Consider the following 144,179-nt stretch of genomic DNA (forward strand, 5'->3'; position numbering starts at 1 on the left):
GGTTTAAATATATGAGAATCTGTAAGCAGTGTTTGGCAGCTTGAAAGCCTGTATTTAAATGTCATATAATTTAAATGTCTAAACAAGGACACACATCTCCTGTGTAAGAGACAACAATTATCTATATTTCTTTCTCATGTTTAGTGCCCATGGCTACAATCTCACAGTTCACTGCAAAGAGTACATACTTTTATATCGTAAAAGGAATTTCACAGAAAATCTGAGTATCTTCACACTCCTTAGTTCTGCTCATCTAACACAAAGCAGTATTAAAGTGACATCATCTTCAAACCCTCACTGAATCTGCCTGAACTTCTCTCGTAAAAAGAAGGTTTTGATTATTTTGACGTAAACTTTTGAAACAGAATCAAGAAAAACATTTTCTTTTCATAAATGTGTTTGTGAATCATTTACAAACGCAATGTATTATTCCCAGCAAACTGACCACATCTGTAAAAGCCAAACAGTGATGTCAACAGTTCGACTTGGCAGTTTTAATCCTCCTAGCAGTCACATATCTTGGCAAATTCTTAGAGAAATGTCAAAGTGTCAAAACTAAATGTTAGAGTTAGGGACCATAAACACACAGATGTCTTACAAAATCAAATCAATGTCGACTCAAAGTAAGTTTTATTGTAAAGAATATGAAATGGCCTACTGTATTTCTCTTATCAATCTCCTTCATTTTTTCAAAAGTAAGACTTTGAGCCTTCATCATTTATAAAAATAAAATATGTACTGTATACAAAAGATCAACACTTAGCCAAAACAAATATATATTCTAAGCATGATGGTGACTTTATATTGAACGATCGAAGATTTAAGTGTACAAGCAAGCCTCCCAAAAACACGCCTGTCACTGTGGGCAAGGATGGCATGGCATGGGCACAGCAGTTCTGCCAGTGCACAAAGTCCTTACTGCAGATATATGCGTATGTGTCACTTTTAAAGGCTTGTTTACTCTATATCAAAACACAATTATTAAAGCCTTGTTTAAAATGTGATGTATTGGTCCATTAAATATCATTATCCCTGTGCTGCAATAATAATTATATATATATATATATATATATACAGTGCCGTGAAAAAGTATGTGTCCCCTGTCTGATTTTCTGCATTTTTGCATATTTTTGACACTGAATGTTATCAGATCTTCAACCAAAACCTAATATTAGATAAAATGGACCCTGAGTGAACAAATAACACAAAAATTTGATACATATTTCATGTATTTATTAAAGAAAGTTATGCAACACCCAATGCCCCTGTGTGAAAAAGTAATCGCCTCCTTAGACTCAATAACTGGTTACGCCACCTTTAGCAGCAATAACTGCAACCAAACGCTTCCTGTAGTTATTGATTAGTCTCTCACAGCGCTGTGGAGGAATTTTGGCCCACTCCTCCATGCAGAACTGCTTCAACACAGTGACATTTGTGGGTTTTCGAGCATGAACTGCTCATTTCAGGTCCTGCCACAACATCTCAATGGGGTTTAGGTCTGGACTTTGACTAGGCCATTCCAAAACTTTAAATTTCTTGTTCTTCAACCATTCTGATGTAGACTTGCTTGTGTGTTTCGGATCATTGTCTTGTTGCATGACACAGCTGCGCTTCAGCTTCAGCTCATGGACGGATGGCCTGACATTCTCCTGTAGAATTCTCTGATACACAGCAGAATTCATGGTTCCTTCAATGATGGCAAGGCGTCCAGGTCCTGATGCAGCAAAGCATCCCCAAACCATGACACTACCACCACCATGCTTGACCGTTGGTATGAGGTTCTTACTGTGGAATGCAGTGTTTGGTTTTCGCCAGACATAACGGGGCCCATGTCGGCCAAAAAATTCCACTTTTGACTCATCTGTCCATAGAACATTGTTCCAGAACTCTTGAGGATCATCCAGGTGCTTTTTGGCAAACTTGAGATGAGCATTCATGTTCTTCTTAGTGAGCAATGGTTTCTGCCTTGCTACTCTGCCATGAATCCCATTTTTGCCCAGTGTCTTTCTGATGGTGGAGTCATGAACACTGACCTTAGCCAAGGTGAGAGAGGCACACAGATCCCTAGATGTTGTTCTAGGGTTCTTTGTGACTTCCTGGATGATTTTACGCCTTGCTCTTGGAGAGATTTTGGCAGGATGGCCACTCCTGGGAAGATTCACTACTCTCCCAAACTTTCTCCATTTGGACAATATGGCTAACTGTGGTTCGGTGGAGCCCCAGAGCCTTAGAAATGGCTTTGTAACCCTTTCCAGACTGATAGGCATCAACAACTTTTTTCCGGAGGTCTTCAGGAATTTCTTTTGTTTGTGGCATGATGTGCCTCTAGAACCTGTGTGCTGACAACTTCACTCTGATGGTAAGGGCCAAAGTTAGTCAGATTTATATTGGGCAGGGCTGGCCCAAATCAGGCCTGGCTGTTAACCAAAGTACTCAAACAGCTGACCCTAATTATCCCTTTAATTGGGTTGAGTTAACTAGGCAATAACTTTTTCACACCTGAAGATTGCATGTTTGATTACATTGTACACCAAACAAATGAAAGAAGCACCAAACTTTGGTGTCATTTTTTCTCTCAGGCTCCCTCTATATACTACTACAACCTACAAAAAAGTCTGACCAAATACAATGTGAAAAATGTGCAAAAATGCATATATATATATATATATATATATATATATATATATATATATATATATATATATATATTATTACACCGTGTAACAATTTTTATTTATTTTTTGTTCCTGGGTAGTAAATGTTCTTTCCTAATTGCTTATGCCTCAAAAGTATAGAAAATGGCTATTATTCCCCACAAACTTTGCTTTTGTGACCAGGACAGTGATATTTTGAAATTTACCTATTTTCCAGAACATTCCAGATAGATTCAGTGCTGAGTAAACTTGGAGTAACTTCTAGAACTTTCTAGAACTTTCCAGTAATATAAATAGTAGTATAAATACAGGGGCCTTAAGCCCACCAGTTCAGTTTAGTTCCAGCTGCCTAAGTGGATACATATCTGCATTTTTCTGAGATGGCATCAAGAGGCTGCAAGCATCCGGCAGATGCATTTTGCTATGTCTGCGGCCAATTTATCAAGACAAGAGCGAAAAAGTACTCCGTGGAAGCATCTGCTAAGATGTGTGAGGCCTACAAGGCATATTTCGGCATGCTTGTCGGGGATCAAGACAAACCCTGGGCACCTCATTTCACCTGCGAGTACTGCAAAAAAACTCTGGAAGGTAAGATGGACAATTGTTGCTCGGAATTTTATGTTATAAAATTTGTTAATTTTTTAAATTGTAAAAGTTTTTAATTTTAAAATGTTTTACAATTTTAAATGTTATTGAAAAAATATATCATATATGAAAAATGTTGCGAGAATCTCTTACACATTAGTCATGGGTGAAATAAATGTATTTTTGTAGGATGGTACAGAGGAGAAAAGAGAGCCATGAAGTTCGCTATCCCAAGAATTTGGCGGGAACCCACTGACCACTCAAGCAACTGCTACTTGTGCATGGTGGACCCTTCCAAACATTGGACTGGCAAGAATGCACCTGCTATCACGTATCCGGACCTTCCTTCATCCATCGCCCCGGTGCCACACTGCCATGAGCTCCCCGTACCCACTCCTCCGGAGAGAGAGCAGCCGTCTTTAGAAGAGAGCAACAAGTCAGAGAGCGAGGAAGACGTTGTAGATCCAGATGACAATTTCAGAGGTGGAGCTGAGGAGAGAAACCCATACTACCCCAACCAAAAAGACCTCAACGACTTGATTAGAGATCTTGGTTTCACCAAGTCCAATGCTGAGCTTTTGACGTCTGGGCTCAAGCAGTGGAACTTGTTGGTTGAAAGTGTGCAAGTCGCAGATCAGAGGAAGCGTCACCAACCTTTTTCCAGCTTCTTCACCCGTCAAGATGGGCTCTGCTTCTGCCACAATGTGACCAGTCTGTTCGAGGCAATCGGAATCGCCTGTAACCAGAATGAGTGGCGCCTCTTCATTGACAGCTCATCCAGGAGCCTCAAAGCCGTGCTGCTCCATAATGGTAACAAGTACCCGTCTCTTCCCCTGGCTCACTCGGTGCACCTCAAAGAGGATTACAAAACAGCATCAAGACCTTGCTGGAAGCCTTGAAGTATGATGAGTACGGCTGGGAGGTCATAGGAGACTTCAAAATGGTGGCATTCCTGATGGGTCTCCAAGGCGGTTTTACCAAGTTTCCCTGCTATCTTTGCCTTTGGGACAGCAGGGACACCAAGGCGCACTACCACAGGCGGGACTGGCCACAGCGGACCGAGTTCTCTGTGGGGAGGAACAACGTCAAGTGGGAGCCACTGGTGGACCCCCGGAAGGTGCTGATGCCACCACTGCACATCAAATTGGGCCTTATGAAACAATTTGTCAGAGCTCTAGATAAGGAGTCGGCAGCCTTCAAGTACCTTCAAGACTTCTTCCCTAAGCTGTCTGAGGCAAAGGTCAAAGCCGGTGTCTTCGTCGGACCACAGATAAAGAAGATCCTGGAGTGCAATGAATTCCCCAAGAAGCTCACTAGTAAGGAGAAAGCGGCTTGGAACAGCTTTGTTGCAGTGGTTCGGGGCTTCCTGTGCAATCACCAGGCCGAAAACTATGTGGAGCTGGTTGAGACTCTGGTGAAGAACTACGGCACAATGGGCTGTAGGATGTCCCTCAAAGTCCATATCCTTGATGCTCATCTTGATAAATTCAAGGAGAACATGGGAGCGTACTCAGAGGAGCAAGGCGAGCGCTTCCACCAGGATATACTGGACTTTGAACGCCGCTACCAAGGACAGTATAACGAGAACATGATGGGAGACTACATTTGGGGGTTGATTCGTGAAAGTGATTTACAGTATAATCGTAAATCTCGAAAAACTACTCACTTCTAAATCTTTTGTAGTCATTTTTGTATTACTTTAGTATAAATACATGTTAATTTGGATTCATATGTTGTTTTTTTCTGACTTTATGTGAACGAAAAGACACAAATTCGCCCGTTTTCTCGTTGAAAATAGGTAAATTTCAAAATATCACTGTCCTGGTCACAAAAGCAAAGTTTGTGGGGAATAATAGCTATTTTCTATACTTTTGATGCATAAGCAATTAGGAAATAACACTTACTACCCAGGAACAAAAATTGTGTTACATAGTGTTATTATTATTATTATTATTAGTAGTAGTAGTATTATTATTTTCAGGTCAAATAAACCCTGTATCATTTAGACAAGACTGGGTGAAGCTCGTCCTAACCCATCCTAAATCAACATTGTAAAATGACGCGCTTGCAAATTTTCCATATTTCTGCCCAAATATCTAAAATGCCTTCCATGGTAGGCTTGTGGTTTAAAATGATGATATTTTTTAGACACTGTCAGTAGTGTAAATCTTACTTCAGCCCTGATTGGTTTAAGTTTTGAAATCACAGGTTAAAGGGAAAGAAAACTGCAGTAAGTGGGGAGCCCATATATCATGCAGCCTTGAAATATATTACAAATTCAAGTTACAGTACTCATCATTGTGGGTTATATGGTTTGATTGGCTGGACCGCTTTGGCATTGTGAAGGTTGAAGCACTGGTATATTTTTTTTATTCAAGGCTATTCTATGTAAGCTAACTCCATATATAAATGAATACTTTACAGTCTCTTGTAGAAACTACAATCTTAGATCACACTCATTTTTGTATTTTACAGTTCCTAAAGTGCGTACTGAGGCTGCTAAAAGTTCATTTACTTATTTTTCTCCATGACCTTGGAATGACTAACTTTAGTACAATTTAAGAGGCAACTGCATGGTTATCTAATTGAGAGTTGTGCTTGTGTTAAGTAGTTGATTACACCTGTCACTAATTGATTGTCACTAACTGATTTTTTATTATATTGAGTATGTCTTATCTGTGTTTTAAATGTATTTTATTTCTATATTTGTATTTCTGTTTTGTAATATGTTTTATTGTACTGCTGCTACCTTTCTTGGCTAGGTCTCACTTGCAAAAGAGGTGTTAATCTCAATGTGATTTCCTAGTAAAATAAGGGTTTAACAATAATATAACTACATTGTAACCTTGAAGATACAAGATCTGAGTCTGCAGACTGTGTAGCGACGCATAAACAAAAATGCAAGAGAGAACTAGGGCATAACTCTGGGCTTCAATAGGGAGATATTATTGGCAGGACAGAATGGGGGGGGAGCCCTAGCTCCTGCCCCCCCAACCACACTCAAGGTTACAATTAATCTTACACAAAATGACAAGGGTCTCCAGAAAGTCTTATACTCTGCTTGGACGTTATGGTTACAGCCTGATACACAATTAGGGATGCACTGTTACATTTTAACTGCTTAATTTAGTTCAAGTTTTAAGATGGATGAGGATCAGTAATGTGTCCAATACAGGCCATAAAATAGGGCTTCTGAAAATCTGCATCACACATCACTTAACAGTGTGTAACAATTCTGCTTCACCAGTATATTTAATCCCTTAACATGTACCAGATTCCAGGACCATTTTGAATTAAGTTATTTTGTTATGCACATCAGACACATGGAAATGTTTCAGGAAAAATGTTCCTGGTAATTACCTTATTTGTGCATGTTTAGCCTAGCTTATACTAAACAACTAAATCAGTCATGTCTCTAGAGATTGTATAACAAAAAGCAAGGAATACAGAATTTTTTGATCATTACAACATATTTAACCCTTGTCGGACCAGGTCTGACATTACAATTTTCCCTTTCCGGTCCGATGTCGGACCCTGTCCAACATCATCAAAAAGACATAAAAAACAGGTTTCTAGTTGTTTTTTCTACGGAAAAAGCTGAGAAAACCATTAAATGGCCGAGTGAGACTGATAGGAGCCGAGAGAAGCCGAAAAGAAAGGGGCGGATCTGAGCAATACACATAGCCCGGCACCACAGAGATAACACGGACATAAACAAACAAGATAGCTGCTTCTGCATCCAGTGCTCAAAGAATATGACGGACATTTGCAGAGCTTTTTGAGATGTTATAGTAATACAATATATACTGACTTGGATCGCATTATTAAGGAGTTTGGTGATAAAATGAGTGATCAGGACATGATTTATCAGTGTGCACGACTATGAAGAGGTATGTGAAAAATACAGCGAACATGCAGTACTGGAGATGCAGTACTGAGCATCCTGTTGATATGCAGTGCCTTTTAAACCTGTTTTACTGTGACAAAAATACTTTTTAACAGCGCGTCTAAAATAAACTGAGTGTGAAAATAAATTGGACCTGACACGTCTGAGACGCGCTGAATAAATAGACCGCAAAGGGTTAATTAGAAAATTAATGAGCTTACCAATAATTTAGTTTTTTTCCAAGATGAGGATAATCTTAGATCTGCCCTATGTCTATTAGAACACTACACTATTTCAATGCATAACAGTGGCTCTCAGTACCTTCCGCCCTGAATATTATACATGTGTTCTGTTGAGATAATTATCAAACTAGATCCTATACACAAAAAGATACTATTTTGACATCACCCAAAATATTCATAGGGGATATTATTTTTTACTTAGATCTACTGCTGCTCTTCTTCAGTGTATTGAGGGTAACGGTTAGGTTTAGGGGGTCAACTTTTCCTATTCAAAAATAAAAATTGTGTGAGATGTGAAAGAGAAATGAAGAAAAAAAAATAGCTTAGCTTATGCTAAACAGCTGGATTCCGTACTGTTGTAGGGAGGGGGTTAGGAAATGATTGGGTACTGTACATATTATATGTGTCCCATGTTGTTAATTTCAGATATTGCCTCCATCCTAGCATAATTCTGTAGTGCTTTCATTAAAGCCCACAGAGTATATTCAGTTGATCTGAACAGTGGCAGATCTAAATATTGGCTCTATTAACATCATTAAAATATTAAAAAGTGGTACCTTATTTGTTACAGGCAGAAATAAACTAAACAGACTTGTATGAACAGTTGGATCCATCGCCATCTAGATCATTCGAATACATAACCATGACCTACTCTAGATTTTGTAGAAAATACATACAGTAATTTACAGTTGTTTCCTTTCATTAATGAACCATTTTCCAACATTTGTTTCAACCAGACAGTCTTTCATTTAAGCATGCAAGAAATATTTTTCCATGTAATTACATTTAGCAAAACATGCAGAATACCCAGGCATAACAACAATAATGTGGTCAACATATGCTGCTGTTAGTAGATTCTAAAATTACATAAAGCTATCATATGGTAAACTGCAGGTGTCATTTATTTTAAGCCTGGGGTTCTTTGCCATATTTTAATTGCCTACACACCAGGGTTTTAAAACACCACTGCTGTTAGAATCATTAAAATCGTGCTCTCTCTGTGACACAAATTACCAAGATTTGGCCTTTAACTGAACTGTACCGCTGTTAAATTCTAAACAATATCCATGCCAAACACCCACTTTCACCCCATCCCCAAAACAAACACAACATAATGTAGTCATGCAGGTAATGGGTATTTTGAACAAAGGAGTGTTCTGCACTCATACAGTACGCTAGCCTTTTACCTCTCCTGTTTATATTCTGTCCACACCAGACAAATTATGTAAAAAGACTTCCTCATTCTAGTCCCTCGATATCATGATATTAAGTTCAAGAAATGACATTACCCTCATATAGTAGCAGTGACAACTGGCCCTGGATTCAATAAGCACAGACCAATTTACTTTTAATCCCTGGTGGATGGAAATATTTGAGTTCAAGGCACATTATCTGCATGTGATATTGGTGTTTAGTAGTTGGGTGAGCATGGTCGGGGTTATCCTCTACGGGAAGGGCAGTATGTGCAAAACATCAATGCAGCAGGTTTTGAAACTGATGTAAAATGACAACAATAATCACAAAACACAATAAATAGTATATTTTTAATATTACTTTTTGTCTGCTATGTTTAAAATATTTTTGGATCTTTGTGAGGCTTTATGTTCTACAGATCCCTAAAATCATTGCAAAATGTAAAAGACAATTAAACCTGTAAATTGACAAAAATAAAAGTTACAAAAAAAAAAAAACACATCTCTGAATATGCCCAACATTTCGATATGTTGTATATATCTATAAGGGAGCATGAATCAAAACATTAGTGGTATTTATAGGTTTTTAATGGCATGACAACTACTTGTAATTGTTTATATTCAAATTCATGGTTTAGGGCAGCAGTGTGGAGTAGTGGTTAGGGCTCTGGACTCTTGACCGGAGGGTTGTGGGTTCAACCCCAGGTGGGGGACACTGCTGCTGTACCCTTGAGCAAGGCACTGTATAAACGAGTAATTGTATGTAAAAATAATGTGATATCTTATAACAATTGTAAGTCGCCCTGGATAAGGGCGTCTGCTAAGAAATAAATAATAATTATATATATGCCGCTTATTAACCAGCAAAATGTTGTCATTAACCGAAAGTTGCCACTAAGTGAAAAGCCCCCGTTTTCAAGTGTATTTATGTGGAACAACGATATATACTGTAGTTGTACAAATATGGCACCACAATACATGTTTTAAATATTACAGTGTTAAAAAATTAACATGGAAAACACGAAATACCCAAACATAGAACTCTTTACTTCACGCTTGTGTAAAACAAACAAAAAGGAGTAGGCTTAAATAGTACTACACAACAATGTACTATAATTGTCCTTACAATGAGTAAAGCAAACATAAAAAAGATGTGTTGTACGTACAATCAATTCTAAAGAACATAACTTAAAATAAGAAATTGTCCAATGCTCCCTGCTTTTTACAATCCATCTCAATTTTATGTTCAGCTTCGTAGCCAGTTTCAAAGCCACGATTCTACTTCAGTCCACCAGTACTATGCAGTTGCGAAGTCAGTGTGTTATAAAAGCTGTATGGAGTATATGCATAAATCATGCAACTGTGCTCTGTAGCACTGGCAACTAGTATAATTATATATATATATATATATATATATATATAGTTTAAATACAGAGAAATGCATAATACATGCTATACAGGAAAAAAAAAGCATAATACATTAAATACAGTGGAAAGTGAATAATACGTGAAATAGTAGCAGCTAATAGCAGATATCAGGCTAAAGAGCATGAAAAGCAAGAGAGAACCAGTGGGTCTTGAGAGTTGATTTAAAGCGAGTGACGGTGGGAGCATCACGCACCAAAGCTGGGAGAGATTTACAAAGAGTAGGAGCCATGAAGCTAAACAAGCATTCTACAAGTGTGGTGCACTTTTGCTTGGGGATAACAAGCAGGCCAGAGTCGCAGGACCTCAGCATGCTGGCAGGGACATAGCGGGTCAGCAGGTTGAGGAGGTACTTGGGACCTGTATGATGAAGAGCATTGTAGGTGAGCAGGAAAGTTTTGAAAATAATCCTGAACTTTACAGGTAGTCAGTGCAGCTGGGTAAGACGAGGGGGGATGTGATCATGTTTTTTATATCTGGTAAGGATACTGGCAGTGGCATTCTGGACAAGCTGCAGTCGGTTTATGGTGCGTGCCGGGAGACCACCATATAGAGAGTTGCAGTAGTCGAGTCGAGAGGAGACAAATGACAAAGTATCTCCACATCTGGGAGGGAGAGGTAGGGACTGACTTTGGAGATTTTTCGAAGATAGTAGAAGGAAGATTTGACCACGGAAGAGATGTGGGCATCAAAGGAGAGGTTGCTGTCAAGAAGTACACCAAGGCTTCGTATATATATATATATATATATATATATATATATATATATATATATATATATATATATATTGTGAGGAAGCAGGTGGAGTGAGACAGCAGGGAGGGGGTTAAAACCTCCCTGCAAGAGAGAAAACATGTGAGAATGCCCTTGTTGTGTAATTGTTTTATTAGTAATGATTATCCGCACCTGAGCGTTATGGGGCAGTTTAAAAGGAGAGCAGTCAGTCTGCTCAGGGCTGCTGAGGAGAAGGAGGCAGACGAGGTGCTCTGCTTCCCAGCAGTCAGAGAGAGCGAGAAAGTTGAAAAGTAAGTGTGGTACTAAACTGTTTTGTGGGGCAGGGAAACGGCTTAGCCGTCCTGCGTTAGTTAGGTTCCTGCGTGTGTAGTTAGTGCTCGATAAGAGCTAGGTGTTTGTTTTGTGTTTTTGTTTGTTTTATTAAAAGTGCGCGGAAGCGCTGAACACTATTTCTGTGTCTGGGTCAATTTTTAAAGGGGCAACGAACCCGAGAAGGTGAAATCTTTTACAATATATATATATATATATAATTTTTTTATTGTATATATACTTTATTGTATAATAAACTTGGATTACACATCCAGCACTAAAAAACAAAGTTTTCTATTTTACATATATCCATGAATCAATTGGGGGACATGCTGTAGGAGTGTGTGGCAAAGTGGTTGCTGATTATGTACAAGTGCAGAGGTGATGCAGTGCAGGAATAAACAGACAGAGATTTGTAATCCAGTATGGAAAATAGATGTTTTATTTTTGTTATAATCCAGGTCTGGTGACCAAATAATAAACTCTGGTTATACACAGCGATGCGTAAAACACGGAGAACAGTAACAGGGATTGCAGCCCTAAACAATAAACACAGTATCTCTCCCACAATATACAACCACAGTCACCAGTCCTGGGTGCGTGCTGTAGTGCTCGTGGTGGGTGATACAGTTTAAAGAGTGACAAATAGTGCAGTGCTGTTCCAGGGTCAGTGCTGGCTCTTAGCGACAGCTCCGGAACGTGTTAGCCGTCTATAAACACACAAGTAACAATTATAGACAAGACAAAAACAAACAAACACTCACGATACTCTTAATACACAGTGCACGGGTCCTTCTGGGTCTATTTCGAAACCAAGGTCCCTTTTATGCGTTTATGCATGACCCCTTGGTAAACGATTGCAGCTGACTCTATTGCCTTCAGCTGCTACCTCGTTTACCTTCCAGGTCAATACATTCCTGCACCAAAGTCTTTTTTCCAGGCTGACTGACTTTCCGACCCAGGGAATGAACTGTCAGGCCAACCTGTCCAAAGCCTTTCCCTTTCGCTACTTAGTGCCCTCACAGGTCGAGAGGGAGATTTACAACCAGAACTCATTATATTTCCGTCACAGAGTGTTATTTAAATCCGAGTGCCTTACAGCGAGGCAGCACTATATATATATATATATATATATATATATATATATATATATATATACAGACGTGCTCAAATTTGTTGGTACCCCTCCACAAAAAACGAAGAATGCACAATTTTCTCTGAAATAACTTGAAACTGACAAAAGTAATTGGCATCCACCATTGTTTATTCCATATTCAATAGAAATCAGACTTTGCCTTTGATTTTTTATTCAACATAATATTGTAAATAATAAAACAAATGAAAATGGCATGGACAAAAATGATGGGACCGCTAACCTAATATTTTTGTTGCACAACCTTTAGAGGCAATCACTGCAATCAAACATTTTCTGTAGCTCTCAATGAGACTTCTGCACCTGTTAACAGGTAGTTTGGCACACTCTTCCTGAGCAAACTGCTCCAGCTGTCTCAGGTTTGATGGGTTTGATGGGTGCCTTCTCCAGACTGCAAGTTTCAGCTCTTTCCATAGATGTTCGATAGGATTCAGATCAGGACTCATAGAAGGCCACTTCAGAATAGTCCAATGTTTTGTTCTTATCCATTCTTGGGTGCTTTTAGCTGTGTGTTTTGGGTCATTATCCTGTTGGAGGACCAATGACCTGCGACTGAGACAGAGCTTTCTGACACTGTACACTGTACACAGTACGTTTCGCTCCAGAATGCCTTGATAGTCTTGAGATTTCATTGTGCCCTGCACAGATTCAAGGCACCCTGTGCCAGGCGCAGCAAAGCAGCCCCAAAACATAGCCGAGCCTCCTCCATGTTTCACTGTAGGTATGGTGTTCTTTTCTTTGAAAGCTTCATTTTTTCGTCTGTGAACATAGAGCTGATGTGACTTGCCAAAAAGCTCCAGTTTTGACTCATCTGTCCAAAGGACATTCTCCCAGAAGGATTGTGGCTTGTCAATATGCATTTTAGCAAATTCCAGTCTGGCTTTTTTTATGTTTTTCTGTCAAAAGTGGAGTCCTCCTGGGTCTTCTTCCATGGAGCCCACTTTCGCTCAAAAAGCGACGGATGGTGCGATCAGAAACTGACGTACCTTCACCTTGGAGTTCAGTTTGTATCTCTTTGGCAGTTATCCTTGGTTCTTTTTCTACCATTCGCACGATCCTTCTGTTCAATCTGGGGTCGATTTTCCTCTTGCGGCCGCGCCCAGGCAGGTTGGCTACAGTTCCATGGACCTTAAACTTCTTAATAATATTTGCAACTGTTGTCACAGGAACATCAAGCTGCTTGGAGATGGTCTTGTAGCCTTTACCTTTACCATGCTTGTCTATTATTTTCTTTCTGATCTCCTCAGACAACTCTCTCCTTTGCTTTTTCTGGTCCATGTTCAGTATGGTGCACACAATGATACCAAACAGCACAGTGACTACTTTTCTCCATTTAAATAGGCTGAATGACTGATTACAAGATTGGAGACATATGTGATACTAATTAAAGAAACTAATTAGTTTGAAATATCACTATAATCCAATTCTTCATTATCTTTTCTAAGGGGTACCAACAAATGTGTCCAGGCCATTTTAGAATATCTTTGTAGAATAAGCAATAATTCATCTCTTTTCACAGCTTCTTTGCTTTATTCTATGACATACCAAAGGCATGCAAGTATACATGATAAAATAGCTTTTAATTTCATCACTTTTCAGGAGGAATGAAGCATTATTTCAATGAGCTGTAAGGGTACCAACAAATTTGAGCACGTCTGTATATATATATATATATATATATATATATATATATATATATTATTGAAACACAATCGTAACACTCATTTTTGACAACTTATGTAGCAAATCGATCAATCAAACTAACTTTCCGCTCTTAACTTCCCTCATATGTCCCAGTACTAACATCTCCGAAGTTGATCCACCTTAAAAACAGTAGGAGTTACAGGGAAGTTCAGTGAAGTAGAGAATATGCAGATTGACTTAAGGGTGGGAGTGGAGAACAGCCAATTGCTGTGTTTTTTTTTTCTCCAAACTACTTCTCCCTGAATAAATGGAGACTGCGGTGTATTCATTTTGCAATAGTAAAAACAGAGTACCGTACAGTAGATTTAATCATGCAAAACCAGTTCACTATTGTTAAAATAACACAAAATAACAAGGCATTCATTTAGTAGCAAGACAATTTTTATAATATAGTCATTTAACATTGCTGTAGTTTATTTTGTTTTACACTAATCTTATTTTAATTGATATCAGCATTTATCATTAACCCTTTACTGCCCAGGGTATGTTCCCATACCTATTTAATGCCTATTTTCTCAATGTCAGATATATTAGACATTGGGCAACAAAGGGTTAAAACATTAACAAATGTCCTATTGATCCATGTTGCAAATAAATCGCATATGTATTTAAATGTATCTATATATACAAATAAACAAGCAAGAAAAACATACTACAATGAAATATGGGCAAGCTGAATTCAGAATTCAAAACACACGCACTTGCCTCAGTAAATTAAATTGTGTTGATGTGCTTTACAATAATATAGTATCTTAATTTTCAACCAACATCAGTAGTTCAATGGATAGGTAGCTTCCCTCTGATCCCTGAGGTACAAGGAACGAATCCGACTTACTGATCTTTTCTTCTTTTTAAAAGTATTACAATATAGTTATCACATCTTTCTTTACAAATAACATTTGTGTGGAGTTGAGAATTGTAAACCTTGTCATAGACCAATTCTGCTTCAAGACAGAAACCCCATGCATTGATATATATATATATATATATATATATATATATATATATATATATATATATATATATTGTGAGCCAGCTCATAGGCCAACCCGCAGGGTGTGCGCATGCTGGGCCAGAGAGAGGCTGACAAGACCCAGCAAACAGCGCAGGAGGTATCACTGGCAGCTCTGGAGCCAGCCTGCCATGATCAGGAGGAGATAATTGGGCTATGGGCTACAGGTGCTCATAGTTAGGGATGTTAATTAAGGTGAATAGATTAGTCATTGCCTCAAACTGCCTTCTCCACTCAGGGTCTCTTTGAATTTGAGGTTCTCCCCTTTCGCTTGCACGGAGCGCCTGCTACTTTTCAACGGTTGATGGATCGGTTCCTCCGTCCTCACGTTGAGTATGCTGGAGCCTACTTAGATGACGTGGTAGTCTTTAGCCATGACTGGCCGACACATCTACAAAGGCTACAGGCGGTATTAAATTCCATTAGGCAGGCAGGGCTCACAGCAAATCCAAAAAATGCAAGTTAGCCTTTTCGAAAACCCAATATTTAGGGTACACAATGGGGCAGGGGTTGGTAAAACCTCAAGAAACTAAAGTTAATGCCCTGAGGAATTATCCTCGTCCCACTACCCAAAGGCAGGTTCGGGCTTTCTTGAGGCTAGCCGGGTATTACCGGAGATTTATTTCGCACTTCGCCACTAGAGCTGCACCCCTTACAGATTTGACCAAAGGCCATAAAAATCGGCCCATCCAGTGGTCCAAAGAGTGTGAGGCGGCGTTTCAGGACTTGAGACATGCCTTGTTGTCCAGACCAGTCTTAAAGAACCCTGATTTGAGAAAAGATTTTATCTTGCAGATGGATGCCTCAGGGGTGGGCTTAGGGGCAGTATTAGCTCAGGACTTTGATGGGGAAGAGCATCCCATCATGTTTCTAAGCCGAAAACTTTTACCTTAAGAACAACGGTACACAACGATAGAAAAGGAATGTCTAGCAATCAAGTGGGCTGTAGAAAGCTTAAAATATAATTTGTGGGGACGCCTCTTCACCCTTTATACAGATCATGCTGCGCTAGATGTATAAGGAGAAGGATTCAAACCCTTGTCTCACTCGATGGTTCCTGGCTCTACAGCCCTACTGTTTTGAGGTTAAGCACCGGGCAGGTAAGGATCATGTGAATGCTGACATGTTGTCAAGAATCCCTGAATTGACGACTTCTTCCTGTTCTAGGATTATGCCGAAGCAAAGGGGGAAGATATGTGAGCCAGCTCACAGGCCAACCCGCAGGGGGTGCGCATGGTGGGCTGGAGAGAGGCTGACAGGACCCAGCAAACAGTGCAGGAGGGATCACTGGCAGCTCTGGAACTAGCCTGCCATAATCAGGAGGAGATATTTGGGCTATGGGCTACAGGTGCTCATAGTTAGGGATGTTAATTAAGGTGATTAGATTAGTCATTGTCTCAATTGGCCAGCACAGGTAGCCGATGCAGTTAACAAGTATCTCCTCCAGCCCAGCCACATAAAAAGGCTGAGCATTCACTAGACGGGATCGTTACCAAGGAGAGAAGGACAGAGCAGTGATGGAACCTTTTGTTTGTTTGTCTTGAGAATAGTTTTTTATTTAAAACCACTTCAGTGCAAGATATTTTTGTTTGGTTTTTTGTTTGATGTCCTTCAACCTGGAAAAGACCCAAAATAAAAGCACACGGATCAACCAAACCTGTGTTCGCCTCTGTGATTAATTCCACACTAAAAAGTGGTGCCTGCATTCAGCCAGCCTACAATATATATATATATATATATATTGTAACACAGCAGGGAGGGGGTTAAAATCCTCCCTTCATAAAACATGTACGTCTGCACACTTTGGTAATTGTTTTGTTAATTTTTTTATTGTTTGTTTAATTGTGTTATTAGTTTAATTATGACCTGCACCTGGCTGTTATTGTAAATTAGAGCCAGGTGCAGGATATAAAAGGGAAGCAGTCAGTCTGCTCGGGGCTGCTGTGTGAAGAGCCTGCTTGCGAGTGTGTGCAGGCGAAAAAAGGTAGCGTGAAACCTTTTAGAGTGTAAACCTGTGTGTGTTTTGTTTTGTTTTGTGGGGAAACGGCTTAGCCGTCCCAGTTTGTAGTCAGGGTGTTCCTGGAAGTTTAGTTAGCGCTCAGAAGGAGCTAGGTGTTCATTTTGTTTATTTTGTGGTGTTTATTAAAAAATAGAGCGTCAGTGTTTTGAAAACTTCAATTCCTGTGTGTTGGGTCTGTTCTTAAAGGGGCAACGAACCTGAGTGGGGCAGTTGTGTTACTATATATATATATATATATACAGTGCCTTGCGAAAGTATTCGGCCCCCTTGAACTTTGCGACCTTTTGCCACATTTCAGGCTTCAAACATAAAGATATGAAACTGTAATTTTTTCTGAAGAATCAACAACAAGTGGGACACAATAATGAAGTGGAACAAAATTTATTGGATATTTCAAACTTTTTCAACAAATAAAAAACTGAAAAATTGGGCGTGCAAAATTATTCAGCCCCTTTGCTTTCAGTGCAGCAAACTCTCTCCAGAAGTTCAGTGAGGATCTCTGAATGATCCAATGTTGACCTAAATGACTAATGATGATAAATAGAATCCACCTGTGTGTAATCAAGTCTCCGTATAAATGCACCTGCACTGTGATAGTCTCAGAGGTCCGTTTAAAGCGCAGAGAGCATCATGAAGAACAAGGAACACACCAGGCAGGTCCGAGATACTGTTGTGGAGAAGTTTAAAGCCGGATTTGGATACAAAAAGATTTCCCAAGCTTTAAACATCCCAAGGAGCACTGTGCAAGCGATAATATTGAAATGGAAGGAGTATCAGACCACTGCAAATCTACCAAGACCTGGCCGTCCCTCTAAACTTTCAGCTCATACAAGGAGAAGACTGATCAGAGATGCAGCCAAGAGGCCCATGATCACTCTGGATGAACTGCAGAGATCTACAGCTGAGGTGGGAGACTCTGTCCATAGGACAACAATCAGTCGTATACTGCACAAATCTGGCCTTTATGGAAGAGTGGCAAGAAGAAAGCCATTTCTTAAAGATATCCATAAAAAGTGTCATTTACAGTTTGCCACAAGCCACCTGGGAGACACACCAAACATGTGGAAGAAGGTGCTCTGGTCAGATGAAACCAAAATCGAACTTTTTGGCAACAATGCAAAACGTTATGTTTGGCATAAAAGCAACACAGCTCATCACCCTGAACACACCATCCCCACTGTCAAACATGGTGGTGGCAGCATCATGGTTTGGGCCTGCTTTTCTTCAGCAGGGACAGGGAAGATGGTTAAAATTGATGGGAAGATGGATGGAGCCAAATACAGGACCATTCTGGAAGAAAACCTGATGGAGTCTGCAAAAGACCTGAGACTGGGACGGAGATTTGTCTTCCAACAAGACAATGATCCAAAACATAAAGCAAAATCTACAATGGAATGGTTCACAAATAAACATATCCAGGTGTTAGAATGGCCAAGTCAAAGTCCAGACCTGAATCCAATCGAGAATCTGTGGAAAGAACTGAAAACTGCTGTTCACAAATGCTCTCCATCCAACCTCACTGAGCTCGAGCTGTTTTGCAAGGAGGAATGGGCAAAAATTTCAGTCTCTCGATGTGCAAAACTGATAGAGACATACCCCAAGCGACTTACAGCTGTAATCGCAGCAAAAGGTGGCGCTACAAAGTATTAACTTAAGGGGGCTGAATAATTTTGCACGCCCAATTTTTCAGTTTTTTATTTGTTAAAAAAGTTTGAAATATCCAATAAATTTCGTTCCACTTCATTATTGTGTCCCACTTGTTGTTGATTCTTACCAAAAAATTACAGTTTCATATCTTTATGTTTGAAGCCTGAAATGTGGCAAAAGGTCGCAAAGTTCAAGGGGGCCGAATACTTTCGCAAGGCACTGTATATAGTACAGTTGTCCGTCTCATATCCATCTGTGGTGGAACCAGGGTAAGGGTGGATATGTAAAAAGTCATTCAAATGAATCCTGTTTTAAATACCATTATACACAGCTGTAACAATTACTATATTCGCACAGTTATTGTTTTGAGATTCAGCTTTTATTAGGGAGCTCCCCTAAACCCCTTGTTTAGAAAGATACTGGGTATTAATGCTTGTGACAGTAGCCGTCCGCGTGTGGGTGCAGACAGGCAGGAGAGCGAGACGGAGGTTGAAGTTGATATGGCCCGCAGGCAAACAGGATTTATTTACATATCAACACACGTTACACTACGAGCAATGGCAGCGCACAGAGCACACACAACACAGTGTACAAAAACTCTGGTGGGATCAACAATCTCTGAACTAATCTTCTCTGTTCAATAATAAACTAATGTTGCTGAAGAGCTTGATCCTGGAGGATAAACGGTTCGGGTGGATATGTGACGGGCAGATGGACGGATTAGTGTACCGCAAAATCAACATTTTACATGAATAATATGTCCAGGATCTGTTCCTGCTTACATGTGTTTGTTAATTAATTTTGTAAAACATAATTCCAGCTTGCAACCTGTTTAAAAAGTTTTCAGGGTGTTAACAATGAAAAGAAAAATTACAGGTACGCTATTTAAACAGTTTTAGCAACATGTGGGGACGTACAACACTATATCTTCATCCACACTGGACGCGAGTGAATAATTTAGAAGTCACTGCAGTCAGATGGGAGTATCCACACCAGCAGCGAGCGATGTTGCTTTGAGAAAATTTTTCGTTGCTAAAATAGAACCTGCTTCTATTTTTTTTTTAATAAACAAAAAGTATCAAAGAAGGAACTTGCAAATACAATTGAGATTGCAATTATATATATATATATATATATATATATATATATATATATATATTGTAATAGACACTCACCCACTTGGGTTCGTTGCCCCTTTAAAAATACGACCCAGCACAAATTAACTTGATTTTAAGCGTGGTTGCGCTATACTTTAATGAACACAAAATGAAAACAAAACACACAAAACAAAACCTAACTCCGTTCGGAGCGCTTACTACACAAGTTCTTCCCTCACTAACTTGCAGGACGGCTAAGCCGTTTGCCTGCCAACACTACCTACGCAGGTTTAACACAGCACACTTTTACCTTACTTTACGACTGCCAGGAAGCAGAGCACTCCTTTCTGCCTCCTTCTCCTCAGCAGCCTCGTGCAGCCTGGCTGCACGTCTTAAATACCCTGCACCCGGTTCTAATTTTTAATCACCCCTGGGTGCAGGGGATAACACATAATAAAACAATTACCAACCAATTAAATTAAACAATAACACAATTAGCAAATTAAATGAAACAATAAAACAAACAAACAAAGATACATTCTCTCGCAGGGAGGTTTTAACCCCCTCCCTGCTGTCTCACTCAACCTGCTGCCTTACAATATATATATATATATATATATATATATATATATATATATATATATATATATATATATATATAATGTATGTATAACAATAAAATAATTTTGTTGAAAATATCAGTTCAACTATACTACTACTGTCCAACCTACAACAGCATTGAGGAGTAGTGGTTAGGGCTCTTGACTCTTGACCGGAGGGTCATGGATTCAATCCCAGGTGAGGGACATTGCTGCTGTACCCTTGAGCAAGGTACTTTACCTAGATTGCTCCAGTAAAATTTTACACATTATTTTTACATACAATTACCCATTTAAATGTATAAATGGGTAATTGTATGTAAAAATAATGTGTAAAAAAATAATGGAATTGTATGTAAAAATAATGTGATATCTTGTAGCAATTGTAAGTCGCCCTGGATAAGGGCTTCTGCTAAAAAATAAATAATAATACTAATAATAATGATAACAATAAAGCTGTTGGATATATAGGGATGTTCAATAACTGATCTATACATTTTACAAGTTCAACCTTTATTTTACAACGTAGTTGCCGGAGGTCAGGGTGGAAACCAAAGACCTGTTTTGTAATGGGACAGCCCATCTCTAGTATGTCCAATAGGAATGCATGGGCGGGGTCATGTATTTATTTCTTTTGGATCATTTCCAAGTCACATCTGGTGTGGATTGACATTCAGCGACTTTGCTTGCATCGCTCGTGTCACTCTATCCAGTGTTGATGCAGCTTATATATTTCGGAACTGCGTTACTTACTCTTTAAGGATTGTGTTAGATCCCTGCGCCACAGTCTTCCTATCATACCTAGATTGCTAATTGCAGGTTATATATATATATATATATATTCAGTGCCTTGCAAAAGTATTCAGACCCCTGACCAATTCTCTCATATTACTGAATTACAAATGGTACATTGAAATTTTGTTCTGTTTGATATTTTATTTTAAAACACTGAAACTCAAAATCAATTATTGTAAGGTGACATTGGTTTTATGTTGGGAAATATTTTTAAATGTAAAACTTGCTTTAATATGTAAGGAAATACAAAACACATCAGTGTTTTCATATGTATTCCTTGAAACCTCATTTAAGTTATTTGAACAGAAGAGGATGGAAAATGAGGTCAACTGGTCTGCCCAAATGAGCATTTTCTCTGTCTCAAATTTTCTTCCAGTTAGGGATATTGTAATTTATTCAGACCCAACAGTTTAGTGAAAGGCAGGACCATGTTTAATCCCTGCAATCCGGATTCAGTAAAGCTTTATCATTTTCTGTACAAGTAGCAATTGTAGTTGTGGTTTTGATTAAATGATTACCCATAGCCCTTCTTGACTGAAATGACAGATGTGCTCTAGCAGAATTTAAGTAGACATTCTTTGCACATCATAGACGAGGGAGCCATCCGCTCAAGTATGAATGATTTCCAAAGAGATGTATGCACAAAAACTAGTTCAGACTCAAGAATAACATGTTACCTTTTCCATGGAGATTCCCCCAAATAGAATAATTTAAATGAAAAGACAGACCTATCATATGCTGGTGTCCTCTGTTGGAGATTCCTTTAGTACTACACTTTCATAATATAAGGCTCCATCTGGGATTTCTTTCATCCTCAGTGCCCTTTTAGCTCAGTTAGTTTGAGTTACAGGGGATTTATCAAATGAGAAATATAAATATATTGGGCAAGGCTATGTGTTTAGTAGATTGACTTGAGTATTTATACACGTTTACCCCCTTTTTGTGTGCCTACTGTTTATTAAGAACGCCTTTCCCCTTGTTACATAAGGCAGGTGAAGCTTTTGTGTGTGGTTTGTGGGAAATGATAATGGACCTTATTTCATTCTTGCTCCGTAAAGCCCACAAAGCACACATGATTTTATGGTCTATATTCGTAGAGCCTGTACATATATTATGTGTCTAGTGGTACGATAATACTTTATGAAGATGCCTGATGCCTCATTTAGAATCTGACACAGTAACTGCAAAAGGTTAGTATGCAGATGGAACATGTTTGACCTTTAACCCTCTATCCCAAAGGGCAACTCTGTTATGATGTGCTATTCTTTTATGCCTAGGTTTTGTGATTCTGAAAAACCATAAGATACAGAATCACGCTTTGTTTTTTAAGTTAAGATTTTCCAGTAAGCTTGGAAAATAGCTTCCTGTGGGTTATGCGATAATGTGCTCTGCTAGCCTGTGTGAATAAACATACTGCAGGACTTACCAGCTATAGCAGTGTTCTGAGAGCAAATATCTGTCCCAAGGACAGCTGCTACATATTTAATAACATTGCTGGATAACATTACATTGCAAGCTTTACACTATGCAGTCACCATATTTTTGCAGCCCACTGGGGTGTGACTCAAACACATACTTACTTGGTTGTTATATATGAAAAACAATTAAAGATTTTAATTAGCTGCTGAATTTAAAGCCACTGGTGGATATATTGCTGCAGTAATTGTCTGCATAACAGTAGCTCTGAATAAGTGTGCTGAAAGTCTGTTTAAAAATATGTGTCTACCCCATATGAACCTTAACAGTAGTATGCTTACTAACAAAAATAAAACAACTGGAGCGTACTATACTACAAGGCTAATGGGATTTATCTGTCTAAAAGTTAACTGGGTGCTGTTTCCCAAAAGCTACTTACACCATCAATGTGAAAGCATTGTAACAATAAATTTGCAAAACTACTTTTTGGCCTTCTATTTGAGTTCACAAGTAAAAAAAAGTGCCTAGCTTTAACAACAGAGAGCTATGCGGTGCACTTTCCATTTTTGATTAGCAATAATAAAAATTGAACAGAATATTTGTAACTGTACTAAAAATATTATTATTATTATTATTTATTTCTTAGCAGACGCCCTTATCCAGGGCGACTTACAATTGTTACAAGATATCACATTATACATTATTTCACATTATACAGATATCACATTATTTTTACATACAATTACCCATTTATACAGTTGGGTTTTTACTGGAGCAATCTAGGTAAAGTACCTTGCTCAAGGGTACAACAGCAGTGTCCCCCACTGGGGATTGAACCCACAACCCTCGGTCAAGAGTCCAGAGCCCTAACCACTACTCCACACTGCTGCCCGTGTATATGTACATTAAAAGGTCACATTTCCAAATAAAGTTGTTGTGAAGCACTGTACAGTACATCTAACCAATGTCCTTTGTATATTTCTAAAAAAAACATTTTAAATGGACATCGGATTGTGAACTAAGATGGATCTGCATTAAAAGAAAAATAGGTAAGACCATATTGAAAACCATAACTATAAACATTCAAGTAATTGTCCTGAAATAATCATTCACTCATTTTGTCTTCATGCTTATTTAGAAATCAGAGTTTGATGTGTGGTTGTAAATCAACTTCCCTCTGGGTGTTCTGTTTTCTTTAAGTGATTTAAACACAGTTTACAAGTACAATGTCAGTATTTCCCCTCTGGGCAAACAGAGGGTTCTTTATGCCCTTTTTGCAAGCCCAGGGACCTAAATAATACCTTCTTCATTGCAATATTTTTAGACACTCGATACATCTGGAAAAATATCCAAGCGGATAATTAGATTGCTTTAGCAATGTGTCTATTGTGGTTTCCTGAACCCCAAAAGAAGGCAGCTCTTTATGAAGTCTTTGGCCGCAGCCTCCACAGAGCTCCGCTGTGTGAATCGGCCCACACTAAAATCATGTGGAAAATGTTTTGGGTGTAACTTGAAACCATTTATGTGGCTTCGACATGGGGAAGCGGAGGCTGCCAACAGCAATAGAACTTTGTATGACAAACCAAAATGGTCGTTTAGACATGTGTACTTTCATGCTCGTGAATGCACTGAGGTCACATATTTTTTAATCTTGGGAATTTTTCTCTTTACACAGCATCGTGTTTCACACAGGAAATGAGACTGAGTACAACAAACACAAATCATTGAGACTGACAGAGCACATTGAGCTCAAAACTCTAAGTATGGACTCTAATTGCTCTCTGAAGGCCTCTGGCTCAAGGTAACTGTTGATTTAGTTCAGCTGTTTTAAATCAGCGTTGCAAGGCCTCACTAAGACAAACTGGCTTAGCTGCATTACATTTGTACCACTGGGTCCCTTAGGTATAAATATAACACAGTTAGCATTTGAAAGGATTACGTTTGTCTGCACACTGCAAGCAGCAATAATGGCCAAGTATTTTGTGAGAATGGCGTAACCTTCCTTCTGCTGAAAAAGTGATGACAGCTTTTGACAGAACAGAAATAATATTTCTATTCAGGTCCACAGGAAAAAATATATTAAAATGTAAGCACTTTAGTTTATTTTTTTCTATTTTTGTTGGAAATTACCTTGTAGAAATAAATATTAATTACAGAGCTGGCATTCTTTTAGATACAGCAACCCCCTTAACTTTTCCACCAGTTGCAGAGTCACTTTAGAATAAAAATAAACCATCACATGATTTTTACAGTATCCAGATTCTGGGTGAGCTGCACTACTCCACTACAGATGTTGCTATGGATACGTATTAGCGATTATATCCAGAATATCCAGGGAAGTAGAATGGAATTATGTACAGTTAGATTTTCAAGAACATAATAGGTATCAGCATTTTGTATTTGCATAATGTAGGAAGATGGTGTTTTTTTGTAAATGTTAAAGCAGGCTTTTATTGGTCTTTATTCAGTCGTAAAAACAATATTAAATTGTCACTGTCATGCTTTAGGATCCTCATTTCACAGTATTTTCTGTGTCAGTGGCTACAACACACGGTTTAGCTGAATGGATTTGTTTTTCATGCACCAATACAAAACTTGTTTCATGCATATTCATTTCATAATATACAATGAACTCAACACGTAATAACCTGTTTACTATTAAATTTATATGAACTTGAAGTTCAGACAATTAACACTTACAGTATACAAAAGGACAATAAAGATTACATTACCCTTATAAAAGCAAAATAAATCCCTTTTTAATACATTTCCCTAGAAATGGTAAAACAAACAATGCTTATACCTCCCTGTGCACTAGTCATAGTCACCTAGCCCTGGGAATGAATTGTCTGGCCATCCAGTCCAGGGTACTCTGTTCCCTTTACACAGCGCCCTTAAAGGTTGGGAGGGAGATTTATCACCAAGAATCATTTTGTCTCTGTCACAGGTATAAATCAGTAAAAACCGACGTCCAGTTGAAAAAGAATCCTGTAATTTTTCGGTAAAATTCAGAATAAACCGGAAATGTGTAACACAACTTATATATTAAAAGGTCACTATAGGATGCTCTGCTATAGGATGTAAACAGAGCTCTATAAATTTTGATCAGACAGCTATGATTGAAGCCATCTGCTGTTACTAATCACAGATTTGTAAAACAGCAGCAGTGCTTAAGGGTTGCCAATGTAAAAGTTGAACTAGCAAATACTATAATATTTACCGTATTCCTTTAAATTTAAGAACGACATATGGAGGCAGTTTGAGGCCGTCTGCTGTCACACAGAGCATTACAATTATGTGTTGCTTCTCATTTCCAGTCATCCAGTACAGGAGTCTGATCAGCATTTCTGATCTATCCAAGCTGGTACTGTTTGTTTGTCACGAAATGCTGAAATTGTAAAAGCTCGTCTTCAAATTCCTCAGGAAGTAAATGACACTTATTTGAAAATGGCTGCCTGTATGTCATGGATGATTCAAAATCAGACAGTGACGTCTTTGTTCCTCTTTTTTTTAGACGGAAAATAAGGTTTAAAATGTCAACAAATAAGGACTGGGAAACCACACTCTGGAGGTAAATATTTATTTTCTACACTATAAACTTATTGACAGTGTACTTTAGCCAAGGTCAATTTTAACCTCTTGTCGATGGCTTATTTGTAATGATTTCCATTACACGAGAGTAGACGTTAAAACTTCATGCTGATTTGAACTCGGCTCTCACCAAGATAAGCACTAACTAAGGCATAGCTTTACAGTAAACTAATGTGATCCATCTGTGTCTCCATCCATTTGCGTTTCCTTCCATATGATGATGTAGATTTCCTTCTGTCTGGTGTTAATGGCTGAAGTGTAATGCTGGCTCCAGGGATCAGCTTATTTGCCACCCTAGTGCATCAGCACACACAACAGCTGCGATGCTGCCTCCGGGGATCAACCACAGTGCGGCCTCCCCAGCGCATCAGCATGACAACCGTCTGGATTGAGCTAAGTAGGGTACATCTCTGGGGTCATCAAGTGGGCACCTTCCATCCTGTGTGTTTTGTCGACTAGCCCACGACACCTCAAGAGGACTCGACAGTGATTCTGGCGTCCCAGCATCACCCCCCTCCGTCCCCCACTCAACTCAGCCCAGCTTACTTACCCGTACATCAGCATTTCTTTCTTTCTATTGTGCTTGAGATCCCCAACCAGAATCTTTCCGTCTCAACCACAGCCAGTTGCTGCTCCTCTCTACTGCTTCAGATAAGTTCTTCACTGTGCGACACAACTCTTGGCCACTGAATCCCAAGTCTCTGAGAAACCGGGTTGTAGAATGTGCCACAAATCCTCGACAACCCACCTCCACTGGGTAAACCCAGACTCTCCATCCTTGCTGTTCCGCTTCAGTGGCTAGTTGAGCATACCACAGTTTCTTCCTCTCATACGCCTCATCTACAGCATCCTCCCATGGCACTATTAGCTCTACCAGGTGAACAAGGCATGCTGATCCAGACCACAAGACAATATCTAGTCGAAAGTTAGTGGTGGCAATCTCCGGTGGAAAAATAAGCCATTTACCAACATCTGCCAGCATTTTCCAGTCTCTAGCAGCATCCAGTTGTCCTGGGCGAGGCTTGGTTTTAACACCTTTTCTTGGTGGTTGCTCTCCTGGGTGGAGGAATGTTGTTTTTTGTGTGTAATGTTTTGATGGAACTGGTGGCAACTTATTGGTCATGTTACACTTGTCTTCCAATGCTAAGGCCAAACATCGCGGCACCTGGTCATGGCGCCAAGTAAACCGTCCTTAGCTAAGAGCCACCTTACATCCTGTCAAAATGTGCGTTAATGTTGCAGGTGATGAACACAAAGGACATGAGGGATCCTCTCCTACCCAGAGGTTTAGGTTCCGTGGTGATCGGAGAACATCATATGTTGACCTGATGAGGAAACTGATCCTGCTCTGTTCCATTGACCATAGGTCTTGCCAGCCAATCTTGCGTTGTTCCACACTCTCCCATCTCATCCATTCTCCCTGCTTGGCCTGGGAAATGGCCTTTATACACCTCATCCTCTCCTCCTGCTTTTGCACCTCGTTGACTACAAGCTTCCTCTGTTGAGCTGGGGCTGAATTGAGACCAAGACCCCCCTCTTCCATGCTGAACTTGCCCCATGATATCACCAATTCGAAGGGCAGCCTTTGCATCCTCCACAGCTTTCTTTGCCGCCCACTTTCTTCCAGTTTTCAACACAGGTGCTGCCTCCCTTACGCATTTGTCGCGTGACTCTACTAATGTCATTTCCAGTCGGACCTTGGCGCACTTAACCCTTTGCAGTCCATTGTCGGACCCTGTCCGACATCATCCACAAAACGCAAAAAAATGGGTTTCTAGTCGTTTTTTCTCTGGAAAAAGCCAAGAAAACCATTCAATGGCCGAGTGGGAGCGACAGGAGCCGAGACAAGCCGATAAAAAAAAGGCGTATCTCATGAATAGTCATACTTGCCATTGGCATCCCATATGGGCGGTCATAAGGAAACAAGCTGGATGTTACTGTATCAGCGCACAGAGACACGGAGATCACGGACATTTGCAGCGCTTTTTTGAGATGTTATAGTAATAAAATAATGACTTGGATTGCATTATTGATGAGTTTGGTGATAAAACGAGTGATCAGGAGATGATTGATCGGTATGTACGACTATTATTATTATTATTATTTATTTATTAGCATATGTGAAAGCGATAGCGAACGAAATGGTGGGGCGGGGCTGGAGATGCCTATTGAGTGCTTTGTTGATATGCAGGGCCTTTTAAACCCGTTTGACTGTGAAAAAAAATACTTTTAAACAGCGTGTCTAAAATTAACTGCGCGTGTGAAAATAAATTGGACCTGACACGCCTGACGCGCACTTAATAAATGGACTGCAAATGGTTAAACTCTTCGGTTAAAGCGGAGACTAGTAGCTGCAGTATTCCTTTACCATAAAGTATGTATAAGGGATCACTAGTGAATCAGGTCATCGGTTACAGTGCTGAAATCAATGTTTGTTTTTTCATTGTAATAAGATTACTTATTTACAGTTTTATTTTTTTTATTCCTAAACTGGGATGCCATACTACGAAGGGAGCTGGTTGCAATAACGTCGGTCTTGAAGTCTGACTTCAAGCTGGACTTACAAGTCGGGCTAGGGTAAGTCTGGCTTGAGAAACGGTTGCAATATCAAAGATTTAACCTAGCCAGACTTGAATTTCCCAAGGATGGAACAGTTCATCATTTACGGAATCTATCAGGTGAGATAAATTAAACAATTCAGCAAAGGAAATTGATTAGGCTACTTTTATTTCTTATTTCTTATTTTAGATGCTTATTTAACCCACAATGACCTATTCGTAGTCTACCTATAATGACCTCATCCTAAATATAGGTCTGTGGCGGAGTCTCCCGCCCCTATGTATTTATTTATTATTATTTGTATTTGTTTGCGGCGCGGATAAAAGCACCGCGTCTTTTGTTATTGTTTTTTATTATTTATATTATATTTAGAAACCTTGTGAGGATGCATGACTGATCAGCTACTGATTATTTAAATAGCTGACAGTCATGCATCCTTACCAAATGCGTGCAGACTCTGGCCGAGGGGTAATAAGATAATTAACAGCTAGTTAACCCCTCGGCCAGAGTATAAGAACCTGCAGCTGTCCGTTCTGCAGGGTGGTGTGTGTACAGAGGAGAGTACGGAGAGCGGAGCAAGCAGAGAGCGGAGCAAGCAGAGAGCGAGCAGACGATAACAATTGCTAAAACGTGCTGGATTAGCCAGCACGTCACTTACTTGTTTGTCTGTTTATTCGTTTGGCCCTTGTGCCTTTTTGATTTGTGTTTTGTTTAAATCTTTTGTTTAATTATTAATAAATCCAGCTGAGTGCCGTTGCACTCAGCTTCACCCGCCCATCCATTGTTTGACTCAGTTACTTTCTGTTCCGTGACGTCACCACTGCAAGCCAGCCTGCCACAAGGTCAAATTAAAACTTAGGTATACAATGATTCTGTTTACTTTTTCAGTGTTACTTTGGTTGAAGACCAGAGTTCAACATCCTCAGGTCCAGCTCCAGACCTTGTATCCCACCCAACATCACCACCTCGTAGTACAGAGTGTCCCTCTGCCCGGAAAAGAGGGAGAGACAGTTTAAGTGAACAACAACAAGTGCTAGAGCTAGAAAAAAAAAACTGCAAGCAGAAATCATTCAATTATTTCTCGCAAATGTAAAACTACAATTCAAGTTAAAGCAGGTGGGCATAGACATCGAATTCCAGAATTCATTTTAAACATGATGGACATTGTTTTGTTTTTTGTTTTATTTTTTACTTAAACAATAAATACAGTTTACTCAGAGTTCAAGTTTCTTTTCATTAAGCAAGTTCTTAGTTCATTTAAGGGTTTAGTTAAATCATTAAAAGCTCAGTTGTAACGAAAACCTGAAGACACTGGGGGATTAAAACATCTTTTACAAGTGAGACCTAGCCAAGAAAGGTAACAGCAACACCAACAATACAACAATCAATTAAGACACAATACATAGAAATACAGTGACAGGGTAAAACGGCATATACAATAGAATTAATTTAAACATTCAGACAAGCAAATCTCAATAAAATCTGAAATGGGTTTGAATGAGGATTCTTCTTGCTGCAATCCCATCGTTAAAACAGGGCCCTCATAATTTAACTGGGCACCCTCATTAGCTGCTTGAGCAACTCCATCTGTTTCCTCCATATCTGGAAAATTCCTCTCTCTGGCGATGTTATGCAGGCGCAATTCGTCATATAGGCAACGAAAACCTGCGTTTCCACACTCCAATACACCTGTGTGCCCTATTCCACCCTTCTTCAGCATCACTCAATGGATTGATATATGGATTTATGAGGAAAGATCTAAGGGGGTATCCACTGTCTCCCAGTAAAAACCCACCACCCAGGTCACCTGTTACATAAAGAGGAGTAGAGTTTGTTGTATTATATAAACAATATATTTCATAATTTGAGTAATAAAACATTTACATATCTGTGTGTGTGTATATATACACACACACACACACACACACAGTGTGTATATATATAATCGCATATGTACGCACTAATTAGATTAAAAACAATCTGTTGTGATGGTGGGTGTATTATATGGAGTGCCAGTAGATGGCAGTGCAGCATTAAAGCCTAGGCGTATGTAAGCGAAGACACGTTAAATAGTAATAACGGTCATTGAGGAAATTCAGATTTCAAGGCCGGCTTTATTAAAAGCGGCTCCTGTCCTGTACAGCACTATAATCTGATTCATTCATAGCCATAATGTGGAACATACCCAGTCCTGCTTTGGTAAGTAAACATACCACTATATTTTTGTGCTTAAATTGGGTTTAAAATGTATGAAACTGTATATAAACACATTACCATTTTCAAACATATGGCAGAGATGGCTATTTTGGAAAATCCTGGCATTGTGAATAGAACCAGGCCACTTCACTACATAATTGGTGATTATCAATTTTGAATTGCATGTCACCTGTAAAAAAAAAAAAAAAATACAGCTTTTGTGTGAATCTTTTTTTTTTTTTTTTTTTTTTAAGCACTATATAATTAAATGCAGGCTTACTATGGAAATGGTAACAATAAGAACAAACTGTTTACAGTTATCAAAATATGGTAAAATGTATTTTAAAACAGTATGTGCCTGCATGTTTAATTAATGAAACCCCTTTCTGTTCACAAAGGCGTACTTGTGAACAGTAGGAGCTTGGATTGAGATTTGTGTCCTGTCTCCAAGTACGTTGGGGAAACGTGCGATTTCAAACCAGCCTCTATATGCAGCTTGCTGTTCGGCTGGTCTTCTTGGGAAGGTGACGAAACGAGGTATCTTCCTTGCTAGGTCCGATGACACTGCATGGGTGGATCTTGAAGCCATAGATGTATGTGCTTCCGTCAAAACTATTGCTTGAAAGCTTCCGCAAGCATAAAAACACAGGGCCAGACAAACTTGTATGGCAGGTGGAAATGCCTGGTTTCAGGAGGTACTATGGAGGTCGTCTTTTAATTAAATCGGTGATAAAAAAATACCTTCTCGGGGGGAAAAACGGAAACGGGAATATAATTCAAGATCATTATAAATATCAAAAATATTCGTTCTCTTCGGGGGGCTCTGTGCATATGTAGTTTAAATGTAAGGCTAGACATCGTTGTTCAATTTAGAGTTGTAAGTGATTTGAAATGATAAGTCTGACTTAAGCCTCCCCCTACCCAGGCTTGAACAGTAAGTCCGACTTATATTCATTGTCAAGTCCAGCTTGAAATATTGCGACTGTACATATTTTCAAGTCAGACTTGAAGTCTGTTTTTGCAGGGAGGAATTTAACCCCCTCCCTGCCACCCAATACTTCTTCCACACACACACACACACACACACACACACACACATCCATGCAACGGCAGGGCCTTCACCCTTCCACGCTGCCACACACCTCCCCCCTTGTGTGCAGCACACATGGCCTCCATCGGCCGCCTCCCCCCTAAAACACCACCCCCCTCCTCTCATGTCCATTTTTATCCACATGGAATCTCGTGGGTGGGTTGGTGTTCGGGGCTGTGGTGGAGATCTCCCCACCTCCTCTTTCTGCCCAGGTGTCCCTACGCCAACACCGCTGTGAGGTATTCTGGCAGCAAAAATGCAGGGCACTCCAGCAGGGCCAACACTGGCCATGGCAACACTGACAATGCTGACAGCTGCGGAAATGCTGGCTCCTCCGGACGTGCAGCTGTCCGTGGCACCGCTGGCAGCCACAATGCTAACAGCGGTATGGGGCACTCCAGCCATGGCGACGCTGGCAACGGTGCGGGGAACTCCGGCAGTGACCACGCTGGCAGTGCTGCCGGGCCCTCCGGCAGTGGTGGCGCTGACAGCGGCAATGCTGACCTCAGCGTGGTCACTCCAGTAGTGGCAGCGGCGCTGGACACTCCGGCAGTGGAGGTTCTGGCATAAATTTACAGTTTGTTCTCTGAGTCTCCAGGGCCGCTATCCCGCTTCCAACACCATGTGTAAAGGGGTATGCATTACCAAGGAGACTCGGAGACCAGAAACCCTATAGTTCAAGCGCTCATGCGCTCTATTTTCATAGATTTATACAAAACAAACCACACCATTCCTTCAACACCACAACACTACCTCCACTAACACCCGTGATCACCCTATTTATACACCAGTGGCTGAAGCCTTAATTAATCATTTGATCAGTTGACAGCTCCAGCCACATCCCTACATGTTTTTTCAGGAGTGAATTTAAAGCCATCCCCCCACACACGTATAACAGAGATTAAGAAACCCCTTTTAGAATGTTGCTGGAATTGTTCTAGAAGTTTTATAATGTATGAAATACAAATGTGTCTGAAATACAATGTAGCACTTAAGCTGAACACAGGGGCAGGGGACAGCTGTTAAGTCCACTAAGCTGCCACTGCACCAGCTGAACTAGCAAAATGATAATGATGTTGATCATATCTTTCACCACCCTAAAGGTCAGCAGAGTGTATTTTAGGGTAGGAACTACACACCATGAATCATATAGAAGCTTATAAATGTTAGAGTACAACCTTGTCAGTAAGGCATCAAGTAAAGCTACGTTCACACTTGGACAGGCAGCCCATCAAACTCAATATTGTGTATGTACAGGTGGTTCCAAATGCCATGGTTGCAAAGCACCTGTTGTATTTCAAGTACTACATTTAGAGTGCTGACACGTTGACTTTAGTTTTAGCAATGCAAGTGGATCTACATTTTACTGATTTTTTATTTTTTTTTAAAACATACAACACACAGTCTACAAAAATACAGAAGTAGCTAAAATCGTGTATTTCGGTATCTACAGCCATTACTTTATATGAAAACCAGTGCAGGCACATACAGAGGGTCATCATAATCACGTATTAATCACACAATAAGTGAAAGATTATAGTCAAATGCATTTCAAATGTTTAACAAAGGCTAGGATTGAGTCTGGTGAAGACTGGTACTTAATCAAGGCAGTCATTGTGTTCACATTCTTGATCAATGGTACTTTGAGAAATGCTATTTAACCTACCATGTATTTACCTAACTGTTCATTTCTACACAATTTTATCCAAATTGGATCATCGGTATTCTGTGACCTTGAACTGGAGGTCAAAGGTCAAAGGTTTCCCACAATTGCTGTATATGACTTAATCTACCCGAGTGGCAATGATATCCACAATCCACTTTGTTTGTGAGTTATGGAGTGTGAAGGACGGTCAGACACGCGTAAAACATCATTTTAATATTATGTGCTCCACTTTGGGGGCTGCAAATAATAACTGTCTTCCTTGAAAGTATTTTTTTAAAAATTCCTTTCTGACATACTACATAATGGCACCATATGCTTATGTTAATTATTTTAATCAGTCAGTTGTTACTTATAAATTATGGTTGTTACTATTTTTGATTATTTCACTTTATTTGCCTAATGCTAGCCTTAACCTAATCCATTTCAGTGCAGGTTGCTTTATTAATTACTGTAATTCCTGTTTATTTTTTTTGAATAAACATGACCAAAATGCCCAATAACAAATATATATATATCTGCATATAAATTGCAGCTCCGATAAATACTTGCTTATTTTTAAGTCGCGTATACATAAAGTATGTTTACCTGTACCATATTTTTAAGACGCTGTTAATCAAAATAGAATTTGTTAAACAATGGTGAGGCTTGTTCAAGTCTTGATTTTCAGCTCTTTTGGAGCTAAAACAAATACTCAGTCAATCTTTTTCACTGTATTACTAATTTAAATAATCAGTTCAGATATACTATTATATAAATTGCATTAAATTGTACTTAATGAAGATAACACAAGAGACATCCAGCATCATGGTTGTGGCAGGGCAGAAGCCCAGCTGCTGTGAATAGTGTGTATTGGAATGTAAGGTTGGCAGGGATGGGGTTAAATCTGTCCCTGCCAGCAATCACAGGTGTGGCCATTCCCCAATTAGATAATTAATGCTAATTGGGGAGTGGCCATGCATAAAAGGAAGCAAATCCTTTGTTTGTTTGTTTGTTGCTGTGTTGTGCTGTAACAGTGTAGTGAAGGCTAATGCCCAGCCTACAAGTGATTTGTTCTTTTGTTTGAAGCTTTTGTTTTGGCCCTCTTGCTATGTTTGTTCCTGTTTTTGTGTTTGTTTAATAAACGTGCACTTTAGAGCATGAACTGCAGCTTTGTGTTTCTGGGTCTCTTTTCTGCCAGTAACCAGCCTGGGCTGTGACACTATCCTGTCACAATGGTCCACTAGGTGTATGAGGTCTCCTGCCATGTCAGTGTGCTGGGAGCACTCTGGGGTGACAGTTATGCATCTCTCTTACTAAAACTTCCTAAACAGTGCCCAAATATACATACAGTGACTTTTGCGATATCATTTTGTATTTTCTTTGATTATATGATATTAAATAAAATATCTAAATCATGTTCATGCCGTATTTATTTATTTTTTTAATTAAAATTATGTATCAATCCAAAACTTCTAGGTGGTGCAAACCTTTTGGCCATAGCTGTATATTTATATAGCTGTATAGTTGTGTTTTAGTAAACTACAACTAAATTGTGAGAAATATGTAGTGTTTTCTAATCCAATTTTGCTATGAAACCCAGTAGTATTGTGTGTAGGATTTTTCAAATCTGGCTGCTTATTTCTTTTAGTTTAAAATAAGCTTTTTGTATGGTATGTTTACCTCCTGACTCTTGTTCCACCTCTGAACTCACTAACCCCGTTCAGCTAAAGCTGCTTGTTTTTATACTGTGACTGAGGGATTAACTGGCTATTAATTACCTAGTTTATCCCTCGATCACTTGCTATTGACCACACATTCTCACGATTTTATCTGGATGGGGCATTTTAACCCCATCCAGGCTGTAAACAGTAGTAACAAAACATTGTGTTTTTACACACCAAACCATACATGTTAAATAATAATAATAAAAACAAACAGGGTATTCAGTGCAATATATATATAGCCATAACCGGATGGTGTAAACAGACAGTGTATGCCACTGATGTCTTAAGTAAGGGACACAACTAATTTGACAATTGGTTAGATAACATCTCTCGGTAACAATGTGTAATGGTAAATCACATCCAAACCCATTACTGTCCAGTAAAATAACCAGGCAGTAGTTTTATAAATCACGTATTAAATACTGCCCAGTAATTTTTTTAATGGCCCGAAATTACCACTATCCATCAAGTATCTGCTCGTCACATATCAGCCCTAACCGTTTATCCGCCATGACCAAGCTCTTCAGCAACGTTAGTTTATTATTGAACAGAGAAGAGTTCCGAGATCGTAGATCCTACCGAAGTTTTCGTACACTGTGTTGTATGTGCTCCGTGCGCTACCATTGCTGGTAGTGTCACATGACCTGTTCAGTTTTTGTTGTCTTGATATTTAAATAAATCCTGTTAGTCTGCAGGGCATAGCATCTTCAATCTCTGTCTTGATCTCCTGCCTGTCACTCAGCAGTGAATGCCCGACCCACACAGCAGACGGCTACTCTATCACAAGTACCCTGTATCTTTCTAAACAAGGGATTTAGGGGAGCTCTCTAACAAAAGTTGAATCTCAAAACAATAATTGTGTGAATATAGTAATTGTTAAAGCTGTGTATAATGGGATTTAAAACAGGATTCTTTTAAACCAACTTTTTACCTCCCTTACTCTGGTCCCACTGTAGTCCTATATGCGACGTACTGCTATATTTACAGGAGTGTACTTGGACAATTCCACACTTAATGAAAGTGACCTTGTTAAAAAAGCAGAAACACAAATTGAGCAGCATACCTGGTGAATGCTTCTGTTTACATAAAAATGTTAATCACATACTAACACATACTAACAAACTTCAGCTGTAACACTATAAATTCAAGACTAAAATGGTAATGAACTATAAATCTATAAATAAATGTAAATTAAATGTAAAACTGTACACAGAGAAGTTACATAAATACTATATAAAGATGCACAGACAAACACATTGTGATATCATTTAATGATATGTAACTGTAGCGCCTCCCAAGTACATGGGGCCTACTAAATGACAGAAGAAAATGGGGTTTGTACCACAACGTTTAATTACTTTATAGTCTGATTACACCACTGGGAAAAATATTTTAGTTAAAGAATTTACCAGTTGTCTTTCCACAGCAGTACACAGGCTCTTTAAAACAGGGTAGGCAAGGTCAGGTAATTCAAAGAGACAAATCAAATTCCAATTATTTATTTAGCCAACAGGTGCATATTAAAAAACCTTTAATGGCACATAATAGTAGTCAGATATTTCTTCACAAGCTATACAGTGCTATCTAGTTATAATGACCCAGATACAATTTGCTATAGCAATGGTCAAAGGTTTAACAGAGTACAGCATAAAGTGGCCTAAATAATGACTAAATATACGATCCAAGGTGCAAATCAACTTCCTAACGTTACAAACAGTAGATATAAACTTTTGGTCACAGCTCTGCTAAAATGTGATACACAGAAAGATCCCAGTTTAAAAATAAATAACATACACATGTATTGGATGAGTTCTTCTTTAAATACACAATTAAAATTTCTCCAATTCATTCTGCTTTGGTCAGCCGACATTTCTCTCAGTTTTCATACTTTTGATCTCTTTTAAAGTTTAAAAATCGTTTTATATTTTTTGTTACCGATAAATTAATAAAAGCGGACAAAGGCAGACAGGTCAGAAAAGCGGTACCGCATTTAGTTTATTTTACCCCTTTGTTTTCCAGAGTTCGTTTTCCATCACACTTCTGAAAACACCAGTGTAACAAAGTACAAAGGAGGCTTGCCAGGATGGTTGGATTTACAAATTGAACGGTTTATAAAAAGAATAAAACACACAAAAATAAATGTACAACGTGGTGCAAAATAACCAGAACACAATCTTCAATAATGACGATGTTCCCTTCTCTTCTCATCAGCCCCATCCCACACAATACAGATTTGCCCTGTTTATATAAGCCTGCTCAACTTGCGCCACTCCGCCTGTCCCACCAACCAGCGGCATGCAGCGGTCCCCTCCCCCCTGTGCACCTTATACACCCCACCATTCACTTACATTGGGGGCTGCATGCATGCCCATGATTGGTGGTCCTTATTCCTGCCGGCGCAAACTGGCAGGGTGACAAGAGTAGCATACCTCGCTCTGTAGAGCTGAGGCTTGGTGTCACCCACAACAGTCCCACAGGGGAAACGCTGGCTATGCACAACCGTTCCACCCTGACCCGCCATTACAATATTTACACAAGATAACCCAGTTTCAAACACAACCAATGTAAAAAGTCTAGCTGCAGTATTTTTTTAACCCACCCCTCACCCTATTTAAAACTTTTATTTGCTTAGTTGTTCAAAATATAATATATACATAAATTACTCTGCATTGCACAGTTTAATAAATTCAGAATTGTATTTGTTTAAAATTTGTAATACTTTTGTCTCTCCTTCATTTCTCTGTATCATGTTTTTATTATATAAGGAACAAAAGGAGGGGTGCCCCATCTCCCTGTTTGTTCTGTGTTGTACACTGTCTCCTACGGTTGACCATGTGATCAAACGTCTAACGCTGTATTGCGTATACTCAGCTCCCGAAATTTCTAATCCTTATACTCGGAAACAGATTAATAATTTTTCACCAAACCAGCGAATGACACTATACTGGGCCAGTCCCTTTTGTAACCTGAATATTTCAGGCCAAAATTACAAGCTGTTTGGGCACTGGAGTGTGACAAAAAAACTGCAAAGATATATATATATATATATATATATATATATATATATATATATATATATATAGATATATAGATATATATATTCACTATCCAGATCTGGGAATCCGCACATCACGGTAGTACAAAATGGGCGACGTAAAGAGATCTAATCCATGAGATCACACATTAAATATTTAATGCAAATCCATTGAACAGGGTCAAAAAAAAATAATCGTCAAATCACAATACATTTTGAAGAATGATAAAGGGGGGTAAATAGACCAATACGGTTCCAATCAATTGGAATCAAAATAATGTATAAAATTCCATTATCTTTCTCTTTATTTATACGTCTCTCTTAACAAAGACTGATTAAACACAAAGACCCACAGTATGTGTAGGTATAAAGTATTTATGAGATTTATAAGAACTTTAGCATGTACCATTTGAACAGAAATTATTAGATTGTCAGTAATTTCAGCAATCTGCTTGTCTGTTATATAAGTTTAATAAGAATAATAATAATAATAAAAAACGGATGCTGTGGATTATGGAATCAAGGTGTTATAGGATAAAATACCAAAAAAAAAAAAAGAAATTTGGTTTGTATGAATGTATCTGTTCCATAATCTGCTTTTCAGGCAACAAAAGTGATTTGTGTCCAACAGTATTGCATTACACTTTAATTTTCTTCCATGAGCACAAGGTTATATAGAGTATTAGATTGCACTCAGCATGGATTAGCTGAGCCATGTCTATGCTGCCAACGACTGAATGCAATTCCTTCTCTTTTTATTTTTATTGCAATTTCTCTCTCTAATCCCCATTACTCTCCCTGCTTCTCTGCCTTGAGCTCTCTAAACGAGACAAGCACTACAAAAGTGAAACACATGCGAGAGAATGAGAAATGGCACAGATATTGGTGCTGAGTTAGAACTGTAACACAGACCCCATTGATCAAGCTTTCGATTGATACTTGATTTCAAATAAGTCTATGGCACAATTAAACCATTAGTAATTCCTTCAATTAAGTCTAGGAAACTGCAGAGAGTTTTTACACCCGCAGGGAGGTAGTATTTTCAAACCCAGTGTAATTTGGATATTTTCTGATATTAGAAACACCCATTAACCAGGGAAAAAAAAAAAAAAAAAAAAACCTCGGTACTTATTAAATTTGGATGAAGTTCGTCATTACTTTTACGAGGCTTCATTTTGAAAGAAATCTTGCTCACTTTAATTGCGCAGAAATTGGTTATAAATGGATTCTAACACTTAAATACTTTATTTTTGGAAAGCTGAAACATCCCAACTTTATTTTGGGCTATGTTTATGCTTGCTACTTATTAAAAACAAACAAAACAAAAAAAACAGCTTAATTTGGATCATTGAACAGCATCCTTGAGTTTGGTAAACACACAAACCCTTGTATACAGCATGTCAAGCCAGCAGTGGTGTTGCTAGGTTATTTGGCCAGGGAGGTGCCATAGAGTACCAGTCTGCCCAACCAGGTGACCAGCCCCATAAGCAAGAATAAGGCGTTATCTAAAAATGACAAATCCAGAGAGAAATTATTTAGGTGAATTTTTTGTAATATACTGTATGGCTGTTACAACAACTATTCAGTTGTTCATAAGGTTCACAAAATCTAATTTGGAAGTTGATCTTTTATTGCAGTTGATTTGCATGAAAAGAAGCTAGGGAAGTTCCTTAATGAAATATTTCCTTGCCCACCTCATATTATGCAAATGAAAGATATTATTTCTGCAGTGTGCCTCATGCTTCTAATTTGCCATTTCTTCTAAAATAAATGGTCTACAAAACAAATCAATAACGGCCAACTTTGTTCAAATTTAGAGCTCCCTAATAGCAATCTGAGGTCTATCAAACATTGCCTCCCCCCACACAAGACTGGAGCAATGTTAATGTTGTTTTCCCCTGCAAGGAAAAACCCACGGATCTGTTAACAGTGTACAATACTGTATTGTTAACTGGCTGACTGGTGTCTTACTTGAGTTTTATTTTGTGGATTATCCCAGAACGATTCGCTCAATACAACAATTAGTGAGTTTAACACTAATACTTTATTAAACTTAATCAGCATGCAGTACAAAAGTCATTAACCCCTTACCGCCAAACTTTGTCATAGATGTCACCCACAGCCAAGCATTTTATGACCATTTTTACATTTTGTATTTGAAAACAGCACAGTGAAAATATATATATATATATATATATATATATATATATATATATATATATATATATATATATATATATATATATATAGAGAGAGCCTTGCCACAACACCCGACTACACTTTCACCCTTACATTTTTGTAAGATCATAACTAGGCTTGCTACTATTAGATTTTTTTTTTGCCAAATCGATGATTAATATTGACGTTTATTTTATAAAGAATTTACTGGGGTTTTTTTTTTTCGATCTTTATTATTAAGTTCAAGCAGAGCATGCAACAAAACCATGGTTATCAACATTCTAATTGAAATAACATTTGGTCACAGCAAAGCTATACCCTGCCGCGGAGACTTAACCTGTCTATCAGGGTATTGTGCACAATACTGAAGTGTTTTTCTCATGCGTCCCATTTTCATATCAAACTAGTAACTGTCACTGTATATACCTATAAAAGCAAACGCATACCTACACCTTAACACGCTAATTTCCAAGTAGTCGCTTTGAATGGCAGACTATAGCTGGCAAATGAAAGTGCACATTTTTCACATATTCAGGGTCAGTTTTTACACCTAAAAAGATGAAGAAATTGATATACTGTATAAATATTATTTGGGGGGCCTGTGTCCAGAAAAATCATACTGTTGTATGTTTATTTGCATGTAAATAATTAATTATATTATGTGAAGATTGGAACTAAAGGCTGACACACACCAGACGCAATGTGATTTTTTAATTGGTGATGAGGTACTTTTGCAGCGACATGACCATACACCAGAAGCGACGCAACAGGCTTGAAAACTGCCAGATCTATACAACTGTCAAAAATTGCTATTGACAAAACTATGATCAAGACTGATATATATTCGTCAACATGATGTGGAAATTATGAGTGTCTTCTCTGACCGTATTTCAGCACATGTGGCAAGAAATCATACATACCAGGCTTATCCAGTTCCTTCGAAATGGACTCCCATATATTGTCTTTCAAATCTGTATCTTTATAATTGTGATGACCTTTGTCATAAAGCTCTGGGTATTTTTTAATGGCAAGTATTATTGTTTCCTTGGTCATTTTGGATACTGCTTCACCCTGCTGGACCACGTGTATTGAAACTGTTCTATAATTGCTCAATGCCCTAGTTGCCTTGCGACAAATCGCAAAAAATAAGATTCAATCCTATTTATTGTGTCGCCTGTGGTGTGAAAGATACTTATCAAAAGTATAGGTTCTATTGATTTTGTAGCATTGCTGCACAATTTCTCTTGCCGCATCACGTCTGGTGGGCAGCAGCCATAAGTTTTAAGCTACCAATAACCAGTATGATAATTAGAATTAATAGTAGAACATGCTAAACTAGAAAATGCTGCCAATCTCTCTGTTGGGTAGATTTTCTATGGAAGGTTCCCAGGCCAGAATAAAGAAAAGGAGACACTCACGCTCTAAAGTAGGGGGGCTATCCTTGCCTGTTCTTGAGAAATATTTGGCTAAAGGCTATATTTACATTTACAATACAAAACCATTTTTGTAGTGGTTAGGGCTCTGGACTCTTGACCGGAGGGTCGTTTGTTCAATCCCAGGTGGGGGACACTGCTGCTGTACCCTTGAGCAAGGTACTTTACCTAGATTGCTCCAGTAAAAACTGTATAAATAGGTAATTGTATGTAAAAATAATGTGATATCTTGTAACATTTATAAGTCGCCCTGGATAAGGACTGAAGAACTCCATTTATAGTATAGTTAGCACATCTAAGGGACCAGACTGCAATACATTTTATGTATTACTCTAAACCTACATGTAATATATTTAAGAGTTATGTGCTGCTTCGATCGCAGGATCGATCAGGGAGGCAATGTCTGTTGTGGAGCAAATGTCATTTTTCACTGAGTCTGTCGGATAGTTTTTAGTTTGCCAGTTTTGGAGGTATAAAGAAAAATCATTCATAGTGTTTCCTCCTGCTTATATTATATTCTATCTGTGTTTGACTGTATGTCCGTATAATAAACTTAGTCAGTATGGGACTAACAATGAAAAAAAAGAAAACATGGTATAAAAACAAATAGTTACTATTATTTTCACAGATTATATAAAATACATGCAAATAATGAATATATACAGTAAAATACAGAGATTACTGTACATGGGTGTGACGGAGATCAAATGATTCTTGGTGTTTGATCTCCCTCCTAACCTGTGAGGGCGCTGTGTAAAGGGAACAGAGTACCCTGGACTAAATTGCATGAATTTATTCCTTGGGTTAGGTGGAAATCGGACATCTAGAAAAGGGGCGGAGCTACAGTACCCGAATTCAATGACCTGGACGGGAAACGGCGTGGGATCCGCGGACTAGACGAGCGGATGCGCTCATTAACCTAGGGGTCATGGGGGAGGGTATAAAGGGGTCGTAGTGTAAGTGATCTGTTCCTTTTGTAAATGGTTAAATCAACCTAAAAAGGAGACCCCTGTGATTCCAGAAAACTGTGAGTGTTGTGTTTGTTTGTCAGCGTTAGTATCTAACACAATCCGGAGCTGTAGTGTAAGCCAGCATCAACCCAGACACCAGCACTTTCACCCTTCGTTATAAAGACTGGACTTTTTGGTTACTGGTCAAACCCGAGGATTTACAAACAGGTTGGATTTTATTTACCATAGGCTAAAGTTTAGTCGACAAACTATACAAAAAGTCAAACACTGCCTGAAACATTTGCACAGTGTAAATGGTCAATAGCTAAATTAATAGGCTAAGCAAAAACAATGTGTACAGGGCAGTATTAATTAAATTTGCATACATAGGATCACCAGGATCTAGTTGTGGTCAGTCTAATTCAGCCTTAGCAGTGTGACGTCAAACCAAAACTGAGCACAACTGTGGATCACTGGGAGGATCATCTTCCAAGTATCTCCCTCCTCTTGATGTCCAGCCCACACAAGCACACCGAAGTCTCCCATTTTCTCCACTTGGAGCAATGAATATGCTACAAACCAGGAAGCAGCCTATCCTGTTCAGACAAGTTAACAATGCAAGTTCATGTCTGAGTTACCGTCACACGATGGCTCGTGTGATGACGTCAGACCAGGAAATAGATGGACACAAACTGTTTCAGTGAATGTACTGTTGCATGTATAAATATCCTTAATTGTTTGAAGCAGCATAAGTTGGCTTGCATGTAAAAGTTGGTTATGACAATTTTATAACCACTTTAGACTTTTCCATGTATTATTCCTCTTCTGTAAGTGACAAACTTTCTTTAGTTAGTGGTTCTGGCACTGCAATAGATAATAAGCAGATGAGTGTGGGTGTGATATCAGAGGTCTGTACAGTGTATAAAATAAAGCTTCTAAGCACAGATCATCCAAATAAGTGGCCTCACCTATATAAGCTCTTGAAATCTTAAGTTCATGTAAACTAGAGCAGATGGTATGCAAATGGCGCAATTGAAATAATTTGCCAGCTAACTGTTTGAAAGCCTGAGATGGACCATTAGGATATAAGAGGTATTGGTTATTATGTTTTACCTGAAAAGCAAGCAATTGACATGAAATTGCATTTTTGGCCCTGTATCGTCCTCAAGACTTTTGGCCTATATGAGTGTTCAACATTTCAATTGCTGTAAAAGTTAGAAGAGATTGAGTGCTTTTTCAGATTGGTACAGGCACAGACATTTTAAATGCAACTCTTTTAATCAATTCTAAGTATTTCAAAAGCATAAATTCATAAATCACATGACCCAAATAATTATGATTTGATCTGTTGCTGTACAGAATATACCTCTACACAGACAAAGACCATTCATCATTCGTTAAGGTACAAGCAGTTTCAAATTACATTTTATTTACTTTTCTCTTACCTTTAATGATGTTTGCAATCATTCATGGTGGTTTAGAAGCGGTTCTTCAGTTCTAGTTACCAGCCTGTGACAGGATGTGAGTAGTGCGGTGTACAAAGTGAATGTCCAGACCAAAAACTCTTAAAAGAACGTCCGTATTTATTAAATAATACAAATTATAAATCCGTCACCCCTTTACTAACGATAGTATAGGGGAAGCCAATATGGCAGATTGTAGTTCTAAAACCGCCTACCCCAAGATGGCCGACTTCCAGTTTCCACCTACCGTCAAGTCCACCACTCGAGGAGAACACATACAACCAGCCTTACACAGCGTCTTTTCTGGTCGTGAGGGAGATTTACAGTTCAACTACCTTCGCTCTTTGTCACACAGCCATAGACATATATTACATAGTTTAGATCAGACAGAGGGCAGAATTTTCAAAAGGTCGTAAATGAAAACTCCAGTGTTAATCAACAAATTGGTATGTATCATTGATTTTGGCATTTTCAAGCGGTCATTATGCCTATTTCGTCATTAAATAATCGTGCAAATGTGATTTGCGAAATTATGTTGATTTATTAAATAATGTCCTCCCATGGCTTCTCATATCATTTCTATGCTGATGCCCAGATCTTCCTCTTTTTTTTTTACCCTTTTCTGACCTCCTTTTCTTCCCCCCTCTTCCTCCCCCACCGCTGATCTCTCTCTCTATTCCTCTTGAATCCACCATCCTTTCTCCCTCCTCATCCACCAAGAAACTCTGTGTCACCCTCAACCGCTCCCTCTCCTCCGCTCAGCACATCTCTGGTGCACTCATAGTTCAGGCCCTGGTACTGTCCCGGCTTAACTACTGCAACTCCCTCCTGGCCAGCTCATCCAAATCTCTGCTGCCCACCTTGTCTTTTTGTTGTCTTTTTTCACTGGCTCCCTATCACTGCTCGCATCCAATTCAAAACTCTTGTACTTGCATACCGCTATCTCAACCTTTCTGCTCCCTCCTGTCTCCAGACTTATATTTCTCCCTACACCCCCTCTACTGCCTATGTGCTCTTAGTGGACTTTACTCGTATAAGCAAATATTTTTACTGTATTCTTTACTTTGCTCTTATTTGAATTTGATCTTATTTTCTACTGATTTTATTGTACTTTATAACTGCTCTTAACTGAAATGTGATATTCTGTAATGTGATTTTCTGCATGGTGATATTTTTTAGGTGATGCTTTGTATTGTGATATTTTGTAATAACTGTAAGTCACCCTGGATAAGGGCATCTGCTAAAATAAATAAATAAATAATATCTTAACAAGCAGTGCTTCTTGCGACTATTTCTTTTGTTTGCATGGGAATCTAAAAGGAAATCTGTGTTAATTGTCAATTTAACAGGAGTTAATTTGCACTTGAAAAATTATTTAATTAATGAAAGAGGATATAACTCACCTTGAAACCGATATGTAACAGACCGTGGCTGTGACGCCGACGATACAGAGAGAGAGAGAGAGAGAGAGAACAGGACCAGGGTTAATTTCTTACAGGCCTAGATAATTCAATATTTGTAGTTATGAAAACATTTAAGCCTTTTCTATAGTTGCGGTTATGAATGAGATTCATTCACTTGTTTTAATCATTTGTAACCTTACGGAACATTTGTTTTATTGCTAAAATGATATACCGTTATTTGCACCTAGTGTAATGCTACAGAAATTATCAATGCAATTGTAGCCTATCCGAACTCTGGATACGTACATTATATGACAACTGACCTGTACTGTAAATTTTATTTTAATTATACAAATAAAAACCTAAGAGTAAATAATGAAATCTTGGTATAGAAAACGGCATATTAGATATTACAATAAAGTTTCCTTACAGGCAACAGATCATTGACATGGATTTTGTCTAAACGTATTTGTAATGTTGTCTGACTTCTCCTCCCCCCCCCCCCCCCCCCTTTTTGTACAATGTACACTTTCACCTTCACATGTCTGTATGCATATAAAATGTTCTTATAATACTGTAAGTGTGTGGTGGCTTCTTCTAATCATGTTGAGTTTATTGATCACAGAGGCAAACAAAGAGTAGCCTACTAGATAAAATGAATTGAACATGATTAGAGGAATTCACTGAACAATTATAAACAAAGTGTGTATTGAATTAGGGAGTTCTATCAATTTTAAAAGCTTAATAAATATATAATGAAATGTCACATACATGTAACATTTCATTTTCTGCAATAAAAAAAATAAATTCTCTGATAAAAAAATAAAATCTGCGTTATTCCGCAATTAAAATAAAAGGCTAAATTTGAGTCCCCCATCACACAAACAGTACTATTGAATAACAGGTAACACATGATGTATTTATTGGTACACTTTTCGAACTTACAAGCTCACCAGTGCTATCAATCAATAATATAAACAAACTTACCATTTTACTTTAAACATTATAAATACGTATGTGTAGTAATAATAAAAATAAATACATAAAAAATGTATTCATATTAGTATAACTCCTAGTCAGTCTTAGTCATCTGGATGGCTATTGCCAAACTCCTTGAGCCGATCCATTGGGGTGATTTTTATTGTTTAAACAGCTTGTTCAGTAGTAACAACGCACTGGATACTGAAGTAAACTGCAGCTACGTTTCAACATGAATATGACCGTGCGCCTCGTTCAACCTTGACCTCTGTACACCAGAAACAGTTTTATCAAACAAGTATGTTTACGTAAATTTAAAGCAACATTGCCTGTGTTGATGATTATGTATGATAAGTGTATTGATTTGGTTATCAAACAAACAAAAAAAGCCTTGCATGTTTTTTGCCTCGCCCCAAGTGTAAAACTAAAAATTCCCAGACAGCATAGAAAATCTGTGTTCTTCCGCAACAAAGGATCTCTAGAATCCCTGATAATTATTAACAAATACAAACACAAATGGCACTTCAAACGTATTTATGTATAACCTGTTTTTTGAAAATCCCCCCCAGAGTGCCTTAATGTTGGTAAGCACCAGCACCATCTAGTACAGTGGTTCTCAAACAATTTTCTTTGGTGGCCTCAGAGTGTGGCCACCAACACTTACTGGTGGCTGCAAATTTTTCCAAAATATACTTAATCATTTGAAAAATAAAAACTATGTAGCTATACTCATAGCTAAATAGTTTTCAATCATTTCAGTAATAAAACTAAATTACAATGGTAATTCCAAGGCCCTTCCAACAATAAACTGTACAACAGGTAGTTGCAAGATTTATTTTTTATTATTATTGCACTTAGAACAGGTAAAACTTAGGTGTCTATGTCAACAGACAAAAAAACAAACAATCAATCACTTGCTGCACAATTCAGAGCTAACTTTAATAATGCTTTTACATAGTAAAACTCCATAACAAATCATAATTATTCCCTTGTATGCACCCAAACATCTACATAATGCCACACTGCTATGGCCAAAATCACTGTTCTCGAACATCTCTTCTGAGCCAGAAAAAATGACTTCTGCATGTACCCTCACATGTGCTCTGAAATGTACCGGCACATGCCCAATGAAGCGTTGTATAAGCTATAGTACCTTTGTGTGGAAACACACTAGTCTGTGTGACAAACATGGTCCGTCTACTTTTCCATAAGGGAGGAACTTGTACCCGATTTTGTTTTGTGTAGTAGACATCTTCCTTCGCATGTTGTATTTTGATGTATTATTATGATTAATGTTGCATTCAATAAAAATAAAAAATTAAATTAAAAACAAACGTCTGTGCTGAGTAAGTGGTTGCGGGGAAAAGAAAACCAAGACGGAGTTGTTCTCATTTCCAACTAATGAAGGAACCTGCCCAGAATTATAGCAGCACTGTGTTATTTCAATATACAGTGCCTTGCAAAAGTATTCAGACCCTTCCTATGTTGTCCCATTTTATAAAATTACAAAATGATGCATACACATTTTTTTAAACTTAATATTTTATTCAAAATTTGAATGCTCAAACTGAAGACTTAGAAAAATAGAAATATGTTGATTGCATAAGTATTCAGACCCGTCAGCTCAATATTTGGTGGAAGCACCTTTGGAGCAATTACAGCCGCAAGTCTTTTTGGATAAGTCTCTACCAACTTTGCACACAGGCATGGTGCAATTTTTGCCCATTCTTCTTGGCAGATTTGCTCAAGCTCTCTCAAGTTGATTGGGGATTGCTTATGGACAGCAGTTTTCAAGTCTTTCCACAGATTCTCAATATGATTCAAGTCAGGACTTTGACTGGGCCACTCAAGGACATTCACTTTCTTATTCTTAAGCCAGTCCAGTGTAGTTTTGGCCTTGTGCTTTGGATCATTGTCCTGCTGAAAGGTGAATTTTCGCCCCAGTTTTAAGTCTTTAGCAGACTGAAACAGGTTTTCCTCTAGTATTTGCCTGTACTTTGCTCCATCCATTTTTTCTTCAATCCTAACAAGTTTTCCAGTCCCTGCTGAGGAGAAGCATCCCCATAGCATGATGCTGCCACCACCATGCTTCACCGTAGGGATGGTGTTGACTGGGAGATGTGCTGGGTCTGTGCCAAACGTAACGCTTGGCATTTAGACCAAAAAGTTCCAATTTGGTCTCGTCTGACCACAACACCTTTTGCCACATTTTTGCAGGATCACTCAAGTGCTTTGTTGCAAATTCCATGCGGCCTTTGAGATGGCCAATGTTTAGTAATGGCTTCCTTCTTGCCACACTGCTATATAGGCAACTTTTGTGAAGTGTTCTGGATATTGTTGACTGATGCACATTTTCTCCCATCTCAGTCATTGAACTCTGTAGCACTGTAGCTCTTTCAAAGTTGTCGTTGCACTTCCTGAGCTCTACAGTGTTGTTTTAAAACAAATACAGACATTAGTTGAAGATGATCATGTATCAGCACTGAGCTTTACGACGGATATTTGGAGCTCTGATGTGTCGCCAATGTCAATGCTGAGTTTAACTGCACAATGGATAGATGAGAATTTCAATTTACGTAAGGCAGTAATACAGGCACAGGAGTTCAGCACTTCCCATACAGCTGAGGCTATTTCAATAGCATTTGATAATATGTTTGCAGCATGGAAAATTCCAAAGGAAAAAGTTCATGCCGTTATCAGGGATAATGCAAGAAACATAGCAAAGACAATGCAAGAGTCCAGTTTACCTTGTGTAGCACATACACTCCAGCTTGTTGTGAACAAAGGACTGTTATCACAGTGCAGCGTGTCTGATTTACTGGCAGTGTCACGAAAAATTGTTGGGCACTTTAAACACTCTCCGTTGGCGTATTCTCGTCTTCAAAGGGTGCAGGCGTTGCTCAGAATGCCTTCGAAGAGGTTACAGCAGGACGTACAGACAAGATGGAACAGCACTTACTACATGCTGCAAAGCCTTTGGGAGCAGAAGCGTGTGCTTGGAGCATATGCTGCTGACCATGAAATCCCCACAACTCTCACAGTACAGCACTGGGGGATGATGGACAAAAATAGTGATAGTTCTAGCACCATCTGAAGAACTAACTCGTGAACTGAGTTCATCCATGGCCTCTGCTTCTCAGGTCATCCCTTCCATTTGAGCTTTAAAAAGGTTTTTGAGCAAAGTTTCAGATTCAGACCAAGGAGTAAAGACTATGAAACACACTTTGCTGGAAGCCTTGGAAACACGCTTTGAGAAAATTGAAACAGAACCTCTCTACTGCGTTGCAACCCTGCTGGACCCAAGATACAAGGACAGGTACTTCACTGGTAATGGCAAAAACCTGCTGGCTACACAAATGCTGGTGACACACCTGGAAAAAATGCAAGCTAAGGGGAATGAAATGGAACAGACCTCAACGGAGCCTGCTTCGAAGAAACCAAAGGAAGCAGCTGACGGCACTACAAAACCCAGCCACAACCTGTGTTCGATGTACGATGAGATATTGGAAGAAAGTACCAGTGGGGTAGTAACTGATGCTATAAGCAGTAGTGTTATGCTTCAGAAACAAAGCTACATGAGCCCATACTTCAAAGAAGTGGAGATAAGCTAAAATACTGGGAGACCAACAAGGGTCGTTTTCCCATTCTAGCTGAATCTGCACGGAAGTTTCTGTCTGCCTCCTGCAGTAGCTTTGACAGTGAACGGCTGTTCAGTGCAGCTTTGCATATCGTGGACGAGAAGAGAAACAGGCTAATGTGCGAAAAAGCAGAAATGCTACTATTTGTTAAGAAAACCCTTCCACTCACTCATTTACGCTAAATATATGAGTAAGATAGTGTATGATGGAGGCAAGAATGTAAATCGGATACAGGGATATACAGTATATAAATATTTATATTACTTTACTAAAACGTTAAATTGGCTAGTATATCTATCTATTGTTGTTTTCGTGATGACAATGTTTCTACTAGTACACACTGTTTTTATTTTGTAATTGTAACACCTTAATCTAGATTTAAACCCCGTTCATATTGAAGGCAAAAGTGTTTTGATTTGGCCATTTTTTCTTTATTTATTTTAAAAGTAAAAGTTTAAAAGTTCATATTTGTGTGGATGTTTGCTTCCAAATGTATCTAGAAGCAGTAAGGCAAAAATAGTGTGCACGTTTTATAAATGCAAACTAATTTACTTCAGTATTTTGAAATGACTTGCACTATTACTTCTTATATCGGTATTGGATTGGTATCGGCCGATATGGTTGGGTAATCATCGGTTATCGGCATCGGCCCAGAAAATCCTTATCGGTACACCCCTACTGGCAGCTGCTGTAGAACTCATGAGAAACTTCTAAACTCGGGACAAAACATTTTTTTTGAGTAAATGCATGTCAGGAAGCGAGTGGAATGAGTAAAACAGTGAATGTCCAAACAAGCAAGTTCAGTTCAAAAACATTCATATTTAATTGGGCAGCAGTGTGGAGTAGTGGTTAGGGCTCTGGACTCTTGACCAGAGGGTTGTGGGTTCAATCCCCAGTGGGGGACACTGCTGTTGTACCCTTGAGCAAGGTACTTTACCTAGATTGCTCCAGTAAAAACCCAACTGTATAAATGGGTAATTGTATGTAAAAATAAATAACATGATATCTGTATAATGTGAAATAATGTATAATGTGATATCTTGTAACAATTGTAAGTCGCCCTGGATAAGGGCGTCTGCTAAGAAATAAATAATAATAATAATAATAATAATAATAATAATAATAATAATAATAATTGCAATAAACACAAAATAAAGCCACCCCTCCACCAGCGATAATATCGGAGGGTATATTGATGGTTTTTAACAATCCAATCTTTGTGCACGGAAAAGTGCTCTGTGTCCCAGATGGCTGTGCTGTGCGGTGTGATGCTGTGCAGTGGTTATTCTGCTCTAGGTGGTTGCGCTGGCTCCCTGGCTTCTAATCCTCTACAACAAAAACAGCATTCCAGCTTGTTTACTACTTCTGGGTAAAGGGGCCGTACTTATGTAACCGAGTACCCTTTATACTACCAAACTCCTCCCTGTGATCAGCCCGGTGCAACAGTCTATCCAATCGCTGCATGCCCCACAGCTGACCACAACTGAGTTGTTTAGTAGATTCGCAGCTACACGCTCTCCCCAAATTGGCTGACTTCCGGTTGCCACCTACCGTCGAGTCAGCCCATCTATGGGAAACCGTACTATCCACCTTACACAGCGCCCTTTCTGGAGAGATATTTGCAGCTCAGTTTCCTTCTCTGTCTGTCATACTGCAATAAAAAACACTTATTTTGATAACATGTAAAACACAGGTCTCTAGTCGTTTTTTCTCCAGAAAGCAGAGAAAACCATTAAATGGCCGAGTGAGACCGATAGGAGCCGAAAAAAAGGGCGGATCTGAGCAATACACATACCCCCGGCACCACAGAGATAACATGGCCATAAACAAAAGACTTCTGCTTCCGCATCCAGCGCTCAAAGAATATCACAGACATTTGCAGAGCTTTTTGAGATGTTATAGTAATAAAATAATGACTTCGATCGCATTATTGAGGAGTTTGATGATAAAATGAGTGATTAGAACCCTCATGTTATAAAAACTATAGAACTTTCTGGAAAGCCAGTGTAGTAAAATGGAAGCTGTGAACAAGACACGTTACGCTCCAGCTTGTATCAATGTGAAGTCCTCGGAATAAAGCAGTTCGTTCTTTTGCAAGATACAGTCTCCTTTTCCTCTTTTATTTTCCCTCTATTAATACAAAACAAAATGTTTGAATGGCCATTCAGTGTTTTTTTCTTTTTTTTGAATACTTTTGAACTGAATCAAACCTTTTTTTTTTTTTTACTTGTTTGGTGTCTGAATGGGTTTGGGACATTGAATTGATAGAGATATCATGTTCACTGCATATTAGGTATATCTTTATTGTGGAGATACCTGTTACCTGTTATTTTTCTAAGCTGCGCTGCCCCCTTGCTAGTAAATTCTGGCTTTAATTATTTTTTTTTGTCCTGTGCTATGAGCGATTTGTTTTTTGTGTGTTTAATTCAACAGAAGGCTGTACTTGCTCTAGAATTCATTTACAATAAACCCTGCATGGTAACAACACTCTTTGTACCCTTGAAATTCTCTATTACACTGGAACTATTTACTTGCTGACTCCTGTATTTTTGATGGTACATTTTGGGTTAGTTTTAACTAAGAAAGTTGTTATAACATTATGAATAACAAATGTGTTGTTATTGCTCTTTCTCCAGTCATGTGACTCTGTGATTCTTACATTATAAACTCCATGTTTGCTGGATTACGTGGTTACTGGAATCACCGGAAAATCACATAATCTTCCCATTACATTTCACTAGGAATGAGTCAATACAATTCTCTCAGAATTCCAACTTCCAGAATATCATACAGACATAGCATATGAATGTGTTGATTTTAAGGAATATCTTTTTAATGTAAAATATAATCAATATTATCAATAATTTAAGACAAGCATGTAGAATAGCATGCATTTAATTTTACTAAATACATTTATTAGCTTTTATTTCTGCAATAGTAAGTTGGAAATGTCACTTATCAACTAATTTATTAATGGACAATTTGAAGTCACCTCCCTCACCTACTGTGAATTTATATATATATATATATATATATATATATATATATATATATATATATATATATATATTATATACACACACACACACATACAGTGCCTTCCATAAGTATTCACCCCCCTTGGACTTTTCCACATTTTGTAGTGTTACAACCTGGAATTAAAATGGATTTAATTAGGATTTTTTCTCACTGATCTACACAAAATAGTCCATAATGTCGAAGTGGGGAAAAAAATCTAAATATTTTTCAAAATTATTTACAAATAAAAAACTGAAAAGTCTTGATTGCGTAAGTATTCACCCCCTTTGCTGTGACACCCCTAAATAAGCTCTGGTGCAACCAATTGCCTTCAGAAGTCACATAATTAGTTGAATGGAGTCCACCCGTGTGCAATTAAAGTGTCACATGATCTCAGATTAAATACACCTGTTTCTGGAAGGCCCCAGAGTTTGTTAGAAAGCATGTCTAAACAAACAGCATCATGAAGACCAAGGAGCTATCAAAACAAGTCTGGGATAAAGTTCTGGAGAAGCACCAATCAGGGTTGGGTTATAAAAAATATCCCAAACTTTGAACATCCCCCGGAGCACTGTTAAATCCATTATTAAAAAATGGAAAGAATATGGCACAACCGCAACTCTGCCTAGAGAAGGCCGTCCACCAAAACTCAATGACCAGGTAAGGAGGGCATTAGTCAGAGAAGCAACCAAGAGGCCAATGGTAACTCTGAAGGAGCTGGAGAGATCCACAGCTGAGATGGGAGAAACCGTCCATGGGACAACTATAACCCGGACGCTCCACAAAGCTGGTCTTTATGGAAGAGTGGCAAGAAGAAAGCCATTGCTGAAAAAACCCATATCAAATCCCGTTTGGATTTTGCCAAAAGGCATGTAGGAGACACAGCAAACATGTGGAAAAAGATTCTATGGTCTGATGACACAAAAATTTAACTTTTTGGCCTTAGTGCAAAATGCTATGTGTGGCGCAAAGCCAACACTGCTGATCACCCTGAGAACACCATCCCCACGGTGAAGCATGGTGGTGGCAGCATCATGTTATGGGGATGCTTTTCATCGGCAGGGACTGGGAAACTAGTCAGGATTGAGGGCAAGATGGATGGAGCCAACGACAGGGAAATTCTAGAGGAAAACCTGTTTCAGTCTGCAAGAGACCTGGGACTGGGGTGGAGGTTCACCTTCCAGCAGGACAATGACCCTAAACACACAGCCAAAGCTACATTGGAGTGGTTTAAAAAGAAGAACCTGAATGTCTTAGAATGGCCCAGTCAAAGCCCAGACCTCAATCCAATAGAGAATCTGTGGCAAGACTTGAAAATTGCTATTCACCAACGGTCCCCATCCAACTTGACAGAGCTTGAGCAATTTTGCCAAAAAAAAAATTGCAGGATCCAAATGTGCAAGGCTGGTAGAGACTTATCCAAAAAGACTCACAGCTGTAATTGCTGCCAATGGTGCTTTTACCAAGTATTGACTCAGGAGGGTGAATACTTATGCAACCAACAAATGTCTTTTTTTTTTTGTTTAATTAACTTTTGTGTCACAATAAAAAATATTTTGCACCTTCAAAGTGTTAAGTATGTTGTGTAAATCAAATGGTAAAAATCCCAATTAAATCCATTTTAATTCCAGGTTGTAACACTACAAAATGTGGAAAAGTCCAAGGGGGGTGAATACTTATGCAAGGCACTGTATATATTGTAGCGATCTTGGTTCCCGGAGGCAGGCGCATCACACAGGGCGAGGCAATCCACACACAGGCGGAGGGCGGGCGTGAAACCGGGACCTCTCGCACTAAAGCATAGCGCCGATACCGCTGTACAAAGGAGCCGGCTCCCTTGGAAGGAGCGTATATCGGGCTTATGTCTTTGTGTGTGATTACGTCACCTACCAGCCCTACTGCTGCCTTCCCCCGTGCACGCTACAATATATATATATATATATATATATATATATATATATATATATATATATATATTATAAAAGACAGTGAACCTAGTGGTACGAGAAATATTGCATCTTAAAAGTACTTCAAATGTTTTACAGTTCATGCTTCTACTGATTGTTTTGGTTATGCAAGCATAGTGCCCTCAAAAACAAAAGCCTCTCCCTTTAATGACTAATACAGTATTTAATACTCCTCCAATCAAGCTGTAGAACACACATGCCTTGTTTGGAACCATGATGAAAAGCAATCCCTAAAAGCAATGTGGTCTTCATGTACTGTAACCCACATGCCAGCTGTGTGGGGGGGTCTTGTACTGCACAGCACATTGCCTTTTACCCATCTCAAGTTCTTCTGCAGCTGCATTTTCTAAATGCAAAAATGTGTTGAAAAGAAAGTCAATCATAGGGAATATGAGATACAGTGGGTCTTCATGCCTCAGCTCAACTCTCTGGTTCATTGAATAGCTTGTACTGTCAGGTTAATGGAGGTGAATGCATGTGAGGAATGATAATCACTTAGCATAGGAAGTATAAATCTTACTTCACAGTTACCATCAAAATGAAGCATAACAGAACCAGCAACTTTTTTTCATTACCAGCTGCCACTCAGCAAACTGTAATGCTGACAATGAAGTTATCAGTGTTGTCGGCCCACTGGTCTCCCACCGTACATAATAGCCTGCTACCTTTGATTTGGAACTCCTCGGTTGACACGGCCCTTTAAATGATTGAGTTGCAGAGAAAGGCATAACCGTTTCTAAACCAATTTGAGTTAGAAATAGTAAAATAGGTAACTGAGAATATTTTAAATTCAAATAGAAAATGGTGAGACAAAAATGCATTTGTATATATGCTTTGGTTGTCAGTTTGAAAAATTAATAATTCTGCTATTTTCTGCTGGAAGAAAATTACTATAGCACCTTTTGAAACCTTTTTTTTTTTAAATGTATTTTTATAATGAAAAATAACTTTGAATGCCAGGTGTATCTAACAGAATGGAACAGTAAGCCTTGAAAGAAGGACTGTTAAATAACAAATCCAACATAAAACAAATACATTTAGATATTCATTTATTTTCCATGTGTGGATAAGGCTGCCACCTATATATGTATAAACTCATCAGTTTAGATTACTACTAATTATGTTAGAAAATGAAATTGTAAACTAATTTGAGCATCTGACAAGCCTGTATCATTTACTTTACTGTATCTGTTGGGTTTTTGCATTTTGGTTAAAATTCCATACTGACTCAACAATATTTCAGTCTGTTATTGATCAGCATGTTTCTGTTCTATGCAAAATGAACTGTGTGCTTTTCTGAATGCTCTGCACTCCACCACAGAAGCACCTGTATGCAAATTACTTTTCCTTAAGTATGATTTACTATGCTACTGGAATAATTTTTTATATACTGCTAGTTAGTAGCAAATAACAAGCATTACTTAATATCCAAGTAAATAAGTAAGGTAATGTTTATACCAGTATTTTTTTCTTAAATATTCTGATGAGTGTTTAAATTGTGTTCCATTAACTTAAGTTACAAGTTGAAAAATATATACATTATAAACTGGTTAGTAGTATGTGTGGATATAATAGTCTAATGCAAGTTTCTCATACATTGATGTTGACTAGTGAATTGAAAATTGAAAAAGCCTGACCAGGTTTTACCCATTTCAAGGGAAAATCTCATGAGAATAGCTTCAGATATTGACTTTAGATCAGAATAACCAGAAAATTGGATGGTTCTGAAAAAAATAACACCTGTCATTACATTATAACATATATAAACGGTTTATTTTTGTGTTGCCATTTTTAACCATGACATGTCCCAAATACACAGGATCCACTTCTACAGACCTGTATGCATTTTTAACCATAACAGAGTTTGTGATAAAGCTGTATCAGAGTTGAACTGAACCAACTACCACTGTGGTTCCATACAGTGACACAAGTCTTTCATAGCACAATTAAATCAGCGAGCACCTCAGTGACCAGAGCAGTAACAAGGCTAATACTGACGAGGTCTTCTGCAGAATACTTGAATGTTGAAATGCCACGGTGAATACCTGTGAGCTACAAATCCCATCAACCACAATCACACTTCCTTACAGTAGCTCATTAAAGACCAAGACACCAGCAAACAAAATCCTGCTTTCAGGGGCCTATGTGAAACAATCAACAAGACATGAAACAGTACCATACTAAAATAGATGTAACACATCTTATTTTCCTATATGATCATTAAATCAACACAAATTCAAATCCCAATATCCAAACAGTATCCTCGTATTATCAATATTAACGAGGCATTTGAAAAAAATCCATAATAGATCAGCTCTAATTAAGAATTAGTGTGCTAATACAGAATATTTATTAGCACACTAATAAATATATGCGAGCGCAAACCCGGGACCTCTCGCACTAAAGCATAGAGCCAATACAGCTGTACAAAAGAACCGGCTCTTTTGCAAGGAGTGTATATCAGGCTCATGTCTTTGTGTGTGATTATGTCAACCTACAAACCCTGCTGCTGCCTTTCCCCTTGCACGCTACACTCTCCCTTGCTAGCTTCAAGTCCGCCCTGGACTTGCTCACCAGGCTACAGTCCGACGAGTGCGTGCCGGGGTACCTGTATCCCACTCTGACACCAATGTAGCAATCCCGGTTAACGCAGGCAGGCGCATCACACAGGGCGAAGCAATCCACATACAGATGGAGGGTGGGCGCGTGTGAACCCGGGACCTCTTGCACTAAAGCATAGCGCAGATACCGCTGTACAAAAGAGCCGGCTCTTTTGCAAGGAGCGTATATCGGGCTTATGTCTTTGTGTGTGATTACGTCACCTACCGGCCCTGCTGCTGCCTTCCCTTGTGCATGTTAATATATATATATATATATATATATATATATATATATACACACACACACACTAGAACTATAGAGTGCATCTCCCGGTTAAAAAGCAAGTCCACACCCTCTATGGTTCAGTTAAAAAACAAGAATTTATTACATAAAAATACTAAATCGCCAACACGTTTCAACTGATCCCAGTCTTCCTCAGAGCGTCAAATAACAAAGAATAGAGTAATAGTCAGCAGAACACATGTTCCTTAAAAGCTGTAGGGGCAATCATCAACCTCAGCTGATCATTACAAATACATAGTACATAAATTACTGATGTCAACGAGGTGATAACATTCAATTAGCTCCTCCCTTTCAACACAGCAGCAGCAAAGATATACCACAGTTGACAACAATATAAACAGCATTAAACAATTATTTTAAATTAAATTAGAGGACATAAATTTAGATCTTCAAGTCCAAATGGTTCTAATGTTTTTGAGTTTAGAATCCAATATGCTTCTCTACGTAGCAGTAAATTAACCACATTGACCTTCTCCACACCCAGGAATCACAATGAGTGTGGAGAAGATCTGTGTCCGGCTTTACTGTAGTGTTTAGCAATGGAATAGTCCTGATTATTATTTCTTATTGCTGCTTTGTGTTCAGCGATATGCAGTTTTAAAACGTCTGTCCAACATATACCAACCCACAAGGACAGGTTAACAAGTTTGTATACCAATATCCCACAACATAAATTCTAGATCAACTAATGCTAATCCACCCTCTGAACTTATTTTGGATTTATTAGAATTATGTCTTAATTAATTATTTTGTTTTTGAGGGCCAATATTTTTTACAAACAAAAGGCACTGCAATGGGGGGTCGTTTGCTCCCAATTATGCGAACCTGTATATGGGACTTTGGGAAGAAAAATACGTGTGAGGTGAGTTGAATACTTTTCGACCATTCATTGACCTATTGCAACGTTATATCGATGATATACTATTAATTTGGTCAGGAACAAAATTACAACTGGATCAATTTGCAATTTGTCAACTACATTAACTCATTTAATATTACATTTGCAATTAAAATGTGAATCAGATCTATATAAAATACATTTTGTAGATTTAGAAATGTATAAAGATGAAACGCATACTCTACAAAATACAGTATATACGAAACCAACAGATTGTAACTCACTGCTACTTGCAAAAAGTCAACATCCATGACATATGATTAGAAATATACCAAAGGGTCAATTTTTACGTGTGAGAAGGAACTGTAGCACAGAATCTGAATTTGAAATTAAATCTAAGGAAATGTATTCTAAATTTAAGTCTAGAGGATACAAAAAACTAAACATCGGAACTCCTTACTTGAAAAGAAAACACAAATGACTAACGTGACAAAACAATTTGTTTTTCAACTGAATTTAATTACCTTTTAAACGACGTGAAAGCAATTGTTTGAAACACTGGCATATGTTAAAAAGTGATCCCTCTCAAATACACTACAAGATAGTCGACCGCGTTTTACTTTTAAGCGTGCTAGCAATATTAGAGATAAATTGGTCCATTTATTCAATTTTAAATAGATCAAATGAAAACATGGCTGTCATCCACTCCTGATGGTAATTTTAAATGTGGCCATTGTACACATTGTTCTAACACAACCAATACTAAATACTTCTGCTATCTGAGATCTGGTAGAAAAAAAAAAAAAAAAAAACTTTTATAATTGTACCACCGGTGTAATTTACATGTTAACCTGTCCCTGTGGGTTTAGTATTCATTAAATATGTACTGCAGACTCAGCTAATAGTGGAAAATTAAATGCCCATCGGGAAGACTATTGTTACCTGCGGCTTCGGGCCTTATAGCCCTGTCAATAACAATAGTCTTCCCTCGGGTCAATAATCTTCCACTGTAGCCCTCCTCTCCAGTCCATATTTAACATAGATGGGCTTCAGTGTGTTACAGGAAAATAATTCCATCTAAGGTTTCTGTGACGTCATAAATTATGAGACTGAAGGTTGAGTAATTTATAAACTGCGAAAATAACTTGACGGCTACAAAATACGCAGGACACTGACACTTTGACGCAATGCGCTTGGTGTGAAAATAACTACTGTCAGTACAGAAGGCCCCCCACTTCAGACTGAAGTTAATGGGAGTCAGTAAACAGTCCCTCAACAACCCGGAAAAGACAACCGATCAAACAAATAGGATATCTAGAACTGTAGCCCCTCTCTTATGAAGATAACTAGGATTTACCGGCACTAATTAGGATCGCTAACCTAAGGCGTAGTTTTGTGAGACCGAAAAGAACAAATCTGATTTGGCAAAACTGTTCCAACTTGCCGTGGAACGTGTTCCGCTTTTTTGGTCAAACAGTCTGGTCTGCCCCATGAGCAGTTCCACGTGGCACCACGCAGGTACTGCTGATTCTCTGTATTCTAATATTAGATGAATAACAAACTGTACTCGCAATACTGGCAAAGTACAACAACCGTAGTCTCAATTTATGGTGGTCTGTACTGTATAACAAGATGTTTTATATATTTGACCTATAATAATATTATTAATGTTATAGTTTTACATATTATATCTGTAAAATATGGAAGAGCCAAGGCCATTCATGAAAAATAGAAAATGAATTTAGATTTTGAAACTGGAAATTTCAATTTCGAAACGGGCGATTTTGTCTTTAAAACTCAAGATTGTCTTTGAAACCTGAAATTCCGACTTATTTTACCTCATATTGAGAGGATGAATACACTTCTGAATAATTTTAATTAGGTTATATAACAAATAATGTTTGCATATTATTTATATAATGTTTTTGTTAATAATAATCAAATGATTTCTTTCATGGTGTTAGAATAGTACATCAAGAAGTTAATTGCTATATAGTAGGCCTATAGCTCAATGTGTAACTAACATCTGGGCAAATGGACCTCTTCATCTTTTGTGGGGAGATAAAGCTATTTCACTTGCATTAAGTACCATTCTAACTCCATGGTAAATATTTGTGTTTATTAGGACAATAAATAATAAATTTATTATCTTCATTTTTTTGTTTGTTTTCTAATACTGATTTTACATCACCCTGTGTGGTTGAATATGTTAATGTGTAACGATCACTCTGCACAACTGAGAAGCAGTTGCACTGTCCTCCCTAAGGAGATACTACTGGCCCTATTCCTATAGCTAAATAAGTCATCAAGAGTGTTAGACAGACAGGGACATCAGAGGTCTCAATTTCACGAACAATTGGTTTGTTATTGTGAACAATAATGTCAACAAATGAAAAAATGAACAACTGAATTAAATGAATAATAAGACAGGAATTCAAATAATTGCAGGCAACAGGTAAGAAATAAGATGGTACAGATAAGTATGTAGGGACAAACAAAAGGCTAAACAGTTTCACAAAGTAGAAATGAATGGTGTCCGGAGGGTCTCCAATAAACCCACACTCACAAACACAACCCACACAGGTAGACAAAAGATAAATAAATAGATACAGATGAAAACAGTGTCTTGTGGAAACAATTACATTTAACAGTCTCTGCGGCAATGGTGGGAGAATGACAGGTAGGCCCAACAAGTACAGTAATAGCAGGGTAATTGAAATCCATACAAAGTAACAAAATAACAAAAAATACAGGAAACAAAGTATCAAATTAAAGTAGAAAAAATCTAAACAAAAAAGAAATGATCTCACCCACAAATAAGGAAGTCCAGCAAAGTGTCCCTAAATGATGGTGATTGTAGAAGGTTGAAAACATTGAGTACGTTGAAAATGTTGAGACTGTCCAGTAGTGTTGAGTTGAATGGTGAACAGTTGTTTGGAAAAAATCAGGAGGATCAGGAAAAAATGGAGGCTGTCACACATAAAACAACAAACACTAAACAGACCTAGAAAAACAGCTAAACTTAAACAAGTAACAGTGAAAACAAAAAGAGCAGTTTAGACAAAGCGCAGCAACAAAAGAAAATGAACGGATGCACTGGAATGATCTAAGGATGGTAATGGATTCACTGAAATTTAAGTAGAAAAAATGCTGTAGTTTAATGGATTCCTCTGAGAAAGGGAGTCTCCCTCAGGCCTGATTAGCCAGCGTTAATACAAGTGATGGCTACTAAGGAGCTCTGAGATTGGAGGGGTGGAAATCTGAATGAGCCAATGGGGAGAGAGGATGAACAGAGGGTGGTTGCAAGGAACTATGGGAAATGAAGTTTTAACCTGGCCAGGCTACTGACCCTAATTAAAGGGACAGGTGGGTGAGACTTACACCCACATTATGTAGCATGGGAATTGCTACAAATGTATCCACATATGCATTTTTTAATTTCTGTTTTAGTGAAGAGCTAACAATGTACTTGTGTGCCGAATGTGCTGGTTTATTTATATCTATGGAAGCAAACTTTTGTCTTGGAAGAATGCAAACAGGCAAAATTCCCTGTCAAGTGAACATTCCTGAAGAGAATGAAAGCATCAATGAAAATGAACAATCTGAACAAGATAGCTTTGAGTGGAGTGCCAGCTTGATAACTAAGTTGCTAGCAGAAGTAAAGAAAAATTATAATGTACTTAGAGACAAGAATTTGTTTGGAAAAGCATTGCTGGAGCCATTGATCATCCAATGGCAATACGCATACATGAAAATGAAAATGGCACTGAAAAAACAGGGACAGCTACACAAGATGATGATGCAAAGATGAAGAAGAAAATGTGTACCATTAAGCCAAAATCTTCTAAAGAAAAAGTTTCGGATAAGCTGACCAAAATATTTGACTTGCAGGAATCTATGGGCAGACAACAAGCCGATCAATTTAACCAGATTAAGTGCATGTGGGAGAGGCAGCATGAAGACGGGATGTCTGTTTTCAAAGACTTGATCCAGACAATGAAATAGGAAAGAAATGTGCAAGACGGTTCAGTAGCAACTAATATATGTAAGATATGAAAATACAGAAAAAGAAAGGAGAGAGAGTTATTTTTTCTGTTTGTTAAAAATGTTTCTATGTCATAGAGTTTCTGTATTATACCGTTACTTGATAATTATACAATCCATTTTTTTTAAAAAATATTGTCTGCATACTGGTTATACCACATAGGTCTCAGTTGCACATTGGACCATCTAAGACAGTTTAGCAAACAATGAATGTGGTAATTTAGTTTAACAAGCACTATACCTATAAAGGATCCAACAACAATAATAAAATCATACCAATTACCTTGGTAGCACAGATATTCTAGCTTGGCTAGAGTTAAAATAGACAGCTAGTTAAAATAAAATAACAACAATTAACTACTGAATACACATTTAAGAAGATAATTGTATGAGGTCTGCCACACATGAAATAGTTAATTTTCTTTAAGCACTGTGAGAGATTCTCAACTCTTTTACTCATTCTTTACTCAAAAAAATTAATACAGTTTTATAAAAAAAAAACACAATAAAGTTTTTAAATGAGAAATAAACCAACTCAGACATCAACTGAGGGGCTTGCAAGTAGTCTTTTTCTTATCCATTTTCGAAATTCCTAGTATTTCAGGTCCCCAGTGACTAACCTAGGAAAGGCATTACCAGTGGTAAAAGACATGATTGGGGATACATGATACATTACTTTGACTCAATTTCCTAATGGAAGCAGTTACCAAAATTAACACCCAAGCTTCCAGTGCATGGTAACCTAATCGGTCTCCCTGTGCTCCCATAATATTTCCTCTGTGCCTAAATGTCTGTACATCATCTTATTTTTAGAAAATTGTGATGCTTTGACCTATAAACAAGCCCCTCTGAAGTATAGTTAGTGGGATGCATATTTACGAGCTGGGTTTAATTAAAAGTTGCAAATGCTGAAGCCACTTTTTCTTTAACTAGACACCTATTATCTAATGTCAAGTGCTTGGTTTTAATCATGCATTTTATATCACCATGACCTAGATCACTGCATGTGACATATGAGATAGTGTGTTGTCTTCCCTGAGAAGATGTAGCAAGGGTTGATGGATGTTTTCTCATCCCTAACCTCATTACTACAGGCCTCCCATCCATCTAATAAAATGCTATGATAGAGAGCGGGAAGGCGCTATAAATCACAATAGTGAAGCTGCTCAATGCAGATTCATTAGAATCACTGACTACCGTATATATCTAACAAGCAGAAAGTCAACACACAAAGTAGGCTGCTTCTTCTTTCCCCTGTTGATAGCCGTTTGTTACTCTGAGATTCAGTTTTAATCACATAATGTGACATTTAATGTTGCTCCATGTAACAAACTGTCACCCTAATGAACATTTCAACAGCTGCCCAGGAGTTTTTTTATTTTTTATCTCTCTTCTTTTTTTGGACACTGTTTTTTGAGGCTTAAATCATCACATCTGGCCTTTGCTGCCCATCAGGTCATACTTCTTAGGTACAGCACTAGAGTCACAATTCCAGAAGTCATGGCCTTAATGTGGTACACGATGTGTCAGTTATGGATTGTCGGATATGTGATTGAATTAGCTGTCACAGGGGGCGTGACTAAGGGTATTTCAGGGGATGTGACGATGCAATCTGTTCCTTTGTATGGTTACTGAAAGGACCCGTAAGGAAACGGAAGTAAAAATGGATTGTGACTGTTTAGTGTTTTGTTTGTCTGTCTAACTGTTACTGTTTGTTCTTGTTAGATGGCTAATACGTACTGGGAGCTGTTGCTACAGGTCAGCAAGTCTGGACTACACTGCACTGCTGCACGAGAGCACGCACTGTCTGAGGAAGTGGCCATGTCCGTTCTGAGTATGATTGTTATTGTATTATTATTTCGGGACTGAACCCCATGGTTTATTACTGGCGATACACTGTGTTGCTGTGTAAAGCCAGTGTTATTATTTAACGGTACCAAACCGTGATAAGCAAAATTAAAGAACTGTTTGGACCGTGAACTTTGTTGTTTGTTGTTGTTTGGAGCACTGCATCACCTACACACCTGCGCACTACTAACCACTTTACCACATGGTACCATTACAAACATTGGCGTGTAACATTGGAGGCTGGGGAGCACGCTTGCATTACAAACAGAACATGACTCAGAAGGAGTTTACAGGACAAGTTGTTTTTATAATGCCAATCAGGGATAAGGGCAATATCACACAATACATACACATATAAATATATAAATATATAATATAAACAATAACTATGGTGATAGCCTAGTGAATTAGCCCACTGCACCAATAGACACAATGCCCTTATATACAAATGATCAAATGATGTAGTGCACATCAGCATAGGTTAGCACCTCATTTGCTACCACTGGTCTATATCAGGCTCTACAGCTGTACTAGCCATCGACAACTCGTTTTCACTTACATTGTCCATGAAACCTAAAAGCAATTTTGTAAAATCAAGTTCATTTTTTGTTTTGCAGTGTGAATGTTGCTATTTTTCTCCATTAAACTTAAACTGGAAAATAACAGAATAATACGATAAATACAGTTTGTAATATATTATTTAAAAAGGAAAAAGTAAGAACAGCTTTCAAATAGTGGTAGTGCACTTTCAATGCAGGTTCTGTCATCTACAGATTTCGTTTAATTTTGTTATTGCCCTTGCTTCCAGCTTGAGACACATAACTCCTGGTTTTCTACCAGACATTACAATCTTCATTGATGGGCACTATCACTTAACCAGTACAGTAAATTATGACGTTTTGGAAGCAGGAGCTCATTCTTGCTGTTTTTACAGCATCTAGCAAAGAGAGTATACAATCAACATTATCACGTGGAAAGCCATAGTAATGACACAGTTGCTCAGATAAAGAAAGAAATTTACACATAGCTGAGAAGGAGCATGAAAACAACCATCAATGATTTATTCCCTCTTTCCAGGGTGTTATTAACAGACCAGGAGCTTTTGTCCATGTTCTTCACTTTTACAGTCGTAACAGCCTTGTCACAGTAATTTGCTCTCTGCTGTCTTTAAATGATCAGCAGGAAGAGTGGGCGACTGCTCTACGGATCTCAATGACTCACATGAATGCTTAATTCGGTTGAACAAATTCATTATTTTTAGCTGACTTTTTTCTGGTAAACCCAGCCTTTACTGTACAGTTAAATGGCACAATGTTCAATATACAAAATGAAGCAAGCTGCAACATTTCTTAACTTTTTACTCATGTGTTTGAGTGACAATTTAGAAAGCCCTGAGGCAGCCTACATTAAGAACATCAGGCTGTGATTTGCACCATGCAGGGGAAACATTAATAGGAATAGTTGAATGGATAATGGAGTCTTAGTTTGGAGACTGTCACCATTTTCTAAGCTGGGTGACTCAACATCAACTCACAAATCACAGTGATACCAGGCTCCAAGCATCTGTAGATTTTTTATTTATGAGACTGTAACAACATTCCACAGGCCGGCAACAAATGTTCCATAGACAAAAAGTACTGTGGAAGTTTAAAATATGAAGTCTCTAATCACAAAATGCTTGATAGACATGGTTGGTTCAATTACAGTTGCAAGCAGTAGGACCAAGCAGACAACCTTGTTACAAAGTAATGCATTATAGTTATCGGGAGTGTTGTATTATGGTACTTTGTGCTCCCCTCAATAAATAAATAAATAACACAGAAACAGAAGAATGCTAATTAGGTCTTTCCTGACAAATGTCCTTATTTCAGGCAGGGTTTTGTGATTTATATCTCCACAACAAGACCATAATTTTATTGTAAAACATTTGCTCCCACGTTTGCCGACTAAGTAGAAATATATATTTTTTGTAAATAAACACATACAGTAAAACTAGGTAATATGTAGCTTCATGGCATCATATGTTGTATCCCTTCTATACGACTCATAATGAATGCTCTTATATATAACTTTGCCTAGAAAGTTTTGAAAAGTTATTTGGCTATTTCTCACTTGTGGCACAAAACTAATGAAACATAATATTGCATGCCATTTTAAGTCAGTTTCCAGTTTGTTTTGCTGAGTTTGTACTCATATTCTAGATCTCTTTGAGAATCATGTCCATTGTGATTATGTTTTTTCTAGATTTAGAGAGATTTGGGATACAAAAAGGCACATCAGTGGAGGTTTTCTAAAATGTGTGAGCAGTTCTGTGGAGGAACATTCTTTATACACATTGGCAGGAGAGTGCTTTTTGGGATTTGAAGTGGATATATGGAATTCATGTTTATTTTGGCTGCCTGCTGTTGATTTGAAATAAAAAGCAACCAACCATCCAAAGTTCACAGCATGTATCCTGCTCTTTATGTTTTTAATAGTGCACCATGTTGATACTGGTACTGTGGACAAAGCACTTTTTATTCTAAAACACACACACAAATAAACCAATTTTCTGGCTCAATTTCACGCTGGAAGCATTATCATTCCCTTGTATGTATTTTGTTGCTAGTGCTGTTGGTTGAATATTGTGGGCAAAATATGCTGTAAACTAACATGATTTCTAATAGAAATAACCCGTGCCTGCTGCCCACACTGTGTTGTGTTGTTATAATTGGTTTTGATAGTGAAGATAGGAGGATAAAATCTAATGGACCAAATCAGATAATGTTTTCAAAACCCACCATGTGCTTCAGGTGACAGAATAACAATAAAAGATTGCACTAACATGAAAATTTGGCTTTAGAAAAAGGAAAAACCACAACCGAATGAAGTCTTAAGACATCCAACCGTAATGTATTTATTTTCCTTTTTTATATATTTATGTAATACAGCTTATGACAACTCCTTTCTTAGTATTATTTTCAATATATCATTTTTTACCTCTTATTTAAGTTATTTATATAAATATAGTTTATGGATAAAATACAAAAACATTCAGTTTAAGAAACAACCAAAAAACAAGTTAGTAACACTACTTTAAGTTCTCTACACTGTAATTAGACTGTAGTAGCATACTAGTTACACATATTGTGTTATTATAATGAAACAACTTTCACTTACAAAATTGAAAATGCTTTCAGTTCTTATTACACTGTATTTATTCATGTGGTTGTTTATTTACAATGTAACTACTATGTTAACACACATGCAATTAGAGACAAAATGCAAAGTGTTACCAACAATTTAAATAAGAAATCAGGCTTTTCTATGTAGAAAATACTTTCCCTTCATAGTGCTTTTCTGGCAATTCTATACTTAATCATGTTTATATCTGCATTTCAAAAACAATCCCATGGGTTATGTCCTACTTGCTGTTACTCTTAGGCAACATCAAATCAAACAGTTCCTGAAATTATAGGCCTACTACCGGTTGTTTAATGAATTTTAATATATGTTCGGCTACATTTATGTTTGTGTTGCTGACCCAGGTATCAAAATGCATTTAGGAGCAACAGAAAAAGTAAAATGTATGTTTTCTATACTCTGTTAACTTTTTTACGAAAATCATTACAAAACCACCAGGACACATCTGGCTTCAGATCCAACACTATGGGACTGGCCCACTCACTGTTGGACTCCTCAATCTTCCAAACGTAACATCTTTTCAAACTCACTTTTGACAGCCTCTCTACTGGCCTCTGGTACCCTGTAGGGTCTGAGCTTTACCTTCACCCCTGGTTCAGTGACTACGGTTCAGTGACTATAAAAGAGTCTGTGGTCATTCTACGTGCTGGTACATAAGGAACAGAAAATCTGAGATTCTGAAAAAGTTAGGATGCAGAATTATTCTCTCAGGTCTACTACCTGTTGTTGGTGGTGGGGATGAAGTATTCAGTAGAATTAGGGCCTTAAATACTTGGCTGGACTGGGATTTATAAACAACTGGGATTGCTTTTGGAAAAGAAACAGATATTGTAGGAAAGATGGACTGCACCTAAATAGGTCAGGACAACCAGGCTAGCTGATAACACTGAACACCACCTAGCAAGGTATTTAAACTAGGAACTGGGGAGGGGAGGGAATCTAAAGAGACATGTAAAATTCAGGTTAAAGTATCCTGCCATTCCCGTTACCTGCTGAGTAAACACAGAGGTGTGTGCTACAGTAACCTTCGTCAAATTTCTATTACCCCTGCTCAATCACATGCTCTTGATTGGACCAATTTAGGTTTATTTAATGTCAGGTCTCTGTCTAATAAGGCTCTGTTAATTAGTGATTTCATTCTGGATTACAACATCGATATTCTCTTTCTAACTTCACTTGGACCGAATGATAATGTTTCCCTGATTGAGGCTTCTCCACCAAACTATTCTTTTTTTCCAGAACGCTCGCTCTACTGGGCGAGGAGGTGGATTTGCTACTGTTTTCCGTAGTGAACATGGAATCAAACAGGAAATTGCTGAAGTTTATTCATCTTTTTAAGTTTTAACCTTGACATTAAACAGTCCATTACCTGTTCATATTGTAATTATTTATCGACCACTTATGTCAAACCTGCTATTTCTGACTGAATTTGGGGATCTGCTATCTACATTGACAGTTAACCCTTTGCAGTCCATTTATTAAGTGCGTGTCAGGCGCGTCAGGTCCAATTTATTTTCACACGTGCAGTTAATTTTAGACGTGCTGTTTATTTTTTTCCACAGTCAAACGGGTTTAAAAGGCCCTACATATCAAAAAAGCACTCACTAGGCATCTCCAGCCCCGTCCCACCCTTTCATTCGCTATCGCTTTCACATATGCTAAGAAATAAATAATAATAATAATAATAGTCGTACATACCGATCAATCATCTCCTGATCACTCGTTTTATCACTAAACTCCTCAATAATGCGATCCATGTCATTATTTTACTACTATAATATCTCAAAAAAGCTCTGCAAATGTCCGTGATATTCTCTGTGCGCTGATTCAGTAGTAGGCAGCTTGTTTCATTATGGCGGCCGTTATCTGATGCCAGGGGCAAGTATGACTATTCATGAGATATGCCCTTTTTTTCGGCTTGTCTCGGCTCCTGTCGCTCCCACTTGGCCATTGAATGGTTTTCTCGGCTTTTTCCGGAGAAAAAACGACTAGAAACCCATTTTTCGCGTCTTTTTGATGATGTCGGACAGGGTCCAACATTGGACCAGATAGGAATAATTGCAATGTCGGACCAGGTCCGACATAGGACAGCAAAGGGTTAAATATGATGGGATTCTTTTATTGGGTGATTTTAACCTTCATGTTGACATTGATTCTGATTCTAACTCCTTGGAATTTTTGAGGCTACTGGATTCCTTGGATTATATCTTGCATGTAAAAGGTTCTGCGCATAATCATGGCCATACTTTAGATCTGGTAATTTCTCATGGTTTAGCTGTTAAGAACATGATAACCCTAGATCTTCTGATATTCTGATGTCTTGAGCTCATTAACACTCTCTGAGTCGTTATCAGTAGATGAGCTGGTTAATACCTACAACACCACCTTGACTGGTATGTTAGATTATTATTATTATTATTTGTTTATTTAGCAGACGCCTTTATCCAAGGCGACTTACAGAGACTAGGGTGTGTGAACTATGCATCAGCTGCAGAGTCACTTACAATTACGTCTCACCCGAAAGACGGAGCACAAGGAGGTTAAGCGACTTGCTCAGGGTCACACAATGAGTCAGTGGCAGAGGTGGGATTTGAACCGGGGACCTCCTGGTTACAAGCCCGTTTCTTTAACCACTGGACCACACAGCCTCCTATCTACTGCAGATACTGCAGCGCCAATCAAAACTCGGAGAGTGTCTTTTAAAAAACTTCAAAAATCTTGTATGGTGAATATGAGGGTTGTAAAACAGAACGGAGATGGTGGGAATCTAAATTGCATGTTCATTACATGAAGAGCAACCTGGTTAAATAGGAGGCTGTGTGGTCCAGTGGTTAAAGAAAAGGGCTTGTAACCAGGAGGTCCCCGGTTCAAATCTCACCTGAGCCACTGACTCATTGTGTGACCCTGAGCAAGTCACTTAACCTCCTTGTGTTCCCTCAGGACTTAAGGTAGCTGTGGTAAAGCCTATGCTTAAGAAATGCAATTTGGACTCTAAAGTCCTCAATAACTATAGGCCAATCTCCAACCTAGATAAGGTTCTAGAAAGAGTTGTTGCAATTCAATTACAAAAACTTGTAATTGAGATGGCCTTTGTCAGAGTTGTGAACAATCTGCTGATAAACTCTGACTCTGGCTTTCCATCAGTATTAATTCTTCTTGATCTCAGTGCTGCCTTTGATACTGTAGACCATTCCATTCTACTGAATTGTCTTGAAAGCACAGTAGGACTTTCTGGCCTTGTCCTATCCTGGTTCAAATCTTATCTTTCTGATTTGAGGTTTCAGTTAAATATAAATTTATATAAATATAAATATATATAATACTTATATGTCCAGGTGCACTAACATTGTCTTCCCTGGTAAAGTGGTGAATAAGTCCCGGTTTCTATTCACTAAGTCCTGTACCTCTCTACTTTGTCTCACATTTCAGGGCGGAGAATCTGCTATATGGATGATTTAAATTGCAATTGAACAGACGAATTAATGATGGATGATGAATTTGGCCGGAGACCTTGTCCGTGGGTGCTGACAGCTATCCGCAATGGTGGCCGACTAGCGTATACATGATGACATCATGTAGTCTATTGGCTTGTATGGCCACCTCACCCCAAAAGACAAAGTCGCCAAATCATGACTGGATAAAATGAGTATGATGAATGGTTAACACAACAACTGCAGTGGCGCAGTGCCACCTACCCCAAAAAAATAAGAAAAGGATGAATGATAAGTAAGCAGCTGATACACGGGCCTGCCCCCCAGAGCATGAAATACACTGAGGGAGAACCCAGTCTCTCCAATCTGCCACGCACCCTGCAGAAACTAAATACAAACCGCTCTGCACTCAGCTAAGGAAAAAAAAACCCTACTCGCTTCTTGGAGGAAACCTTAGAGAATCCATGGCTGAGGGTAGCCCTTCCTCCAGGCTCTAGAGATGGCCGTCTCCCTGTTTGGCCTCGCTGCACGTGACTGAGAGGCCAAACAAAAGAAGCAACATGAATGAAAGCCACACAGAGTTTTTATGGTGCTTGGATATGACATTAGTGGGTGGATTCTCCTTCCAGAAATACAACAAGGTTTTCCATTAAACTTGGGCCTATGTGAACTTTATTTGCTTGTGCCCTATCACCCTCAGCTATCGGTTCTTCTGTGACTAACAGGGTTTCACAATCTTTCCACGGCTTCAACAAATTAATGTGGTAGATCTGCTCTTTTTTTCTGCGGTCCGGCTGGTGCACTTTATAGTTTACTGGCCCCACAGCCTCAATTACATCATAAGGCCCCTGTCACTTGGCAAACAGTTTACTTTCAGGTGTTGAAACTAAAACCATCACCTGCTCTCCAAGTTGGAACCCTCTAACTTGTGATTTCTTATTATAGTTTCCCACCTGTTCCAACTGAGCCCTCTCCATGTGCTCTCTTACTGTGGGGGTCATTTTCTTAATTATCTATTACATGATCTACCACATTCTTACCTGTGTCTACTTGGCTCTCTCAAGTTCCCTTTGCCATGTCTAGTATTCCTCTTGGCTGTCTCCCATAAAGTAACTCAAATGGGGAAAAACCTGTAGAAGATTGTGGAACCTCCCGTATTGCAAATATTAAATATGGTAACAGGGTGTCCCAGTTCTTCCCATCCTTACTGATTACTTTCTTGAGCATGTGCTTTAATGTGCGATTAAACCTCTCAACAAGCCCATCCGGTTGTGGGTGATACCCTGGTGTCCAGATTGATTTAATCTTTAATCTCCTGGTTACAAACCCTTTTCTTTAACCACTGGACCACACAGCTTCCGTATTACCGTATTTCTATATGGCTGTGGCACCAGTAACAGTGTTCATGTACCTTTCTGTCCGTATGTATTAAATATTCTCACAAAGCATGAAATGCGGGAATGCAGAAATAAAGGAGATATATTACATTATACCTAAAAGCCCCAGGAGCAGTCACATTGATGGCCACACAGAAAACAAGTGTATTTTGATTATACAAAATTGTATTCTACTTTATTATTTGTATTTACTAGTCCGCAATGTGCTTAGCTGTAATTAGATTAGTCTCTACTCTGCCTGAGTGAATGACTGACAGTCTATTGTTTTTCAATCAGCCTTTTCAAAAGCTGGCGCCTGCTTGCCAGCTGTGTCAATTAGAATCGGGACTAGTGAAAATAAATACCAGAGACCGTGGAGTTTTACAACGCAAGAAAATATGGAGTTGATGTTTTGGATCAGATGGCATGGAAGTATTCCGTGAAAGCTGGCTCCCGACGGTGGTCTGTTCGGGTGTTTTACAATGTATTGGACCTAGCAGCTATCAACTCCTGGGTACTTTACAAAGAATGCATGGAGAAGAATTTACCAAGGAGAGAATATATTTTACAGTTATCACAGGAACTTCGCAAGAAGCATTTGGAACAGCGGGAGACTGCCAAGCGTGTACCCACAGCTGAAGCTGGCAACCCCGCTGAGAGCCGCGAGAGACGCCAATGCCAGGTTGGCAAGTGCAATAAAAATAAAACTTCAGGCAGCTGTGCCCTGTGCAGAAAGGCGGTGTGGAGAAGCACATTATCTGTATTGATTGTGAACAGCCTTAGACTCAAGGTAAAGGAATACCATTTTGTCAAAAAAAAGAAAAATAAAGCAATGCCTGATTGTGCCTCTCTGCAATCTATTTTATTTTGAAGAAAAATGCACAAGCTTTAAAATGATGCCCAACTTGTGGTGGCACATCCAGGCTATGAATGTGATTTCACCTGTAGAATACGATCATATTCAATATACAGTAAGTATCTGGTGGGATACTATGACCCTGGGGATCGAGGCAGTAGAATGAGCATTCTCCTCAGGGACTGTCAACGCATTTACAAAGGCAAGGTGTCTCCTAATAAATAAATAAATAAATAAATAATGCAGATTTCTATTTTTCTGTTATTTGTTCTTTGTTTGTTTGTCATTTTCCACAATTTGTTTAAATCACTTTCTTCTGTTTTGCTCTTTTTTTGGGTGGTATTTTACATTTCACAATTTGATCAAAATAATTTACTCAAACACAGAAAAAACATTGCATTTCGTTCTTTTCAAATTTGGTCATCTTCAGATCGCAAAATGGTTATTTTTTTTTGGTCAATCTCGGAATTCAGAGATTGAGTGTAACATATACTTTTACTGGGCAAAACCAATTTCTTTGTGTGTGTGGCGAGTTTGCCTGCATGTTACTGTTCTCTCTCTCTCTCTTGTGTGTGGCGAGTTTGCCTGCAAGCCATCGCTAAATTGTTGTCAGAAGTGGATGCAGGTACCCCTGCACCCTGATTCATGGGCTTGCAGCGATCCTGAATTTCTGTCGAAACTGGTGGGTTTAATTTGTTGCTGTATTGTTATTGTCTGTAGCAGGATAGCTGCAAGTGTATTGTGAGAAGTGAAGGCGTGTTCTGCACGCAGCAGACTAGATGTGCTCGTGTATGATGACTCACTTTGACAGTAGACAAGTAAGTATCTTTCTGTCCAGTGAGCCATCAGAACATTTGTTGTATATGTTTGTATATGTTTGTGAAGTCTCAGAGGAAAATATTGATTGGCTGTGCTAACAGTCACTTTGGGGTCACATTGTAGGCCCCCCTACTTTTTGTCCCATAATTCGAGCACCGGACAGGAGAATAGTAACATACTTCGTTCAGCAATTTCAGATTTTTTTTTTTTTTAAAGCAGCTGTGTGCAGTATACTATGATTAATGTAACACAATCTCACAATTTCAATTCTATTTTGTCATGCCTTTTTGTTATCTTTTTAATTTGTAATATGGCTTAGTGAAAGCCCTATGTTTCAAGTTCTTCCATAGCCCAAGCTAACATATTTGTATGTAATGGTGCCCCAATGATTTCAGAATTATAGTCTTTCCAACAACAAAGACATCATACACTATAACTATCCTCTTTTCCATGTGTTTTTTTTTTTTTTTGGGGGGGGGGTGCTTGTTTAGTATATTATAATTCAGGATATATATTTTTTCTGGTATCGTGTCACTTCCTGTGTGATATGACCTGATGTTCTTGGACCACTGGAGTAAACCTGAGCTACAGCAAAGGAAGTGATTTTGTACCAGAAAGTAGCAGTAACTTTTACTTCTATAGCTGTGTCTTTTGAACAATGTGGATCTAAATTTAAGTTTAAAATACAACAAAAGAACACAGAGAAAAATAGGACAAGTGATTGTGCTGCATTGCTTATACGAGATAAGAATATGGAATTGTAAACCATGGTTTGTCCTCCTTTACTTGTTGCAGCATGTATTTATTATTATTATTTTAAAATAAACAGAACACCTTTGAAACATCATTGAAGTTTGATATACATTATTCTGTTCTAGACTAATGTTGGTCTCCAACAGCAGTTCATAAATATCACATTTAATCCATTAAAACCAACACATATTTTAATACATTGAGAATAAAAGCTTTGTTACAAAATTTACATTATGTCCATAGGTGAATGCTAATTACATATGTGAAACTTTATTAACATTGCAGATGCATAAGAAAATAGGTTGAACACTTGGACTCGTCCTACCTTGATGCATAAATGTAGTGCAATCCATTTAAAATTGGTTTAGAATGGCCCAAGGGATACAATGGATAGATTTTAATTTCCAAACATTCCTTGTATTGTATTGATTTCCTAATAAAAACATGTGTCATTATGTAGACTGATGCTAAATCTATGAATGTATGCGTTTTGTAATCATGTATCATGTTAAACAACTGAGCTAATTAACAGATGTAATGGGTTATTGAATATGAGATGACTTTGGACTTCAGCTATTGAAAATCTTTACTGTCAGTGACATGACATTGTGCAAATGTTTGAAGTGGTACAAATACACACATTATCAAATCTGTGACTGGAGGCAATTAAAAAAAAAAAAAAAAACTTTAATCCAGTCCAACATTCATTGACCTTGGCTCGGTTGATGTAAGCATACATCAACCAGCCTGGGAGCACACTGTCATGATAGTAAATTACACTGTCATGATAGTAATTCCTAAATTTCACTGTTAAATTAGTCCCTGTTTATATTTTGTTGTTGGATTGTTTTACTGTCACTGGACTGAGCATGTGGAGTAAGTATTGGGACTCTGGGCAATAATTGGATTGTCAGTGACAATTAGCAATTTGGCGGGACGCTTTATTATTACTGGCGGAATGGGTGGGAGGGCCACATAGATTATCTAGAAATATGGCTTCCTTGTCATAGCCTTGTGATAGACTTGGGTGTTAAAAGGCCTCTAGATGAAGTGGCAGACCCCCTGCTCATTACAATAATAATAATAATAATAATAATAATAATAATAATAATAATAATAATAATTCTGAAACAGAAAATGCCTGTATTCTGTGTTCTATGAAGCAACAATGGATATATTTATTGGTACGACTTCAGGTGAATCTATGATTTAAAAACAGATCATAAGTCAACCCTTCAAACTTATTTGAAATATGTGACCTGCTCCGACAAAATCAGTCACATATGGCTCCCCTGGTCTAGTCTAATACTTTATTTTGGAGAGTGAGACACTTATGTATTTTTATTTTATTACCTTGCAATCTACAAGTTGAGAACAGGATTCCATTGGATTCTATGGGATTTTGTCAGGGTAGCTATTTGGCTGTTGGTGCAAGTGTGATACAGCTTGCTCATTAAGTATCTCACATGGGTCTTATTGACAAAGCAACTGTGTTTCAGAATATAAATTACCCAATATTTTAGTGAGCAAGCCATGACAGGGGGGTAAATAATCAGGCAATAAACACATGCGGGGCTAGATTAGATTTTTTTTTGCTTCTTGTTAAACAGTTTACTAAAACTAAACCTTTTTTTCTAAATTAAGTCTGACTGGAGCGCTTCCTTCACTTCATCTGTGTTTACAACCCCTCCCCTCGGTTTCACTCCCTTCATTACATTTTCTTCCTCTGTTGAATCAGACTCGTCTAACCCCAGATGAATCGGTAACGGTGTCCCCCGAATCGCAATTTTGGACACAAAATAATCCTCAATCAGATTCAGAGAATGCCACTCCTCACTTCCTGCAGCGTCAGATAAATGTAACTTTCCAAGATTTAAGCGCATTGCTATCAACTTCACTCTCCCAATCTGACATTCTCAATTAATGTGAAGTAATGTGATTATTTTAACTATAAATGAATACTTCACATTAAATAACAACTGTGTAAGTCGCCCTGGGTAAGGGCGTCAGCTAAGAAAAACATATAATTATATCTACGTAGCTAGCTAATGGTATAATAATAACAATACATTGAAAGTATAAAAACTAGTGGCCGTGATTGCAAGAATATTCTCTTTTAACATAGCCTAATCTCTAAATGATTATTAATAATAATACAACAAAACTATCAAAATGGAAAGTATAAAAACTACCATGAATAGAATTCCTCAATGTTTTTCAAGTTCAAGCTTCACTGAGTCTGTCGGAAGGATGAAAGTGTGACCGTCACAAGGGTGTGCTTAACCAATCAGAGGTCGCCGTTCGGTCACATGGTAGCAACAAGCTTCAATTTGCCTTCGCAACAAGCTTTTAAAAACTTCATCTGGTCAGCGGGTAATGTGAAATGTGACCTGCAGATGGCATTGTGTTGAAAGAGCAGACTTTCAGGTTTCAGGGAGGTGGTACGCGGCTTTGAATGAACATTTTAAATTAGGCATAATTAAAAGAGTTCTCACACGAAAAGCACTCGACTGAAATGTGTATGTGTTATAAAAATGCTTAAAAATAAAGATTAAAGCTGTTTAACATAAATAGCTGTTACCAAGTTTATAGTTTAGACTTCATACTATCAAAATAACACGAAAACCAAAAATTGTTCAGGGACGTCATTTTTCCTATCTTTGCCACTGTAGTAAAAGGAATGTTGGCGACATGCGACTGATTTTGTGGGAGCAGGTCACATATTTGTTTATCAGAGCCAGGCAAGAATATTACTTTTTCAATTTACTGTCAGTTTAAGGACGTCCCAGCCATGTAAAAATCTCATAAAAAAAAAACAGTTTCCTAGATCTGAAAAATGTAAAGAAACGCTTTTTGAGACATTTACATTGATTTCCCTTTTCCCAAAAAGGGTTCAAATTGCATATTGGCTTAAAATCTTGATAAAGTGACATGCAGTGTGAGCCCCAAACCCTATCAAGGCCAAACCCATTTTGTTTTCCAATTGCATCATTTAAAATGATGGTTAAATGTAATCTATGTGTACTGATAGGCTTAAAACAGTCACATGGGCTGAAGGGAAGGCTTGATGAACTTTGAACCCGGATGAGATTGTAGTTAGGCGTGAAAGCAGAGACAGCTAATTTTTTGAGGAGTAAAAGATCGCACAAGATAGATGCACAGGCTGCAATGGAGTTGGTTTTTGAGACTACTGTTCACTATTGTATGTATGTATTTATTATGAAGTGTTTTTTTAATGTATTTACTGTTTGATTTATTTATTGTGTTATTTACTTATTGGACCTCAAGAGGTCAACGTTAATTATGTTTATGGTCTTCATGAAGTGAATACATAAATAGTTATTGAAATATGTTTGTAATTTTACTTTGTAAGTGTGCATTTTCTTAAAAAAAAAAAAAAAAAAAACCTGTCTCAGGATTCCAATACAGCAATCTAAACCCGACTTTGAAAGGGTTAACAGTTCAGTTTATACTGCACCTATACATGTATAATATCACCACTACGACTATAAATACATTAGTAAAATGAAATCATTGAGAATATTTTAATTACATTGTAAATAAGTATTTTTGTTGTTTAATCTATACAGAGGTCTGGGGAGTCTGAAAGATTTGCGCCAACATGTAATTTAAAGCAGTTTTAGTCATTGATTTAAATGATTCGTATAAAACAAGCAATATTTCACCAAGATCTTGACTCTCCAATAAAACATATTTAGAGATTTGGCTTTTTGAATTTTAACCTAAAGCAATCGCCTTAATTGTAACCTTAAGTGTGGTCCTGGGAGCAGGTCACATATTTGTTTGTCAGAGCCAGGCAAGAATATTACTTTTTCAATTTACTGAGTCAGTTTAAGGACGTCCCAGCCATGTAAATATCTCATAAAAAAACAGTTTCCTAGATCTGAAACTCCTCCCTAGTTCATCCAGCCAATCTATCAGTTAACCTCCATATTTAAGCCCTGGGTCAAACACTTATTCTCTGTCTTGCTTTTTTGTTTCATATTGTCACACAGCGCTGCAGACCCCCACTGTGCTTCCCTATGCGTTGCCAGGCTTTCGCTTTGCATTGTTAAATTTTTCTACAATTTTGTTGTGATTTTGTGTTATAGGGGATGCCCTGGTTTGTTTCTATATGCGTTTGTTTGGTGTGCTTTGCCATACCTCTCTCGGCTTCACGGTGCCCGCTTGTGCTCTTACTTGTTTGTGCAATCCCTGCTGTGCCTCCCTGGGTACCCTCAAAGCTTTTTCACGCTCTTGTGTTTTGGTTTCAGTATTGCTACACATCCCCACAGACTCTCTCAATCTTTTAAATCTAAAACATTCAAATTTAGATATTAAATGGCTACTCACCCACCACACTTTTCTTTCTCGAATGGTAACTGGTGAATGGTGAACTTCATTTTTTCGAAAAAAAAAGCTTCATTTAATAGTCTGCCACACCTTGTTATGTTATGCTTTTATCGTGGATATGCATTATTCCTCAAGCCACTCACACAATTCTTTCAGCTCATCGAACATTTCTAAACTGGAACTTCTTCTCTCTCGGGGCATCTCAGTTTTGTCATGTGCATTATTCAAGGCAGGACATCCATATCTCGTTTTCACGTTCTGTAAAAAAAAAAAAAAAAAAAAAAAAGATCCTGACCTTCAATAGGTTTTTCAGTGGCCTCCGTGCAAACGCTTGTGGTGTATGCGCTTCCACCACCCACTCCACCCCTCTCTGCCCCAAAGCCGCCGCATCCTCATCGGCTTCAACTCACTCCGCCACTGCCTTCAGAAACCACCTTGCCAGAGTTACTCCTATCCATTCTTTAGCCCCGCCAACTTCTTCAGTTCACAGAGATTCATACAGCAGACACATTACATTCTCTGGTGGCAAACAATTTTGCAATACCTTTAATTCTTCATTCAGCTCAGCCAAACTATGCTGTTTTCTTCACATGTGCAGTCACTGTGGCAATGCCCATTTCCGTTCCATCTGCCCACTTTACTCAAAATGACAATCAACCCTCATCACTTCTACCCCCGTCAACTTCCCCCAAATTGTATTGTCTTATTTCCAGGCTTTCCAATGGATTTTCCTCTGGATTAAAAAAAATAAATAAAACATATCCCATCTTCCTCCCTATGTTGTAAAAAAGAAACCCTTTCCGTGCTAAAGGAACCAGAAGTCGTCAACTCCCTCATCGCTTCCGAGACCTCCAAAGGCTACATGGAGAGCCCCTTTCCCACCCCTTCCTTCCCTCAATTCCGAATCAGGCCTATCGGAATCACCATTAGAAAAAAAATTCAAGCAAGAAGCACCTCATCATTGACCTCTCTGCCCCTCAAAGTGCTTCCATCAGCAGAATCAATTCACTCATTCCTTTGGATCAGTTTTCTCTTCACTTTATCACCATTTCTGATGCTATCCACTCCATGAATCATCCAGATAGGAATCCTGGTTAGCCAAAGCAGACATTTCCGATGTTTTCCAAATCATGCCTAGACTCCCCTCTCCATCATCTCTTCAGTGTCTGTTAGCAGGAGCTGTTTTACTTTGCAACTCAAGTAACTTTCAGATGCCGCAGCAGCCGTAAGATCTTTGATTTCCTCTCCAAAGCCCAGCAGAAGCACCCACGAAACTCAGGTTTCTCTTCTCTGCAGCCGCCGCCCCCCCTTTCAGAGGAGAAAACCATCTGTCCAGTCCACTCCCTCGAATTCCTCGGAATAACCTTGGACACTATTCATTTTTTAAACCTGACTTCCTCTGATAAACCAGAATGTATTTGCACACTCATTCAATCCTTCTAGATCAACCACACTATTTTAAAACGGGACCTCCTTTCGCTCCTTTATATTACGTCTCCTTGCTCTCTCTACAACAGTACAAAATCTCAACACCCACATCAATATATCATCAGAGGCTCGGAACGACATCAGGATGTGCAGCAATGGCACAGCCATTCTCTATTTCACGACAACTTTATTTCTGTCCCCTACAACCTCGTTTCATACTGATGCTTTCTCCATCGGTTTCTGCTGGGTTTTCCTAATCTATGGTTCTCCAGTGCTTGGCACCAGAAATCCAACTATTCTAATTATTCTTCTGTGATAATCAATCTACCGTGCATATTACTAATAAAGGCTGTACATGATCATAACACTTTTACAACTGTAATGCTGATTGTTTGCATTTAGTACATGTTAGTGCAATAAGATGGTGGTGCTATTATTATTTTCAAGGTGCTGTGCTGGTAATTAAGGGGAGTTATGCTAACAGTTTGGATGTCTTGCATCATAAAATCCTTACTATGAATTAAACAAGCATTGCTTTAACACTAGAACCGCCGAGATTTCGGACTATATACAACCGCCGGACCCGCAAAATCTGCGGCTCCATTTTAAAACGGCTTCGATATGAAAATTAAAAACAAACAATCGAATACAACTTAATATTTTTATTTATGAACATCATACATAACATTTTCAGAGCAGAAACACCGTATTTACATTGAAAATGAAACATTTTTCTTATTTTTTTCAAAACGAGCACATATACATAAACATGAAAAACTGTAATAAAATCAACTTTACGCAATAAACTTCTGTGTAAACAGGTGTAGAAAGCTGTATGCACATATAAAATTATAAAACATAAATAACTAGTTATAAAAATAGCATAAAACAAAAATATAACATAATAACTTATGCAACGTGAAAGCGCTTTGAGTGAAACAGAGTTCAAAGGCTGTCTGTCTGTTCAGAGTTCTATTACAGCTTTCTAGGTACAATCTACACAGAAAACACGCTTTTCAACTGTACCAGTGCATTTGCCACAGATTTGTTTTTTCACAATGGACGCAGACATCAAAAGTTCTGTTTGTATTGCATTTAGCAACCTGGCTGAAAGTTGAGGGGCATTTGCCAGCCGGCTTTCGTGTCTCTTTTCAAAATGTTTCTGCCGTAGCTCCAGGGCTAGCTGCAAAATGAAGTCCCTCCGAGTGATTGTTTTGCCGGTGCACACTTGTACAAAACCAAAGCGTTGATGGCTGCCAGGTCCTAAACATTATAAAAAACAGACACAGGCCACCTGCGAGTACCACTTTTGACAGAATACAGCCGTGCCATTTGATCCAGTATATACCGTACTTCGTTGTGTTGTAAAATGCAACAGTCTCTGGCTTTCGTTTAGGGTCAGTTTTTTTGCACCGTCACACTCAGGGTGGCACAGTCGTTCTGCCTGAGAAATGTAGTGTAAATAATAATAATATATGATGTGTAGAATGACTTTCATCAATGTTTCAAGCACTCAACAGGATTACACCGTGTAACATTTTTTTTTTTTTGTTCCTGGGTAGTAAGTGTTATTTCCTAATTGCTTATGCCTCAAAAGTATAGAAAATGGCTATTATTCCCCACAAACTTTGCTTTTGTGACCAGGACAGTGATATTTTGAAATTTACCTATTTTCCAGAACATTCCAGATAGATTCAGTGCTGAGTAAACTTGGAGTAACTTCTAGAACTTTCTAGAACTTTCCAGTAATATAAATAGTAGTATAAATACAGAGGCCTTAAGCCCACCAGTTCAGTTTAGTTCCAGCTGCCTAAGTGGATACATATCTGCATTTTTCTGAGATGGCATCAAGGTCATAGGAGACTTCAAAATGGTGGCATTCCTGATGGGTCTCCAAGGCAGTTTTACCAAGTTTCCCTGCTATCTTTGCCTTTGGGACAGCAGGGACACCAAGGCGCACTACCACAGGCGGGACTGGCCACAGCGGACCGAGTTCTCTGTGGGGAGGAACAACGTCAAGTGGGAGTAACTGGTGGACCCCCGGAAGGTGCTGATGCCACCACACATCAAATTGGGCTGATTCGTGAAAGTGATTTCCAGTATAATCGTAAATCTCGAAAAACTACTCACTTCTAAATCACTTTAGTATAAATACATGTTAATTTGGATTCATATGTTGTTTTTTTCTGACTTTATGTGAACGAAAAGACACAAATTCGCCCATTTTCTCATTGGAAATAGGTACATTTCAAAATATCACTGTCCTGGTCACAAAAGCAAAGTTTGTGGGGAATAATAGCCATTTTCTATACTTTTGAGGCATAAGCAATTAGGAAATAACACTTACTACCCAGGAACAAAAATTGTGTTACATAGTGTTATTCAACATCTTTAATGTTCTGATATGTGTCGGATGAGCTCTACTATTTAAAGTACTTGGTGAGACAAATAACATCATTATTTGTCTGAAGTCATATGCCAGAATGTAATCATGTAGTTATTGACGTATGTATTCATAATTGTCACAAGAAATCATTTTGTACAAGCAAAAAAATAAACAATCAAAAAGTTTGTTGCAATCATTACTCTTGTGACTCGTGTCATGTAAAAAATGAAGAAGATTTTTTTTCATGGTTTGCCAGCTACATTTGAAGAAACCTTAATTGTTTACTAATTCTGTTTCTTCAATTTAAAGAGGGTGACCTTTGGAAGAACTGCAGTGGATGCAAGAAGCATATATTGTTCTACAAAGTAAGGGTTTTCTAAGTATTGACATCTATTTATTTCAATGTTATTAGCATAACATAAATCCTGGTGTTGATTCAATGTATTATACAGTGGCTCATTAAAGGCAAGTTGTTTTTTTTGTCAACATCTTCACATTTCAAACATTTGTTTTGAGAACACAAGAAAATGCATCTTGTGATCTGACATAAGATAACAGGACACCATACTGGTGTCAGAAAAGAAATGAAATGGTATTTTAGAAGCGGTGTACAATTGTGAATGGATCTGTGGTATCTGGTTTTGAATTGCTATTAGTAGTCTACATTATAAGAAAATGTTTTTATCTGTCTTCTATCTAAAAGTTGTTGCATGGCTTGCTAAAAAGTCACCGCACATCACTACAACCCACTGACCACTGCTTACTCGGCTAGTGAACTGTCTGAATGATCCACTATTATTCAAACCATATTCTTACCTGGGATGTATTTTAATATTAAATCACAGTAAACACACTGGTGGTGTCAGTACTGGTATACTGTTACCAGAGTTATTTGTGAGTTTTGTCACAAATTGAGATTTATATTTATATAGTGTTTTATAATTACTGTGGTTAGGAAAACTATTGTGGCACAATTGTTGTAAATACAATTGAGACGATAGCAGGAAAGCCATAATAGAGGCTTCATTTTTTCCCCCATGGAATTAATCAGTGATCTGAATATGAATCGAATTAGCCCCTTGGGATAAAAGACTTGGCAGGATATGCTGGTATTTTATTAAAGGGTTCTTTACTAGAAAAAAGGGCCTATTAACATCAAAAGTACAAAACCACATGGATTGAATTAGGTCACTCTTCATGTTACATTTTAAAATCTAATAAAGTACAGCTTGTGATTCAGCCATGTGTTTAAGATCTGGCGGATTGACTGAGCACTCATCAACTATTCTAATATTATGCTATCTTTAAAATCCCTGTTGTGCAACATTCCTCTTGCCTGTAGTCAAGTGTGATCTGTCGTAGAGCATTGGTGTTACGAAGAGAGTGGTGTTAAATGAAGAGGCAAGGAACCTTCAGCATTGACAAACATCCTACCTTCAAGATATCCTACCTGAAAACTCTAATGGTCATGTCCTTACTTTTAGAAGTTAGACTGTTTCTAAAATGAGTTAGTTTGAACGTGATATAGTGCCCTATATTCACAAAGCTTTTACCCAGGTGTTATTTAAATAATGCATGTTTTCTATAAATTTTGTTTTGATTGATTAAACAAAGTTGTGTATCCATAAATCTTTTCAAGAAATCAAAATCTTGTGGAGTTTCATGAATAGCATTATTTCAAGCCATCAAAACATACTTTACAATATATATTTTTAAAACTGAAGTTACGGGGGCTCCCGAGTGGCGCATCCAGTAAAAGCATCGCTAGAGTGCAGGATGCGCTCTGTAGCCTGGACGTTGCCGGTTCGAGTCCAGGCTATTCCACAGCCGACCGTGGACGGGAGCTCCCACGGGGCGGCGCTCAATTGGCCGAGCGTCGCCCGGGGGGAGGGAGGGTTAGGTCGGCCAGGGTGTCCTCGGCTCACCGCGCAGCAGCGACCCCTGTAGTCTGGCCGGGCGCCTGCGGACTTGCCTGTAAGCTGCCCAGAGCTGCATTGTCCTCCGACGCTGTAGCTCTGAGGCGGCTGCACGGTGAGTTCGCAGTGTGTAAAGAAGCGGGCGGCTGACAGCACACGCTTCGGAGGACAGAGTGTGTTCATCTTCGCCCCTCCCGAGTCAGCGCAGGGGTGGTAGCGGTGAGCTGAGCCTAAAAAATAATTGGGCATTTCAAATTGGGGAGAAAATAATAAAAAAACGAATTGGCAACGACTAAATTAAAAAAAACAAACAAAAAAAAAAAAAACTGAAGTTACAAAACTTTATGAATAGACCTATAATGGTATTATGATATACCAGTACAATTTTCTTTGTAAAGCATTATTCAAGTGTTTTGTTGTCAATGCTTTTAGATTCCAGGGTTTTCCATTATGGTAACAGTTATAGCTCACATAAAAAGAATGGACCTTGACTTGTCACATGACTATTAAACAATTAGCTAATTCAACAGTTATCATCAACTCAGAGTTCAGATTAATTTGCAGTTTACCATCCTTTCATTTGATGGGAACTAGACTCAAGTATTACATTACATTCGGGATTACAATGCTTTGTCTAACTCCACCGTTTCCGAGCTGTGGGTCCTGTAGATACCCAACAGCTTTTATCTCCAGACTGTGTACCTCCAGAATGCTTCCTCACACACACACACACACACACACACACACACACACACACACACACACACACACACACACTCTTTATAATTTCAGTCAATCTGTATCGTTGATGTATAGTGGCAGAAGATGTGACATGAAGGTCATTTAAATTGATGGATTATGGTTGATGGAAGCAATAGAAACTCCAAACATCAGTTTTCCATTCCACCTTAAATCATTTTGTGTGTGTGTATGGACAGCTGATCCTATCATGTAACTACGATTTTCCGTAAGTGGTATCTCTTTGAGACATTTCTCATTACAACCCATTCTGCAAAGACCTTTGACTATCTTAGCAGTAAAAAAAAAAAAAAAGAAAAAAAAAAATTCTTCATGCATGGGTCTAAATATCCCCATATTTTAATTTTTCTAATTATTTCTGCCCTGTTTAGTATTTTCTTGCACTGATTATTTACATAAGCACTGTGTTTTGGGTCAGTATGATAGATGTGGCCAAATTCTCAACATATCAGAGTGTTAATTCAGTGGTCTTAAACATTATATCTTCCAAACACTCAGATTATGTGGTAGTTAACATGCATGTATTATAATAAGAATAAGATTTTTTTTTTTTTTAAATTGAGTGTTAATTCGAATCACAGGAAGATCATAAAATTGGTATCTAAATAATACTCAATGGAGGACTTTTTAATAGCATAGATTACGATTTTTCAGGAAATCTTTAAAGCAGTTAAAACCAAATTACATTCTGTTAATTTGTCCACTTAAGATACACCCACTTCCTTCAGCAGACGAAGATTATCTCTAAAGCCTGCATTATCGTACACTTAGCTAAGGCTGTGGGTAAAAGAGCATCCCACTTTTGGATGTAAATATGCACCCTGTATTATATTCACAAACTGTTACATTTAGGAGTGTGTGTCTTTAGTTACTCCTGCTACTGTAAGAAGAAAAGTGCATATGGTTCTTGTATATTCCCTGTTGAGCCTGCACATGGGATCAAGACACTTACTGTACATCCTTCCCACGAGAGATCTGGGGAATTAGTTATTATTACATGTTGTAATTTACTTGAAAGTTAAAATGTAAAATAGAAATAAACATAACAGTGGGAGTATAAAAGACTGCACACATCTGTAGGGATTCTGAGGTCTTGTGCTATGCACTGTTAAGTCAGTAAATCAGCTTATACTTTCTTTACAAAGACAGACTTACAGATAGATAGATAGATAGTAGATAGTTGAAGTGGTGGTTGATTTCCTTTAGGAACCATATATCATAAACCAAAAGTTTGGTCATGCTTTTTAATTGCAAGATTACTATTCTTTTGAAATGAAACTCTTATAGTCTTACTTAAGGGTTTAGTCTATGAGGGCAGCTGAACAGACACTTTAAACCAACCCACTGATTGGGAAGGGTTAATCAAAACCAACATCAGCTGCTCAGCTGGCCCCACGTAATGAATGTTGTGAAAAGGTTAACTACGGTAGGTGACGTTTATTTGTTTATTAATAACTAACACACAGGGACTGAAGTTTATTATTTTTTAAAAAAAGTTATACCTTCAGTGCTGGCATTTTCAAATGTAGGACTTTTTTGTAAACCATAATGATAGTTTTCACCTTTACCTTCCTGTGGCAGGGCAGAAGCCTTGCACGTGTAAATGGTGTATATTTTAATTATTTTGAATTGAAGTTTGACAGGGATGGGGTTAATTCTATCAGTCAAGTCCCAGCCACATATAAAATGGAGGACAAATCCTTTATTTAGTTGGGTTAGTTTAGGGACTGGAATGGGAGCAGCAGGGTGTGCTCCCTGTGCAATATTGTAATAGTACTGCTTGGGTGTCGGTCTTTTGATTTATATTTTGATTTGCTTGTTTAAATCTTTTTGAGTTAATAAAAGTGCGCATTCACGTCAAACTGCAGTATCCTGCCGCTATGCCTGCTTTCCTACCACTGACCAGCCTTGACCACAATGCCACTCTAATGAATTGCATCAATTCAAAAACAAAATAAGATATCAAGGTCAGCCGTGGATGATGTACAGTATGTGTCAACTCTCCATTTGTGCACATGGCATTTCTACTGCAATGTTTGCGTAAACCTCTCTGTTATTTCAGAATATATATTTTTTATGGGAACACCTATTTGTATTGAAGCAGCGGGGCAGCTACAATGAGGGACCCTTGTGAAATGGCCTGTGTTATGGACTGGGGAACGGGATGGGACATTGCTGTTTATAATGCTGTATAATGTGTGCTCGTGAGTATGCATGGGTTCGCTGATAGAGTTTTTTTCTCTATCATGCCCCTTGTTTCTTGGTTGGGCCAATCAGCTGCTGTGTGTGCATTTTTTGGGAGACTGAGAGAGTGTCACGTACAGGGAGAGATTGGATGTATGCACAGCCAATGGGGTGCCGTACTATGAATGGGCCAAAAGAGTGTGCTGCAGCGCTAGTGAGCGAGTGTATGTAAGGACAACCAATGAGAGAGAAAAGCATCCTGAAAGAGCGTATCCATTGCATCCATTTGCCACGTATAGTGGGTAATAAAAATAGCAGTTGTCACTGCTTGGACTTGAGGATGTTGTCTGCCTCTTCCTTCCCCGCTGGAGCCGGCCATAGCCGTCTGCTACACTGGCGGGATTGAAATGGAATTAGAGGAAGACACACAGCAAGACCTGAGCGAAGGAGGATTCCTGAAACCTAAAGCGCTGGTTGGGAGCAGACAGTGGGCAGTGTCCTGGTTAAACTGTAATTGTGAAAGCGCTCTGGAGAGAAGAGAGAGTGGGACCTCCAGGTGGCAGTTGACAGCACCCCTTTACAAACCAGCAGGAGGTGGGATCCCCCTTGCCATCCACCCACGCGCAGGCCGCCCCTACCAGAGAAGCAGCAGAGCGCGAGATGGGAACTCGTCTGGGAGTTTGCCCCTGACCGCCGAGGAAGATCGACCTGGAACTCCCCCAACAGCCGCCTGCTAGAGTGGAGCTGCTTACGCCGCCTGCTGCAGTGAGCACACCACCAGCACCAATGTAGAGAGAGAGAGAATGCCGCAGGAAGAGAGTGCGAGGCGGCTGCCTGTTGCAGTAACTGTTATATTCTCCTTAAAAGTTGTAAATACTATTATAGTACTGTTATACTGTTAGTACTTTGCTAAATAATGCAGTTATATGAGTTACTTTCTATGCTAACGCTGACTGCACTCATTGTGTTGCATGCACTCGAGTATTATTAAAATGCTGAGAGGATCAAAACAGGAGTGCGATTAACGCACAGCAAAAAAAAAAAAAATCTCCAAAGAAATGAATGCATTAAATCGCAAAAGTTAACTGCGATTAATTGACAGCCCTAGTTTTCACATCTAACATTGGTATTTTCGTAGTCAACAGGAAAAAAAAAACATCACTTCCCTTATAAAAATAAAACACTGGTACATCAGTGTGTAATTTGTCATTTTCTCATTTGGCCCTGCAGCATTTGGTTTTGATTTAAAAAAAAGACCTCAGAAACCAGAGCCGACATCCTCTGTGCTGAAAGCTGTTTCAAATTAGATACAGCAACTTTTTAAGCACATTAGCAACAAGAACAAGCTGTGCTCTTGCTAACTGGTCTCGCTTTGTTCTCGATTGTGGAAAATATCACTTTAACTGCCCTCTAATTTGTTGCAGATCGCTACTGCACCAGCAGCTGCCTTGGCAAATGATTAAACACACCTTATTTTTTATTTCCGCACAAATAACACGAGTGCCAAAGTCCACAAAATCATTTTTGGAAAATTCCTTTCACTTATTTTAGTCCAGAAAACCTGCAGAGAATTATATCTCAATCAACTCTGAAATATAAAAGGCATTTACTTTTTGATTAGCACTATCTGGAAACTAAACTTGTATCGTTATTTGTGCCAAGAGCATTTAGAAGTGTGGGCCAGGACTCAGTAAACACTTTGAAATGGTTCTGTGGCCAATGTTAGCTATTATATATGCCAGGTAAAAGCATGTGACATTGCAGTATAAGAGTTTGTGAGCTATATTCAGATCATAAAGTAGGCATTAAAAGTTGAGTAATAGGATTTACAAAATGAAATAATTCCCACATATCACTAATAGCATTTGGGTTCCAGATCTTGTTTTGTTTTAGTTTTTCATGATATCTTTGAAACTTTACTTTTTAAAAGTTTGAGCTCAGCAAGTTTCATAATATGTTCTCTGCTAAACACCATTACATGATGCTGGTAGTTCGTTCCCTACAGGGGCTTTTTGCATCCTCAATAGCTTGGTTTGCATGCAGTTTAGAAACTCTAAATTTTCTCTCTGTTGTCGTGACAATGTGATAGCTGAAGATGCTGTTAGATTAATTAAGTTTGTTCCCCTTCCTTCTCCCATAACATTCTCTACATCTGCTTCAAAGGACTAGATATTAGTCCTATTTAATAACCCTCAAGAAGAGGGTGCTAACAAAGATGGCAATTAACACATTTTAACAAAAAGCCGGTAATAGGACTGTAAATTAAATGTGAAGAAAAAGGGAATATAAAAGAATGGTACAGAGCACACCATTTAGAGCCCACTGGTTGACAAAAGCTATCATCACCAGTGGACTCCGGAGTGATGTTGGCTCTCCGGTCCTAAGGACCCCTTCGAGATACCTGACTGGGTGCAAGCTGCTCTGCATTCATGGATCATGCGAAGGTCCGCTCTGGCGGTCCGTGGAAGTGCTCCAGCCATGCGATCGCTCATGATCCAGGAGATCCCAGACTCTGGTCACTCTGGTCGAGACCATCTGCTTCCGCACCATGAGGGATACCAACACCTGCACACAAAGATGGGGGTTGTGCAGCAGGAGCTCCAGAAGTTATGCTTCCCCCTCGGTTGCAACACATTCTTGGCTCATTGATAACATGCTCCAGGTTTTAAGCAGGTCCTGATAAAAGACTAGGTCATAGCCCAAGCTGCACAGTTGGCTCAAGAGGAGGGAGGCCAGTGCACACCAAACCTTGACCTCCCTTGTCCAGAGCGAGGAACAGAACCCCAACACAGACCCAGCCCAGAAGAATTACATCATCTGGAATCTGCCAGTAAACTCACGGGGTGGGTTCAAGGTGATCAGTCTATGCCAAAGCATCGAAGTGATGAGTTTGATCACCAGAGCTCTGCCCCTGAAGGAAAGCAATTTCAGCAGTAACTGACAGGACCTCAGTCTCGCAGCAACTTTATCCTCCTCCACCCAGTTGGCAGCAACTGAGGTCTTCGCTGGGCTCAGGTGAACTCCCAGGTATTTGATGCTGCTCGTGCTCCACTGGAACTGTTGGAGCACGACAGGGAGAAAGTCCACCTGCCAGGGACCTACCAATAATGCAGAGCATTTGTTCCAGTTGATCGTGGCTCAAGACATGGCGGAGTAAACACTCTGGCAGTTCCGTATCCTCTCCAGATCAACCAGATCAGAGGCCACTAGGAGTACGTCGTCTGCATAAGCTGACGTGTCCAGTCCACTGAGCACCATCCCCATGCGTCTCCTTTGCAGGAGTCAGAGGAAGGGCTTGATGCATAGCGCATATAACTGACTGGACAGAGGGCATCCTTGACGCACTCCTTTCCTGAAAGGATGGGCACCATCAGTGACCAGTTAACCTTCAAAAGGCACTCAGCAGAGGCGTATAGCATACGGAAGAGGCTGACAAATCGCAGCCCAAATCTGAATGCTTGCAGGGTTCCAAAGAGAGAATTGTGATCTACCAAACGACCAGTCCTCCTGCCATAATGCAGCAGGTCCCGAACCAGGAAGATGTTATCAAATATTGTCTGGTTCAGAATCTTGTAGGATTGGTCTGGGTGGATCACATCTGCCAGCACAGACTTGAGCCTCAGCGAAGCAGCTTTGACTAACTACAATTTCCTAGTCTGAGCACAGCTGCGAGTGGGTGGCAGTTCTTGAGATCCCCTTTCTTGAGCAGCAAAGTAATCACTGCCCTTCTCATCGAAAAGGTCATCTCTCCGGTCTCATAGGCTTCTGCCAGGACCTGCTCAAAGGCAGGCCCCAGCAAGTTCCAAAACTTTGTAAAACTCCATGGTCAGCCCGTTGATGCCTGGCAATTTGTTGTAAGGCCAGGTTCAGTTGTCCTTCGAACTCTGGCTGACCGTGGGATGCCCATCCCAAAGAACCCTGCATTCATCGGAGTCAGCGGGATCTGGAGAGAAGAGAGCAGAGTAGAAAGCTCTGGCCCTCTCGTTCACGCTCTCCGGATCCATGGTCTAGTCTCCCTTCTTTTTCTCCAACCCCAAGGAAATGGACCCACGAGAGCACAAACGCTACCCATTGGTGTTTAGTGTACCAAAGTGATACATGATTTTCTGTCAGGATTTGTTGGTGACGCTCACAGGAGACCCTGAGATGTTTTGTTTTACGGACGGCTTTACTGCCCTGCCTTTTCAGGAACTCCCTCTGACCCACCACTTGATGGTGTGATGGTGGGCTTTGTTGACCCGTGCTTGGCCCCCCCCCAGTGGACTTGTCTGCCTTTTTCTTATGGGGATCAGCAGGTTTCTCCCCCTGCCCACTATCAGGGGCGAACTCTCCCTTTCCTCTTTCAGATGTAGATGGGAGGGGGGCAGGTGTAATTTTCTGTTCCTTGCACTGGTAGCATATATGAACATTTCGTGCATGTCCGTTCTTAAGTGTTACTAAATATTTGAATTAAATAGCCATACGGTGTTTCAGCTTCAGAATCATAAAAATGAATAAGTTATAAGCACTTGCTTCTTCATCTGAATCAGCTCAGCAAGTTTCTAAATGTCCTTTGTAATTCAATCTTGAGAACGTGGCAAACCCAGGTGTTGTGATCAATGCCATGATGAGTCACTTCTTGATCATATATGCTAATTTTTTTTATTAGGTGTAGGGCTGGCGACAGGCTGACTGGTGTTAGCGTTTATTAGACTCTGCTGTGGGCACTCCAATTCATTATTATCTTTATACTGACTGAGAAAATGGCTCAAAGACGAGTACTGAATACTGAAGAAGTGCTTGAACTGTTACAAGATTTGGCTGAAGGAGATTCTGATGGCGGGGTGAGTGATAACGACAGTGACGCATCCTGGGCTGTCGAAACCAGTAGTTCCAACAGTGAAAGTGAGGACAACAAGCCAGATTGACCAGCAGGTCAAACACAACAAGTGCCGACCAGGGGGAGAGGGAGAGGTCGTGGCCATGGCAGATCCAGATCCAGTACTGGAGAAACAGCTGCTGTTCCTGCGGCTCATCCTGCATCTGCCGCTTCAGCACCACCAGCACCAAGGACAACTACACCTGCTGCATCGGAAAAATTATAAATCCTGATGATGAGCCTTTGAGAAAACGCACATCAGAAAATGTTTTTTTCTGAAGCTTCAGGCCCAACACCGCACACTAAACAAAACATAGATACCCCACTCAGTGCATTTCTGTTGTTGATCTCTATGCAACTGCTGCTTCACATTTAGCGCTGTACCGTGGCAGAGGCACATCGGGTACTGAATGTTGACCACTGGGAACTGTCTTTGAATTACAAGCTTTCATTGCAATCCTGTATGTGTGAGGCGCATATGCGGGCGAAAGCATTTATGTGGAGAGCTACTGTTCACAAGTGGGGTCTTCCCTTCTTCAAGGAAACAATGTCACAGAATCACTTTCGAAATCCTGTAAATGGTTTCGCCTACCTGGGAAAGGACGAAACACGCCCTGCTGGTGAGAAACTGGGAGACAGTGTTGTGCTGAGGCTGATGGAGCCATACTTGGGCAAAGGATGAAATGTCACCACTGACAATTTTTTTACTTCTCTCCATTTGGCCAGGGAGTTGAAGAAAAATAAAACACCTTGGTAGGGACTGTGAACAAGGCAAGATGAGAGTTACCAAAACATTTGCTTATTCTAAGCTCTCTGCACAGATCAGTGACCATCGGGACTGATGCTAAACGAAAGCCAGAGACCGTTGCATTTTACAATGCAATGAAGTACGGTGTGGATATACTGGATCAAATGGCACAGCTGTATTCTGTCAAAGGTGGTACTCGCAGGTGGCTTGTGGCTGTTTTTCTATAATGTTTTGGACCTGGCAGCCATCAACGCTTTAGTTTTGTACAAGGAAGGAGTGCACCGGCAACACAATCACTCGGAGGGACTTCATTTTGCAGCTAGCCCTGGAGCTACAGCAGAAACATTTTGATAAGAGACATGAAAGCTGGCTGGCAAATGCCCCTCAACCTTCAGCCAGTGCTGCGCCCACTGGCACATGGAATAAAAGACAATGCCAGGTTGCTAAATGCAATAAAAACAGGACTTTTATTATCTGGGCACATTGTGAAAAGGCAGTCTGTGGCAAATGCACTGGTACAGGTGAAAAAGCGTCTTGTCTGCGTAGATTGTACTTTAATGTAAAACTGTAATAGAACTCTGAATAGACAGGCAGAGCCTTTGAACTCTGTTTCACTCAAAGCGCTTTCACGTTGCACAAGATATGTTATATTTTTAGTTTTATGCTATTATAACTAGTTATTTATGTTTTATAATTTTATATGTGCATACAGCTTTCTACACCTGTTTACATAGAAGTTTATTGCTTTTATTTTATTACAGTTTTCATGTTTATGTGCCATTTTTGAAAAAAATAAGAAAAAAGTTTAATTTTCAATGTAAATACAGTGTTTCTGCGCTGAAAATGTTATGTATGATGTTCATAAATAAAAATATTAAGTTGTATCCGATTGTTTGTTTTTCATTTTCATATCGAAGCCGTTTTAAAATGGAGCCGCACATTTTGCAGGTGTGGCGGTTGTATGTTGTCCGAAAGCTCGGCGGTTCTAGTGTTAATTAAAAAATAAAAGACAGTTGTCGCGCAAGACCAAATTGGAACACTGACAGAAATATTTAAATATACCCTCCCATATTTTAATATTAATTAGGTCATTTTAATTTTGAAGGAGAATTTCTCTCCCTAAAAGAAAACTACATGCAAACTCAACTTGCCTGAAAGGTATTACAAAAATAGCATGACAAAGAGGTGAAACTTACTTTTATTTTTGCAGGTAAACCAAGCCATAGTTAAACAAGTTGTTTGTGGCAGTGTGTATTCATTGCATGGTAATCTGTATCAAGATGCATTAATAACAGGGTTTGTTTTAGTTTCATAAACAAACAGCATATACATATTTTCATTAAGAAACTGTGCTGTAGGTACTGACAAATGTATACCAGAAGTATCTCTCAGCTTAGTTTAGTTTGGAGTCAATGTAAACTGCAGTCACTCTTTTTAATTACTTGAGTGGCAACATGTGTTATATATATAGTGTCCTGACCATTTGTAAACACCATTTAGACCATTTGTCTATTTTCTTCATTATGTTTCATAACATACAGTATTATGATTGTATAAATGGTCAGTTGGTCAACGCTTAAGATCATTTCAAACAATTGGAGCACAGATTGATAGTCATTTATTATGCAGTAACAGCACAAAAGAAAAACAAACCATGCTCCCTCAATCATGCAGTTATACTGATAAATGTGTAATTATATTCATGTACTTAGGTTAACATAAGTGATAAAAGGGAAAAGTTTAAAATAAGGATGGAACTATTCTGACTTTCTGAATCTAAAAACCAACCAGATACTGACATTTTCAAAACCTACCAGATGAAACTGAAACCAATAATACTGACATTTGAATACATGTGTTGGAATTGGAAGCACATTTTCTGGAAATTTATAGCAGTCAAACAGGATATGCAAACCACACTTTTCTAATTAATTTTACTAGGCAGGGTCCTAAACTGCAATAAACTGAACATGTGCTTACGTGGTAATTATATTGTAATTACACAAACATGTGATAAAATAAAGTCTAAGTAGAGTCACGCGACAAATGCGTAAGGGAGGCAGCACCTGTGTTGAAAACTGGAAGAAAGTAGGTGGTAAAGAAAGCCGTGGAAGATGCAAAGGCTGCCCTTCGAATCGGTGATATCATGGGGCAAGTTCAGCATGGAAGAGGGGGTCTTGGTCTCAATTCAGCTCCTCCTACATGGCACAAGGCAGCCCCAGCTCAACGGAGGAAGCTGGTAGTCAACAAGGTGCAAAAGCAGGAGGAGAGGATGAGGTGCGTAAAGGCCATTTCCCAGGCCAAGCAGGGAGAATGGATGAGATGGGAAAGTGTGGACAACGCAAGATTGGCTGGCAAGATCTATAGATAATGGAACAGAGCAGGATCAGTTTCCTCATCAGGTCAACATATGATGTTCTCCCATCACCACAGAACCTAAACCTCTCGGTAGGAGAGGATCCCTCATGTCCTTTGTGTTCATCACCTGCAACATTAACGCACATTTTGACAGGATGTAAGGTGGCTCTTAGCCAAGGATTAAGCATAAATTCTACTACCCACACTTTGTATAGGAATTTTAAGCTTTATCCATCCATTATCTGTAACCGCTTAATCCTATAGAGCGTCGCAGTGAGCCGGAGCCTAACCTGGCAGACATAGGCCACAAGGCGGGACTACACCCTGGATGGGACGCCAGTTCATCACAGGGCAACTAAGGGGCAATTTAGAGAGACTAATCCAACTAGCCAGCATGTCGTTAGACTGTGGGAGAAAACTGGAGTACTCGGAGAAAACCCACGCGAACACAGGGAGGACATGCAAACTCCACACAGACAGACCCCTGAGGCCAGCATCTAACCCAGGACCCTGGAGCTGTGAGGCAGCATAAGCTTTATGTAAACAATAAATAAATAAATAAATAAATAAATAAACAATGGACACTGGTGGTAGACTAATGAAGTTTAATAAGAATAAAAAATACATTTAGTCATTGGGCTGTTGTCTTTATCCAAGGTGACTTACACGTTTTTTCAAACATTAAAATACAATGTATATTATATACAACATTACACAGCGTAATCTCTATTATTATATATTCACTTTGCCACAGGTGCTCATTTTATTCTGCCAGGGCAATTTAAAATTACAGTACAACCAACATCTCTCTCTCTCTCTCTCTCTCTCTCTCTCTCTCTCTCTCTCTCTCTCTCTCTCTCTCTCTCTCTCTCTCGCTCAGCACTTTAGACAGAGCTTGTCCAATTCTGTGCCTTTCTGGGTTTTCGTCACACTATCTTCAAGGACAAATAACAGAAAGAAAACAATAAGTTAATATGTTAAACTATATATTGTGGCAAAACACTAAATCTCATTTAACACTGTAAACTTAAATAATTTAAACAGGTGTGTTAAACTTTTTGAGTATAGAGACACAGCTTGAGCGGCTTCTGAGTGAGTGAGACAGCTGCGCGAGAACAGCTTCCGTTGTTTTGTTTTTTTTAATTCACTTCTGTATTATCAAATACATTTATAATCTACTGTGCTGTTAAATAGAACCATGGATTGATTATTATTATTTTGTTATTATTATTATTATTAATAATAATAATAATAATAATAATAATAATAATAATCATAATAATAATAATAACAATAATAATAATAATAATGACATATAGATAAAGAAAACTGTGCTCTTTGTTAACACAAGAAGGGTTAAAAAAAATGCCGAACAGGACATTTTTTTAACCAGACATACCACAACCTAAAATAACCGTAAAATGACGTCTAAGACAGACATTGCCTTGACGTCGTAAAAAAGTCGTGCATTGCTTATATTTTGGTTGCCTGACGTCGCGATTCCGATACAACCGACAAACGACTTCTAAGACAGACGTTGCCTCGATGTTGTCAAAAAGACGTGTGCATTGGTTATATTTTGGTTGCCCAAATTCGTGACTCCATTACAACCAATACACAACGTCAGTATAATGTTGTGTGCCCACTGGGTTACGGCTGGTTTCACAGACACAGATTAATACTAATCTTGGACTACTTTACCTAAAATAACATTAGTATATTCAAGATTATTGATAATTGGGGTCTTGTGGTGGAGTGTCCCGCCCCTATATATTTATTTATTATTATTTGTATTTTTGTTTGCGGCGCAGATAAAAGCGCCGCGTATTTGTTATTGTTTTTATATTTAAAAACCTCATGAGGATGTGTGGCTGATCAGCTACTGATTATTTAACTAGCTGACAGTCACGCATCCTTACTAAACTCGTGCAGACTGTGGCCGAGGGGTAATAAGATAATTAACAGCTAGTTAACCCCTCGGCCAGAGTATAAGAACCTGCGAAAGACGGTTAGGGGGGCAGTGTGCCAGGGGAAGTGAGGGCATATAGGGGAGTGCAGGAAAAAGACCAGGAGATTGGAGAAAGCAAAGGATCAAACGAAACAAATACTACTACTAATTGTAATCATTTATTTTCATTTTCGACTCCCAGTTCCCTTTCCCTCATCTTATGATTTATTTTGTGATAAATTTAATAATTGTAAATAATAAACGGCTTGAGCCTTCATCTACTCACGTTTGCAGTCTCAATTCTGTCCCAGGAGAACCTGAAAATGCTACACTGGTGTCAGAAAAAGTGGGATAGGAATAAGAAAGTTAGCCCTAGCCTGGCCACGGACGACAAGAGCGAGGTATGGGCCAAGATAAACCGCATTGCATGGTTGCATCCACCCCAGCCAGACAGCAAAGAAGAAAGCCAGTGTGGCAGCACCAAGTCCAGACAGGAGCGACGGGGGCCACCGAGATGGAGGAGCCGCCGCATGGCTGAATTGGAGCGCTTGGTCCGCCAATAGTGCAAGGAGGCTCAGTGTCAGATCGAGGAGATCATGCGGGTGCTGGCTGCGGCCGAGACCGCCCACAGTGACTCTGAGGTGGGGGAGGCTCCGTACGTGAGGCCGAGGATGGCAGAGAAGGAGGCACGGCTGGCAGCGACCATGCAGGGTGCAGCGGTGACGTCATCTCTGTGCATCAAAACAAACCGGTAGATGGACGGGGCAGCTGGGAGGCCTTTCAGAGTGCATTTGAAGCAATCGCACTAGTGAACCAGTGGTCAGACACCGAGAAGGGAGGCCAATTGATCGCTGCGCTAGATGAGGAGGCGCAGAGCTGCATCTTGACTCTACCAACGGGGGACAGGACCAACTACACAGCGCTGGCAGAACAATTCGGACAGGCCGCATCCAGTTTCACACACATGACACGGCTGAAGGAATGACAGAGGCGATCGGGTGAGTCATTGGGGGCACTGGGCAATGATGTAACTATGTTGATACAGAAGGCATATCCAGAACTGTCCAACAAGGCTAGGGACAAGATAGTGAGGGTTGCATTTATTGGGGCAATAGAACTACAGCGGCATGCAGCGCCAGCAGAACTACAGCGGCATGTCCTTTTAGTGGAGCTGAAGACTGTACAGGAGGCACGCTGCCTGGAGCGGATCCTCATGCCAGCCCAGGCTGCCCTCCCCGAGGCAGACACACAGTGGCGCAGGCCACCCCCGAAGTAACCGCAAGTAACAACAGCCCTGAAGCCGGGGGACCCGTTTGACTATCACATGTTTTGGAACTGCGGGGTACAGGGCCACTTGGAAGCCCGCTGCCTCCAGTCACCCCAGGCCCGGAGACCTCACATTCTGCCAGCAGCAGAAGATCACGGGTTGGCCTAGGGGAGTTGGGGCTAGCCCGCAATATACTGTTTACTCCTGCAACAAATCGAGACACAGTTACAGTAGCCACATGCATGTGCTGGTTGATACCGGCACCACCATCACGCTCATTTGGCTGGGACTGTTGCCACACTGTGGAGAAGCCAGTGAAGCTTTAGGAGCTCGAGGTTAGATTGGGGGGCATTGTGTGCCAGCACCCGGTTTGCAGACATCGGGGAGGAGTGCATTCTGGGGGCCAAAGTCCTGATGGCCATGGGGGCCACTCTAGACCTGAGACAGCAACAGCTGTGGGTACAAGGGGGGGGTCAAACCACTACTGCTGCAAGTCAGGGGCATAGCCCCGACACTCATCAGCTTGCAAGCTTGCTCACCAGCCCGTCTGCTCACCAGCCAACCGGCTCACCAGCCCACCGGCTCACCAGTTTGCCCGCCTGCTCACCAGCCAACTGGCTCACCAGCTCACCCTCCTGCTCAACAGCCCACCAGCTCACCCGCCTGCTCACCTGTCCACTGGCTCACCAGCTCACCCGTCCACTGGCTCACCAGCTCACCCGCCTGCTCACCAGTCCGCTGGCTCACCAGCTCGTTCGCCTGCTTACCAGCCCACTGGCTCACCAGCCTGTCCGACAACTCGCTAGCACCACCGCCTGGCCGTCCACCTGCGAGCCAGTCTCACAGCCCCCTTCATTGCGGGCCGAAGCCATGGAGGACCTACATCTGTGCAATCACCTGCCTAGCCGCAAACATGCTTACTGGCTCCTGCTGGCCAAAAGGGAGACAGCGGAGAGTATTATCCGGGAGATGGCCGCTTATGGGGTGATTGAGCAATCCGTGCTCTCACCGAAGAAAGACGGCAGCCTGCGTCGATTACCGGCCACTCAATGCGGTCACAGAAAATTATGCCTACGCTCACCCCCGCATCGATGAGGCCCTGGATGAAATCGCAGGCTCCTGCTGGTTCAGCTCCCTTGACCTGCGCAGTGGCTACTGGTTGGTCGAAGTACCCCAAGGCCCAGCCAAAGACAGCTTTCACCACAGGGCATGGCCTCTGGCAGTTCACCGTAATATCATTCAAGCTGTGCAACGCCCCTGCCACATTTGAGTGCCTCATGGAGCGCATTCTCAGTGACATTCCCCGCTCGGCCTGGGTCTGTTGGATGACTTGCTTGTCCACGCAGCGACCTATGAAGAGGCCATTGCCAACCTGAGGGAGCTGCTGGGTTGGATCCGGACCGCGGGCCTGAAGTTGCACCCGGGGAAGCTACACCTGATGCACCAGGTGACCTAGTTTCTTGGTCATATGGTAAGGGCCAACGGGGTTGCCACCGACCCAGCCAAGATGGAGGCGGTACAGGGGTGGCCAATGCCGGCGTCAGTCCACCAAGTGAGGGGCTTCCTGAGGCTAGCCTCCTATTTTCGGCGGTTCGTCCCGGGGTTTGCCGACATCGCCCGCCCACTGCACCACCACAGAAAAGGGGAAGCGGTTCAGCTGGACCGACGAGTGCGACAGCACGTTTCGCCAGCTCCGACATGCACTGGCCACGGCCCCCATCCTTGCCTACCCTGACCCGGCTCTACCCTTCCTGCTCGACACCGACGCCAGTGATGTGGGACTTGCAGGCGTGCTGTCTCAGGTGGGACCTGAAGGGGGAACAAGTAGTGTTCCAACTGACTTTCAGTCATAAATGGCAATCTCATGAACTCGTTATTTTATTAAAAGGCACACAGAAATAACAAACAAATAAATCAGGATACTGATATTAAGGAGACATGATGTATGATCTAACTAATATAAAAGCTGACCATTTCTGTATATAGGTATATGATTTGCATAGTAAATGACCATAATCAAGTTTGAGCTTCCAAAAAACTAAAACAGCAATAGTCCCAGGTAATTGAATTTCCATCATGCTGCATTTGATTTGTTAAACTTATTTGGAATCATATGATGACTATGGAAGAAATGTTAAGGACCTTATTTTACAAAGTCATAAATAACTTTGTCAAAAGCTCAGTCTTCCAGGAATACGGTTGTGGAGAAAAGGAGATTATTTATATAAAGTGCAATACATTACTGTACTTTTGGGCCAGGTATTCAGAAGAGATGCAAGTTTCATAAGGGCAGTAGTGATTGGGTCTTCTCTCAAATTTCAAATCATAATATATATTTTTAATATCATCTATATCAGGGGTCTCCAACCCTGGTCCTGGAGAGCCCCTATCCAGCAGGTTTTAAAGGTGTCTTTACATTATCAGTAGCTAAAGATCTGGAACACCTGTTAATCTTGACTAATTAAGATAATAATTGGTTCAATTAAATAACAGAGAGATTGGTTGAAATGAAAACCAGCAGCCACAGTAGCTCTCCAGGACCAGGGTTGGAGACCCCTGATCTGTATCCTGTGGAAAAGCTGAAACAGCATTTATGTTATCTGGGGAATGGGTGAAAGCCAGGCTGCACAGATGGGGAACTAAAACAGTGTGAAACATCTTGAAAATTATACCACACGATTACAGCCCCTACAGTATATATTAAAAAGCATTATTATTATATGAGTTCATGCTTCTTTAATCTGTAGTATAATTACACATTTCTCATTGATTCATTTCTCATCTGGACAGGTTTGTCTTAGTTTGGAAGCATTTTAGTGTATTAAAAAAAATGAATTTGGTGATGATTATTTTTAGTATGTTTTTTTCGAACGTAGCGCTTCTGCAATTTTTTCTGCAGGTTTTTTCAAGCGATACTTAGACACACCTATTTAATTGCCATTTTTGTAACATTGTGTTTTTACCGTCTAATTTACTGTCCCCTCAATGTACTTGTTACATCATACAGTGGTTTAAATATGTATGTTTCCTTTTTTCTCACTTGTTTTTGCAAGCACTTCTGTAGAAGAAAGAATAAACATTTTGTGTAAGCCATTTGCAGTTTTGTAGACTATTCTGATTGAAAACTTATGAGGATCTGCCATTCATCACACTTCCATCACTAACCAGTTTGCCCAAATGAATGTGATCATCCAAATTAAAGTGTCATGCTATGCAAAACAGTCAGGCAAGAGGCTTATAGCTTTTTATCTACATATTACATAGATAATCTTCCTTGCTAATAAAAAGTTGTGCAGCCATTCATACCATATTAAAATGTTCCACTTTGTAGCAAAACATACGAAACTACAAATGCCTACCCCACATCAGCTCTCTTTGAGGGGAAAGTAGCAGCATATGCATCCCAGTCCAAATTAATATAACATTATGTTTCCTATAAGATAAATGCAGTCCATGTGTTCTCGTTCCTTTCTTCATTATGTTTAGTTTCACATTCTGTATTTGCATTACCAGTACTGTATATAACTTTATCCTTTTTAAACTTTTGAAGTGTCAATACTTTGACATGCTGTATGTAAGCTTTTTAATGTATCTTAGGCATATACACTTCATTTTTGTGTAAGCTTGGGCTATATCTTGCGATAAATTCATGCTGCTGGTTTCATTAGGTATTATAGAAGCACAAGCATTTAGAGATTACTTGTTTGGTTTCAATTAGCAACTGTGAAATGGAAATCTAAATTGCAAAATAGAGATGGCTCCATTATTAGTGTCAATTTCAAGGAAACTTATAGATTTAGATAAGTAAAAAAAGCATCTTAATGTAAAATTTCTTTACACACACTCTTGTCTATTTAATTCTAGACACCTTTTGATTTTGGGGTAATCACTGAACGCTCCAGGGCAAAGTCAGATTAGGGTTATTAATTTACACAATTCATTTTTTTTATAGTGACAGTGACATATATATACATACAGTCAACCCTCTTTATACCACCAGGTAAGGGCCAGAAAATGAACTTGCAAGACGTTGGGGTCTATACAGTTTATCTAAGTCGCCCTGGATAAGGGCGTCTGCTAAGAAATAAATAATAATAATAATAATAATAAATAAACAAATATAACCATGGGCCCTTTATTTATTATAAACATATTGGTAGTATTTAGATCAGCCACCATTGATATCAATTGAATTGACCCCAAATATGACGGGCGGGATATAAACTGGATTATGCAGCAGTCATCAAACCAGACGGAGACGGAGAAAAACTTTGCTAACCATACGGTATGAACTTCAAAAACATGTTCTGATATTTAAGTTATATATTTATGTACTTATGCTGTATCAGCTATATTTAAACAAAATATATAAAGTCGTATTTATTTACCAATGCTGTATCAGCTATATTTAAACAAAATATATAAAGTCGTATTTATTTACCAATGCTGTATCAGCTATATTTAAACAAAATATATAAATTCGTATTTATTTACCAATGCTGTATCAGCTATATTTAAACAAAATATATAAAGTCGTATTTACTATCCAACCTTGCCTCACTTATTTTCTTGACTGATTCATATATTAAATATGTACTGCAGACTCAACCATAGTGGAAAATGAAATACCCCTCAGGAAGACGTCGGGCATTATAGCCCCCTGTCGGTAACAATAGTCTTCCCTCGGGTCAATAATTTTCTACTATAGCCCTTCTCTACAGTCCATATTCACTATATATATATATATATATATATATATATATATATATATATATATATATATATATATATATATATTTTCATTTTTGAAGGAAACACCCAAAAAGCCAGAAAAGCAAAAAAGAATAAAGCCATGAATTTGGATTTAGTTTCCGTGGTAACACATTGGTTGTATTTATTAACCACAACCAACAACAAAGAGATCAGCTGGCAGTCAAGGGTAGTTATTTGTGTGAGAGCAGCACATAAATTTGCCTTACACATGAGTTTGGAATGCGCATTGTGGTTTTAGTTACTGGTCACATTCAAACTGAAGTGTAATAGATTATAAAGACACTTTCAATTTTGAATGTAACCCCCAACGCATTAAGAAAATACTACGCAACTGAAACATGTAGCTTATTCCAAAACAGCCCTTCCCTGCTTTTAAGTCTCAATAATAATATCTTTGAGGTTTATTAAAGCAAGTGGGACACAAGCAATTATAAGCAACATAATTCCTCTTTTAAAACCTTAATGCTTATGTGACATGTTTTATTGGCAGGACCATACTGAGCTCCCACAGCTGAAGCCTAATTAGATTTAGTATCTTTAGATGTTCAATGCATTTTGTCTACATCTTTAACTTCCTTTAGACCACCCCATATGGAGCATTTCCAATAACTGTATTTAACAATTTAAGCATGTCTCCAGTATTATCCATAGCCTTCTATTAGGGACAATCCAATTATATCCCCTGACCCTCTAGCTGCCATTACAGGAACATGTTAAAAGGTTAACAATATCTAAAAAGTGATTACAGCAACAAAAAAGGAAGATATTCATTTATTCTGTCCTTATAAGAGATATAAGAGATTTGTTCTTAAAGTCTCAGTCAGCGCTCCATATAAGTTGTGTACTGGGTGTTTGAAAAAATATGAATTACGTATAATATTTAAATTGAATGTGTAAAGAATATGCATAGCAATTTTGCTGCATAGCTTGAGTTTGCATGTCATCAAGCTTCTTGTACTTTGCTGGTTCTCAGAGTCAGCTAAATGTAGCCTGCCTGAGAACTGCCAGAAACACATGCCAATAAGTCCAGGTTTTCAATAAATAGATAAATAAATAACCGCACGGTCGATAACTGAAAAAAAGTTTTGGTCAGACAAATCCGGCACTTACAATTTACGACAACTTGAGGCAGCCTCATTAGTCATACAACCATGTGGCCAAAATTGGCTGCTTTTTAAAATCAGTTTTATAGGTAAATATCCTGTTTTTTGAGGCAGGAAACATTTTTAACAATAATATTGCTGGAGAGCAAATTATCCTAATTGTCCATCAGCAGCTGCATCACGATAAAGCTGAGTTCTTTTGATTCAGCTCAGATATATGCAGTGGCCCCAAAATCCCATCATGTTTTTGTGGGACCTCTGTTTAGATTAGGGCTCTCCAACCCTGGTCCTAGAGAGCTACTGTGGCTGCTGATTTTCATTTCAACCAATCTCTCTGTTACTTAATTGAACCAGTTATTGGCTTAATTAGTCAAGATTAACAGGTGTTCCAGATCTTTAGCCAGTGATGATGTAAAGACATCTATAAAACCTGCTGGATAGGGGCTCTCCAGGACCATCGTTAGAGACCCCTGGTTTAGAGAAACATTTAGACCTTATGATATTCAAACTACAGCATAGAGAATAGAGATCCATTTAATTATCTCATTAGAAGCTGCTGCAGGCCATTTATTACACTGGGCTTAATATATACATAATCAACAAGTACAGAGAAACGTCATCTGTAATTGACAAACCCAGGACTGGAAGACTCAAAAACCTTAAGGAATAGAAAGAAGACAAGCATTGAATTGACAACAGAACAGGCGGAAGGCACATGTGTCGTTGTCCATCCATCAACAGTCCAAAGCACCTTTGACCATTGTTCCATAGTCCAATTTATGTGTTCTTGTGCATATTTTAGCCTTTTAGTCTTGTTCCCCTTTCTTAACAAAGGTATTCTTACTGCAACACATCCTTTAAGTCCTGATTTCAAGAGTGACCTTCGTACTGTTGATTTGATGGACAACGACACCTGTGCCTTCTGCCAGTTTTGTTGCCAATTCAACGTTGTCAGTTCTGTTGTCAATTCAATTTCATACTCGGTACAGCAATGGGGTCGTCTTTTGCATCAAACTACGCAAATTTATTGGGCTGTTGGGAAAACTTGTTTATTTATGACAGGGCATCTCATCTTTCTTTGCAAAACATATTGTATTTGAAACGACATATTGATGATATTCTGGTGATATGGACAGGCTCTGAAGCTGATTTAATTTTATTTAGTGAATTCATTAATACTAATAATCTGAATTTAAAGTTTACAATGGAATATAGTCAATTGGAAGTACATTTTTTTAGATCTCTCCTTTTTGATTGGTAGCAATGGCATGTTGGATACCACTTTCGAAAAGCAACTGATAGAAGTACGATTCTGCATGCAAAAAGTGATCACCTTAAACATATAATTTCCAATATACCATATCGGCATTTTTTACGCTTAAAACGCATTTGTAGTGATACAGCAGATTATAAAATAAAAGCTTTGTACATGCAGAACCATTTTCTATCTAGAGGATATAATAGCATAACATTAAAACGTCCTTTAATAAAGTAGAAAAATTGAAACGAATGGCTCTAATAGAAGCAACCAATAATGTCCAATCTAATGATGAAGGAATGACGCTTGTCATGGAACATAATCATATTTCCAATGAGGTTAAAAAAATAATTGAAAAATTGGACAATATTGCAATGTGATCCTCAACTTAGTTCACTGGTTACTACACCAAGATTTTGTTTTAAAAGAGGCAAAAATATGAAAGATTCAGTTAGTTCTATGTATCGCCTTCTAGTGGTAATTGGCTAACGATAACCACACAAGGAAATCATCGTTGTGGCAAATGTGTACACTGTTCTAACACTCAAAACACTAAGGGCCTCATGCACTAAACGGTGGTAAATTACCTGAAATACTGCGTGGTAAGAGAAACCCGTACTGTGCACAAAAAGGAAGACGTGACCACTCTATTCACTAATATATTAATATGCATTAATAAGGCAAGCTAAATGATTCATTTGCCAGTCATCATAGCATGCGAAATGCTGCATGCGTTACACACCCTTTATTTTAGTATATGGGCACTCCAAAGGACAGGTAGTCCGAATCTCACTTTGTCAGAATGACAGCGACTAAGGAGGCAGCATCCGGCACCAGCTACGGTGTTACGCAGATTTCTGTATCCCCATAGAATTCTGTATCCCTTTAGATTTGATGCCTGCGTAGATCAAGATCGCTATACGTGAACGCTTGATGTTTCTGAACAGTATTTACATGTAATAAAATTAAAATGTGTTTTAAAAGAAAAATACAGTTTTATAAGGTTACTTTTAATCAAGGGTTTTGTGTATTGAGCAATGCAGGGGGCTGAGCGTACTGTAGAAAATCAGTGGCGGTAAATGTGCTGTTTTATATTGCTACAGTGGGACTCGTGCACAGGAATATCACGCATCAACGTCCAGCTTTGAAAAACTGCATCTGCACAGGCATGGAATCATATGGGGATACAGAATTCTGCCTAACACCGGGAATGTCTTGCTTTGAGACGGTCAAAGCGAAGAAACAGAAAATAATTAACTGAAAACAAATATTTGTTTGTTCACCTTTATCCCCCTCTGGTTTATTTTGAAGGTACTCCGGTACTGAAATGCTAAATATAAATGTGTTTCTTTTAAAGGGATTGCAAGTGTGCGGTTTATTTTATTTTTATTTTTTTCTTCCAGCTACTTATCCAGGGATTTCGACGTGCTGCACAGGCTAGTCACAATTTATGCAGTACTCACTGTTGTCTTTTCCATGACAACAATGCTAATGATTTCAGGGCCGAAATAATTCAGTGTAATTCATGTGTTAAAAGAGCACAACTGTCTCTTGGCCGTTTCGGCAGTACAACGTCATAATGGAAAAAATACAGTACATCATGGGATTTTATAAAGCACTGTCTATTCCTACAATCCATCTTGCATTCAGAAAGCAAAACATTTGGAATCAGAATAAAGGAAATGATTATGTAATACAGTTCACATGCAGTCATATTTTGGTAAGTTACATTTTCAGAATCATATCATTATGTACAGTATTACAACACCATATGTTAAAATATTGCCCTGAATCCACAAAACCAATGAAATACATCCTATGTAGCCTATATTTGACATTTTATTTGTTGTGTTCAGTGGAACACAGGCAATCATTTATCCTGGAAAAAAAAAAAAATACAGTACCTGAAAGCATACGCGTTTATCATGTTTCCCACACAGAACTACTTGTGGTCTGCTCTATTTATATTGTGATTTAGACAGACACCGCCTGGTTTCAATAAGCGGTAAACTTAACATGCGCTGAGACACTTAGGTAAGTTAGCACCTTTAAGTAAATATGGTTCATGTCGTGTGCAAAGTCATTTGCCGCTGGTTAGTGAATATAGCAGGTGTATAAAGCACGCAGTAACGGGCTTACTGCGTGGAAAACTGGTTACTGCTGTTTAGTGCATCAGGCCCTAAGTCAGGGGTGGGCAATCCTGGCTTTTGTTCCAACTGTGCTCTAAATTACTTAATTGTACTGATTATTACCAATTATTGGTCTAATTAAGTAATTTAGAGCACAGTTGGAACAAAAGCCAGGAGGGACACCGGCCCTCCAGGACCAGGATTGCCCACCCCTGCCCTAAGTATTTTAACCATCCACAAACAGGTAAAAAATACAAAATTCAGGGATTGATTAATTGTAACACAACTCATGTCATTTATATGCTATAATGCCCATGCGGCTTAACATATATTGGTCAAACAAAAAGGAATCTTAAAATTCGAATAGCGGAACATAAGGCAATTGCCAGACATTACCAAAAGATGAAGCATGGTTCAGCATCCAGTTTGAAATGTATTGGTTTGGAAAAAGTTTCTGTGCCAGGAAGAGGGGGGGGCATATAGTAAGATTATTATTGAGAAGGGAGGCATTCTGGGTATTTACTTTAAAAACAATGGAGCCATACAGTCCAAATGAAAACTTAGACCTCAGTTCATATTTGTAATTATTTTTATTATTATAGGAAATCTATTCAATATCTATAAGTATTAAAGAAATGTACGATCACATTTAATAACTGTAAGTATTAACGAAATTTATGATCATTTTTTTTAAAAGTTCTATTTAAGGCTCTCATGTGAAACTTTATTTTATATTAGTAAATGCAATCTGGTTAAAGTATCGTGGTGACTGGTTGGAGATTTGAGAATGATATGGCTCCTTTGTAATTGAAGCTTTATTACTGGCTGGAAATTCATAAGATATGCCCTACATACAATCTTAACCATGTTGTGATATATTGGATCTAATGGTATTCCAAGTATCCTTTTGTAATTAATAAAGTTTTACCCAATTTGTAGATTTAAGTATATTAGTAATCAATCTAAATCTCTAATTTTATATGATTACATATGAAGATGAGGTATATCAACAGATTGTGCTCCAATTAATAACAAGGTTTGAACATATGAAGCCCATCCAATACCTGTTTTCTAGTTTAAGTCGTGTTGTGATATGAGGTAAATTACTCTTCAATTGGTAGATTAAAAAAGAATTCTAGCTGTTTTAGTGTTAGTCATGTCATTTATGAGATATATCTTTTGTATGTCACTGTTAATCATGTATGTTTGTATTAAGATAACAACTATTATAATCATGTTTGTGTGTTAATAATATTGTATCATTAAGATTTCAGTAAATTATTTATTTAAACTGGAAAATAATTGAACTAATTGAATGTGATTAAAAGTTACCAATGAAGAATTGTATAAATAGGGTGTGCTCTAATTGATAATATTCACCACCTGATGAAAACTAAAAGTCATCATCATCTTCAGCCTTTTTCAATCCACTGCTGGATGAAGGCCTCCCCAAGATTCTTCCACAAAAGCCTGTCTGCTGCATCCCTCATCCACGTTGCTCCAGCGTGTTTCCTAATTTCATCTTGCCATCTTTCTGGAGGTCTTCTTCTTGGTCGCTTTATATCTCTTGGGATCCAGTCTAGTATCTCCTTGGTTCAGCGATGGTCTGTTCTTCTTGCTACATGTCCGGCCCATTGCCATTTCAGTTTTTACACTCTTATAGTAACATTGCATAATTTTGTTTGCGCTCTTATCCATTCCTTCCTTTTCCTGTCTCTTTGTTATTCCCAGCATGCATCTGTCCATCACTGAAGACACATATGAGAAGAAAAAGGAGAACTGCCAATGCATATAGAAAACAAGAAAAAGAGAGAAAACATTTAACACGACAAGGAAAGAAAATACTTAACATGACAAAGGGGTTAGCAGTGTTCGCGCTAGGTCACGCCATTGCGCCAATGCCCCCCTGAAATAAAAAATGTCCATTGAGAAAACACCACTGGAATCGGAATAAAGGACATGATTATGTAATACAATGCACGTGCAGTCACGGTTTTGGTAAGTAGGATTTTCAAAACCATATCATTATGTGCAGTATTAAAATATGTTAAAATATAGCAAATCTACAAAACCAACGAAATACATAGTGTATATTTGACATTTTATTTTTAGTGTTCTGTGTAACACGGGCCATCATTTAACCTTGAAAAAAAAATTAAATACAGTACCTGAAGCAGATATATGCGTTTATCATATCAACATCATCAACATGTGTTGTAAAAATCAAGAGAAAATTGTTTTGAAAACTGTCCAAAATATTTACTTGGGGGCTAAGAATGAAAAATGTCATAAAAAAATGCATTTTTGATATGGAAATTGTCAAAATAAAGGGGCAGCTGGATAAGAATTTACCAGTCAGGACAATGGCATTTAAATACGACTACTATTAAACTGTATCTGTTGGTAATGTGGTTTCTTCTAATGCAGCGGTTTTCAAACTGGCGTACGCGAGAAAAATTCTGAAATGGCAGACAACGCATTTTATTTAGTACCAACTGCCAATCTATTGCAAACTTTTGTCATGTAATCAACGTTTAATCGCTAACACCAGACTGATGTGCTGTGACAGAGTGTTCAATGCACACATAACTAATTTACATATTAAATATGTATGTTTTAAATAAGCCATGTTGTTTAAATGTCATATAAACAGTTGGGCGGTTACTGCAGTCTGTCTTTGGGATAAAAAAATACATGTTTTAAAAAACTAAAAGCCTAGTATTTAACTCATTTTATTTCCTGTGTGCGTTTGTGCCTGCAAATCAATATTTATTTTTTCCAATGACCCGATTTAAAGTTTATTGTAACTTAAATACTATTGGTTCATTTCAAAATACAGAATGTGTGGCCAATCAGAAACCGAAGTATTGCCATGCAGTCTAATTTGACAAGCCGTTACGTCTGGTGTGAGAGTAAGAGTTTTTAGCTTTCAATCCAGTGGAAAAATATGGATTGTTGGCTCAATATTAATACATTACTAGCAAAGGGCGATCAAGACAAAACACCGTCAGAGATTAAAAATGCCCCTGTGACAGGATGGCTTCAGTGATGATGTCAGACCAGAAACACAGACTCAGGAAGTAGCGGGTGAGAGCTGAAACGCTACAGCGTTCAACTTATTTTATTAAACAATAAACAAAAACAAAAGGTTTAAACAAAACAAACACCAAACAAACAAAAAGGGCACATTGGCCAAACAAATAAATATCGTGCTAGTGTTAACCAGCACGCTTAGCAGTTATTTGTAAGTTTTGTTTTCTCTCTCCTCGCTCTCTCCGCTCTCACGCCTAATACACTCTCCCCTGAGGGTAGAGAGCTGCAGGTTTATATACAGTGACCATCACCCGATTAGCAACAATTAATCAATGAATTAACTCGGGAGATGGTCACTGTCTGTATGGGTTTAATAAGGATGTGTGACTGTCAGCTAGCTAAATAAATCACTAGCTGATCAGTCACGCATCCTCACCAGGTTTTTAAAATATAAAAACAGTAACAAATACACGGTGCTGTTATCCGCGCCGCAAACAATAATACAAATAATAAAACACAGTGCATAAATATATATAGGGGCGGGACACTCCGCCACAGCCCCAAAAAATGCGACTGAAGCTCTCTCCAATTTCCCTGCCATAATTTCTGTGGTAACAAGCAGGGACGTCCATCACACTGATACTAGGTAAGCGTTTTATTATTATTATTATTTTAATTAGCATCAGTACTGTACATTTTAGTCACCAAGAATTTAAAAATGCCAATAATATGTTTTTATAATGAGGTCAGTCCTATGCCATTTCTGAGTGATTGAAGCTATCACGGAGGCTTTGTTGATTTTAATTAATTAGTAATTACAATAAAATGATGTTGATGTTTCCAAAAACTAGAAACCTGTTTGATGGACTATTTATCCAAAAGTAAATATATATATATTTTTTCAATATAATACTGTAACTTTTATAATTGTATACATCACACGCTCCAAGGCTTGTGCGTTTTGTTGTATCATGTTATTGTACAGACCTTTTTTTCTGTTTTCATTTTATCTCAGATGGGGGTACACAGTGGACTACATTTTTTGGAAAGGGGTATGCAGCTTAAAAAGATTGAAAACCCCTGTTCTAATGTGATTTGGTACAATGAATATCCTCTACTCTGTGATACACCAGCGTCACTGTGACACATTTCCCAATATTTTCCCCAACAGTGACAGTGAGTATTGTAGAGACACCTTGGTTGTATCTACAGCTTTACAGTTTTATTTTTTGTTCTTCAGAAACAAACAGGGCAGCAGTGTGGAGTAGTGGTTAGGGCTCTGGACTGGAATGGTTAGGGCTCTGGACTGACCAGAAGGTCGTGGGTTCAATCCCAGGTGGGGACACTGCTGTTGTACCCTTGAGCAAGGTACTTTACCTTGATTGCTCCAATAAAAACCTAGCTGTATAAATGGGTAATTGTATGTAAAAAATAATGTAATTGTATGTAAAAATAATGTGATATCTTGCAACAATTGTAAGTCGCCCTGTATAAGGGTGTCTGCTAAGAAATAAATAATAATAATAATAATGATGATGGAGAATTTAAACCAAATTGCCAAGAATGTCTATAGAGATAGGCAGGTGGGCAGGAGATGTAGCAGGAGAGCTTTTGGAAATTCCTCGGAGGAGATGGACAGCTTGATAGCGATGGACATCAAGCAAAATTGGTGTTGAATTCCTGACAAATAGGATTTGATTGTAGCTGGTGCCAGATGTAGAGAATCCTTTGCATGAACTATGAAAGCCATGATCCAGTCCTGCTTAAATGGAGCAGGATTAATCCTGTTTTGGGAGCAGAAAGTTACATAGCAAGCCCAACCTGTAGAGTATGAGGATCTGGTAGAAGGGTCAAGTGCTGAAGCCATGTAATCTTGCACTGAATTAAGTAGCTTTCTGATAGTTGGATTCAGTTGAAAATCAGCTGAGTGAACTGTGGAGTTGCTGCTGGAGATGGCAGAGCTGTTGGAACCAGACTGTGGAATTTGGAAATCTGTAAACGAGAAAGTGCATCAGCTGCATTATTATAAATGCCCAGTAGATTGTAAGTTTGTATTAGGAAATTGTTGGATAGTGAAATCCATACCAGCCGCTGCAGTAATTACATAATAAGAGGGGAACTGGAACAGCCTTTATTTATAATGTGCACTGTAGCTATATTATCACTATTCTTAGGCCAGAGATGACCCCATAGCTGGGCTGCTGCAACTATTGGGTACATTTCGAGAAGTGCTGTGGATTTCAGATGTGGAGATAGATTTTCAATTTCCTGACGCCATGTACTGGAAAACCATTGATTGTTTAAGAGACCCCCAAATCCCAATGATGAGGCATCTGTAAACAAAGCCAGGTTGTGTGGAGCTGAAATGAAATCGTCGTAAAACATAGACAGGCCATTCCAGGGCTGGTTTTATAGTAGACCGCATTTTTCATGGCTTTCATAGCTTCTGAGGAAATATTAATGTAGGGTTCCAAGTTTTTTGCTGTCAATGCAAGCGCATGTTTTCAAGATATAAACGTCCTCCCTTGGGGATAATGCAAATTGCAAAGTTGAAATGACCCAGCAAGGAAAGCAGTGCACGTTTTCTGATTGTTTTACTGATCTGAAAGTTCTTGTTAAGAAAACAAATATGGTTGAGTTTAGACTCGGGTAAGCTGGCTTCAAAATTTTCTGTGAACAGAATGATTCTCAGAAATTCTAGAGAATACCGGAATGTTTATGGGAGTGGACACTGTGAGCATCGGAGAAAGTCGAGGGCGAGCTCGAGGGCAGATTGTGTTGGAGTGAGCATCCCTGCAAGTAGTGCATATGTGGATAAAATTACATTGACTGTTTGAGCAAAAAACAGTGTTGAAATTATTGCAGATTTGTCTTCCATCTGCAAATCTGACTCTGCGCCCGTATTTACCTTGTGGATTGTTCGGGAGGAGCTGAAGAATGTATAGGATTGGGAAAAGAGGATCTATTTGAGTAGTGAGGGGTGATACCAGGTGCTGCTTTGGAAGTTGATTTTATAGCTGCCTTAGGGCAGAGGGATGTTGAGTACCCTGTGGAAGTGCAGACCCCACATGCGTTAGCTCTGAGACCGCCAAAATCCTATTAAACAGATCTGGACCGATGGTTAAATAGAGTAGATTTATTTGATGAAAGAAGATGGCAGGATACAGGGGGCCTAGCTCCTCCCCCCGATTATATATATATCTATCTATATATATATATATATATATATATATATATATATATATATATATATATATATATACATTACCGGTCAAAAGTTTTAGAACACCCCCATTTTTCCAGTTTTTATTGAAATTTAAGCAGTTCAACTCCAGTGAATAACCTGAAATGGTACAAAGGTAAGCGGTAAACTGCCAGAGGTTTAAAAAAAAAGTACAGGTTACCAAAAACTGAAAAATAATGTACATTTCATAGTTATACAAAAAGGCCTTTTTCAGGGAACAAGTAATGGGTTAACAACTTACAGCTGTTCTGCAGCAATGGAAGTAAAGTAAGCCTTGAAAGTTGATGCTAACAATTCCTACAGGTGTCCCAACTTTTGTTGATTACTTACAAACCCTCTGTCTGTATAAAAGCAGTGTTGGAACAGACTGTGTTACTACACCCTCCTAAGCATTATTTGGACAGTATTGTACTGCAGGAAGTAGTATATTGCTCTCATAATGGCGAGAAAAAGGCAATTAACAAAGGAAGACAGACAGACCATTATAACCCTTAAAAGTGTAGGTCTTTCCTTTAGAGAAATTGCAAAGAAAGCCAAGGTGTCAGTGAGTACAGTTTCCTACACCATCAAAAGGCACTTGGAAACTGGAGGAAACTCTGACAGGAAGAGGTCTGGCAGACCCAAAGCCACAACAGAATCAGAAGACAAGTTTCTGAGAGTCAACAGCTTGCGTGATAGGCGGCTCCCATGACAACAGCTTCAAGCACAGCTTAACACTGGTCAAAGTAAGCAAGTCTCAGTTTCAACTGTGAAGAGAAGACTTCGAGCTGCAGGTTTGACAGGTCGAGTGGCAGTAAGAAAGCCATTGCTAAGACGGCAAAATAAGAAAAAGAGGCTTGCCTGGGCCATGAAGCACCGCCAGTGGACTACTGAAGACTGGAGGAAGGTCTTATGGACCGATGAATCAAAATATGAAATCTCTGGTTCATCATGCAGGGTTTTTGTACGCCGTTGAGTAGGCGAAAGGATAGTTCCTCGGTGTGTGACACCAACTGTCAAACATGGAGGAGGAAGTGTGATGGTCTGGGGCTCTTTTGCTGGATCCAGAGTCGGCGACTTGCACAGAGTGAGTGGCACCCTGAACCAAAACTGCTACCACAGCATTTTGCAGCGCCATGCAATACCCTCTGGAATACGCCTAGTTGGTCAGGGGTTCATCCTACAGCAAGATAATGACCCAAAACATACCTCCAGGCTATGTCAGAACTACCTTAGAAGAAAAGAACAAGACGGTAGGCTTCAAATCATGGAATGGCCAGCACAGTCTCCAGACTTAAACCCCATCGAGCTGGTTTGGGATGAACTGGACAGAAGGGTGAAAGCAAAGCAACCTACAAGTGCAACACATTTGTGGGAACTTCTGCAACAGTGTTGGGAAGAACTTTCCGAACAATATTTAATTTCCATTGTAGAAAGAATGCCACGAGTGTGTTCGGCTGTTATTTCTGCAAAAGGTGGCTACTTTGATGAGTCAAAAATTTAGATTAAATTTTGTAAAACAAAACGATTCCATGATTTCTTTTTTATCTCCAATTGTTTATTTGTTCTATGCTTTAATTTCAGAGTACATTGAGACATTAAACTGCGTAAATTTCAATAAAAACTGGAAAAATGGAGATGTTCATTAATCTTTTGACCGGTAGAGTATATATATATATATATATATATATATATATATATATATATATATATATAATATATATCTCTTTTTTTTTTTTTAAACAAACATTACTGAGTATTTCATGATAAACTGTGACTAATGCATTTAATACCCCCAAGTGTGTTATCCAGGTGCACTATTTAGATTTAATGAGGCATTTATGATACAGCATAGTGCTGACATGTCTTTGCATTGACAATGCTAATACACTGAAACCAGCTGGCTTCTTTTTTTCAGACAGTGCAGATTAAAATCTTTGGATTTCCACAAATCAAAATCTTTTTCCTACTGTAGGCTTCCTCTACATGTAACCTCAGACACCAGATTGAATCAAATATAATACAGGTTAAATGGAGGCAGAGAATTGAAATGTAGGTGGTTCTGTATCATGCTAGCTGTTTCTTTTCTCAGTGTGTGTCTTTGCTTTCTATTCAGGTGATCATTTCTAATGTAAACTAAATTGTCTGCAGCTCTTCAGTGCTCTGCTGGCATCGAAGCCTGTTATTAAGCAAACCCAAACTGATTTGAAGTATTGCAATGGAAAGGTTGCTATTACAGTGCTGTCAATGATACACCCAATATCAACTGTTTACAAAAGCCTTGGAAAGTGAAGATGAATGTACCAGCAGCTACAGATATATAAAATATCAATATAGTTTTTTGGGTTGTTTTCCAACAAATTGTTTTTCTATTTATCGTTACTCCAGCTATTTATATATATCTATCTATCTATCTATCTATCTATCTATCTATATATAGTTTGAGAAAAACTTCTCTGTACCAAAACGATCAATAAGAAAAAAGAAAAAAAGAAAAGGATATTTCAGGTACTTAAAAAGATAGTATTGATATATATATATATATATTTGAAGTGGTCTTAATAATTGTAAAAGTAACTGATAAAGTTAACCCTAACTAATACTTTAAGTGCAGCACAGGAACCAGTACCAGAGGACACAGTTTAAAATTATGTGGAGACAGACTTAGGAAAGAATGTAGGAGACACTTTCTCACAGAATGGAACATACGACCGGTGGACATGGCTAATTATGTTGACAACATACGTGACTCAAAAAATAATAGATACAAACTAAAATTAGGTGTTGTAGGTTTAAAGCAATGCCCATACAACCTGCTGGTTGATTTTTGGGTCATAATAATAATAATAATATAATAATAATAATAATAGCTATAATAATAGCTATAATAATACTGTAATATTAAACTCATACAGTAAACTAATCATACATCTATAAATATATTTTGTATTTTTTTTTTTTATTCGGGTATGTACCTGTTAAACTAGGAACCAGGGTGATTTCGTATGGTTTCATGTACCGTGATTATCACTAATCTTGGGCTACCTAATGTTAATGTAGGTAAACTAGTAAGTACTACTAAAAAAGGCGTTGAGTAAATTAATACATAATGCTCTTAGTGCTAAAATTAATCTTCGCTCTACTAACATGTTACACTATTGTGCTTATTATTTTTTTAAGTATAAGTTATAATTGTGTATTACTTTAATTTATACTGGAAGTATAACTATGTTTAACATTAATAAAATGTTCCCTGCAGATGGGTCTTGAGTCTGGTGGACTACATTTAGACCCTTCTTCATGCTACCAATGTATAGCAGAAAGCCACTTTTCCCTCCTATCTGGGCTTAAGTGCCTCTTCAGAAATTAAAAAATGACAGCTGCTTGTCTTTCATGTAGTTGTGGTTGTGGCATCCAACAACCACACAACTCTTCAGTATTGTATTAAAAATAGGTGGTAACAACTCTTCAATTAATAAAGGAAACAGCGTCTGTCTTGGTTTATTTTCAGCGGCTCTGAAGTTGCTATGCGGTTACTATGTGCATGCGCACCAAATTGCCCGAATGTCCGTGCAAATCTATTACAACATCTAAAGTTCTTGTAGCTCATCTGACAAACAAAAGTTTGGTACTGCTCTTCCCGCAGCTTTCAGTCTTGCTCCCACCCGTTCCTGCAGCCTTCAGTTCCGCTTTCATCCATTCCCGTGAGATGTAAAACTTTTTATTCCCAGTCCCACCCATTCCCGCCAGTTTCATTTCCGTTTCCATTCGTTCCCGCAAACATAAGGAAAAATATATTCCCATACCGTGGGAATCCCGCGGGAAACGCGTGGCCCGCGGGATTCCCACGGTATGGGAATATATTTTTTTGCCCGAATGTCCGCGCAAATCTATTACAACATCTAAAGTTCTTGTAGCTCATCTGACAAACAAAAGTTTGGTACTGCTCTTCCCGCAGCTTTCAGTCTTGCTCCCACCCGTTCCTGCAGCCTTCAGCCTGAAGGGAACCAAATACAAGCCTTACTACGGGACAAACCAACGGATTAGGAGTTTCTTGGATTGGTCACCTTCAATTTTTCCTTGTTGGCGTTTCTACCGGGATGGTGTTTGGCAACTTAGATTAAGTACAGGACCTACAAACTAAGTTCTCTAGGCCTTTGGAGGCCCAGGTTAATATTATTATTATTATTTGTTTATTTAGCAGACGCGTTTATCCAAGGCGACTTACAGAGAACTATGCATCAGCTGCAGTCACTTACAAGTATGTCTCACCCGAAAGATGAGTCTGTGGCTGAGGTGGGATTTGAACCGGGGACCTCCTGGTTACAAGCCCATTTCTTTAACCACTGGACCTAAAACTATCGTTTCACGAAACTAATACTTATGTTGTTTGGGACTGTGTTGTGATAATATATTGTGTGGAGTGGAATAACTGTAATAATAATAGCCCCCTGAAGTCACAAGTAGCCTGTGTATATTGGAATAAGCCACCTAGCCTGTTTATTAATAACAAGTGCTTTGAACCACCACCAAACTAAATATACATGGAAGTTTCTCTACTTCCTATAAGCTAGTCCACTGTTTTGTAGGCATGACAAAGGTAAGTATTGTATGACAGTTCCAGCCTCGTTAACCCCTACTCTCATTGTTTGCTTCGGTAAATCACTTGGTTCCGTGTTTCTTCCAGTGCGTTCTGTTCCAGTGATCCTCAATCCAATACAGGTTTTAAAGCTTTGTGTTAGACCTACTAACACAGTTCTTCGGGCAAGTATTAAAAACCCTTTTCCAAGATTTAATTTTTATTTTTCTCAGTCAACTCAGTCCACTCGCTAACTGAGATATCTCAAAAATAATAACTCTATCTCTCTGTGGTTTTCTCCACTAACAATACAGCAAGTAGTTTCTTTCTTTGGTTCTCACCAGTCGTAGCTCGCTACAACACATGCACCTCTCCAATACTTCCTGGTTCGCCCTCTCCTTCTGAGTCCTGCCAGCTTCCTTATATTCCTAAAAGGAGTGGGACTTCCTGTCTCCAACCCAATCTCTGTCTGACTCAATACTAGTATTCCACCACAGCCTTCACACAGCAGCGGCCCTTAGTGGTGGAAATTCAATGTGCAACAACCAAAAATCAAAAGAAACACCAGGCAAAACTATAAATTATTCTCAGTTGGAGGTTCTACACCTAACCTCTTATAATTGATGTAGTGTCCTGCTACCACTTTGCCATACTTGCTAAATATTTTATGGAAGGTTTTAGTGGTTTTACTTAGTGCACAGTTTTAGATGTTTTTAGAGTAAGGTGCAAGGTGGTTGAAAAGGGGGCATTTACAAATTGTCTGATAAAATAAGTTGTATTTGATTGTCTAAATTTCCTGTAATAAAGAAATAATTATTTTACGTACCTGTTTGTGTGGTTCCTGTACACTCATTGGGAAGGTCCGGGTGGTCAGTTCAAAATCCAAAACAACCTGTGGACAAAGGGTTATAAAGATAATTATACTACCTGGAATGAACAGTATATAATAGAGGAAGCCCTGACATAAATATAAAACAAACACACTATTATATTCCTATAAATAATCTAAGAGTTTGTATGGTGGTGCCTCAAATGCATCCCCAGCTGAAATGCATTAATTTAAATAGCTCTGTTAAACCTTGATCTTCATTACAGTACTTTAAATAGAACTGTATCTTGTATTAGCTACAATCCTTTCATTAGCACTCCAGCTTATACTATCCACAACAAGCCAATACAGAGTGGCCACATTAGTACTGCCCTTTACTACACACCTTTTAATAGCATCTGGATTATACACTTTGAAATAGCACTGCCGCCTTTGTTAACCTTCACGGAAGCTCAAAATATTGCTATTGTTATATCTGGATCTGTCGTCCTCTTCAGTATTTTAAACAGCACCTCTACAGTTTTAGTTTTGTACTGGCAGTGCCACACTGTTGAGATGAATCGTTCAAACAGCAATCATTTCATCGTAACCAGGGATCTTCTATTGTTTTTTATACTGTGATCCTGTGACTGGCCCTTTGAAAAACATCAGGTAAATGATCTCAGGATGTCGACATTACAAAACATTATGTCGAGATCAGAAGTTAATGTATCATGTGATCTCCACATAACACTTTTTTTTAGTACTTTAGTACTTACGTACTATTCTCTATTAATTAGAATAAATGTACATTTCTGACTTTTAGTACAGTTTCACAGTTTTACTGTAAATATATTATTATAATACGGTTCAATAACATGAAATGCAATCGACTGTCAATATCCTTTGGGTACAGACAAAAACCCTTAAAAATATTCTACACTTCATCAAAGAAGTGCATCATGATGCTTCATGGTCATTATCTCAATGGCCTTTTTGATGTGCTAGAATTGGCCTGAGCAGGCAGTAGGATGGGGTATTAAAAGAAAGCCAGTGTTTCAAGTGGAAAGCTGTCGGCCTCTCCAAGCTTCTGTTAACAACTCAGTGGTCTGATCTGATGACCTGAGTGGTGATTGTGCTCTTGTTACTGAAGGAAGTAAACAAGTAAATGAATTCCACGGCACAACACTGCCTCTTTGTCTTTTCAGAATGGTGTGACTGTACTCCAGCCAGTCATGTTGAAAGCATGGCTCTTTGTGTCCCCCTGCATTCTAGTACTTAAGCGGAAGCTTATGTTACTGTTTATTGCCAACAGAAGACCTTTAATGGAGAGCCACTCAAGGAAATAAAAGCGGTGATTGGCTGTTGGGTTATCCCAGGAGAAAGAGAAGTCGATAGGCAAGGTTACTTTGAAAGCACTGATGGATTTTGCTATGCAACAAGTCAGTGTAGGCCAGTGGCCATCCTGACAGAGGAGCCATCTTGGCAGGAAATCTCTCTCAATGCCTGGCCAGCAATAAGAGTGTACTTTTTATCAATAGAATGATTTAGGAGTAGGAACAAAGGTTTTTTTTTTTTTAAGAATTTAATTACAGCAAATCAGGATACTAAGCACATTATTTACTGTTCAAATGGGCAAACACAAGCTAGCTGAACTTATTCCAGACACGTCATCCCTCATTTAATAAATATTTAAAATACCATTAAAAATATAAACTGTGGTGACCGAACTGAGAGACAATAAATAATGTACTGTTATGTAGGACTTATTAGTAAGGAGAAGTGCTATTACAATTAAGTTTCTAATGACGCAGTATCCATTGTTTGCCTGGTTAACTTCTTTATGTACTACAGTGTTTATCTCAGTGTTTACCTCTTTCCATAGAACTCAAAGTCATTTGCAAAGTTTGCTAAGTGTTTTTAACCCAGCTTTGGTGTGGAACATTGCATAATTCACAGAAAACAAAAACTTTCTAGAAACCTTCCTTTAAGAGTAAATTGCACTACACACAATGTGTGTGCAGGGGTGTGGTCAGAATGCAGCCCTGTGTTACTGGGTGCGTTCACAACATTTTTTTGCCGGCTAGATTGCAGATGGGAGTCTGCGCATAACGTCGCGTTCTGTGCTGATGGAGCGTGGAGAGCTTTGGTAGATGAACAACAGTTCTGAGCAGAACCATAGGAGGCTGTGTGGTCCAGTGGTTAAAGGAAAGGGTTTGTAACCAGGAGGTCCCCGGTTCAAATCCCGGCTCAACCACTGACTCATTGTGTGACCCTGAGCAAGTCACTTAACCTCCTTGTGCTCCGTCTTTCGGGTGAGACGTAATTGTAAGTGACTCTGCAGCTGATGCATAGTTCATACACCCGTCTCTGTGAGTCGCCTTGGATAAAGGCATCTGCTAAATAAAATAAATAATAATAAAAAGGTGGTGTTGAGAGAAATTCTAATTGCAGAAGAAGTGGATGCAATCGAAGTTCCCTTTGTGCTCCACCAGCTTCATAATTTACAGCATGATCAGAAAATGTATAGTAGAAACAGTCCCTGCTATAAAGAAATAATATAAACATATGTTTTGTGACAAATTAATGAGTATTATAACAGGCAGGATTCCTCCCGCCCTCTCACAAAGGAGTTGTTAGACAGTACTGTATTTTGATCTAGGACAAAAATAGTTCAAATACTTGCACATATGGTCACATATCTCACTTCAACTACCTGTTATTAAAGCTGATTTACTCTCCTTAATTCAAAGTAGGTTATTCCCTGTCTCTGATAGCCTTTCATCAATAACCAATTACACCTGCTGAAAATAACAGAGCGGTTTTAGGTTCATTTCAACCATTTAGCATTATTATTATTTTTTTTTACATGTTTAAACCTTTAAAATAAATAACTGAATATTTGAAAAGTATAATAACTGTGTGGAAAAAGAGTCGAATCATTTTTGTATTACAAATCATTCATAAGATAATTAATGACATGACTCGAAGACGATTCACATCCCTGACTAGGTGGCAGTAGCCCATGGAGTGAGGATTGTATCTGGTTGTCTACACACTTCTTTGTCAGCCAACGCTCGTCTATTGTTTTGAGCCGCGGCTGCTCCAGCGCAGTACCTGTCAGGAGATGCGCGATCTGCGCAGAATCTGAGCTTGGGAGATGCGTGACCTGGTGACGTCTTTTCCAGATGAGTTCACGCAGATGGCAAACTTGGACAGGTTTTGCACAAAATCTGCACAGAATCTGCGCAGCATTAGGAAAATATGCGTACGTGAATGCAGCCACTATCTGTGGAAAACTGCAGATTGATATTAGCTCATCAGTCAGAGCACAGGTCAGCTCTATGTGTATGAAGAAAGGAGGCATTTCTATTTTATAGTGCAGCACTTGTAGCGCAGTGTTTATCATTTTTTGTGATTTCTTCCTGATTTTTTTTTTTTCCTGAATCATTTGGAGTGGTTAAATGTTTTCACAAGCATACAAAGCATAAAGGTCTGATTACACTGGAAGCGTTTGCGGAAAGTGGAAAGCGGTAAGCGGTAAACCGTGCGTTTTTTCATATTACACTGGTGGCGGAAAACCTTGCAGTATATGTAAATGTATTATCATATGTTAAAAATGAATTTGATGAAGAATGTCAAGAAATAAAGGTTAAATATATTTGTGTATGTGTCTATTAAAAAAAAAGAAAAACAGCATTTCACCTGTGTAGCATTCTCCAGAGTGACCATTATATTTATATTAATAAACGTTATATATTATGTATACATTTCATTATATTATAATGACATATATATATATATATATATATATATATATATATATATATATATATATATATATATATATAAGCTCAAAGAGCCAGCTGCCCAACGTTTCGATATGTTGTACATATCTTTCTCAAGGGTATATATACAGTATAGTATATGTGTTTTTTTAACTCACGTCTGAACCAATGTTATTCCGCACCATATAAAGATAGTGTGTATTGCATGACTGAATAGTTTACCTGGCATGCCGAATCCAAGAGTTTTATGACAATATCATTTAAAAACCTGTACAAAAAACCTTTATGGAATACTACAAGAAGTGTCTATCATTATTGAGACTCTTTTTTTTCAACATTGAAGTGTTTTGCTGGGAGGTCTATGACATTCAATACAATAGTGTATGTTTTCTGTTGCTCTTCAAGTGCAAATACTTTACTTGACATGTCTAGTTTGGCCGCTGTGGTGTCCCAGGTGTCTTGCTTCTTTAGCATATCCTTACAATCTGGACGGGACATATCATACGGTTGAGGGCATTTTTGCACTCTGAAAACCAGTCTTTCGTTCGCCATCTCTCACTGTACATAGTGCAGATAACGTCACACAACAACACTTCAGTTGATTGGTCTAGATGGAAATTTTCCACCGTGCTGCTTTTCCGTTCTGCACTCAGTGTAATTACACCCATTCAGAACTTTTTTTTTTTTTCCGCACAGTTTACCGCTTTCGGCTACCGGGCCCAGTGTAATCAGACCTTAACACAGAAGGAGGGTTATTCCCACTGTAAAGTAAGTATACTTACTTAGGATTCATGAACATTACATTTGTTCATGGTTTTCATAGAACAGACTTTCGTAGAAAATTGCAAGGCAAAACAAATTGAATATCAAATGTTTCAGCTTAACTCTGGTCATATTTAGATTGAAATTTCAAAGAAAGTGCTATTTGGTCTTACTCACTTCTCTGTGTAGTTCTGTTGGGCTTTTCCATTGGTATTGACACTAAAATAGATTTAAATGCCTGGTAATGCTCTATGAGTCTATGTTTTTGGGAGTTACTGCTTAAATAAGCTCTGTTCCATTAAAAACCACTTATGTTGTTTTGTGTACAGGCTATGTTGCGACTAAAAAAAAAATTTAATCAATTTTATCATGAAAATAATTATTAAAAAAACAAACAAACAAACAAACAAAATCACAGTTCTGTGTATTGTTAAACCTGTTTTTTAATACTTAATGGAATTATAATGAAATGTGGCCCCTGGGTGCAGTACGAGACTATAGTGTGGATCTAATAGTCCCATCTGCCTGCTTCTTGAAATCAAAAGTGAGATCTGTTGTTCACAGATTGGTCTGTTTGAGCTCTTAAGTTAGATATTCTAATGTCTGGTTTCACAGACACTGATTAGCACTAACCTTGATCTGTGAAATCAGCTTTTAGAGTTCCTAACTTAAGAGCAGTCGTTCTGGAAAGCAATTGAGGTCTATGTGATTTTCAATCATGTTGTCTTCTTTTTAGAAGCTCTCGCGGTGCTGCTTAGAGCAATTGTGCTGGCAAGGAGCTTGCATCTCATTATTAATTCAACTCGTGGGGCTTAATTGGACAGGGCTGGAGCGAATTTGACAAACATCACAGCAGCAGAAAATGCAATCACTCTTTCAAGATGAAAATATGTTTGCTGTCTTACTGTGTAACTAATTTATTCGCCTCAGGAGTCATGTGATTGGTATGCTAATCATTCCCTGATTGGTTTTACTCCTTGGAATTAGTCACATGATCAGAATCTTAATGTGTTGGAAATTGCCCCCCCCCCCCCATTTTGCAGCCATACGATTGACTGGTCTGGGCAGTATGGCTGATAAGTGGGTGCTTGATGAGCACTAAACAGAAAATTAAGACCCTAAAATAACATGAGAAAGTCTTGTCAAATCAAGCGTGATTATCATTGAATGCTTAAGGAATTCATCATCTGCATGAAATTAATACACCACCAATGCTGCCAGTCGGTGGGGACTCATCACATTTTTATTTATATGTGTTCTTCAAATCACATTAATTCCAAAAGCTAAAACATGCTAAGGATTAAGGTTATTTTGTATTCAATCTCATTTATCTGCAACAATAATTATCACTAATAACGTGTCAAATTGGATGACAGTGATTGAGGCATGCATAATGGTTCATAAAATAATGTTTCAGCCATTCCATTGTAATTAACAATCAGTGGTGCCGTTTGTGCAACGGTGACCCTTGCAAAGCTTGATTCCAGGGCCCCTACTCCCTATTCTTACCAGTAATACTGCTCTACGATGCCATGACTTTCAACATCAATGTTTGCTATATATGGATTAATGTTTGATATATATGGATTGATGTTCGCTATATATGGATTGATGATTGTTGGTATATATACATCAATGTTTTGATATATATGGATTGACTTGGAGCAGGCACATTGTTAGTAAGCTCTGCGGGGTCCTGATACTTACTTTTGTAATACATGTAGCCTAACATTCATTTTAACCAAAACGTTATTAAAATTGTATATTTTTTTAAATGAACAAATAATAAATAATTAATATATACCGGTATATTATTTTGAATGAGGCTTTCCGTTGGACTACTAAGGGGCTTTCGACTTTACCTCCTTCAGAACCGTTCTAATCTAATGCATAAGTGTATTTCGTGAGAACCCTACAAATCTTCACAAATGGAAGACGATAGGGCAAGGCAAGTAATTTAACTGAAAATGATGATTTCATAGAAATAATTGCAAATGCTTGCGAATCAGACTATTCGTGCTCAAACCGTCAAAGTACAAGGATCACATTTGCCAGCGAGACCGTGCACCAGTCAACAGTTTCAAACCGCAGTAGAGGAAGTCGGCAGCATTTTCAACAGAGGGCCTGTTTTACCAACTCCAGTTTATAAGTTGAGACAGAATTTCTCACAGGATTCCAGAGGATTTTATGAGTATTGACTGCAATAATTAATGGTAAAAAAGGTACTGCCTCTAAAAATTAAGAAACAGGGATTTATAAAGGCTTTTAAAAATACATGTTCAGTTTTAGGGAATTACGTTTTTACCGCTAATTGCAAAATACAAACCCAATATTATGTCAGGTTCACTCTGGTGTAGAAGGAATAACCTTCTGACAAACAAAAAAGACACCAATGGTACCTCGTTTGTAATTTGCGATTAGCAGGTGGGTCAAAGTTTTGATTTGGTCCAGGCCTTAATGATAATTTTAAATCCACTCAGTAAACTGCATGGATCTCGAAAACAATCTAAGGAGCAGCAGACGTTTCCAGATAAAGAGTTCTCGAAAGTTCCAAGACATGGGATAAGAGCGTGGCTGTTTGGTTGTGGCCACATGAAATCGGCAGTAGAATTGCAGGTCTTTTGGGATGAAGCTACAGTGTTCAATGAAGTCTGTAAAACTTTTAAACTTAAAATTGATACTTGCGGGTGAGTTGTTTTTAAATGCTGACTTTATTACCACGGTTTGTCTCAGTAGGCCTTGTTTCTGGTCATGTTATTTTGTAATTAATTAATGAAACCGTCTACATATTATTCTAGTCAATGGTTTATTATTATTCATCCTTTTCAGTTGGCGGCATACTTGATAGCTTATAGCGCAATATGAAATTTATAATTAAAGTTCGGGAGGAGGGTCAGACACCAATCTCCGCATCACCAAATTGAATCATTCAATTTACACATTAGCTAATTTAAATTGTTAGCACTATAAATACCCTCTTCACTTATCTCTCAGTTGCGTTTTGATTTCATCGTAACCCACCACCTCCCCATCTCCACCTTTCTTAATAACAGTTTTTATGTTTTATCAAATGGGGGTCTCAGCCTCGTCCAGTTGGCCAGGCAGCGAACCCTCAAACCAAGTTAGGTTTGATGCCAAATGAATGTGTATATACAGCATACTTCTGTTAAATCGCATACTCCGCATTCTCTACAATAAATATTTGTACTAAAACATTTTGTGATTGGTGTTTGTCCCGAACTACTGAAATGTTTTTAATGTAATTTGCTTAGAGAGAACGATAACTTTTATGTAGGTAGTGTGAATTGTTTTATTTTTTCCCTTAGGCTTGAGATTTTACTGGGGTGCCATAGCAAACTGGTTGTTCCATATTTAACCCATCAACAAACATTGAATGGATTCATGCTAAAGAGAATATTTCACCAGCGCTCCATATATATAAGACCTGAGAGAATACTTCTGACATCTCCTGAAAAATCAGTAAATTGGTGTAAAAAAAAAAAAAATGGTAAGATTGTAAGTAATCCAATCCAAACCAAGACTGTGTTACCTTTAGATGCAAGTTTGAATCCAGCAGTTACAGAATTTTTTGCCTTAAGAGTGCCTGTGAAAATGAAATATTTTATATTGCAGTATTGACATTTTTTCTGTGATTAATGTAAGATGTCTCAGAATAATATTAAGAATGTTATTTAACAGTTATCATTCCTTCATAGCCTTCAAGTTCTGAGAGTGAAACCCTGCCTGAAAAACAGAAATATAAGGCGTGTTGTAAAACTTCAAAGATAGGTGTTAATGTAAGCATGGTTGCAATTGTACTGGTAGAGGTGTTCTGATTTAACTACATAAAGGAACTGGCATTTGAATGGGGTGTAGATAAAAGAGGTTGAACTGTGTATATATTTTATATATCATTGATATATTTTTATGTGGAATAACATATCTTGTGCTAACTTTTTTTTATTTATCTTGCAGGTATCAATTTTTAAATGTAAAATGTTAGACCAAACAAGAAAATGCTTTGGCATGCACTTCTAAAATGAAAGTAGTTTTGTTTTTCTGTACCCTTTTTTCTTTACATTATAACAGGAAAACCAAATTGAATCTGTTGTTGCTAAACAGACTCAAAGCAATGAAAATGAACAAGTAAAATCTGTTTGTTCTAAAAGCAATGAACCTTGTGCAGCTGTTGCCTTTCCAGAGATGAGTGTTTCATCTGGTGCATACTACAGGTTTGTAACTTTTTAAAGTATGTTTGTAGTTGTTAATGTATTGGAGAGTAATGAATATACATACAATACAAAGAAGCTGCTTTAATTTGTTTTTAGATCTTCACTTCAGAAGTAAGATTAAACAAAACCAAACTAAAATGTGTAGATTTTTCAGCTGACTTAAATTTGGAAATGCTTACAATGTGCATTGCTCTCCTTCAGTAACTAACTTGATTGAAGCAGAGGTACCTGTCTGATGACTCTGATCTCCAAGAGGCTATTAGCCTATGGTATGTAAACATAAGGCAACTGGAAATAGTGCCAGATTAGTGACGTCATCTGTAGTTTGATAGATATCTGTCTTTGAGATACTGATGTTATAATTTATATATATATATATATATATATATATATATATATATATATATATACTGGGTATATATATATATATATATATATATATATATTAGCTAAATTGAGTTTATATAGTTTTAAACAAGAGATGCTTTCCTCTAATTTGAACATTTTGAATTTTGTGGTCATACAGTAATAAGTTTACATAACACACATGGTGTAAATTCACTGAACAAAAATATAAACACAACATGTAAAGTGTTGGTCCCATGTTTCATGAGCTGAAATAAAAGATCCCAGAAATTTTCCATCTGCACAAAAAGCTTATTTCTCTCAAAATTTGTGACCAATGTGTTTACATCCCTGTTAGTGAGCATTTCTCCTTTGCCAAGATAATCCATCCACCTGACAGGTGTGGCATATCAAGAAGCTGATTAAACAGCATGATCATTACACAGGTGCACCTTGTGCTGGGGACAATAAAAGGCCACTAAAAAATTTGCAGTTTTGTCACACAACACAATGCCACAGATGTCTCAAGTTTTGAGGGAGCGTGCAAATGGCATGCTAACTGCAGGAATGTCCGCCAGAGCTGTTGCCAGAGAATTGAATGGTCATTTCTCTACCATAAGCCGTTTTAGAGAATTTGGCAGTACGTCAAACCGGCCTCACAGCAACAGACCACGTGTAACCACAACAGTCCAGGACCTCCACATCCGGCTTCTTCACCTGCAGGGTCGTCTGAGACCAGCCACTCGGACAGCTGATGAAACTGTGGCTTTGCACAACTGAAGAATTTCTGCACAAACTGTCAGAAACCGCCTCAGGGAAGCTCACCGCGTGCTTGTCGTCCTCACCAGGGTCATGACCTGACTGCAGTTTGGTGTCGTAACCGACTTCAGTGGGCAAATGCTCACCTTCGATGACCACTGGCATGCTGGAGAAGTGTGCTTTTCACGGATGAATCCCAGTTTCAACTGTACTGGGCAGATGGCAGACAGCGTGTATGGCGTCATTTGGGCGAGCGGTTGTTGATGTCAACGTTGTGAACAGAGTGCCCCATGGTGGCGGTGGGGTTATGGTATGGGCAGGCATAAGCTACGGACAACGAAAACAATTGCATTTTATCGATGGCAATTTGAATGCACACAGATACCGTGACGAGATCCTAAGGCCCATTGTCATGCCATTCATCTGCCGCCATCACCTCATGTTTCAGCATGATAATGCACAGCCCCATGTCGCAAGGATCTGTACACAATTCCTGGGAGCTGAAAATGTCCCAGTTCTTCCATGGCCTGCATACTCACCAGACATGTCACCCATTGAGCATGTTTGGGATGCTCTGGATCGACGTGTACGACAGCGTGTTCCAGTTCCCGCCAATATCCAGCAACTTCGCACAGCCATTGAAGAGGAGTGGGACAACATTCCACATGCCACAATCAACAGCCTGATCAACTCTATGCGAAGGAGATATGTCGCGCTGCATGAGGCAAATGGTGGTCACACCAGATACTGACTGGTTTTCTGATCCGTGCCCCTACCTTTTTTTTTTAAGGTATCTGTGACCAACAGATGCATATCTGTATTCCCAGTCATGTGAAATCCATAGATTAGGGCCTAATGAATGTATTTCAATTGACTGATTTCCTTATATGAACAGTAACTCAGTAAAATTTTTGAAATTTTTGAAATTGTTGCATGTTGCGTTTATATTTTTGTTCAGTGTAGCATGTAGTGTGGTGCTTCTCAGTGTTGTGTTTGGCAGGAAAGGGGTTAATTCTCTCCCTGTCAAAATACATGTGCAAAATGTGGTCACTCTTCAAATGGGTTTTTACTCAAGTTGCTCAGTCTATTGTATTTGAGTTTTGATATTTGTTTTATGTAAAAGTTTGTTTTGGCCTTCATACCTTTATATTTTGTGTTTGTTCTCTGATTTATCTTGTGTTTTAATCAGTAAAATGCATTGGGTTGCAGAGTTGGGGTCAATTCCATTTTTTCAATTCCATTTCCAATTCCTTTTGAATCAATTCCAATTCCTATTCTGTTTTGTGGCATAGTCTTTACTGGGGCTTTAATCAGAATACCTGACAAGTTAATTAAGTTGTATACAGTATTTGTTTGCTCAATAATGCGTGGTAAAATGATTGGAATTGATTAAAAGGCAGATTGGAATTGACCCCAACTCTGCTGGGTTGGTGCTTAAACTCCCTGCAAAGTACTGTATTAGTCTCCTTGTAGCCACTCACCACTTGTGTAAGTGCTATCCTGCCACACCATTACGTAAGAACTCACAGAAATTTAAAAGCATTTTTAGCTGAATGAGATTGAGTGCTGTTGAATGGAAGTGGTAAAAGAGATATAATGGGTCAATTGCAACGAACAGTCAGAGAGTCCACACCAAGTGTACTAACTTCGAGACAGCTAGGACGGTACTTTCTTGTGGATCATCCCCAGCTGAATATTAAATTAATACCAATTGCCACGAACTTTAGAGATGGGGATCAGCTGAGCTACAGTTTAGTTCACAGCAGAGAAACAAGACTAGGGCCAGTGACCGAAAATCCCCAAAACTGGCACGATTTTTTTCCAAACTCACATTCTCGAAATCCTCTCTGTGACTGCGATCCCCCTGCCCTTGCTTTATTTTAATTATACACACTGTTGTTGCTGTATATAAGTGCATTTTTGTGTAGTTTTTTTCATTTGTGGTACTGTTTGTTTTTTATTGAATATTATTTTTAATAAAATGTATTTATTTATTTATTTTTTAACTAAAGGACAAGGGGACATAGCTTAACGCTTTTGTGCTGCTCCTGCTAGCGGCATAAACCAATTTTGGTAGTTTTTTTATATTGTTACCCAACTTTTTCTCCCCAATTTGGAATGGCCACTTGTTTAAGACCATGTCTCACCGCTACAATCCCTCAGTGACTTGGGAGAGTGCTTTTCTTTTTAATTAGGCTACAGTCTGTACAGCGAACATGTATTTTTTTTACATGGCTATAGTGTAGTGTATTCTTTTGTTTAAAAGAAAAGGCTCTAAAATGTTTCGTTTATTTAATACAATGTACCGGTTTTAACTGTGTCAATCTAACACTTTTTTTTTCTAAGAAGGTTGCACATTGTTTAAATAGTACAGTACAGTAGTTCTAAAGAACACTGGGGTTTACAAGTGTCTGCAAGTTACAAATATCTGCAAATGATACTTCAAATACAAAAAATATCTCAATGATAATTTGGCTTGCCATAGAAAATATCACACAGTGATTCTGCTACATTCTAAAGTCAATTTTCAAGACGATTTTAGTCTATTCTGGATTCTATATATTTAAAATATCGGTTTCGTGAATGGTTTCATTAAAAAAACGTGACTTTAATGAGGTTTCTCATTTTAACTCGTTAGTATGGTAACTCTTCTACGTAGTCTAAAGAGCTTGGTGGTTTAATTTAGTACCATAAATCAGGAACCTCTAGGGGGCAGCAGTCATCATCTGGCGTTCCTTGCAATTGGGAACATTTTTAATCCACACCTGGGGACTATCTGGAAGTTCTAGGTTTGTTGCAATTGGTAATAACTAGCACACTGATTTAGTCTAGTCCTGAGGTACTAGACTAACTACTAACTACAGGATCATCTGGAGATCGACATCTATCCCTACAGAATCAAGAGCAGATGGAGTGAGGCCCTCTCATAATAGGACGGAAAGTCAGTATTCCACTACTCATCGGCAGTTTAATAGTTATGATCCCCAAGGAATGCCAATCTGTAGACGTTGTCATCTGCCAGGACATATAGAACGCTATTGTGAGAGGCCAGTAAGATCATCGACAGAGCCTTTAAACTAGTCTGTCCCACCTTGTTGGTCCGAATGGTGGGCCATACTAGTCAAGGTCCAGAAATACCATTGATGGAGGGAGTGATTGGGGATAGTCCTATGGTGGAAGTTTTAATGGAAGGAATTAGAGTACCTTGTCTGCTGGACACAGGTTCTCAAGTTACCATGTTACAACAGAGCTTTTTTGAACAACACTTGGGGAAGCATGGAAAATATCTGCAAGACCCTACTGCTTGGCTCTCTTTACGTGCTGCTAATGGGTTAGCAATTCCCTATGAAGGTTGGGCTGTGATGGATATTGAGATTGGAGGTGCAAGAATTCCTCAACGAGGCATTTTGGTGGTACAAGATCACTGTTTGCCATCTACACCTGCCTTGTTAGGTATGCATATTATTCAGGAGTGTTGGGAGGAATTGTTCCAGAAGAAACAGACCAGTAAGCTTCAAGGACTGTCATGTCTGAATGCTTCTGGAAGAAAAGCTTGGGGACAGGTCTTGAAGGTATGTGCCAAGAGGGCTGGGTTTGCTGATAAATTTGGACGAGTTGGTTTTGTCCGTACGACTAACCGTTTTCCCCTCAAGATTCCAGGATTTAGCGACATGCTCATCCGAGGCCGAGCTAGAGCTGGTCCGGGAGGGCAGGATTACAGCTGTCTAGTGGAACCCTTAGTGGAGCAGCAGTCTTTACTGGTAGGCCGCAGTTTGAATACTGTGGAGAATGGACGACTATTTGTGCGGGTCAGGAATACGGGCAGTGAACCAGTTCTGTTACACAGCAATCAGAAATTAGGGGAATTGTTTTTAATTCAATCTGAGGAGGTGACTGAAGAACATGATGTTTTTATGGCGCAAATAGAACCAGGAATAGTAGAAGTATGCCTACTACAGACTGAAAAGGTTGCGTCAGGAGAAAGTGCTTGTAATCATGATGCTTTTGATCTTTCAGATGTAGAATTAAGTGATGAGCAGCGGATCCAACTGAAGCAGCTCCTGGATAAATATCGAGGCATTTTTTACGCCCATGAAGAAGATTATGGACGGACAGGCGCTGTGCGACATCAAATACGGACCGGAGATGCTGCTCCAGTGCGAGAAAGGTATAGACGGATACAGCCTAATCTTTTCGGAGAGGTGAGAACCCTGTTGCAGAGTATGCTAGGATCTGGGATAGTAAGGGAATGTAGCAGCCCTTGGGCTGCTCCAGTAGTTCTTGTCAAAAAAAAAGATGGGACTTTGCGATTTTGTGTTGACTATCGCAAGTTAAACCTAGTAACTCATAAAGATGCGTATCCTCTGCCCAGGATTGAAGAGTATTTGACATCTCTGAGGAAAGCTTCTTAGTTTTCTATGTTGGATCTCGCTAGTGGATTCTGGCAAGTAGAGATGTATCCACGAGATAGGGAAAAGACAGCTTTCACTACTCCCATGGGTTTGTTTGAGTTTGAACGAATGCCTTTCGGCTTATGTAACGCCCCGGCCACATTCCAGCGGCTAATGGAGTGCTGCCTTAGAGAACAGAATTTTGAATCTTTGCTTATATATCTTGATGATGTTATAGTTTATTCTTCAGATTTTGTTTCCCACCTTAAACATCTCGAGTTTGTATTTTCTAGGTTGCAACATAATGGATTGAAACTTAAACCATCTAAATGTTGCTTACTGAAGAAACACGTGCAGTACCTAGGGCACATTGTGTCAGAGAGTGGTGTTCAGGCTGACTCAAAGAAGATTGAGGTTGTCCAGTGCTGGAGCTCTCCGACAACTGTAAAGGAGCTTCGTTCATTTCTCGGCCTCGTGGGATATTACCGGTGTTTTATTAATCATTTCTCCCGGATTGCAAGTCCCCTCTATGCACTATTGTGTAATGTGCCAAAGAAAGGAAGAAAACCAGGGTCAGGGTTTGTCCCATGGCAGTGGACCAAAGAGTGTGAAACTGCCTTTCAACAACTTAAACAGCTACTTACTGATGCCCCTATCTTTGAACTTTGCAGATTTTACAGCTCCGTTCATTCTTTATACAGATGCTAGTAGCCAGGGTCTGGGGGCTGTGCTTTCCCAGAAACAAGATGGTTGTGAGAGAGTAATTGCTTATGCGAGCCGGAGTTTGCACCCCTCTGAAAAGAATGATGCCAATTATAGTTCTTTTAAGCTTGAGTTCTTGGCCCTTAAATGGGCTATTACTGAAAAGTTCCATGAATATTTGGCGGGCTCTCACTTTACCGTCTTCACTGATAATAATCCTCTGGCCCATCTACAGACTGCTAATTTGGGCGGAGTAGAACAACGGTGGGCAGCACAGCTGGCTAATTATAACTTTGATGTTAAATACCGACCAGGTAGAAGCAATGCTAATGCTGATGCTTTGTCCTGATACCCACCCGCTTCAATATTGGCTGAGGTGGAAGATCGAGATGGATTGGAGGTTCCGGCATTTTGTCTAGTTGTGCCTGAAGTGGTTAAAGCTTGTTGCCATGGGGTGTCAAAATATGGACGGTCAGATAAGATTTTTTGTGGGGAAGTAGGAAGACAACTTTTTCCCACATGGACTGAATCTGAGTTGCGAGAGGCTCAAAGTAACGATCCAGTGTTGAGTAGAGTGCTTTATTTTTTTCAGCGGTGCCATCGTCCGAATGCAAGAAAGAGATCTCAAGAGACGGAAGATGTGTTGAAGATCTTGCATCAATGGGATCGATTTATCTTCAGAGACGGCATTTTGTATAGAACTAGGAGGGACCCTTGGGAGCAGGAGTTAAAGCATCAGCTTGTGTTGCCTGCCATTTTTCGTCCTCAAGTGTGGGAGGACTACCATGAAAAGGCTGGACACTTTGGCGTGGACAAGACTTTTGCAGTGGTGAGTGCCCGTTTTTATTGGCTTAATTCCCTTCAAGATATTGATGATCGATGTGCGGCATGTCCTAGATGTCAACAGAGGAAGATGCCTGTAAGGCCAGATAGGGCCCCTCTTGTGTCTATTCAAACTTCCGCTCCATTAGAATTGGTTGCACTAGATTATTTGAGTTTGGAATGCTCATCCGATGGATGTCAGAATGTGTTGGTTATTACTGACCATTTTACTAAGTTTGCTTGGACAGTACCCACCCGAAATCAGACTGCAGTAACAACAGCGGGGGCTTTGTGGAAGTATGTCATTCAGCCATTTGGATGTCCGGTCCGTCTACATTCTGATCAAGGGGCAAACTTTGAATCTCACCTGATTAAAGAATTGTGTCGCTTATATGGAACTGTAAAAAGCCACACTACCCCTTACCATCCAGCAGGTAAGGGAAGTTGTGAACCATTTAATCGGACCCCACTGAACCTTTTAGGGACTTTGGAAGTGGAAAAGAAAGATCATTGGACAGAGTACATTCAAGACATGGCCCATGCCTACAATAATAGTGTACACAGTACTACAGGCTATACTCCTTTCTTTCTGATGTTTGGAAGACATGGAAGGATGCCTATGGACCTGGTGATAAATCAAGATGTTGCTACAGGGCGTGGTTCATCAGATGAGTGGGTAAGCCAACACTACAAGCGACTGGAGTATGCTTATGTCACAGCAGGGAAGCAGGCGGAGAAGGCGAGAGATCGGCAGAAGGAACAGTATGATAAGAAGATAAGAGGGGTCCCATTGTTACCTAGAGAACGTGTGTTGGTTCGTAGGCAGGGAGCTACAGGTCAGGGTAAGTTAAGTGATTATTGGGAGAGTAACCCATACTTAATTGTTAAACAATCAAATCCTGATATCCCGATATCCCAGTTTATGTTCTTAAACCTGAACATGGTGAGGGTAGAGAGCGGGTTTTGTATAGGAACTTGATTCGCCCCTGTCTGCCTCAAATAGAACCATCTGTGGAGAGAGCACTAGGCCCCGTTGTCCAGGGTGTTGAGGGTAATGGAGGCCAATGGTAAGGTAATTGTGTCCTCGTTAGGGCCATTTCTTTCATCGGTGTAAACTGGGAGCTTCCACAGCACAGGGGTTGAATACTTATGCAAGCAAGATATTTCAGTTTTTTATTTTTCTTAAAAATATTTCCCAACATAAAACCAATGTCACCTTACAATAATTGATTTTGAGTTTCAGTATTTTAAAATAAAATATCAAACAGAATGAAATTTCAATGTACCATTTGTAATTCAGTAATATGAGAGAATTGGTCAGGGGTCTGAATACTTTTGCAAGGCACTGTATATATATATATATATATATATATATATATATATATATATATATATATATATATATATATATATATATTCACAACATTTATAAATCTGGGTAAAAAATACAAGATTTAAGTTAAATCTGGCAAAAAATTCAAGCTGTAAATTAAATCTGGAAAAAAGATTTAACAAAAAAAACACATGGCACTCCATACAGGACTCCCTACAAAAAGTAAATATTTTAATTATTTCTTCATGTTTACTTTTTTTAAAATATATTTTTTATGAATACACCTGCCTCTCATCAGCATCTTGTTTGTCTGACACATGTGTTGCAATGGATCAGCAAGAAAAAGCTGCCAGGGGCAGTATCATAATTCCATCAAACATACAGCATAGTAAGTTTGTTCAGTTTGCTGCAGACAATAACGATATAAATGAGGAACAGCAACCAGTGACAGGGCTCTGCCTGTCACACCATGCCACAACTAGTGTAGTATATCAGCATCAGACTCCCACAATTCCTGTTATACAAATGGTCGGGCAAGGAGGTTGGTCTTCAGAAAAGTACACCCACCTCAAAAGAGTAGATATCATCTTTAATTGATATGATGTATAGACTCAATTAAAGCTTTAGAGCATGCACAAAGACAATCCTCACAAAGCAATGAAATCAAAATCCATGGTCCCAAAACACCCATCCCAACGCAGTACAGTAAGTTAATTAGAGATCCCAAGAATAAAGAACATCTGGCAAAATCCCTGTCAGAATCATGGTGTGATATGGCAGAAACTTTACCTGGCCCAGATCAGAAAATGGTTATTGCAGGTGGATTCAAGCACAGCCTCATTGCTTGCATGGTCACTTCATATGGAGTTGTAGACCAAGAATATCTATTCTCATCACACGAAGAAGCAGATACTCAGATTCTACTTCATGTTGCACATGCTTCACAAGAATACCCTTGTGTAGTGCTGTTGTCTCTAGACACTGACGTTGCAGTTCTCTGTGTACAATTTATTCACAAGTTGGAAGCAACTCAAGAGCTTTGGTTTCATACTAGTGTGGAGGACAAAGCCAGATTTATACCAACCCACACCATAGCAGCTGAACCTGGCCAACAAAAAAAAAAAAAAAATGTGTTTATTATTTGTTTATTTTGCCGACGCCTTTATCCAAGGCGACTTACAGAGACTAGGGTGTGTGGACTATGCATCAGCCGCAGAGTCACTTACAATTACATCTCACCCGAAAGATGGAGCACAAGGAGGTTCAGTGACTTGCTCAGGGTCACACAATGACTCAGTGGCTGAGGTGGGATTTGAACCGGCGACCTCCTGGTTACAAGCCCGTTTCTTTAACCACTGGACCACACAGCCTCCAACAACTATACAGGTTGTTGCCAGCAGTGCACACACTGACTGTGTGATTTCAACCAGCCATGGCAGCTTGTCAGGAAGAATCCTCACAAATTTAGAAGCCTTACCAAGTTGGGCACTACTGTGGATATACCTCCTGCACAGTTGAAATCAGTAGAACTTCTGATAACTATTCTCTGACCCAACTGCTGACTCAGCAGATGTAAATGGTGTGCAATATAAGCTTTTCTTATAAGGCCCGAAATGGAGCCCTCCCCCCAACTTATGATAGTCTTCTGCAACATACCAAGTGCGCAAATTACCAGACACCTTATCTGGAACCATGTCCTGGAGGCTCAGCCTGACAGCACCTCCCCAATTGGAAATAGCTGGCATCATGACAAGGTTGACACATTTCTCCAACACTGATGAGAGACAACTAAGTGTAGAAAAGCCAAGTGTGAGTGCAACTGCGGTTGTTCCAGACAGAGCATGACATGCACACAGGCTTGCCCGTGTACTGGGGGTGAGGACTGTTATAATCCTCATAAAGTTGCCAGTGTGGATCCAGATGAGTCTGACACTACAGATGATTCCGACGTAGACATGTAGCATATGGCAAATATATTGAAAAAGGCTAGACACACACATATATACTGTCATGTTTCCCATCGTTGAGAGGGAGTCCATTGGCTAGTAGTGTTACCTGGCTTCTATTATAATGAATACAGTATTTAAAACATTTGTGTAATGTAATGTAATAATCTGTGCATTAACATGCTTTAAGTAATATGCCTTAATAATTGTTGTTAAACAAATCTTTTTATGACTAGAATGTGTTTTTGTCTTTTAAGATAAATTAGTAATAATTTGTGTCAAAGAAACCTTTGCATGACTAATAATGTATTTTGTCTTTGAAACAAAATTGTTAAAATCCCATTTTATTGGTCATTTTTACTTTCAAACTTGTTTTGACAACGTAAGTACATTTTTTGTGGCCTTTTCACTTGCGCAAAATGTAGTTTTGACATGGGTACAAAAATCTTGCATTGGCATACCTTGCTACCACTTTACAACAACACATCCACCCTAGATAAGCACCTAAGGGATACTTCTATCAAAATAACATAGCTGTTGCTTTCTGTACTGGGGGTGCTACATCATGTAAAATGTCTGGTCTGGGCCTCTAGACTAGTAGTGCAGGAGCTCAAGGAGCTTATTGAATACCCTCCTCTCAGGACTGTGAGTAGTACAGCTTCAGGTCTAAGGTAGTCGACAGGGTTGCACAACCTCTTGCGCACCAGGGCCAGAGGTTAAAGCCCATCTAATACTTATCACCCTAGGAGTCTACATTGGCCTGAGAACTGATTTAAGACTTTTAGACGAAGGACTTAAAATGAAACCTAGCGATCCATAAAGAGCCCTTAATCACAGCATGGTGCTACAGTAGATACTTCACAGAATGTTTTGTTAGTTATTTTAAAGCACATTGTTTTATGCTATTAAATAAAAAAGGGGTTTTAATATTTGAGAATTACATCCCACCCACACCCCCCAGAAGAAAATATAATAATCTGATTGTAGTTATATATTCCCTGTTGTAATCTTCTTTGATCCTTGTACTTTTTTCCCCTCTGAGGCCCTCTTTATTGATTAAATGAATCTGCTTGAAAGGCTGGTTCCCAGGCTCTTTGATCTAATCCGACTTGATCTGATCCAATCGCTTCAGCAGGACATTGGGGAATTTACAATAAGCAGCTTTAGCACAAGTGTTTAATAACTCAGCACAATCTCCTTATGGCTCAGTGCTGATCATGTTCTCATCCAGTCAATAATTTGCAGCATAACAGATTGGACATCCCCTGAATCTGAGGAATTTTCATGTGCTGTGAAACTAATCGCTTTGAGTTCCTTCATAAATCACACAAAGCAGATTTGAGCATCTTAACAAATGCGAGAGAGAGAGAGAGAGAGAGAGAGAGAGAGAGAGAGAGAGAGAGAGAGAGAGAGAGAGAGAGAGAGAGAGATAGCACCTGAGGGGCACGCAGTGACATGGCACAATTTAACAATTTAATAGTTTCAATATTACTATTTCAATATTTATTTTAATTTCTGTATTATTATTATTATTATTATTATTATTATTATTATTATTATTTATCTTCTATTTTATTTATTATTATTTTGTTACCATGGTTCCTTGTTTGTACATACAATATATATATATATATATTGTAATTCTCAAAAATGTATATATATATATATATATATATATATATTGTGAAGTAGCGGGTTGTGAGAAACAGCAGGGAGGGGGTTAAAGCCTCCCTGCTATAGAAATGCACTGTTTTGATTTGTGTTGTTTTATTGTTTCATTTGATTTTCTAATTGTTTTATTATTAATTATCATCCGCACCTGGGCGTTATTGGAAATTAGGCCCAGGTGCGGGGTTTAAAAGGAGAACAGGCAGTCTGCTCGAGGCTGCTGAATGGAAGGAGGCAGAAAGGAGTGCTCTGCTTCCTGGCAGTCCCGAGAAAAAGGTATAGTGCAAACCCGTGTGGTGAAGTTTTGTGGAACAGGGAAACGGCTTAGCGGTCCTGTGATAGTTAGGTTCCTGCGTGTGTAGTTAGTGCTCAGAAAGAGCTAGGTGTTTATTTTGTGTACTTTGTTTTACGTTTGTGTTTATTAAAAAAATAGCGCAACCGCGCTGGAAAAAATCCATTTCAGTGTCCTGGGTCGTGTTTTTAAAGGGGCAACGAACCCGAGTGGGTGAGTCCCGTTTACATTTGGTGGCAGAAAGTGTGGGCGCCCCTAAGACCCAGAAAATGGATTTGCTACAAATGATAGAGCAAATCACCAGGAATGCTGTTGCTCAGAGAGAGCAGCTGGAGAGATGGGAGAGAGAGATGGGGTTGGCTCCATTGAAGAAAAGGGAGCCAACAGAATTGGAGCTGCTGCTCCAAGAATGGGAGCAGGCTAGCGGAGCTCCGCAGCCTCCCGAGCCAGAGGGGGAGGAGCCGCCGCTGCCAGAGCCCAGAGGGGAGGAGCCGCCGCTTCCGGAGCCCAGAGAGGAGGAGCCGCCGCTTCCGGAGCCCAGAGGGGAGGAGCCGCCGCTTCCGGAGCCCAGAGGGGAGGAGCTGCCGCTTCCGGAGCCCAGGGGGGAGGAGCCGCCGCTTCCGGAGCCCAGAGGGGAGGAGCCGCCGCTTCCGGAGCCCAGAGGGGAGGAGCCGCCGCTTCCGGAGCCCAGAGGGGAGGAGCCGCCGCTTCCGGAGCCCAGGGGGGAGGTGGAAAGTATACCTCCACCACAGCCCCGACCACCGCCCCTACGGTCCAGTCCGGCACCGCTGCGTCCAGTCCCTCACCCCTTGCTCCAGGACACCCGGCCGGTCTGCCCGGACCTTCCTGCGCTGGACCTAGAGCCCAGGAGTTTGCAGCACTGGCCACAGCTTTTCCCCTGGTTCCCTGCTCCGCTCTTCCCGAGCACCCAGACGTCGCTGGGCTGCTGCCAGACGTCGCTTTCGCTCCCCCTGTTCGCTGCTTCGCTTCCCCTGGGTGATCGGACATCACTGCGCCGGTTCCCAGGGGAAGATCTCTGTCCACTGCTGCATCCTCCAGTGCCACGGTCTACGCTCCGGTCGCCCCTGTCGATCCGTTGGGTCCCCTTGTCGCCGGTGCGCGGTCCTTACCTGGCTGAGCCGGGATGTGGACCGATCCACCCTCAAGCCTGCCCGTGGAAGAGGGCAAGAAAGGACATTTATGGACTTGAGGGTGGGTGGTTATGTTTTAGGGGAGGAGGTGGCCGTCTCGTGGCCTGTGTCTTGTAAAGACAAGGGGGGGGATGTGTGAAGTAGCGGGTTGTGAGAAACAGCAGGGAGGGGGTTAAAGCCTCCCTGCTATAGAAATGCACTGTTTTGATTTGTGTTGTTTTATTGTTTCTTTTGATTTTCTAATTGTTTTATTATTAATTATCATCCGCACCTGGACGTTATTGGAAATTAGGCCCAGGTGCGGGGTTTAAAAGGAGAACAGGCAGTCTGCTCGAGGCTGCTGAATGGAAGGAGGCAGAAAGGAGTGCTCTGCTTCCTGGCAGTCCCGAGAAAAAGGTATAGTGCAAACCCGTGTGGTGAAGTTTTGTGGAACAGGGAAACGGCTTAGCGGTCCTGTGATAGTTAGGTTCCTGCGTGTGTAGTTAGTGCTCAGAAAGAGCTAGGTGTTTATTTTGTGTACTTTGTTTTACGTTTGTGTTTATTAAAAAAATAGCGCAACCGCGCTGGAAAAAATCCATTTCAGTGTCCTGGGTCGTGTTTTTAAAGGGGCAACGAACCCGAGTGGGTGAGTCCCGTTTACAATATATATATATATATATATATATATATATGCATCTGTTCCTAATATGTATGTAATTGCTTTGGCAACACTGTGGAAAATAAGTCATGCCAATAAAGCACTTTGAATTGAATTGAATTGAATTGAGAAAGAGAGAGACAAGCCCCATCCACATTAGAAAACGTGTGCAGAATGTGTGGTCCAGTGGTTAAAGAAAAGGGCTTGTAACCAGGAGGTCCCTGGTTCAAATCCCACCTCAGCCACTGACTCATTGTGTGACCCTGAGCAAGTCACTTAACCTCCTTGTGCTCCGTCTTTCGGGTGAGACGTATTTGTAAGTGACTCTGCAGCTGATGCATAGTTCACACACCCTAGTCTCTGTAAGTCGCCTTGGATAAAGGCGTCTGCTAAATAAACAAATAATAATAACAATAATAATGTGACCAAGGGATAAATAAATAATTGATAACTAGTTAATCCCTCGGTCACAATTATAAAAGCCTGCAGCTCTCGGCACTCGTGGTGGGTGTTCGAGAGGAGGAACGAGAGCGAGAGGAGAGAGAGAGAGTTAAAACGAAGCAAAGAATAGGAACAATGACAGCAATCTGTCCAGCCTAACCTATTGCATTTTGTGTTCATGATTTTGTTTTGGTTTAACTATTTATTTTGCTCTGTGAGAACTGTTTTTTTGTTCAATTTTTGTTTTGTTTTGTTATTTAAATAAACGGCACACGGCGCGTCTTTTGCCTGCAGTACTGGTGTCAGTGTTTTCTTCCTGCATCTGGCCTGACGTCACCAATACGTTCATCCTGTCACAGTGAACCATGCATATTTTGAGATCTGCATATATTTTGTTTAATTCTATTT

This window comes from Acipenser ruthenus, chromosome 2 (genome assembly GCF_902713425.1).
Source record: "Acipenser ruthenus chromosome 2, fAciRut3.2 maternal haplotype, whole genome shotgun sequence".
Classification (NCBI taxonomy): Eukaryota; Metazoa; Chordata; class Actinopteri; order Acipenseriformes; family Acipenseridae; genus Acipenser; species Acipenser ruthenus.